The 120,094-nt window shown below is 34.1% G+C and overlaps 1 protein-coding gene across 2 annotated transcripts; it reads left to right on the top strand.

Annotated features, from left to right (window-relative positions):
• The first annotated feature begins 17,146 nt into the window (after window positions 1–17,146).
• Window positions 17,147–80,268, top strand: TRMT11 (tRNA methyltransferase 11 homolog). Of its 2 annotated transcripts, XR_004233618.1 has the most exons (14): window positions 17,147–17,247; window positions 34,733–34,798; window positions 36,920–36,993; window positions 42,839–42,920; window positions 43,009–43,101; window positions 43,204–43,338; window positions 46,415–46,571; window positions 51,624–51,704; window positions 54,044–54,208; window positions 55,781–55,853; window positions 56,004–56,135; window positions 62,026–62,146; window positions 70,441–70,579; window positions 79,668–79,755. XR_004233618.1 is itself a non-coding variant. In XM_031964311.1 (13 exons), the coding sequence occupies exons 1-13, from the start codon at window positions 17,176–17,178 to the stop codon at window positions 79,797–79,799; spliced, it is 1,383 nt and encodes a 460-aa protein (XP_031820171.1). In that variant the 5' UTR covers window positions 17,147–17,175; the 3' UTR covers window positions 79,800–80,268. The 2 variants fall into 2 exon arrangements, 1 of the variants encoding a protein (XP_031820171.1); XM_031964311.1 differs by lacking the exon at window positions 70,441–70,579 and having other exon boundaries at window positions 79,668–80,268.
• The last annotated feature ends 39,826 nt before the right edge of the window (window positions 80,269–120,094 follow it).

The following is a 120,094-nucleotide window of genomic DNA, read 5'->3' as shown; positions in this document are numbered from 1 at the left end:
TGAAAGAGTACTAAGAAACTTAGTGGTATGCAGGATGTGCTAATTTTCCAGTTTTTTCTGTCTGCATCATTAAACTCATTTCAGCTGTCTTGGGAATAAAGATTTAGTATGTAAAACAAGTGTTGAGCAAAATATGCAGTTCAGTACCATATTCAGAGGCGAAATGAAATAATAATTATAAGTTGAGCATCTTAAGTTTTCTTTTTGTTATTCCTCATATGAGTCCCAATGTAATGACTATACTGGTAATATTGTTTTCATATACATTGTCAATACTTCATCATTTTTTGAAACTGTCCTAGATTGTACTCAGACAATACATTTGCAACTACAATGTGGAGGTAAAAGTATAATTTGCAGATTAAGAGAAATGAAATGGATTCAGTAATAACCTGAAACAATAAAAATTCATATAACACCAAAAGCCAAACAAACTTCATTTACAAAATGTTATATTAAATTGTAGAGTTCTTGCAGAACAGAATGAAAAATCTTGCTTAGTTAATTCATTCTCCATCCTTTAGGATGTCTTTAACAGAATTTTAGAAAATTTTTGAAACCCTTAGAACAGTTATCCTGAAGACAAGAGTCTGAACTGAAAAGCCCTCAAATCTAGACTATCTGAAATCCTTGTGATTTATGATATTTGATTAATATTCATTACTTTGTGCTATGTATTGTCACACTTATGGTGGGATACAAGCAAAATTGGTCTCAAAATTTAATGATTCCATATTTACACAGCAATAAAATATTGACTTTTAAGAAAATAGTCATAATATAGTGTGACATATTTCATGACATATCATGAAAGTTACATTTGTTATGAAGAACTAGAAGGAAAATGGATGCCCCTTGATTGAGGAATGGCAGAACAAATTGAAGTGCATGAATGTAATATAATACTATTGCACTGTAAAAAAAAAACTGACAGAGAAAGGTGAAAATATTTATATGAACTGTTGGCAAAAAAAAGTAGAATCTGTATAGAAAAATTGATCAAGCTGGTAGGAAAAGGACCACAATAATGTAAAGAAAATAGTGTTGAGTTGGAGCCAACATGATGGAATAGCAAGAAGACAGTGAACTCTCTTTACTCCAAACTTCTCCCAACAGATTTAGAAAATGCAGCAGGTCAAATACTGATGGAGAAATCCAAGAAATACTCATTTTTCCAGCCTAGATATTCATAGGGAGAAAGAGGTCTGTGGACACTTTGGATGGGATCTTGCCATAAGTGAGCTGAGTGGAGCACTATAGTACCCGGAGAGAGACTGCACACCTGGGCAAGAAGAGTGTCCAATTGTATACTGGAGCACCAAAACTGGGACAAGTGCTAATTGGTTAGCTTTTTTACCCACTATCCAGATTGAATTTTGCCCTGGATCAGGCCACTTTGGGATCACTGAAAGCTTGTAGTTTCCCTTTCTGAACAGTCCTTGAGAATCCTGGAATAATAAAACATTAAGTATTCTCCCCCTTTTCTCTTTCACAAGACAAGTCCAAATCTACTTTCCCTCTAGAAGTGCAGAGAGCCTGACCCTGAAGTCTGAAGTCAGGATGTGGCCTGGGCGAATGAGTGAACATAAAAGGAATCCCATCATAAAAATCTATTACAGTGACAAAGACACGCAAGACAGACTTCAAAACATTTATAAACATACCTTCAGAGTAAAACATAGCTCAGGTACAAATTAAATTAGAATTTTTAAAAGAGATTAAGTAATATTGTGTATCTAATTTATATTTTAATATATTTAACATCTACTGGTCATCCTGCCATCTAGGGGAGGGGGTGGGGGGGTAAGAGGTGAAAAATTGGAACAAGAGGTTTGGCAATTGTTAATTCTGTAAAGTTACCCATGTATATATCCTGTAAATAAAAGGCTATTAAATAAAAAAAAAAAAAAGATTAAGTAAGAGGTTTTTTTTACATTAATTTTTTTTTAATGAGATGAGAGTACTAAAGAAAAACACAGGTTTTTGGAGTTTTGGAAGAAAGAATTGGAAAAGGAAGTAACACTTTTGCCTATACAAAATTTTGCCTATGCAACAAACTCCCTGAAAATTAGTATGGACCAAATATAAACCTGTAATTCCACGAAATAAGAAATATTAAAACAAAATTAAAAGATGGAACAAATAAAAGAAAATGCAAGGTAGAGAGACCTTTGCAAAGGCAATTGTGTAGAAAAATAGCTGCTCAACAAGAAAAAATTTAAGAATCATTGGGCTTTCTGAATGTCATGACTGAAAAAAAGATAAGGCATCATATTGCAAAAAATCTTAAAAGAAAACTGCTTAGATATCTTGAAACCAAACGGAAGATGAAATAGAATCCATTGGTCGCAAACTCCCTGAAGTTTGCAAACTTCCCAAATGAAGACTCCCAGGATTGTGACCAAAATCTAGTGCTTTTGACTTTAAAGAAAAAATATTGCAAGCAGCTATAAAGAATTCAAGTACTTAGGAACTCTCTAATCATGATTACACATGATTTAGCAGCTACCATGGTACAGAAGCAGAGAGTTTAGAATACGATGTTCCACAAAACAAAAGATCCAGGCTTAAAGCCAAGGATAACTTACCCAACAAAATAACATAATTGTACTTGGTTAAAAATGAACATTTAAAAGTGCCAAACATTCCTGATGAAAAGCCCATACCTGTAAAAACTTTGAAGTTCATATATTGAAAAATTAGGAGAAACATAAAAAAGGAGACACTAATGAGCAGTTATAAGGAAGTAAATAAGAATAAATTACTTAATTCACATATGGGGTAGTGATATATGTCTCCTGAAATTTATCATCCAGGATCATGGAGAATTCTAATTAGACAAGATGTGAGAGTGGTTCTGTTATGTCATTAGGGAAGAATGAAAAGAGTAAGGAAAAGGAATTGATAATCCCCCAGTCCAGAGTAAGATCTAATGATATGTGGGGGTTAATGATTATTGTTTTGTACTATGTGTGTCACACTTATGATGAGATACAAACAAAATGGATGTTAAAATTTAATAGAATTTCATATTTACAAAACAACAAAGTATTGACTTTTTTACAATGATATAAAAACTACTTTTATTATGAAGAATGAGAAGGAAAATGGGTGCAACAGGGCAAGAAGGTGGATGGGAAATTAAAGGAAAATTATCTCAATCAGGATGTGCAAGTTGATATCTGCGTAAATAAGAATGAGAGTATAAAGGAGAGTATAAGGAGAGTAAGACACATGAGTCTCAATGAAACTGGTCAAAGTAGGGAAGAATATAAACACATTCGTACATATACACAGAAATATATTTCATTAGGAATCAAAGGGATGAGAAATAAAGAATGGGAATGAGGGAACCTAAAGTGAGGAATGACGGAATAAGTTTTGGTATATAAATGTGATGGAATATTGTGCTGTAAGAAATAATAAAGGGGATAATTTCAGAGAAAGCTTTAAGACTTGATGCAGAATGAACTAAAAAATTTATACAATGACAATATGATAAAGACACGGATTTAATAGAATTAGAAATTCTGTTCAGTATAATGACCAACCTCCATTTCGGAAGATGAATGATAAACACGTTACTCTCCTCCTGATATAAGAATGAGACACTTTTTTGGACACTAATAATGCAGAAATTTGTTTTGCTTTGGCTATGTTTATAATGGTGGTTTTTTTTTATGTTCTCAATTGGAAATGGAGTTGGAATGGGAGAGAAAAGGTGGGTTTTTGCTGATTAAAACAGTATGTAATTTTAAAGAACAAAACATAGATAGACTTGAGAATCTGAGGAGTGCAGGGATTAATCAAGATTTCAGAAGATTGATGGTAAAGGATGCTCCTATTCTCTCACTAGAGAGAGACCTATAGATGTGGGATGAAATACATGTTTTTAAACATGGCCAGTGTGTTCATTTGATTTGTTTATACTTAATAGATGCATGAATTGAGGGGGAAAATCATTGGCTCGTAACAGTAACTTAAAAAGAGCATCAATAAACATTTAAGAAGAAAAAAACCTTCATTACTAAATGAGAAGCATTTTAAAGAAGAAAAAATATTTGTTTCATGCATCTTTGAGTGTGGATTGAGTGAATAAATAATTTGAAAAAATAATAAACCACTAATAAATTTTATAATAAAATGCTACTGATGTCTTTGTTTTTATATTAGTTAGACTTTTAAAGGTATCATTCCTTTCTCTCAGAGAACCTACCATTAAAAAAGAGAAGGGGGAAAAAAGAAGTTCAGCTAATGTAGTCCATACAATAAAAAAAAAAAAAAATTGTATAGAAGCTTTTCAGTTTCATTAAATCCAGATCTCTTTTTGTCACAACAGTAATGAGGTAGTTGTAATTTCTTCTATGTCTTGTTTGGATAAACATTCATCTATAGCTGTGAAAGGAACATGATCGACTTCTTTTCTAAATTTAGATCATATATATTTGAATTTATTGTGGATGTGTATAATGTTTAGTTTTCTGGAGGCCCTCTGGAAGGGCTTTGGTCTCACCAGGATAGACACCACAAGAATGGTCAGGAATAGAGTTTAGAGTCTTTATTCTGGCAGAATCCTCATAGTTCAGGAGGCAGGAGAGCCACCATGAGGTTGATCAAAGATGGAATGTCTGTCTTCCAGTCCTTGTTAGCCTTTATATACCTTATTGTAATTACATCATTACAGCATACTGATTAGATATGAACTTAAGACAACCATTACATCACCATACTAAGTACTAAGTATATGTATAGTAAAGAGCAATCATCTCATCAATTCCACTGAATTAACATCTTGTTTCAAGTATACTTCTCTAATGTTCCGGCTCCCTACAGATGTGGTGTAAAGTGTTGATCTCTAATCCTTATTTCTGCCAGATAGCTTTTCACTTCTCTCTATAGGTATTATCAAATAAGGGATTCTTTTCTATACAAATTCAAGTTTATTGAACACTGGATTTTTAAATTTCAAATATTTCTCACAATTTCTTGTCCAAGTGTGTTCCATATGCTTTTCCTGTCTTTGGAAAACATTATTGTGCTTGTTTGTCCTGGACAATGGAGTACACAGCTTCAATGGATAGGCAAAGGGACTGGAAATAATGAAAGGGACAGAAAAAAAAGGATGTTTTATTCTTATCTAGAGCAGAATCCCCTACCTAAATCATGTTATATCCTTGCTAACAGTTTTTTCTCGGTTTTTTCCTACTATTTTTTTTAATTGATGGATTTCTCCTTTCCATTTAAAAAGAAAACAAATCCTTAATAATAAATAAGCTCCTGAATTGGCCATGTCCAAAAATAAAGTCAATTTGCATAGACCTTTATAAGTATATACAGTTCTAATTTTAAAATCTTTAAAATACCTCAACACAAAAACTTATTGATAATTCCTGATATGTTTGATCCAAAATAGGATCCAAAAATAGGATGGAAGAATACTTGGATGTCTCTATATACTCTGTGTGTGTGTGTGTGTGTGTGTGTGTGTGTGTGTGTGTGACATTATTTGGTCTAGAAAGATGCTATTCTGTGAGTTTATATTACAATAATAATTCACTTTTAAATGGCTGTAAGGGAACACCAATTAGAAGTGACATCTGCTAGAGCTGATGTGGAACCCTTATTTCCTCTCCTGAGGTACTTCATCTCTTCTACCTCACATGAAAGCCACATGGGGTTGAAAGATCAGTTAAATTTTTTAAGAACTTTTGTACCCAGATGTGCTAGTTGCCACACTCTCTTGTTTTCTTCAGCAGATTTTGTCCTTTTTATCAATCCCTCTTTAACGATTTCTATTCTTCAATCACTCCTTATGTACTGTGTAGTGACTTTTGTCCTCCCATACACACACTCTGGAAACACCCAGTGCAACTACAGAGATTTTTCCTTAGTTTAAAAAAAAAAAAAAGTGTTCCCTACTTAGCTTATCTGGACTCCTCTCCCCTCTTACACCATCAATTGGTGGTTCTTTCTTACCTCCATCCCACTCTCCTCCTTAAGTAGGGACAGGATATATATTGGGTTCCTTCCCTGCTGTTTAGAAACATGTCTCTGCTTCTCCCTATCCCTTGTTTTCAGGTAAGCTACTTGGGAAAACAAAGAAAAAAACCCTACCTACTCTCCTTTTCCTTTTTTTTTTTTTTTTTTTTCCCCCCTTATCTGTCTCACTGTCTTACATAATCTCTTTGTAGTCTGGCTTCTGACCTTATTACTCAACTGAGCTGGTTCTTATCTCCAGATCTAAGGACCTTTTCTCAATCCTCAATTTGACTCTAGATAACTCTGACATTCCTCTGTATAGCTTTTCCTCCTATCTGACTGCTCCTCCCCAGTCTCCTTTGATAGCTCTCTTGATATTTCTACTAACAATATATCCCAAGATTCTATTTTGGATCTCATTTTCTCTCTATGTTCATTTGTTAACATTAGTTCCCATGGGTTCAGTTATCATTTCTGTGTAGATGACTTCCATCTATCCATATTTAGTCTCTCTCCTGAGTTCCATTCCCCTATCATCAACTGTCTATTGGACATTTTGAACTGGATGTGTCATAGGCAACTCAAACTAAAAATATCCAAAACAATACATATTAATTTTATCTCTTCTTTGTACTCTCAACCCTGTTCTGAATATCCTTTTTTTTCTCTTAAGGGTGCAACTATCTGTGTAGTCACTCAGGTTCACAGTTTTGATGTAATTTGGACTTCTTACTCACCCCACATAGACAATCATTTGCCAAGTCTTTATCATTCATGAAAAAAATTTTTTTTTTCTTTACAACATTTCAGTAAGTTCCCTTCTTGGAAGGAATTTGTGGCCAAAGAAGATCTAGGGTACATTATGGGCTGCAAAATAGATAATTTTGATGATATTAAGTTTTTTTTAATAGCTTTTTATTTACAAGTTACATGTATGGGTAATTTTACAGCATTGACAATTGCCAAACCTTTTGTTCCAATTTTTCCTCTCCTTCCCTCCACCCCCTCCTCTTGATGGCAGGATGAGAATAGAAGAAGGGAAAAGGAAAGAGTGTTTGTGGCAGCCCTCTTTGTAGTGGCCAGAAATTGGAAACTGAGTAGATGCCCATCAATTGGAGAATGGCTGAATAAACTTTGGTATATGAATATTACAGAATATTATTGTTCTGTAAGAAATGACCTAGCAGGATGATTTCAGAATGACCTGGAGAGACTTACATGAACTGATGCTGAGTGAAATGAGCAGAACCAGAAGATCATTATATACTTCAACAACAATACTATATGATGATCAGTTCTGATGGACCTGGCCATCTTCAGCAATGAGATGAACCAAATCAGTTCCAATGGAGCAATAATGAACTGAACTAGCTACACCCAGCGAAAGAACTCTGGGAGATGACTAAGAACCATTACATTGAATTCCCAATCCCTATATTTTTGTCGCCTGCGTTTTTGATTTCCTTCACAGGCTAATTGTACACTATGTTAGAGTCTGATTCTTTTTATACAGCAAAACAACAGTTTGGACATGTATACTTATTTTGTATTTAATTTATACTTTAACATATTTAACATGTATTTAACTTGCATTTCTCTGCTCAATAGTGAGAGCATTTTTTCATATGACTAGAAATGGTTTTTATTTCTTCATCTGAAAATTGTCTATTCATATCCTTTGACCACTTATCAAATGGAGAATGGCTTTTATTCTTATAAAGGCCTGAAGAGACTTACATAGACTGATGCTGAGAAGTGAGTAGAACCAATAGAACATTATGCACAGCAACAGCAAGATTATATGATGATGAATTCTGATGAACTTGGCTCTTTTTAACTATGAGATGATTCAGGCTAGTTTCAATGGTCTTGTGGTAGAGAGAGCCATCTGTACCCAGAGAGACGACTATGGGGATTGAATGTGATTCACAATATAGCATTTTCACTTTTTTTCTTATTTGCTTGCATTTTGTTTTCTTTCTCACTTTTCCCCTTTTTGATCTGGTTTTTCTTGTGCAGCATAATTGTAGACATAGTTATAGAAGAAATTCCCATTTGCCTTCTTTTACTCATTGGCACAAGAAATCTTGGGGATGGAGGAGGAGGGGTTGGATTTGTTTTTCATTGCTTTATGAGCACTTAATAGCAATTTTTTGCTTGATTCTTCCTTTTATTTTTGTAAGGGTTGTAGTGTTAGATTTAGAGTCAAGAAAGGTAGGTTTCAAATCCTGTCTCAGGTATTTTGCAATATGTCCAAGGGTTAGTCATTTTAGTTACAGGGAGGGAACTTTAAGTGATGAAACTCTCTTTACCAATGCAGACTGCCACTTGCTCTGTAATTTATAATGTTTGACTTGTTGGGAACATTAAGGAGCTAAGTGACTTGTCTGGGGTCACACAGAAAATATTTTTCACATGTGAGAACTGAATGCAAGTCTTCCTGAGAAACTCAAGGTCCACTGGCCCTATATGCCAACAAAACTTTCAGTCCAAAACCAGATTAAAATGTAGTTGGGAAATATTTGACAAGATAAATGGAAATACAATAAAATATAGTTTTAATTTATTGTTTCTAAGTCAATATGCAGGTTTTAGGGATCTAATTCTATTTGAGTTTGACACTATTGCATTAAACTAAACTACCTCTTATCACCAATATTAGTTAAGTAAAACTTGATATTTTCATTACAAATTAGATCTTGGAAATTCCATGGTAATTCTTAAAATATGTCCAAAAATGTTTAAGATAAATATATGATTTTTGATTATAATACCTCCAAATTTGACAAGCCTGAACATTACATTTTCTAAATTTACTAGAGAACAAAATATTGTGAGGTAAATATTTACAAAAAACTCAAACAAAGAAAACAACTCAGACCTAAGAACCTCACTTTTTTTTTTGTATGTTTCACTTGACAGCTAAGTGTCTGTATTTCTTTCAAATGTCTGTGATTGATCCTTCCAACTTCTCAAAAGAGAATATATTGTAGAAACGGTTACTTAATCACATTAAAGAGAGGCAATCTGGGCATCTGCCTTACTGTCTTACTGCTTTGAGACCACATTTGCCCTCAGGAGCATACAGCATATTCATTCCTCCAAGGTGGGAGTTTGGAAAGGAGTTGAAGGAAAATTGTGAAGGATATGGTTGTAGGAAGAGGCTTCTCTACTTCATGTATTACAGACTGTAGACACTAAGGTTTCTCTCCTCTGTCCTGTTATGCTGGATTTTAGTTCAATATGGTCTCTTGATACTCACTGAAAGCAGAAATACTCTCAGTTCAGGCCGTGGTGGCTGCAGATTCTTAAAGATTTGGTGTTCCTCTGGTGATATGTTGCAGTAAAGTAATATGAAGGGGAAGCATCTTCTATAATCACCCAAGGGGCAAAGTATTAACTTAGCCATTTCTCTTGAAGAGAGTTCTAAACTGAGAGCAGAAGCAAAAAAAGGCAGGAATCTAGGCACTGACTGGACTCACTATTTTAAAGAAGATGCTTAAGTTTGGACCATTGGTGATAAGAAAAACTTTTTTTTTCTTTTAAAAATGCATTTTCCTGACCTTATCCTGTACTTAAAAGTAAAGTTCCTTTTCACTATGTGATTTGTAGTAGCTGATTAGGGAGGAAGTTCAAATTGAAACAAATTGAATAGCTATAAATGTTAGAGCAGTTCTAGACACCTGAGACTAACAAGGGGTTTGTGGTTATTGTTCAGTCTTTTACTCACAACTCTTTGTAACTCTGTGGACCCTACCACATCAATACTGTCCATTGAATTTACTTGGCAAAGATACTGGAGTAGTTCGACATTTCCTTCTCCAGTGAATTAAGGTAAACCTAAGTTAAATGACTTGCTCAGAGTCACACGGCTAGTAGGTATCTGGGGCTTTGGGTTTGAAATCAAATTTTCCTGGTTCCAGGCCCAGTACTTTATCCATGAACCACCTATCTTTGTCCAAGAAGGAGTTATTATTCACAATTTATTTTATCTGAGTAATGTTATAATTACATCATCATCTTGTCCTTGCCAAAGCATTTCTCCTTCAAAATGAACCATTCCATGCTTTCTGGCTCTTAGAAGAAGTCCCACAACTTTATTGGAAATGGTTGCATACCTTTCAAAGAGCTGTTTGAATGTCATTCTGCTGTTTCCATCAGCTCCTTTTTCTCCATTATTTCTCAAGATCCAGCAGAGTTCTTCCAGCTCTTTCTCTACATGGACATGGGCATCTTTTCCTCTTTGTTCCGTTTTAGAACCTTTAGGAGGTCTCCCATAAGTGGGATCTCCTTTATTGACAACAATGGCCGGGGCATCATGACTGAATGGATTAGATTTCTGATAATCAATATGATTTTTGATCCAGCCCTGCCAGTTTTTTCTGAGGTCATCCACAGCATTTGGTGAGGTTGTGGCAGAATGGCCTCCATGCTCTTTGTTTTTCTCCATTTCTTGAAAGGTTCCAGATGAACATTTGACAACTTTTTGATGTAAAACTTGACCAAAAAAAAAAAAAAAAAAGCTGTAAAAGGACCAGAAAAAAAAACCAAACTGTAATAAAATTCAAATAATCTTGTGACAGACACCCAAACTATTAAAATCGACTTTTTTAATGTACGTATGCCTTTAAAAAGTGGCAGTCAACCAGTCAGAGGTAAAGGACCAAGGAAGCAGCTACTGCCTGGGTAACAGAGTTCCTGGGCATTGGCATGAAACTGGCATGAAATGCATTCTTGAGAGAGGCCTCTAAGAGGGGGCAGTACGGAAGTGATAAAAAAAGAACTCATTCTAGCTGAAACTTGGGAGCTTTGTATTTCAATTTATTATTCTTCCTAACTAGATGCTGATCTTTACCATTTTTAGCTGCAGAAAGATTGCAAATGCAGTCTTGTGATTTTTGTGACCTATAGTAATGTACTAGTTGTCTTATCATAGCAATTAAGAAGTCTTGATCAGCCTTGAGGAAGAAGGTGAAGCCTTTCATTGTAGCTGCCCTATCTGTAGCCACTCTGTTTTAGAAAATTCAATCTTCACCTTTCCAAGAGAGGGGGAGGGGCAGAAAATGTTTCTCTGGCTATTTCATTGAAAATAATAATTTCCCTTTTTATATTGTATCTACTGTTAAGATATTTATTGGATCCTAAAAGTGTTGGTTCTCTTTTTCTGTTAAAATGATCATTGAAAGCCATCAGAAACAAAAGGTAAGTATACTTTCATTTATATATGTTCTTCTTTCTCTGGGAAATCAGGTAAGATATTAATATAAGCATTCTGATGTGCTCTTTCCTTCCTCATTCCATGCTTTTGTTTATGTTGCTTTATGCATTCCCTCTCCCTCCTACCTATCCAAATTTTGCCCATCCAAATTTTGCTCTACTCTCACCTTTTCCACAAAGCCTTCTCTGGCTATTATAATTCTCATTGATCATTGATCTCCCTTGTCTCAGAACTCTCTTTCATCTTGCCTGCTCAATTGCATCATAAGCTTCATGAGAAAAGATAGCATGTCTTGTAATTCTAGAACACTATTTAGAACATAGCAGGTGCTCAATAGATACATGTTGACTGATTGATTGAGAAGACTGAAGAACTCAAAAAGACACATTGTGATATGATGGTATGCTAAGGTTGGGAACAGAACCAAGGATCAGTTTTAGAAAGTTGACTCCAAAATGTGAAGAACCCTCCCTCTGCCACATTGTAGGGAATAATGAAAAGAGTACTGCATGTTTCCATTCTTTCACTGCAGCTGTCCTATCTATAGCCACTTGGTTTCAGAAAATTCAATCTTTACTTTTTTTAGATGGGGGAGGAGCAGAAAATGTCTTCATGGCTATTTCACTGAAAATTATAATGTTCCTTTTTATGTTGTATCTACTGCTAAGATATTTGTTGGATCCTAAAAGTCTTGGCTCTCATTTTCTGTTAGATAATTGAAAGCCATCAGAACCAAAAGTTAAGTATACTTTCATTTATATACATTCTTCTTTCTCTGGGAAATCAAGCAAAATACAAATATAACCATAAAAAGAAAACCTTAGAAAATATTTCTAGATCTTTTTCCCTTTAAAAAATATTTTGATTGTATAGTATACTCATTCCTTTGCACATGCCTTGCATCAGCTTTTTATTTATTTATTTATTTATTTTATAATTTTTATTTTTATTTAATAGCCTTTTATTTACAGGATATATACATGGGTAACTTTACAGCATTAACAATTGCCAAACCTCTTGTTCCAATTTTTCACCTCTTATCCCCCCCCCACCCCCTCCCCTAGATGGCAGGATGACCAGTAGATGTTAAATATATTAAAATATAACTTAGATACACAATAAGTATACATGACCAAAACATTATTTTGCTGTACAAAAAGAATCAGACTCTGAATTATTGTACAATTAGCTTGTGAAGGAAATCAAAAATGCATGTGCATCAGCTTTTTATAATAGTGAGAAGGAAAAAATTCTTTACAGTTTTAGGACTCTCTTGATAGATATTCTAACTAGATATTCAACATTATACTAAGAAAGCCATAAATAGTGTGATAAAAGATTGTGTCTGTTACCAAGAGTTTTTTTTTTTAAGATACATTCCTCATTCCCCAACTTCTAAATAAGGTAATCATAACAAATTACACATGAACCTATTACATTGGATGTTTTTAAGAAAATCACTTACCTTTGAATATCTTCAGTTAAGCCATATTCTTTTATTTGTTCATTTCAGCAGTAGGGATTAGTCTGTAATCTTTCTTCATCCTGGCACCTCTTCTCAATGCAGTAGATCTCATTTTAGATGGACAGTGTAACTGACCAATCTCTATAAAGCAACATATCTGTGATTAAAATAAGGTGGGATTTCTATATCCTTCTTCATTTTTAAGGTGGCTGAAGCTCAGCACAGTTCAGAAGACGTGAATAGAAAACATTATTTACAGAGGACACTGTTTCCTGGTGTTTGTAAGTTTAGACTGTAACAAATAGTTTAAAAGATACATGAGAGAGAAACTGTGAGAGGATAATACAGAATTTGAGAGGGGAATATAGAATTTGAGAGGGAAGATTCATGAGCAAAACCAGCTTCTTTTACCTTGAAATTTTTTTTTTTTTGTTATATTGTAGTATCATAGAATTTCAGAGCTAGAAAGAACCTTAGAGGTCCTCTTTTAGCCTAAGCCCAGTATTTTACAGAAGAGAAACTTTGTTCTAATAAAATCTAAGGTCATAGAGCTGATGTTAGAAATAGAACTCAGCTGGAGCATCCAATCAACAAATATTTATTATTAATGGTTTTGTCATTTCTTTCCAGATGATAGCCAATATATATATATATACATAATATACATGCAAATGTGTGTGTGTATATATATATATATATATATATGTACATATACAGTTCCTATTTCTCCTCTTAGCTGAAGTTCCATATTACTAATTGCTTATTGGATATTTTTTAATATACAATTTAATATACTATTTAAAATTTGATGTCCCAGAAACATCTTAAACTAAGCATGTCCAATAGAGAAGTCATTATTTATCTCCCCTTCACTTTAAAAACAAAAAATTTCCTATTTCTATTAAAGATGCAACCTTTTTTTCCACTGGCTCTAGATTCATAATCCCAAGGTTAATCTTGACTCCTGACTTTCCTTCACTTTACATTCCAGGAAGACTTTAAATCTTACTATTTCTATCTCTCTAACATCTCTCACATCTAATTCTTCACCATTATAGTTTAGGACTTCCTAATCTATATTATTGCAATAGCCTCCTAATTGCTTTCTGCATCAACATTTTCAAGCTATTCTCCATATAGCTGTCAGAGTAATTTCCCTCAAGTGCCAAATTGACCATGTAATTAATTCCTCCTACTCAATAAGGTTTTGCTATAGCCTCTAGGATAAAATGTAGTTCTTTATTTAGCTTTCAAACTACCTTGCCCAGTCTAACTTTCCAGCCTCATTGTATCTTATTATCTCTCCTTAATTTAGAGTTGCAAACAAACTGTCCTGTTTTTCTCCTCATTCTCCACTTTATTTCTTAACTTGATTCCTTTCCCTTGGCCATCCCTTGGGCCTGGTATACATTTTTTTTTTCTTTGTTTCACGGAATCTCAAGCACCAACTCCCTTTCTCAACTTCTGGCATCTTCCCTCTCAAACTACCTTGTATTTAACTACTTTGTATTTACTTTTATTTATTAACCTTTATATTTATCCTATTTGCACTTATAAATAAACTTGTTATCTTCCTTGTTAGAATGTAAATTCCTTGAGAACAGGAATTGTTTCATTCTTTGTGTTTGGATCGTCAGTTCCTGGTACGATGCCTGACATTTAATAACTGCTTGTTGATTGGTTGGTAAGAGAAACATATATCATTAAAACACTCTATCCTCTTCCATAATATTTTTAAAATAGGAAAATAGTATGATATTCATGCATATTACAGTAGCTATTAATATTTATTCCTAGAGCACAACTCCAATCTGTCAGCTTTTGTCACAAGGCTCCTGAGAGGAGGTTTCCTGAGAGTTTTCCTGAGAGAGGATGGAACGGGGAATAGGAAAGGGTGACTTTTCTTCTCTCCACCCCAGCAGCTTGTCATCTGTAAGGTCAGGGCAGCTAAAGTAGAAACTTGACTAGATGGGATAAGCTCCTATAGCTCCTGTAGCTATCTTTTCTGGTTGATTTCTTTCCTGAGCATTTGCATCATAGCAATGATTCTCAGATGGTATTTGCAATCTTGGAAGCAGCATCATAAGTTTAGGAAGCTGGAACTTCTGGATTCCTCTTTTAGAACTTAATGGCTGCAGAAGGTGTTCTAGTATTGTATAGGATGACCACCGGTAAGAGGAGTTACAGATGAAGCCTAAATTATTAGATCACATGGACTTGGAGGGGAATTATTTGGACCATGCAGAGCCAAGATAAAATACTTAAACAGGACAAACCATCCCCAAACTGCTTCATGAGTATAGGATCTCTTTTCAGAATAACAATTTTTTTTTTAAAAATGAAGGAAATGCTAAATTTCACTTAGAGATTAGTAAAATAAAGATGTACAGTAATTTTTGTCTCCAGCCAAATACATGGACCCTCCAAAATCAATCCGGGTTAAGAATTCGTCTTAGATCAATAAAGTAAATTAATAGGTTTGATTTTTTTGGAGATGTATGTAACATTGGCAGGATGGGATGGGGGGATTATCCTTTTGTAGACTATGAAGTCTTTCAGGTCAAGGACCTAATATTATTGCATTTAATATATTATGATGCCAGTTTTTACTGATAAGTATCAAAAATTATAGATGTGAAATTAAGATTAACTGTACAATAAGCAGATACAGAAGATGGGAGTGAGTTGTTAATGTCTGTTTTTTATTAGGTTAAACTTGTTTCTTTCTTTGGTCTTGCTCATTGATTACTCGATCAATGAATATTTTTTTAAACGTCTAATTCCCAGATAATGGGAATACACATTTTCATCCTCATATTTCTGTTAATTATGAAGTTCTTTATTAACTCATTTAATAATTTGGTATATATTTTGCAGACTCCTTTGTTTTCTTTCTGTACCCTTGCAGAAAATTTAGTTCTTTTTTTTTTTTTTTAATTTAATAGCCTTTTATTTACAGGATATATGCATGGGTAACTTTACAGCATTAACAATTCCAAACCTCTTGTTCCAATTTTTCACCTCTTACCCCCCACCTCCCTAGATGGCAGGATGACCAGTAGATGTTAAATATATTAAAATATAAATTAGATACACAATAAGTATACATGACCAAACCGTTATTTTGCTGTACAAAAATAATCAGACTCTGAAATATTGTACAATTAGCTTGTGAAGGAAATCAAAAATGCAGGTGTGCATAAATATAGGGATTGGGAATTCAATGTAATGGTGAAAATTTAGTTCTTTGGTTACAGTTAATCACTACAGAGTAGACCGTTTCCTTCTCTGTAAAGAGAAAAAATAGATTCTATAATATCTTTTCAAGGAACAAGAACTGCAAAAGAGTGAGAATATACATGGCAGATTATGTTCTGTTTATAGATTGATTTTGTTTAGTTTTTTAAAATTCATTTTAAATCCCTGATTATTTTGTCTCAGTATTGCTAGTTTACTCAAGATGTTGGAACGTCTGTAATGTTTGCAAGAAGGTGGTCCTCGAATACGGGAGACTGCACAAAAATCATTGGTTTGGCTTTAAAAAAAAATCTTTATTATTTGGGATGGCTTTTTGCGAGGAGATGAGAAGGATATTGGGGAAATCTAGGAGACATGAAAAAAAAGAGCACTAAAAATCTCTTAAACATTAATGGTGGTTACCTGTATGTGCACGAATGTTTGTGGCAGCCCTTTTTGTAGTGGCTAAAAACTGGAAACTGAATGGATGCCCATCAGTTGGAGAATGGCTGAATAAATTGTGGTATATGAATATTATGGAATATTACTGTTCTATGAAATGACCAACAGGATGATTTCAGAAAGGCCTGGAGAGACTTCGAACTGATGCTGAGTGAAATGACAGGACCAGGAGACATTATATCTTCAACCAATACTAGATGATGACCAGTTCTGATGGACCTGGCCATCCTCAGCAATGAGATCAACCAAATCATTTCCAATGGAGCAGTAATGAACTAACCAGCTACGGAGAAGAACTCTGGGAGATGACTAAAACCATTACACAATTCCCAATCCCTATATTTGCCACATGCATTTTTATTTCCTTCACAAGCTAATTTGCAATATTTCAGAATCTGATTCTTTTGTACAGCAAATTACGTTTAGTCATGTATACTTATTGGTATCTAATTATATTTAATGTTTAACATCTACTAATCATCCTGCCATCTGGGGAGATGGGGAGTAAGGTGAAAAAATTGGAACAAAGGTTACAATTATTTGTAAAGTTACCCATGTATATAACCTGTAAATAAAAGGCTATTAAATAAAAAAAAACATAAATGGTGGTTAAGGGGTGAAGTAGCGGGTAGTGGATGTTGCCGGAATATATTCTAGGTTCAGACTCTCCCAGTCCGCTAGTTCTTCTAAGTGTTAGCAAATCACCCCAACATAAGGCGTGGCCTCTGCTCCCATGACCACGCCCAGGCACCGTCCCTGCACATGCGCAAAAGGCGGCCTGAGGAGGTGGTGGCGGCGGCGGCGGAGGCGGAACATGGCGCTTTCCAACACGCTGAACCGATACTTGCTGCTTTTGGCGCAGGAGCACCTGGAGTTCCGGCTGCCGGTCAGTGCCGCGCTTCCTCCGCGTGTAGTTTGAGAGTGGGAGGTTGGAGAGGAGGGGCGGTGCGTGCAGCCTCGTCGCGCAGGGCGGGGGTGGTCGCGGGGGCGGGGCTCCGGGAGCGGGGGACGCGGAGATGCGGAGCAAAAGGGAACGCGCGTGCGCGTGCCGGGCCCAGTGGGCCACCTTCCTCCCCGGCCGCCTCCCACAGCTCAGTGTTAGGCTCGGGACCTTGCACCCTCATGGGTCTCCGGTAAGCTTGAGAGGCCCTTTAATTCCTCCGCCGGGCCCAGGTCCCGGGGCTTTCCGGGAAATAAATTCTCACTAGGGGTAGTTCCAAGGTCTACCGTTTTCCAGACTTCGCCCATCTAGCATTTAAGTGGGGTACGGTGCTGGTATCGAGATGCCGAGATGGGAGTCCGCGTGGTCCAAGGGGAAAGAAGGCTGCATTTGTTCCCAGTCCTGATGTTAATTCCGAATGTCACTGGCCGAGCGCTTCACCTCTTTATGCCTTTGTTTCCTCGTTTATAAAATGTTTGGGGCTACGTGGGTGGCCCCAGTGTTGGGACGTGCATCAGGAAAAATTTGACTTCAAATCCTGACTCAGACGATCACCAGCCGTATCACTTAATGCCTCATTTTAAGCCCCAATTTCGTCAAATATAAAAAGGGGGAAAAGAGTAGCACCTCCCTCTCTATGTTGTTGTGAGGATCAAATGAGAGTTTTGCAAACCTTACAGTACTATATATGTTACTACATCGCATCGGCTTTAGTATTTTGTTTTTTTTTTTTTTTAATTTTTGTCAAGGATATTATAATGATTTATCGTTTCCTTCTGCTGCTCGTTTTATAAATGAGGAAACTGAGATTGGCAGTTTTTTTTTTTTTTTTTTTTTTACCTTGAGAAACAGGTATTTCATTCATTCATTTATTTATTTATTTGTTTATGTATGTATGTATTTATTTATTTATTTAAATAACTTTTTATTGACAGAACCCATGCCAGGGTAATTTTTTACATTATCCCTTGCACTCACTTCTGTTGCAATTTTTCCCCTCCCTCCCTCCACCCTCTCCCGCAGATGGCAAGCAGTCCTATACATGTTAAATAGGTTACAGTAGATCTTGGATACAATATATGTGTGCAGAACCGAATAGTTCTCTTGTTGCTCAGGGAGAATAGGATTTAGAAGGTATAAATAACCCGGGAAGAAGAACAAAAATGCAAGCAGTTTACATTCATTTCCTAGTGTTCTTTCTTTGGGTGTAGCTGCTTCTGTCCATCCTTGATCAATTGAAACAAAGTTGGATCTTCTCTTTGTTGAAGAAATTCACTTCCATCAGAATACATCCTCATACAGTATCATTGTTGAGGTATATAATGATGTGGTTCTGTTTATTTCACTCAGCATCAGTTCATGTAAGTTTCTCCAAGCCTCTCTGTATTCATCCTGCTGGTCGTTTCTTACAGAACAATAATATTCCATAACATTAATATATCATAATTTACTCCGCCATTCTCCAATTGATGGACATCCATTCATTTTCCAGTTTCTAGCCACTACAAACAGAGCTGCCACAAACATTCTTGCACATACTGGTCCCTTTCCCTTCTTTAGTATCTCTTTGGGGGTATAAGCCCAGTAGAAACACTGCTGGATCAAAGGGTTTGATAACTTTTTGGGCGTAGTTCCAAATTGCTCTCCAGAATGGCTGGATGTGTTCACAATTCCACCAACAATGTATCAGTGTCCCTGTTTTCTTACATCCCCTCCAACATTCCGCGTTGTTTTTCCCTGTCATTCTGGCCAGAGATTGGCAGGGTTAAGTGACTTGCCTAAGGTCACGCAGCTGCAAGTGTCCCAGTTTGGATTGGATCCCATCTTCCTGATTCCAGGTCCCTGGGGGCTAGCCAATGAGAATTGAAAGGAAGGAGATTAATGCCAGAGACATTATGAAGATAGAATCCAAGATAGTATCTGAGGGGAGGTTCAAAGTTTTGTGATAAAAGCAAAATGAAAAAAAAAAATTCAAATCATCCAAACATTTATTTATCACTTTATGGTATGCCAGGCACCAATTAACGTGTTCCACCTTCAAAAAGTATACAATCTAAAAAGGGAGACAAGATGCTCTTATGTAAGTATATACAGAATCGATAGCAGAAACAAGAGAATCTAGGGGAAGAATGTACTTGCAGCTGAGTGACCCAGAAAAAGAGAGCACTTGAGCTGTTTTTGAAGCCAGCCAAATATTGCAAGAGGTGAGGTAAAGAAAGAAAATTACTCCAAGGAGGGTGGGCAGCTAATGCAAAATCATGGAGAGGGAAATTGAAGCATTTTGTATAAGATGTAAAAAGCCAGTATGGCTAGCTTATAGAGTATGCTATATTGAAGAAGGCTAAAAAGATAAGATGGGGCCAGGAAAGATATCAGTCAAAATTTTAAGCACCCCAAAGGATTTCATATTTGATTTTAGAGGTAACATGGAGCCACTGAAGCTTAGGGAGAGTGAGTGGGACGTGGTCTTATTGGCATGTTAGGGGAATCTCTTTCACAGCTTTGTGGAGGATAGATTAGGGAGGGTAAGAAGACATAGGGGAGAGGCACTGAAGGCCTGAACATCTGTGGTGATTATTTGAATATGAGAAAAGTGTGGAGACAGAAAAGATTTGGCAAATCATTGGATATGTGAGGTGAGTGAGAGAGAGGAATTTAGGACGGCACCAAGGTTGTCAAAAAGTTTGACTGGAAAGATAGTGGTGCTTTTAACAGTAATAGGGAAATTTGGAAGAGGAATGAATTTGAGTTGAAAGATAGAGTTCTCTTTTGAAGTATTGAGAGATACTTCTGGGATAAAGTATCTATTAGGCAGTTGATGATGTGGAACTTGAGCTCAGGAGAGAGATCAGAACAAGATATATAGATCTGGGAGTCTTCTGCATAGAGATTTTTACTTCATGGGAGCTGTTGTGGTCACTGAGAGAGAAAAGAGTAGGGGACTCACGCCAGGATCTTGGAACCTGTCCACAATCTCCTAATTGTTGCTGATCCAGCAAAGAATAAAAAGGAGGAGCAGTCAGGTAGGAAGAGAAATAGGAGGAAGCAATCACAGAACCCAAGAGAAGAGAGGAGAGGGTGGTCAATGGTGTTACATGCTGCAGACAGGCCAAGAAGGATGGGTTAGTAAAAGACCAGTACAATTGGCAATGAAGAAGTTACTGATAATTTTGATAAGCTTTTCTTATGCCATTTTCTGCAGGCTTTTTCTGAGTCACTTAGCTACATTAGCTAAGGTTATAGTGTTAATGCTATGTGTTTTGAATATGTATATAAACATCTTTTGGGTGAATTATAAGCTTGGACCCCAGAATGTAGACTATTTTCAAAGAATTTAAGTGAGAAAGAAAGGATAGCTATAGTAGAACATAGTTATTGGTGTTCGAAGAATCTTTAATGTTGGTCAATCCTTGGGCAACAGAGAAGGAACCAGTAGAGTAGATTAAAAGTTAGAGAGAGGGGGAATGATGGTTGGGGAGGGAGGTCTATTGGAGAAGGTAAGAGGGAATGGGATCAAGGAATTATGTAAAAGAGATGCCCTTACAGAAAACAAGAGCTATAATTCAAAGACTTAAATAAAAGAAGGGATCATCAAAATGACCTCAAGGGCAATAGAATGGTATCTTTAGAGAGTAATTATCTTTGAGAGTTATAGATGAATTTTACTTATAGTATAGTTGATTGTTTACAAACTTCTTATATCCTTCCTTCTTTTTTCTCCCCTGATAGTCATTGCCCTTTACCTAAAGAGATGACAACACCATTCCTTCCTCTAAATTATCTAGTTTCCAATCCCAACCAATTTGAGATTTCATTTGTGAAAGCTACAATCTGGTCTTTTTAAAGTGGTATTATTCTCACTTTATCAGCAGTGGAGACATAGCTAGGCATAATGGGAATGTAATGCCAAAGTTCCCTTTTAATGTCATGACCCAGTTCCTCCAATTGTCCTATTTAGTTATTCTGTCTCTGGTTATAACCTTTCCCTCTTAATGTGTAATAGATAAAGGTCTACCTCAGTTGCTCTGCCCCAAAACCCAAGCTATAATCATTCCTCTCAAATGGTTGATGAGATAAAGGTTTTATATCTTTAGGTTATCTACATTCCTTCTTAATGTATGACAGGATAAAGGTTTATCCATTTTAGATGTCATTAGAATATCAGTAGCCTCCCTCCATTGTGTCATACTAGGGGCCTCCCCCCTCCATTAGGTTATCCCCATCCAGGTACCTCCCCCATTATGTCATTGTTCTTGTTATCCTATAAAAAGCTTGCCCTCCCATACTTAATTGCTGGACTCTTTGAGATGATAGTCTCATCCAGCCCTGGGATCAAGATCCATCTGGTCCCAGTATATCTCTCCCTTTAATAAACTATTGACTTGGTCTCTAACCTCTGTCTTGCTCAGTTTCTCTGGCATTACAGGAAAAAAAGTTAAATATGGAATCAGAAAATACTTAGGTTTAAATCTCACCCATTACATCTATAAGTTTTTGACCATGGCAAATCTGTTTTTCTCTTTAAAGTTACAGGCAATTTATGTAGACAGTTGTCTAAGATGACAAATTATAATTGGATTTTTATGTCAGTAGAAGAAATTTTCACATTGGAAGATCCTGTCTTAATGACATCATGGGTGTTTGACTTATTGATGTGTATTAATAGAAGTGACTAGTTGATCTATATGGTAAATCTCTTAAGGACTGGTTGTAAATTATGTCTCAGGTACATATTCCAGGAAGACAACATACCTTCTAATTATCCAAGTCAAGTCTACAAGCCTTCTGGCTTCTTGAATGGGGGGGGACTAGTAAATGACCACAAGGTACAGAGAAAATGGTATTGATACTGTTTGAGTTGTCTAGATTCCTGGTGGTCTAGAGGTTAGTGGCTATAAGAGAGTTCAAAGCCCCCTTTAAATCAGCTGCAGGTTTTAGCAGTGAAAGTATTCACTCATTCCCGAATATTAGTTGCAAAATGAAAGTTTATTGTTAGATAGAAGTCAGTTTACTAAGAGACTGATTTCTATAGTGGCAGATCTGTGGAAAATGGAGTTTTGCACTGATAATGCAGTTTTCAGTGGACAGAAAGTCCTGGTAGCAAAGGGAGCTGTCAAGGTCCATCTGCAAAGGACTTTAGTTGATGGAAGCTATTATATTGAGTATCTTGGTGGGGGTTGGGACAGCCTGAGTAGAGCAGGTCAGACCTAGTGGGGGGCTGGGACAGCCCAGATCTCCTATTGGAATTAACAACACTTCAAAGGGATGCTTTTGACCAGGATTTGTAATTGAATAAAAGACTCTGGCATCCTGGAAAAATAACCTATCTAGGGAGCATATGCCTCAGCCAGGAGGAGCTGAGAATCTGAATGGGATCCCAGATCCCAGATCCCAGATACAGTTTCTTAAAGGACCATAACCTGCTTCAGTATTACTTTTGGTATCAGAGGACCTGAGTTTTAATCCCAGCTTTTGGTTTTCTTCATGGAAAAATTAACTTTCAATTGGATTTTAACAGATCGTCAGGAATTCTGTGGGAGAGCTGGGCAAAGGGAGAGCACTGTAGGCTTAGGGAACAGTGAGTAAAGGCATCAAAGTATGGTGTATGTGTTTAGATACTTCATTTTTGCGAGAATGTGTGGAAGGTAAAGGATAAGAAAAATAGGGTGCATTAGATTGTAGAGGATCTTGAATGCCAGGCAAAAGTATTGACAATGGAAATTAAGGGAGGACATAGAGTCAAGGATGACCCTGAGATTTTGAATGTTGATGATGAGGATGGATGGTTCATAGGAGGGCCAGGTTTGGGAGAGAAGAGTTCCTCATTTCTTGTCAGTTGTCTTCAACACAATATAAAATTTATTTCAATGCTTTTTTTTTATATGGAAGGGTCATTTCCTTCCTTCAGTTTATAGAAGATATATACTTAGCCTTTATACCCAATAAGTTGCCAGATTTTTTTTTTCTTACTTTTCACTCTCCCATTCATCAATTATTATTATTTATTTTTAACTAATCGAGCTAATGCCCTAGTTCAGTTTCTGATTATCCCTGGTCTGGATTATTCTAATAGCTTCCTAATTAGTTCCTAGGCTTCTAATCTCTCTGTCCTCTAGTTAGTCTTCTACATATGTACTACAATTATCATTTTTTTTTTTTTGATATAAATCTGATCACTTCCTATCTTAAAAAATCTTTAATGACTCCTAAGATTGTCTCTAGGATAAAATGCAGGGCTATCACTATGGCATTTAAAGTAGGTTTATTCTGACATTCTGATTTTTAGAGGAAATACATTCTCAGAAACTATTAGATACAATTGTATTCCAACAAAAGCAAAGATTCAATTGAAATGGATGAATATTTGCAAAAATCTGATAAGCTTCTGTTTAAAAACAAACAAAAAAGAATCCAAACAATCCAATCTCAGAAATTGAAGAAGCAACAAATGGAGTTTCAAAAGGGTTAAAATTCCTTGCTTAGATAAATTTAAAAATGAATTTTAATGAACATATATGTGTATGTGTGTGTGTATTTATCTCCTTGATCCCTAAAGTCAAGTCAATAAGCACTACTAATTAGTGAGAAGCATTGCTCTGCACAATCAGAAAGACAGTCCCTGCTTTCAGCTTACATACTTAAAAAAAAAAAAAAATTAAAAGAAGACAAAGTGCTTCTTGGAGAGGCCTAGGCCTTATTAAAGTAGAGATTCTAGAGGAGCCAGCCAATGAGAGGGGGAAGATGCTGGAACAAAGAGTACTTCCAATGTGAGACATCCAAGTATATACTGAAACTTCCAAGGTAAAGTGCTTCATTTAGAAAATAGGGAAGAAAGACATCTTTTATTTGATTCCTTTGTGAATCCAATATTGTTCTAAAGAGAGAAAACGGAGACCAATAATATTAGTAAATATTGATACAACATTTTCAATTAAATATTGGCAAAATGGCTATAGCATAGATAAGCATTACAGATTTTTCATTGTGAGAGGGATGGAATCATATCAGAAATAAATGTATGAATGAATGAAAATGTACAAATTAAGTGCTCATCAAGTGGCAGCCTGCTTATTAAGAGTTGGAGAATCTAATACAAATAGTCTGGATAGTCCATACCTTTGAGATACATTCTGAGAGAGGAAGAGGAGTGGTGACTAGGAAGAGTATTTTGGACTTGGAAATAAGTTAGAATGTGATTCAGTCCTTATTGCAAATCCTTTTTAGGATTGGTAGTGTAATTTCATTCCTGTTCTTTGAGCTAGAGATGAAAGGAAGGGAAGAAGGAGAATGTGAACAGCTCTGCTTGGGTATGACTAAAACATGGCGACATAGGTGTTGGTCCCAGTAAGGTAAGGAGAATGTTCAGTAATCACAAACTTAGAGTCCCCATGTGGGCATTTGAGTTCCCAGTTTGGAATGTAAGGATGCTTCAATTTAGGAAAGTGATTTATATAACTAATAATTAATAATAAAAATCACTATCTGGCTTAATCAGACTTGTCATATTACTCTCCTCCATGCAGTTTGTTTTCCAGCTAAAGTAGCCTGATTGCAATTTCATGGATAAGGCATCCAGTCTTTTACCTTGTCTTTTTACCAACGTGTGGGCCATGTTTATACATTATTCCTTTCTCACCTTTGCTGCCTATGATTCTTAGCTTTCTTCAAAATCCATTTAGTTTTCTACAGAAAATCTTGCCTGATCTCCCTTCCTCCTCCCAATCCCTGTGATTAGGAATTCTTTCTCCTTTTTCAGATTACCTTCAAGCTATTTATTTGTATATATTTATATCTGTCTCTATATTATATTCTCTTGTAGGATTTAAGCCTGGGAATGTTGCCTTTTTTGTTTTATTTAGTTTTGTTTTTATATCCCTAATACCTGATATAGCGTTTTGCACAAAATAGCTTTAAAAAATTTTTTTGTAAGATGAAAATGCAATACTTTTATCCAAATTCAGTCCCTATAGTTCTTTCTCTGGATATGTATGGCTTTCTCCATCACAAGTCTATTGGAATTATCTTGAATCAACTCATTGTTGAAAAAAAGTCAAGTCCATTGTTGGAATCTTTACAAACTGTTAAGCCATTAGAGTTGATAGAGACAATAATTATCTAATTTAGCATGGTTCAATATGATTGATTTGATCTTAGAAGGAGATATTTTGGGCCAGAACTTGAAACAATGTACTAAGTACAACTGATAGAAATGATGCTTGTGTTCACACCTTTAGAGAGCTCATAGAAGCAAGAAATAAAATTTAAGTACTCATTGGAATTCACACGGTTTAGTATGAGATATCCGAATTTACACTTCCCTTAAGCCCTGCCTCCAGAAGGAGGAGTTAACCTTTGGGAGATCATATATATGGAGGAAGCTCTTAGAGCTTAAGAGAATTATTCCAGAACATTGACTGGGGTCGGAGAGGAGCATTCTAGGAGGAAGCCCACAAGCCCTCTCTCCGAGGTAAGAGAGATTCATTGCATCTTCCACCTTGTTGTTGGCTGGAGGCTGAAGAAAGCAGAGGCAGAAGCCAAGGACAAAGCTGCAAGAGCTCTTAGAACCAAGCAGAGAGATAGGCCTCTGGGAAGGACACAATAAAAGATCTGAACTTTTTATCAGCTGGTTGCGATTTTGGGTGATTATTACTTGTAACTGAAACTAAAGCCACCTTCAGAAAACCTCCCTGAGAAACCCTCTCTCCCAGAGAGAACTTTCAAATTATATTTTAAAGAACAAGAACACCACAGTCCATTATAGTTGATCACATAATCTTGTTATTACTGTCTACAATGTTCTCTTGGTTCTGCTCGTTTTACTTAGCTTTATGTAAGTCTCTCCAGAATTTTCTGAAATCAGCATGCTCATCATTTCTTATAGAACAATAATATTCCATTACATTCATATACCATATCTTATTTAGTTATTCCCCCAACTGATGGGCATCCACTCAGTTTCTAGTTCTTTGCCACTACAGAAAGGGCTGCTACAAACATTTTTGTACATGTGGGTCCTTTTCCCTTTTTTATGACCCTTTTGGGATAAAGACCCAGTAATGACACTGCTGGATCAAAGGGCATGCACGGTTTGATAGCCCTTTAGGCATAGTTCCAAATTACTCTCCAAAATGGTTAAATTATTTCACAGTTCCACCAACAACCTATTAGTGTTCCAGTTTTCCCACATGCCCTCCAACATTTATCATTATCTTTTCCTGTCATCTTAGCCAATCTGAAAGGTGTGAAGTATAAGAGGGCCTGCCAACCCCCCACCAGCCTTGGACATTGCAAAGGGCATGGCTCAGGTAATCTGAGGGTAGCCTTGTAAGGGTGAACAAGTTGGTGCTGGGAGGAAGGGGGTCCCACCCTAAGGAGCAATGTGGCAGTTCCTAGGAGAGGCTTGTCAGACCTTAGAGGGGAGTACCTTGAATATCCTAATTAGAAAAGGAATGCACATATATCTACGTGTAGCTTCTGATAGAGAGTGATTACATATGAAATAGTAAATAGAAACAAGCACCAAGATGATAAAAGGACCTGTAGTCTTTGTAATAAATAGAGTCTCACACCACCCTGGCTCTTGCCCCTCATTACTCACAGTCTTTGCCATTCAGGTAGACAGGCAGTGCTGGTCACATAAGGTCTTTTCCACCAGGGAGTTGGAGCCATGACCCCTAACAGTCAAGTGGTACTTTAGAGTTGTTTCAATTTGTGTTTCTCTAATCAGTAGTGATTTAGAGCATTTTTTCATATGACTAGAATTGGCTTAAATTTCTTCATCTGAAAATTGCCTGTTTATATCCTTTGATCATTTATCAATTGGGGAATGAGGCCTTTATCAGAAACACTGATTGTAAAATCTCTCCCCTCCTTCCTCCCCCCTGAAAAAATGCTCTAAATCACTACCCCCCCCTGTTTTCTGCTTCTCTTCGTTTTGCCTGCATTGGTTTTGTTTGTACAAAACTTTTTAAATTTAATGTAATCAAAATTATCCATTTTGCACTTCATAATGTTCTTTAGTTCTTTGGCTATAAATCTTCTCCCTTCTCCACAGATCTGAGAGGTAGACTATCCCTGTTCTCCTAATTTGCTTATAGTGTCACTCTTTAAGTCTAAATCTAAAAAATTTCGACTCTACCTTGGTTTAGAGTATTAGGTGTTGGTTGGTGCCTAGTTTCTGCCATACTATTTTATTGTTTTCTCAGCAATTTTTGTCAAATAGTGAATTTTTATCCCAGGAGATGGAGTCTTTGGATTTTTCAAACATTAAATAACTTACTTTGGTCATTGACCACTTGTGAACCTAATCCATTCATTTTGATGGCTGCCATTTTATAAAATGTAGTTTTAGATCTGGTACAACTAGGCCACCTTCATTTGTATTTTTTCATTACTTCCCCTGCAATTCTTGATTTTTTGTTTTTCTAAATGAATTATTATTTTTTCTAGCTCTGTAATTTTTTGGTGGTTTGGTATGGTACTGAATAAATAGATTAATTTAGGTAGAATTATCATTTTTGTTGTATTAGCTCAGCCTACGCATGAGTACTTGATATTCTTTTAATTGTTCAGTTCTTACTTTATCTGTATCTTTATCTGACTTTTATCTGTTTTGTAATTGTGTTCATATAATTTTTGGCTTTGTGTTGGCAGATAGACACCCAAATATTTTATATTATCACAGTTATTTTAAATGGGATTTCTTTTTCTATCTCTTGCTGCTGGATTTTGTTAGTAACATATAGAAATGTCAGTGATTTATGTGGGTTTATTTTATATCCTATAACTACTTTATTAAAGTTGTTCATTGTTTCTAGTAGTTTTTTAGTTGGTTCTTTAAGATTTCCTAAGTATGCCATTATATCATCTTCAAAGGTGATAATTGTTTGCTCTACTTCAATTTCTTTTTCTTCTCTTATTGCTAAAGTTAACATTTCTAGTACAATATTGAATAGTAGTGGTAATAATAGGCAATCCTGTTTCACCCCTGATCATATTGGGAATGTTTCTAATTTATCCATAATAGCTTCTTTTAAAAAATATTCTGAATTTAAACACTGAATGTAATGATCATTTCCAGCACAGTAGGAAACACATAGTAGAATAGGAAAAGGGTATGGATATCATATGAAATTGTTGAATTTCTATTTTGTATATATTTTTATTTTTTGAAAATTTAAAATAAGTACAATATATAACTTTCAGGATTGTTCTGCTTGTTAGTGATTCTTTCTGGCCTTCTCCTCTGGAATTCTTTTATTAAAAGACTGACTCTCCCTATCTCACCCAAAATTGGGTTAGGTTGTGTTCAAGCCTATTTCAGTCAGCTGAGATATTTGTTTTAGATGTAGATGTGTTTGTTCCTTCTTAGACCACCTGTTCCACCCTTTCTGCATCATCACTTTCCTCATGTCCTCAATATATTAATGTGAATTTGGTGTAGATTCCCATTTGACTTAACATTCATCATTGTTGGTCGTATTAAAGCTTTGTAAATTTTTGTTGTGTTGAACTGAAATAATGAAGTATATACCAAATGATTTCCACTTTTCCAAAGAAATATGTCCAGTTATCTGCTGTAAAGGAGAACATTTATAATAGTTACTCTCTGGAATGAGAAGGGGAGTGGATAAGGTAGAATCAGAGCAAAAAGCATCTTAAGTTGAGGAGCTGAAGAGTTCTCACGGGTGTAAAGGGCTGAAACTCCAAAAAGGTATGCTTGAATCAGACAACTGAGCACTTAAAGCTAATTGCCTATTCGATGTGAGACAATGGCTCTATATACATATTTAGATGAGATGGTGATGTGATGGCTCCCCTCACCATTGGTGCTTGCTGAATGTTTGGTGTTGAGATAGTTGTAGGCAAGGATTGGAGAGCAGAGGGAAAGAAATGATAGGTCCTTGGTGGCAGGACAAGGAGGAGAGAGGCTGGAGACTCCAGACTCCAGAATCTAGGATACATCTTTTGCAAGCCACATGGCAGCTTGCCTGCCTCCTTCACTTCTCTCCCTAAAGACCAAGGACTTTGATTTATCCTGACTGGCTGACCCTGAGGCCCTCCAGGGAGCTAGTCCGAATACTCTATAATGGGTAGAGCTCTGGTTTAGGAGGGAGAAAGACCTGAGCTCAAATCTAGTTTCAGATACTTACTAGCTGTGTGACTGGGCAAGTCACTTAACTTTTGTTTGTTTCAGTTTCTTCATCTGTAAAATAGGAAAAATAATAGCATCTTCCTTCCAAAGTGGTTGTGAGAATCAAACAAGATAACAATTGTAAAATGCTTAGCATACTGACAAGCAGCAAGTATTATATAAATGACAGCTATTATTGTTCCACATACACACAGATATGGATATATACATACATACATATACACATGCACATATGTATAGGTATATAAATGTTGTGAGTGAAATCATCTTGACTGTATATATTTTTTTCCAATGCCATAGCAACCCTGGAATAGGAGTAAAGAAATTGAGTGGTGATGATGATTACTTAGGTTAGATTCCCAAATATTTTATCCTATTGACAGTTATTTTAAATGGAATTTCTCTTTGTATCTCTTGCTGTTGGATTTTGTTAGTGATGTATTAAAAATGCTGAGGATTTGTGGATTTATCTTGTATCCTGCAACTTTGCTAAGGTTGTGGATTATTTCTAATAGCTTTTTAGTAGATTCTCTGGGTTTCTCTAAGTATACCATCATATCATCTGCAAATAGTGATAATTTGGTTTCCTCATTTCTTATTCTAATTCCTTTAATCCCTTTTTCTTCTCTTATTGCCAAACCTAATATTTCTAATACAGTATTGAATAGCAGTGGCAATAGTGGGCAACCTTGTTTCACCCTTGATCTTATTGGGAATGTTTTGTTTATCCCCATTACATATGATGCGTACTGATGGTTTTAAATAGTTGCTACTGGCTATTTTCAGGAAAAGTCCATTTATTCCTATTCTCTCTCGTGTTTTTAATAAGAATGGGTGTTGGATTTTATCAAATGCTTTTTCTGCATCTATTGAGATAATCATATGATTTTTATTAATTTGGTTATTAATATAGTCAATTATGCTAATAGTTTTCCTAATATGGAACTAGTCCTGTATTCCTGATATAAATCCTACTTGGTCATGGGGTATTATCTGGGGATAATTTTCTGTAATCTCTTTGCTAATATTTTGTTTAAGATTTTTACATCAATATTCATTAGGGATTTTGGTCTATAATTTTCTTTCTCTGTTTCAACCTACCTGGTTTAGATATCAGTACTATGTCTGTGTCATAAAAGGAATTTGGTAGGAGTCCTTCATTCCTTATGATGATTACTTAGGTTAAGCAATTTGACTGATCCTTACATTATCTCCCATCACTTTTGTTGTCTCTCTAGATATAATTTCATTGTTCTTGGGATCTCCTGGTATAGAAATTTCTTTTTCTAAATAATCAGCAATATATCAGCAATTTGTAATATTCATAAGCGTCCTGAGTCGCTGAGAGATTAAAATTTTGTCCATGGTAACGCAGCCTGTCTGTGTTAGAGATAGCTTTTGAATCTGGCATTTCTGACTCCATAGGGCAGTTTTATCCATATGCTGCACTATCTCTTCCTGTGGCAGGTGAGAAGAATTGACTGAGGAAACAATTTTGAGCCTCCAAATATATCAGTTTATTAAGCAATGTATGCCAAATGTTAACAAATTGGGACTGTGCCTTCCTCAGGCTGGCATTGGTCTCTGAATACAGGAAGAGACCGATTTTATGCATTTAAAAATTATAAGCAAAATACAAAACAGGATGTATTAATCTGATAAAAATCTGATTTCTAATTGGAAGAAATATTATGGGCTTTTCAAATTGGGGGCAGGGGTAGGGGCAGACTAAATAAGTACAATTTCCTGAAATAAGAAAAAGAGGTATCCCATTCCCTCGAAGTGTTAGTTAGAGAACATGGAAGCAGTAACTGATAGACCCCTCCAGGGTCAGTTTTCAGATAAGACATATGAGTTGCTTGAGATGTGCAATTGTGAAAAAAAACTTCTCACATCAGTGTTTAGATCTAAATGTAGTTTGGTTAGCTTAACTTTTGTCCTTGGGGATTTTTAGACAGCAGATAGAGATGGTCCAACTTCCCAGCCACACAGGCTAGGTTCTAATAATATAATAAAGTTTTTTTTTTCACAATTCTCATAATTAAAGTTTTCTCATAAGACAGAAATTGAACTAGAACCATAACTGAATAGCAAGGCAACTGACCTAGATCCAGAATTGAGTGACAAGATAGAGTCAATATAGTTTACTCAGTTCCCACAATTCCTTTATCACCCTGTTGTACTATGTATACGTATATGTATATATACATATACAAATTTATAGTGTCCATGCTAGTTTTCTGGAGCAATTCTGAACAGGACTTGGTCTTTAGGTGGAGAAGTGATGAAGGCAGGAGAGCCACCACAAGGCTGCTCAAAGATGGAGAGTCTTCTCTTGTGTTTGTGTCTGGGACTCTTGAGTTTTTCTCTGTGTCTGTGTCTGAGACTCTGTGTCTGAGACTCTTTTTCCCAGTCCTCTCAGCCCTTAAATACCCCAGTACGATTACATCACTACAGCAACTGAGTATGTGCCAACCGTAGAACATTACATTACCATATTACACTAAGTATATGCCAACTAGAGTGATTACATCATTACATCACATTAAGTATGTGCTTAACTAGAAAACTATTATCCTATCAATCATTGAGTAGGTGCTTAATTATAAGGACACTGCTCTCCTTGATTTAAGGATACCTTTCCAGAATTCCGGCCCTTTACATCTCCTAATTTCTTTTGTTTTAAAACACAGGTGGTCACGCCTTTCAGGGAGGTGAGAACCCCAAAAAGGAGGTGATCACTCTCCCCTTCCTCATCCCCCCTCCACCTTCCCCTCTTCTTCCCCCTGACTTCTCAGGAAGGGAGGTGAAAACACCAAAGGGAAATGGGGAGTCAAACTAGATTTTGTTAGCAGGCTTCCTCTGGGCTGAAGGATCTTACTTGAAACAGATATACATAAATCCATCAATATGGGAGATATTACACAAGCCCTTAGTAATATAACACAGGCTAGTAGTGATGTAACAAACAACATGAATCAACAGAGAAATTATATATGTCCATAAGTCTTAGAACGAGGGTATATAAATAATAATCACGCATAAACCTGCTTCAGCAGCCAAAGAGATAGTCCAAAACTAATCTATTGTTCATTACTTCATGTGTTAGGGAATCCAATGATTCCTGCAGATTTTGAAGTCCTAGAACAGTCTTATCATGTCTCAGGGAATCCAATGATCCCTGCAGATTTTGAAGTCCTGGAACAGTCTTATCATATTTCAGGGATTCCAATGATTTCTGAGGGTTTTGAAGTCCTGCATTAGTCTCACAATTTTTGATGTTCATGAGTTAATCGCCATAACTGCCATGCTCTTTCAGTGATGAGCACAGTCAATATAGAACTACCTGATATTTCTTGGATCTTCTCCTTCATTTCGAGGATTTGCTCCATCTCTCTCTGATGGACAAGGCAAATACAGCTCGTTGACACCCATCTGACTCCTCCATCTGTAGAGATACAAACATACCCTCTCCCCCAAGCAGTTAACCTATCTGGTCCCTTCTATTCACCACTTTCTGGATCTCTCCACATCACCTGTCGATTATCTAAAGATAGTGGAGCTGCTCGCACTGGACACTGCCCTTCTGGTGCGTTATAAAACCTGTCTATTGGAGCAAGTGCACTTTTATCAAAAAATTAATAGTATAAAAAGCTAAATTTAAAAGTTCTTTAGGGTTACTTGTGGTTCCTCCTTTCTTTTGTTTTTGGAGGAGTGTCTTGATATCTCTGTTTCTCCTCTCTACTACTGCCTGTCCTTGAGGATTAAAAGGTATGCCAGTGTTGTGTAAAATCTTATACTGTTCACAAAAATGTGCAAAATGTTTAGAAGTATATGCAAGTCCATTATCTGCTTTTATTGCTTATGGCACACCAATAATTGCAAATGCTTGTATAAGGAATTCAGTGACCACTTGGGCAATCTCTTTTGCTGCGAGTATTGCAAAAGTAAATCCTGGAAAGGTGTCCACTACATCATGAATAAAAGATAGATGACCAAAAGATTTATAATGGGTCGCATCCATTTGCCATATTTCATTGGGTCTCAAACCACAAGGGATTTTTCCTGGAGAGAGTGTAGGAGCATAGAAAGGAAGACAAACTGTACAGCCTTTTCTTCTTCTTCTTCTTTTTTTAAGAACTTGTGAGATTCTTTAAAGTCAATTGTATCATATTGTACATAAGGAATGTTTCCTCAGGAATTGAATCAGGACCCATAGCTTCACAATATTTAATTAATTGCTTTCCCACTATTTCCCACATATCTGGCTCTAATTTTTCTTCCTTAAAGAGCCAAGGAGACATGCATGCTAGTATATTTAAGAGCCCAGTTATCTGCTTCTGAGTTATCAACAAACCTTGCTTCTCTGTTAACCTAACTATGCATGCTACATACTTCCCTTGGGGTGGGGGAGGCTCTTTTTTAAGTATTTGCCCCATTTCAGCTGAAAAACGAAAGTGACTAGTTTAGCTCATATCAGTTTCCTGCTTCTCTATTTTTATACTCACCCTATTTCCAGGTCACAAGGACTTCTCCACTGAGGTTACGATTACGTCAGTCAAACTACTGAGTGTAGGTACTTTAAGTCCAGAGCCTCAAAATGTAGTGTGCTTTTTTCAGTGCCCCATGTTTAGGGCACCAAAATGTCTTGCTTGGGGTAGCTCTCTGGCGCATTTCTGGACGAGCCTTGGTCTTTAGGTGGAGAAGTAATGAAGTGATGAAGACAGGAGAGCTATCATGAGGCTGGTCAAAGATGGAGAGTCTTCTCTTGTGTCTGTGTCTGGGAGTCTGATTTCTTCTCTGTGTCTGTATTTGAGACTGTAACTGAAACTCTGAGCCCTTAAATATCTCAATACGATTACATCACTACAGCAATTGAGCATGTGCCAACTGTAGAACATTACATCACCATATTATACTAAGTATATGCCAACTAGAGTGATTACATCATTACATCACAGTAAGTATATGTTTAACTAGAGAACTATTATTCCATCAATCACATTGAGTAGGTGCTTAACTATAAGCACCCTGCTGTCCTTGATTCAAGTATACCTTTCCAGAGTTCTAGTCCTCTACACAAATTTATGTATGTGTGTACATATATACATATAAACATGTATAATTACTTTATATATGTATATATTTGCATGTATATTGCAAAGTTCTGTTTGTATTTTTAGAGGGAAAACTCATAACCTGTAGAAGTAGTAATTGAAATTGTAACAAGTTTAATGTTAATAATATATTGAATTTTCCTTATGATTTTCACAACAGGAAATAAAATCTTTACTTTCGCTTTTGGGAGGTCGATTTAGTAGCCATCAGGAAATTCATGGAAAAGTAAGTTTATAGTTTATTTTCTTCTCAAGACTATGTATTATATATGTTAAGCTAGCTTTTTACTGGAAGAAACTATATTTTCTTAGGAACACTTTATATTTCTGAGAGTATTTTTTAAATTAAATTTTAAAAAAAATTATTATAGCTTTTTATTTACAAACCATATGCATGGGTAATTTTCCAACATTGACCTTTGCATAACCTTTTGTTTCAAATTTTCCCTTCCTTCTCCTAGATGGCAGGTAGTCCAATACATGTTAAATATCTTAAAATATATGTTAATCCAATATATGTATACATATTTATACAGTTATCTTGCTGCACAAGAAAAATCAGATCTAGAAAGAAAGAAAAAAACCTGAGAAGGAAAACAAAAATGCAAGCAAACAATAACAGATAGAGTGAAAATGCTATGTTGTGGTCCACACTCAGTTCCCATAGTCCTCTCTCTGAATGTAAATGACTCTCTTCATTACTGAATAATTGGAACTGGTTTGAATCATCTCTGAGACTATTGTTAAATTTTAGGTATCTTTGGATGATAAAAAGCATCTTTCACTTTTGAAAACCTGAGAATAGAACAAAGGTTCTTAAAGTTTTTTTGTGTGTTCTGGTGGATCCCTTTGGCATTCTAATGAAACCTATGTAGCCCTTCTGAGAATATTAATTTTATATAAATTCATAAATTATATAGGATTACCAATGAAACTAATTATATTGAAATGTAGTTATCAAATTATTAGGGGGTAAAAAAAACCTAACAACACAAGATCATGAATTCCATGTTAAAGACCGATTTTTTTTTTTTTTTTTTTTGGAAATACCTTCTCTCTTAACTTCTGGATTTATTTTCACTGAATTTTCCATTTCTTATGGAAGACATTAGTTCTTACACAGTGAGATTCTATGGAAGATAATTCTATATTCTATTGATTTACTATGATTTTAAAGAACTAGAATAAATTTTATTAACTACTGGATTGCAAACTTCTTTTTGCAATATATTTTTAAATTTAATGTATGCCATTATATTAAAAAAAAAAAAAGCAAAGTAATACATACAATGCCTATATGTTCTTGGGCAAGTCTTTTTAATCCTGTCTATCTCAATTTCCTCATCTATAAAATGAGCTAGAGAAGGAAATGACAAATTATTTTAGTTATCTCTGCCAAGAAAACTCCAAATAGGATCATGAAAAGGTGGGCATGACAAATATTTAATAACTTAGAACTTTATTGCAACATTTCTTGGATCTATAATTTGTAGGGATTTCTTTACCAGTGCACACATTAAAGGTTTTCCAAACATTTGTCACTAGTGTATGAGATGCTGGGTTGGAAGTCAGTTTCTCTGACCTTGACTAAGATAGTCCTTCAGTGATAGAAATAAATTCTGTCAATAGTTTCATTCTCTAGGCTTTTTTCAAGTTTCTAGAGTTTGTATTCCATTGACATATTCTTTTAGAAGGATCAGCCCCATGCCCCATTGCAGTGTGGGCTGTTATTGAAGGATCAATGCTATAAGGGAAATTAAATATAACAAAGTCTAAAATAAACCATTTAAATACTTTATTGAAAGATAGCATAGTATAATGAATGAAATGCTGCATTTGAAGTCAGGGAAACCTGTTTTTCAAATTCTGCCTCAAAAATTTGTTGGGTTACTTGAGCTAAAGCAAGATACTTTAGCTTTCTATGTGTCAGATTACTTATCTGTAAAATGGGAGAAATACCTGCTATAAGGCTTAAAGGATTTGACATTTTAAGTGCTTTGAAAAATCTTAGTAGTAAGTATCACTTATTTTGATTACAATTTAGAATGACTCAAGAGTTAATGATATCCCAGTGCATAATTGTCGATGTAATCTTTAAGAAACAGCTGTTTTTGTATAAAAGGTCAATGAGAATAAATCTCAATGAAATGATCTTTAACATCATTTGGGTTGGTTTTCCCATGCTGCCCTATTATATTAAGCTGGTTATCATAGAGAGGTCAAATTTGGGGCTTTTGTGTTTTCCTCAAAAAAGTGGCAAATAAAAATTTCTCTTCATCTTCTTAAGTACCAAAACTTAGGGCATTATAACTAAATTATCTTACTATTTTTATTGTTTTTGTTTCAGTCCCCATTTTGGATTCTTAGCATTCCCTCAGAAGATATTGCCAGAAATTTAATGAAACGGACAGTATGTGCAAAGTAAGAGCAACTCTGAAAAGGTGTAATTTTCTTTCATTTGTGTACCCACCTATGATGTTCTCTGGGTAATTACAGGCAATCCCTGCTTTTTTTTTGCTACAGTGCTTTCCTGGAAACCAATTTGAAAGCAGGAGGAAGAAATAGATATCAGTTTTATTCCATAGACTATTTGAGTAGCAGTTACCTGCTGTCATAACTAGATGGTGCTTCTGCATGAGAAAGGCAAGTTTACATGGGGATGGGAAGGGAATAGTCTGTAGAAGTTGAATAGTCAGATCCTGAAGCTGATAAATGAATGATGAAGTTGGCAAAAAAAAAAAAAAAAAAAAAAAAAGAAAAGGAAATACTGTTAAATGGATATATTAGTAAAGTGCAAGGCAGAAGAAAAGTGGGGACTGCCTAAACATAGTTGCTCTGCCAACTTTATTTGTTAATAATATAATTCCTAAATGAAAGCTAATTCTTTGTTTGTAGAAATTTTTAGGAATAAAATACTCAGCAAGCCAAATTGCATTGTTTTGCTCTTAATTAACAGTATAGTGGTATAATTGCCTCTTAAGCTAATCTAAATGTCATATTTTATTGATGTGGATTATTTTTCTAAAGGAATAATTTTATTTTGAAAATGTTAACAGTGTTAATAAGCATAATTATAGTAATAACATATAGTAGAATGGATGGAGCTCCACGCCTTGAATCAGAAAGACTCATCTTCAAACTTGACTTCAGATACTTTTCTAGTGGTGTGACCCTAGAAAAGGCTCTTAACACTGTTTGCCTCAGTGTCACATCTGTAAAATGAGCTGGAGAAGGAAATGTATCTCTGTTAAGAAAATTCCAAATGGGGTCACAGAGAGTTGAACATGACTAAAAAATGGCTGCACAACAGCAAAAATGTTGAGTAAACTACGTTTTCTTAAGTCAGAATTTCAAATAACCTTTTGAAATTTGGACATTTTGTGATATTCTTGAGGTTTTGGGGGAGAATATTTTAGCAAATTGCTCAAAGATTTCTCTTTTGGTCTAGGAATATACTATTTAGCATTGCAGTGTGAATATATCTTTACAGACTATATTTAATTTTAACTTTGATGAATTTCTGATAAATGTGACATGAGATACACTTACTCTGTGAGCTTTAAAGTGTCGTATTTATTATTTTTCTTATTGTGTGCAAATGTTATAATATTAAATACATAGTTCTGAAACTTCCAAAGCTAATTGTTTTGACGTGTTTTTGTTAGAAAACTGTTTCCCTAACTTAGTCCTTTTCGTTTAATAGGGCATGCTATTTTTGTAATTTTTTATTTTTTTTTGTAAGTTGTCATTTAAAAAAAAATAAAATGGTCAAAAAAACCTATGAATTGTTAAGTATGATTCCTTCCTCTCCCTCCCCCCATCCCCCGCCCCCGCCCCGCCCCCTATTTTGGAGCTGAGAATTCTTAGACATAAAAGCTCTAAATTTGTGATGCATACTGTGGAAATTGGATGAGTAATAGTATGACAGAATGCATCTTTAGTTGCAGATTTTCTATCTATCTTAAATTTTTCTGTGGTGAATTTGGAATGAATGTACTGCTACTCCCAATTACATGTTTTAGATCTGTTTCATTTTTTACATTATAACTATGAAGTAATAATTTTATTATTTGACAATTTTGGGGAACAAAGTGTTTTATGTAAATGATAATTTCTTATTTAAGATAAATGTGATGTTATCATCTCGCCCCTTCCTCAATAAATTGAACAAAAAAGGGAAGTATTAATTGTGTAAAATGAACTTTTGGATATATAAGCCATTTTTCCCTTTGGTATCCAGATATTTTTATTGGAACTTTTTAAAAAAAAATGGCAAGTTTTTAAAAATATATGATATGCTTTTTTGTATTTGTAAAGAACTTATCTAACATAGTTTGCCCTTTACTGATTCAGGGTCATCATGATGATTTTTGTGTTAAATACTATGAGTTTGGGGTTATAGAACTATGTAAGACTATTTGTTGAATAGTCTTACACTGAATAACCTCAAAATCCCCTCGTTTCTTTAATTCTTTTGTCAGCTGTTTATACTTTTTTCTCTGAAAAAAATGCTGTTTTTGCTATCAAATATCACTTTTTTTCCTTGTTGCTTTCTTATACTATATTTAGTTATTCATCTCTCCTTTTTAACTTGTCTTTTAATTTGCGGTAGTGGTAGTGTTGAAAACCAGAAGCAAACTTCTTAGAAGTGTACACAGCTTAAAATGAAAAACAAACTCTTCCTCTCTGTCTTTTGTCCCTGTCTCTTTCTGTCTCTCTGTCCCTCTGCCTTCTTTTCTCTCTCCCTACTTCTCTTTCTCTCTAAATGGTGGCTCAGAAGTTCTTCTGTAAGTAGAATAAATAAACTTTGGTGCATGGACTTAGTAATATCTATCTTTTTCCTAATTATTTTTATATCTTAGAGGAAGACTGGACCTTAGAGATTATCTTGTCTAACTCTTTTGTTTTAAAAATGAGGAGTGAGATCTGATGGCATTGAGCACTTTGCCTAAAAACTGATGAAAGATGGTTTTTGCTTACTTAATAGTTCTCAACAAAGTTCTAGATATTTAAAGTTAACATATAGGTGAGAAATTATTGTCTATCTCCTTCTGCAATAAGTTCAGTGGAAGAACAAGTGCTTTTATTAAAAATATTTTGTTGCATATATGTGTAAATATCTTTGAAAAGTTACTGAACTACTTATAGGTAAAGTAATAACTTTTGGTCTATGTTCAATTCTGTTTTGTAATCACTCTTAAATTTTTTTTGAGTTTGGGAATCTTTTCTAAAATGTCAAAATATTTTTCAAGCTTCCCATATAGTTGTACTTTTAGTATTTGCTGACCAGAAAAAAAAAAAAAGAAAAATGGTGAACACAAAGATTGGCAACTAATTGTTTTAGACTTTTAATAGAATTATTTAGATATTCTAATTTATTCAGGAGTTAGGACCTTTTGAAACTAGACAGTGAAACACTGCCCTGAAACTGTTGTTTTTTTTTTTTTTTTTTTTTTCCAGAATTAATTCAGGTTTCAGTTACTGTTCAGAAAATTGAACTCAGTAATTAAATGACAATGACAAACCTTTTAGTTGATTACCTTTTGCTTTGTGAAATTGAAATGCTTTTTCCATCTTGAACTAAATTAACAGGTGCTTTTTGAATGACTGATCCTTTAATAATATAGTTTTAAAAATGTGATAGTAGCTTACTATTAATTTTGTTTGTGCAAATGCTTAGAAGTTCTATCTATGCCGTTTAATAGATATTAAGTTAATGCTCAATTATAGTAATTTTAAAGCTCCTTTGTGAAAAATCACCTTGAATGAGGAAAAGCCTCTAAGAGTAGTCTATATATTTCATGTTGTTGAATTTCTTGATACAATTCTTACTGATTTTGATTAGTCTTGCAGATGACATGGGCACTGTACAAATGTGAGAGATAATTATTATTAAAGAAAGAGCCCAGTATAGTAGAAAAAGGAGGGCATTTTGATTTAAAGGACCTGAATTTGAATCTCTTGTGAATAGTTACTTGTTATATGACCATGGGAATATTGGTTAACTTACTCTGGCCCTCAATTTTCTCATTTGTAAAATATTGATCGTAATACTTTATTTGACAATTTCATAAGATTGTTCTAGAACTTACAAATCATAGATTTAAAACTATCAGGGACTTCAGAAGCCATGTAGTATAAACCCCTTATTTTATAGATGAGAAAGTTCTGCCCCTAAAAAGGTTAAATGTCTTGCCCAAAAGCATATAATTTAAGAGGTGGTATTTGAAATTAAGTCTTTTGACTCCAAAGTTATCATCTTTTTACTGTATCACATATGAAAAAAAATTGCAAAGTGTTTTACAAATATAGTATTGTAAAATAGGAGTTAAATAATCCCAAAAGGACATTTGGGCTATTCAAGAGAAGGAATTTTTTTAATTGCTTTTTTTTTTTTGGCATTAAAGAAAAAAAGACTACATATGTAGTCTTTGGGTTGAACCCTGTGATTTTATTGGTGTAAGGAATTCCTCTGCAAGTGTAATTTGCTAACTGTTCTGCATCTTGAGTCTTAGAGAATTGCCTGGGAAATTATGGAACTGAGTGACATGTTTAGGATCACATGACAATTTATCGCTGAGACTTTTAGAGAAAAAACAATGAAATTCTTCATAATCTGAAGTAGTGCTAATTGAAGTTATAATAAGTTCAATATGAAGAATAAACCAAATTTACCTTATTATTTTCACAAGAAATAAAAAGATTAGATACTTGAACCTAAGTTTCACTGACTCTGAGACTACCTTGATACAAATATTATTATTAATAATTAGTAACTCAGTTTTACATCATTCTTTAAGATTTGTAAAAACAATTTTGTAAATTTGTAAAACATCTTCCTCACAACTTCCAAGATAGTTATATTGTTGTTATATCTAAATATATATACATATACATATATATAGAGTTTGACTTCATAGGGTCATATAACTATAATCATAATTATAACATGATTATGTTTATGTTAAATAATGATATCACGATATGCGATTATAATCATATATAATTATAATAGGTGACATTCATAGGCTGTTTTTGGATTTATAAAGCACTTTACAAACATTTTTCATCTGTATAATAACTATGTAAGCTAAGTGCTCCTATTATTCCCATTTTAAGTAAGAAGTAGAAGGTAGAGAGTCTTGAAGGCAAGGACACCTGGGTTTGAATATTGCTTTAGACTTATACTGACTGTGATTCTAGATGAATTTCTGAATTTTTATGTACTTTTGGCAACTCTATGACTACATTTTGCTTAGCATTAGTTTCTTCATCTGTGACTTCCCCGAATCAATAAAATTGCAGGTCTACTCCCTAAGGCTTTATAGATTAGAAAATTTTGGCACCCGGAGGCTAAGTGATATATGATGAGGCCCATGGTCACATAGCTCATAAGTATTTGAGGTTAGATTTGAACAGAGATATTTTTGACTTTAACTCTTGCATTCTTGCTATTTTTCTTAAGATAGTGTCTTATTCTTTAGATGGTGGGGAAAAAAGATAGATAAATGTATTCTGTAATATTCTTAGTATCTTGCCTATCTGGAAAAATAAAAGATAAAGAATAAAATGTTGCTACTTTGAATACCATTTTTACCAAAAAAATTTTTTTTAAAGTCCAGAAATTTTAAGAATTAAGAAATTCAGATCATTTGAATACCCATTTTGATTGATTGTAATTTGATTTAGATTATGTATAGATTTTTGTTATGTATCTAAATTCCAACAATTCTGAATTTTTGACAAGATTATAATTTTGAATCTAATACAAGGTATCATGTAGATTTATAAGCTTGTCATAGAAAATTTACATTAGTAAGAATATTTTCCATATATATGTATATATGTGTATACACACACCCACACACATACACACACTCACACTATCTTTCCCATTAGTCTGTGAATCTCCTTAAGGGCAGGGATTATTTTTATTTTTTGTTTGTATTTCTAGATGTTAGTACTATACCTGTCACACAGTAAGTGCTTAACAAGATACTTGTGTGATTCGAGAAAAGTTTTTCCTTACTGCTAAGTAAATCTTCAAATAAATTCCCTTTCTAAGCTGATTACTATTCAGTCTCCAAATCTGGATGTTGGAGAAGCAGAATTATATGTAACTTTAGGACTCATTATTTAGGTCTCTTATTTAAATGTGCAGTAATGAAAGAGAAGGTAACACTTGCTTAATTAAAATGGGCAAAATCAATGTTGTATTTTTGGTGGAAATTTTTTCAAGCTGAAAATAACTTTGTGAAATTTTCAGATCTATATTTGAACTATGGGGTCATGGAAAATCTCCAGAAGAATTATACAATTCTCTAAAAAGTTATCCTGTGGAAAAGATGGTATGTATTATCCAATGTCTTGCATAAGAATGCATATAATTGAAGTAGAGTTGCAAGACATTAAAGAAAAATATCTCTTTTATTTTAGGCTCCATTTCTACATTCAGACACAACATATAAAATAAAGATTCACACATTTAATAAAACATTAACACAAGAAGAAAAAATCAAACGAATAGATGTAAGTGCACTTAAAATTATATACCCATTTTGATTCAGTATAACAATTATTGAAATATTTAAATTATATTTTAAAGTTTGCTTAGAATTTTTTTCCTTTTAGGCACTTGAATTTCTGCCGTTTGAAGGAAAGGTCAATTTAAAAAATCCACAGCATATATTTTCTATTTTGGAAGATTATGGCTTGGATCCAAATCATATCCCAGAGAAACCACTTAATATTTATTTTGGTAGATGGGTAAGTAACATTACTTTTTTATAATTCTGTTTTATCTTTAGGACAAAAAAATAGGGATCTGAATTGAATCCTTCTTATTAAAAGCTTAAGGGAACTAAGCTATTACACCTAAAAAATTGAATGATATAGTGTTAACTTGTCCAGATATAAACAATAAGTAGGGGGAGACTTAAAATTAGTAAATAAGAGGAAGTATTGTTCCCCCAAATATTTCCTTTTCCTTCTTTTTTTCTTGACTGTTACCAAGCTAGAAGGACAGCAGCTACTTTTGAGTCCCATCCCAATATTTATTGGCACGGAAGCTGGCTGATTCACTCTTCTTTAGCAGTCTTGTGGTTCTCTACTTTCCAGCGCTTGCTGAGTTGATGTGGGAGTTAATACAGACAATTGATTACCTTTAGCTTTTCTGTATCAGGCTCTACATCAGCCTTAACTTCACCAGCTGAAAAGACTATAGACATGTTCTTTCACACTTTTGTATATAAAAAAAAAAAAAAAAAAAGATTTTTTTTTTTCCCTTTAATTTTATTCTGAGATGGGGACAGTGATCTAGAGGCTCAATAATAGACCTCTTTGATAAAAGACTATGCATGAGATGAATCTGGACCCTATGAATCTGGAGCTGAAAACGTTTTATGGGAATTCTCCCTTTCTTTAACTTGGAGTGAAGTGATATCTGGAATTTAATTCAAGTTCTAAGTGAGCAATCAGTATGAAACATCTGTGTTGATCATACAAGCCACTTATTCCAGTTACTTTGGGTAAGCTCCTGAATCGAAAACCCTGAACAATAAATATTAGCTTTTCTCTAGATTGCCCTATTCCTATGAGGCCCAAGGTGCAGAAGGACCAAGAATTTTTACTTACGAGGAGATATAATTTTAATTAGGTCTAAGCCTTTGATAAAGATTCAGGTATGTATAAGACAAAGTCAAGAGAAGTGCTCCCTTCCATGACTCAGAAAAGAAACAGTAACCTAATGGATAGAGGGCAATGATCTGGTACCTGAATATAATTAGAACTGGCTGGTATTAGAATTTTACTGTCTGTGTTCTATTCATAACTATGCATTGTATTCCAGAAACAATTAAGACATCAAGAATAATGTTATCATACTTCATTTCTATAAAAGTTACACAAAGTAGAGTTCTTGTGTCATTTTAGGCAAAAATCTCAATTATGGAGATTTCTTTTACTGGCTTTTTGTAATAATGGTTTAGAGTTATAAAACACTTTATAATTTACAAAGTTTTTTCTTCATATAAAGACTGTAAAGTAGATAGTGCAAATAGCATTGTCTCTATTTTGTAGATGAGAAACCTGAGGTCAGTAAAGGTAAAGTGACTTACTCAGGGTTGCATAGCTATTAAGCCCATTATTATTAAAGAATGATTTATTCTAAAATCACTAATGAAGGAGAAGTATTCTATAGCAAGTGTTAATTGAATAACTTTATTGTTGAAGAGTATGGATATAGAAAAAGTAAATTTTTTCCATTGAAGATTATATGGGTTTGGTATTAATGCTGATTCTATTCTAAGCTCAAATCTGACTTTGTTTTGGGAATAATAAAAGGGATGTAAAAATGTCATGTAATAAGGTAAGGAACTTTTCCATAACCACCTTTGTTATCTTTAATAAAAGGAAAGATTAAAACAGTGTGAATTGGAAAGAATCTGAGTCATGGAATCACAGAATTGGAAGAATCTTAGGGTACATCTTATTCAACATATACCAGAAAGGAATTTACAGGTTACCATATTTGACAGGTGGTCAGCCAGTCCAGTTAGGGACACTGGTGCAGCCCACTCTATTTTTGAGCAACTTTTATTATTTAATAGTATTTTACTTTTTCCAGTTACATGTAAAGATAATTTTCAAAATTCATATTTTGAAATATTTTGAGTTCGAAATTTTTCTCCCTTCTTTCCTCTTCCCTTCCCCAAGATGGCAAGCAACTCTCCTCCCCCCTCCTCAAGACAGCAGTCAGTCTGATATATTTTTTGAGTCATGTAAAACATTTCCTCATTAGTTATGTTGTGAAAGAAAAAACAGGAGAAAAGGAAAAAAAAAAAAAAAAAAAAAAAAAAACAAGGGGGAAAAACTTTCCCAAATGAAAATATGCTTCACTCTGCATTTAGACTCCATCAATTCTTTTTCTGGATGTAAATAACATTTTCCATCATGAGTCTTTTAGAATTGTCTTGGATCATGATATTACTGAGAAAAACTAAGTCAATTACAATTTATCTTGACATAATTTTGTTATTACTGTGTTCTGCTTACTTCATTCAGCATCAATTCATGCTAGTCTTTCCAGGCCTTTTTTTTTTTTCTTTTAAATCTGCCTGCTCAGCATTTCTTATAGCACAATAGTATTCAATTACATTCAATACTACAGCTTATTCATTAATTTTCCAGTTGATGGGTATACCCCCAATTTCCAATTTTTTTCTACTATAGAAATAGTGAACAGCTTTTATTTTTAAGACATTTTTCCTAGCATCAAACCTAAATTTGCTTCTTTACAATGTCTGTTCATTGCTCCTATCTTTGGTCTCTGGAACCATATAACAAAAACCTAATCACTTTTCTACAGGCCAGCCCTTCAAGTACTTGAAAATTGCCATTATATCCTACTGATTCTTTTCTTCTTGTGGCTAAACATTGCCAGTTTCTTTAATTAACCTTATATGACATGCTTCAAGGCCTCTTAACCATCTTCTCAAGATGTACTACTCAAGTACTTTTGTACTACTCAAGATCCCAGGGCACAGTACAAAAGTACTAAAACTTCTTTATTCATGGAAGCTATTCTTCTTTTAATGTAGTCCAAGACTGTATTTTTTGCCTGTCAATCAAAATGTTAACTCATATGGAGCTAGCCATCCATTATAACCCCTAAATCTTTTTCAGTAAATGACTGTTTAACTATATCTTCCCCATCTTGTATTTAGGAAATTCATTTTTTTGATTACTAGTCAAGATGTTTTTCAGGAGGAATGTACCAAAGTTGTCTTATCTTAAGCAGCCCTTTACTGGTCTTCATATTAATTTAAAATTTTTTTTGACACAGATTGCAGATGGACAGAGGGAGCTTATTGAGTCATACAGTGTAAAAAAGAGACATTTTATTGGAAACACAAGCATGGACGCTGGCTTATCATTCATCATGGCTAATCATGGGAAAGTGAAAGAAAATGACATTGTCTTTGATCCATTTGTTGGAACAGGTATTTTTCTTATTTTAGAAAACATTATCAAAGATGTTCTTTTACATGAGACAAAGTTAAATTTTTTTAAAAAGTCGAACTCTTACATATTTTCATTTTACATTTAAATGGAAACATATGAAAAATGAAGACCACAAAAAAAAGGAAATTGAAGTCCAATATTTAAAATAATAATTTCTTAAAAAGGAAAGATAGACTGTTTTCATCTTTATTAATCCTTTGTAATGCTGGGTAAACCACTAGGGGGAGCTTTTAGCTCATAAATTGTAATGCAAAAATTAAATTTGAAAGACCAGAATGAATTGAAACATGATAATCTTCAGGACTTCAAGGAATCTATTTCAGAAAGAAAGATTTACATGCTCTGCTCAGACAACTAATTATAATTATTTCAGAAAGAGATAATCAACTGATTAGTTTAAATAATAGATATGGGTTACTTTTTAGTTAGCAAAAAAGTAAACTATAAAGATGGAGAATGGTGGAATATAATTTGAAGAAAAGACTATGAACACAATGCCATATACCCATTTATTATGGAATTGGGACCCCCTGATCATTTTCATAATGGCTAGAAATTTCATCATCATAAGTTCTATAAGGATTGCAGTAATGAGAAAAAGATACCAGGATGCTACTAACGAAAATTCCATATATCAATTTATCATTATTATAACCCTTTTAGAGTTCTTTGAAATGAAATTTCTGGGCATTCTAATGGCACTGCTGTCATGTAAATAGTATGTGTCAGAATTACAACTTAAATCCAGGGCTCTGTACTTTTAGTAAGCTAAAGCTTTTTAGATAAGTTGCCATTTGGTATATTGAATAAAATGATATAAAGAACTAGCAATATATAATTATTTTATGTATTTGTATTAATGAACTAGCCCATTAATTCATATATTTCTCACTCAATTACTAAATCTCCGTCTCATTTATTCCTTATACAGGTAATATATTTCCACCCTGGTGCTTATACATTTTTTTCTTACCCTCATAACCCCATATCTTTCCTTTCTGATAGTTAACCTCATCAATATTTAGTCTCTGTCTTGGGAATTTTACGATACTTTGTGGAGTGGGAGGAATTCTTGGGTAGCTCAGGCACATAGAATCATTTTTTTTTTCAAGTCTTCTTAGCTTAGTTTTTTATATTAAACCAGACAGACATAGGGAAAAGCCCAATTCTTCCAGGCATTATTGTGAAAAGTCCTTTATGTTGGCTCTACAGGTTAAACAGATGAACAAGAAACTAGTTTGTCTAACAATAGAGAAATTACTTGGTCACAAACTTTTACTATTGTAGATGAGAGTTGACTTGGGTATTGAAATTATTTTGAGGGGTGAAGACAGATAGAAAAAACCTCTTGGCTATTTTACCAATCATTCTTCAGACTTAATAGAGGAAGGTGAGAGGAACAATTAAACCAGTGGTTGATGCATAGATTAGTTTTACATAATAGGCTTAGTTTTAGAATTTTAATTTATTTCAATTCAGTGATAATAGAGTTTGTTTCATTTTTCTGTGGAAACAATTCTTAAGCATAACCTATTTGTTACTGAGTTTATTGCCTTCTTAAAGATGGCAGTAGGGACTGGAAAAATGAAATAGTTCTGCTTCTGAAGTCACATTTTCCTCAAAGTTAGATTATAGATTTGGCATTATTCCTTCCTGCCCTCACTGCCCTACCTCTTCTAGTTGTGGCTCTTTTTTTCTTTGACATTTATTTTGTTTCCAACATCTATATTAAAAATGCTTATTTATAGAAAAGCAGACTTGAAATGAATTTGGTTTTCTAAAGGCCTAGCATCTTGCTATGTTTTTCTCAAGGTTATAGTAAGTTAAAAAGCATCTAGGAAACTGAAAGGAGAGAGATTTAATCTTTTTCATTTGAATAACTTTCCTTGTTCTTTTAGACAATCTGCTACTGTTTTCTAGAATAACATTATGAGCTGTGTAGAAAAACACTTTTCCTCTGCATTTCAGTAACCATATTTTTTAGGGTTTAAAAAACATTCATATTACTAAAGAATGAAATAATGACTTATAATAACTATTAACAGGAAGTATGATTGTTCTAATATCCCAAGTAGAAAACAAAATTTATTGAAAGATTAATCACAGTAAAGTATTTTTAATACCTGCTCTGTGCTTAGTGAGAGTAAATTTTTACAAATATTTTCTTGATTTTTTTTATTGTTTGTGAATTGTTATAAGTATAGATTTGAAAATGATTTATAGCACTTTCAGTGACTAACAGTAACTTTCAGTAACTAAGAATATTATTTATATTCTTATCCTTTTTATTAAATAGACATCTTAAATATAAAAACTAAATTAAATGTAATAAAAACTAAATATTAATTAAATCAAATAATATTTGCTTTGACTCAATGTTAGTCAAGATCTTTCAAGTAAATAGAGTTCTGAACCTGGAGTCACAAAGATTTGAGTTGAAATTTGATCTCATGAATTTAAATAGCTGTATGATCCTAAGCAGTTTCCTCACATGTAAAGTGGAGCTAAAAAATAGCACCTTTCTCCCTAGGATTGTTGTGAGGAAAAAACTGAGATAATATTAGTAAAGTGCTTAACAAATCTTAAGCTTTCATTATTATTATTAACTGGTAACAGATGCCACATGCAATATAAGGTTATAATGAACACATTTATTGTGCATCCAATTTCCATTGAAGTATAATTTAACATTTTTATGGTTAATTCCCAGAAGCTTGCCTAGGATTATTTAGAACTATAGTGAGTCTTCCTTTCACTAAAATGCAGTAGAAGGTAAGGTAAAGAAATAAATATTTCACTTTAGAAAACCCTCAAATTCTCTATTTGCACCTAGAATTACATTGCAAAAGTCACATGCTACAATTACACTAACAGGGATCACTGTTGTGAAGTCATGATAGTTTAACTGTCAGTTGCTCCTTTTTGAAAAAATGTATTTTTTAAGGTTGGGCAATGACTGCTAAACCAGATTCTCTTGGTTCTTTCCTCTCTATTCAGGATAAGATGCATAGCACACAGAAGGGTAAAATTTTATTTTAAATTCTTGTAAACTTGACATCTTCAATTGATCTTGTCCCATTTCCTAGTTGCTGTTAAATGGAATTGGAATTAAAATTCCAAGTTTGTTATCATTCTAACTGGCCTCCCTACATTGTAAATTCTATGAAGAAAAGATGACTTTTCACTAAAAGATTGAAAAATGTAGGTATTTATTGAGGGCTAACTGGTCCAGTTGGGTAGTCCAATTTGTTATGATTGATATATCTAAATCTTCAGAAATGGAAAACTTTTATTATCAATTGTAACCAGTCTATACTTGGGTAGCACATTTAGTAGTGTTTTGTTAATTAAAATTCTCCATACAAGATATTACCTTTGTCTGAAAATGTTACTGTCAAATAATGTGAAGCTAAAACACTCCAGGCTCTGCAAGGAGAGCAAAAAGCAGATGAGTTTTGTCATGTCTTCCTGATGTTGAAATCTTCAGTTCTGGAATACCTCAATGTAATGCAATCTCAGTGGCCTACTACCAGTGATTGTTCAATGACTACATCAGTGAGATTAGTTCTTTTTGCAAAGAAGTTTAAAATGTAGAAAGAAACAACCAAACTGATTATTCATCTCCTTATATATACCAATATACTTGGCAGTATATTGTACTATGAAATATGTCTGGTCTTCTCAAAACTCATTGTACCCAAGTGGATGAGGTTGTATTTAAGAAAGTACTGGAAAGTTTTTCTTTTTCCCTTGACAACTAGTTCTCCTGGGTCCTCCGTGTCCTTGGGCAGAATTATAGTAATTCAAGTCATAATGGGAATATTACAAGTCATCCAGCACGGCACATTTTATACTCACATTTCATAAAGATTACTTTGACTGTTCTTTAATTGTGACTAACTTAAACAGGGCTTTGTCCCCTTATCTTCACTTAAATTCTTTTTTCCCCCCACAATGAATAGATTTTGGATTTAACTTTCAGATTGTTTTTGGCATTTCTTTTCTCTTCATCCTTTACTTTCAGGGCTCATAGTGGTAATATTGTTTATTTTTAAAAATATCTTTATATGAACCCTTTAATACTTTATTCTAAATGGTGTTTAAAGGACATTGTTTTATATATTTGTGTGTGTATACATAAATACACACACACACGCACATATATATATGTAAACACACAATACAGGTGAAAAGTTTTTGACTCTAGAAAGTAATTGACTCTTTAAAAGTAGTATCCATTTTATCTTGAGAGATCATATTTGGAAGGCTCTGGGACTGAAGAATCATAGCTTTTTTTTTTTTTTTTTTCCAAGTCAGTGTATATTTTATACCCTAAATCATAAGTTATGTCTGTCAAATTGTAGATAGGCCAGGCAAATGTGTAGTTTGACAGATTGTCCTTCTTTGCTCTGTGACATAAATAAGGTTGCAGATTATTTATTGTTTATTTTTAAAAAATTTTTATGTTGATATTTAACTTTGAAAAATGGAGTTATTTTAAAATTTGAAGGAAAATGACATAATGATCTACTTGAGAAGCTATAACTTGTGCTAACATGTTTCCTTTTGTTTTGGTAGGGCCTGGCACGTGAGTGGCATAAATTCTGCCCTCTGATATTTATTTATAGTTTTGTGACTTCATTCCAAATGTCAGAAGTTAGTCCTTTTGTATGTGGGGGAAAGATGCCAACTGTGGTTGTGTAGCAAACCCTATGAGCTAATTTTTCAGAAATGAGCAGGATATGTCTGTAGGGGCCCCTTTGAATAGAATGGAAATACTAAAAAATTGTTGAAGAAGTAATTGCATATCAGTAATACTTTTTATTGGTGATAAGAACGCACTAATTTACTCCCTATTTTCTAATGAATTTAAATTAATTTAGTAGCAAGGATGAATAAATCCAGTATACCTTTCATACAGCTATATTTTAAGACTGTCTGGAACTTATTAAGTGAAGAGGAGGAAGGGGAGGAATAAGTAGCTTTCTTCTTAATTGGTCATGTGCTGTTATGATCTCTTTAATTTTCAGGCGGCCTCTTGATACCCTCTGCTCATTTTGGGGCCTATGTATGTGGAACGGACATAGATTATAATACAGTTCATGGATTGGGTAAGTTACAGTTCCAAATAATTTAATACATATTGCTATTACATTAAGATTTTCTTTTTATGGATAATAAAATTTTAAAGAAATTTCTTGATATTATTTTGTGATATAGTCATATTTAGATTCCTTATGCCAAAGTAGGTGACAGGTACTCCAAGACAAAACAAAACAACACAGTTTTTTCTTTCTCTTCCCTTCTCTTTCCCAGACTCCCTGATTTTTTCTTTCAAATTCACATGAAAAGGATGACATATATGAATAAATATCATAATAATAGCCCATTTTTCCTGTGACCTTCATAGATTTCCTTTACTTGAAAGATTGGAGGTTGTATTATAAATCTTGCTATGTCACATTTAGTACTAATTAGTCAAAACTTGGCAGCTATAATTAAAGCATTTTGTATGGTGAAACCAAACTTGCTCTATGAAGGTACTAAGTGTAGAACTAGCCTTAAGGAATTGTTCATTATGGTAAACTTGACAGAATGAATTGTAGCACTATTTTATCTTTTGTTTTGTTTTATATCCTCAACAATTTGCAAGGTGAAGCAAGTCATTCCATGAACTGCTGCCTGGGAAGGAGGTATTCTTTGTGATTCACTTTATTATATGAAAAAATAGGAGCATTATAGAAAATAATAGCTAATTAGTCTAATGTATAATGTATGGTATGAGATACTCTCATGCTACATTTTTTTTTGTTAAAGCAAGCCAGAACTAAATGTCTCTACTTGATAACTTGTCTTTTTTTCTTTATTAAATAGAATAGATTTTTGTAATATTTACAATAAACAAATGAAGCTTCTTAAGTTACTTTCATATTAGTGTATATGTATGTTTAGATGTATATTTGTTTCTGATGTTTATGTTACTTATATAAAATATGTAATCATAAGAAAAATTTAGGATAAAATATCACTGACTATAGACTTGGTTAAAAACAGTATATCTATTGTCCGAAGATCAATCTTACTAAGTTTAGAGAGGCTTATTACCAGGTTATTCTTACAGTTATGAGTTTTTTGACTACAACAAGGCATTTTAATTTTAATTTATTTTTTCAATCTATAATAATAAGTGTTAGTTTCCTCTTCTTCCTCACTTTCTCCTCTCACACTGGAAAAAAAAGGAAAAAAAAAAAAGAAAATCTCTTAACAAATATGCATAATTAAGCAAATGGATTCCTGCACTGGTCATTTCATGAAATAGATATTTATTCTGCATCTTAAGTTCCTCAGATTTTTGTCATGAGATGGTAGTGCTGTTCATTAGTGATCATTTGGAATTGTGGTTGGTCATTCCATTGATCAGAGGTATTAAGTTTTTCAAATTGTCTTAATAATATTATTATTTATCTTCTGGTTCTGTTCACCTCATTCTGTATCAGTTCATATAAGTCCTTTTAAGCTTCTTTGATATATCTCATTTTTCCTAATGGCACAATAGTATTCTGTTATCTTCATATACTTTAATTTGTTCAATCGTTCCTGAGTTGATAGGTATCCCCTTGGTTTTCACTTCTTTGCTACTACAAAAAGAGCCCACAGAAAGTCTTGAAGACTGACTACTATGTCACAGTAATCATTATTGATGGAGAGGTTATCCACGCTAATGAAAGTGTAGATTCTTAAAGTACTGAAATAAAATACTCAAGTGAATTATCTTCTGATTCTTTCATATAGTAATATAGTAGGTAAATTTCCTTTAGGGAGATTATCCCAAAATTTTTTATACTAAAAAATTATATTATATCTTTGTTTTATAGTATACTGTGTTACAGGTTAGAATTCATTTTAAAGATTGGTCTATTTGATCCTTTATCAGAGGTGATTTTGTTTTTGATCTGAAAAGCATCAAAGAAAACAGTTTGCATGAAAATAGATCCTGTATGTTATTGCTTAAGGATACAACCATTGTTAGAGCCCAGTGTACAATGGCTCCTATGATTCTGAAATAGTTTCATAATAGGTTGAGTGAAAGTAACTGTTTATATATATTTACCATGTTTAACATATATTGGATTGCTTGCCATCTAGGAGAGGGGGTGGGGGAAAAGTGGGGGAAAATTGAAACACAAGATTTTGCAAGGGTTAATGTTGAAAAATTATCCATTTTATATGTTTTGAAAATTAAAAAAGCTTTAATCAAAAAAACCCCAAAATATCTTTATTTGGATAAATAAAATGAAAATAAAATTATCATTAGCTTTTCTTTTTTTGAGGAACAGAGAATTAAAAATGCTGCTATATGAAATACATGATTAGAAATAAGAATAATTTGGCTAATATTGATATGTTATACATGATATTCTTTCTCTTTCCCATTCTCTTTACCCATTAGGAAAGGCTAGTAGGAAAAATCAGAAATGGAGAGGTCCAGATGAAAATATTAAGGCAAATCTTCGTCAGTATGGCTTAGAGAAATATTACCTTGATGTCCTCATTGCAGATGCATCTAAGCCTTCCTGGAGGAAGGGATTGTTTTTTGATGCAATTATCACTGATCGTAAGTATATTTCTATAACAATGGGTATGAGAATTCTGAGAATAGCTTTGTGTAATGGAGAAAAATTTTGCCGGGGTATACAACTTATCAGTGATATTTCTTTCACCAAGCTTTTTCATTTAGTAATAAGAGAGAAAAATATGGAAGTAGCACAAGTAGTTGATTGAAGAATATTACAGAATTTAACAGCATGATTCATGGTTAAGTTTCTAATTTCTTAATTTCCTTTAGCCTAATTTCTTTTTGGTTCTAGATAAGTACATATGCACTTATTTTCATGGTTAGGATAATTCAGTTATCTTCAGAAAAAAAAAAAAAAACTAGTGGCAAGATATTTAGTTCATTTACAATTATAATTTGAGATTTTTAATAAGACAATGTGCAAATATTTCATGTTTGTTAGTAGTTTCTGTAGCACTTATAAGTACCTGAAGAAAGATTATGGGATGCTATATACAGTTAGAGGAAAATTGAATTCCCATAAATCTGGAATAATTTAATGATACTACTGTTGGTAATGATAATAATCCTAGGCAGAGGGAGAAGGATACAGGGGGAAATATAGATTTTTGTGAAAACAAATATAGCAATAAAAATATTATGTTAAGAACAAGAAAAGAAATAAATCAAATGAGAAAAAAATCCCTAAAGGGAATGATGTAAGAGAATAAATACTTGCAAGATTAAAAAAAAAAATACTCATTTTATCTGACATTTAACTGTTTTGAGGAACTTTTGCTGGTCCTTTTTGTTGTTCATGTTTTCCTACTCCTTAAATTGCCTTGTATTTACTTACTATTTATATGTGGTATCCTCCTTTTGTATACAAGTTTCTTGAAGGTGAAGAATTTTTTTGTTTTGTTTTGTTTTTGTCTTTGTATTATTAGTACATAGCAGAGTGCTTAGAATATAGAAGAACATAATGTTTATTGTTGTTATAAAGCAGTTTACCTCTTTTCTTCTTTGTTCTTCACAACAATTCTGTGAAGTTGTTTGGGCTTATGTTATTAGCTATTTTATAGATGAGGAAAGAGTGACTCAGTGAATTTAGGTGATTTTCCCAAGAATATCTAATAAATAGCAGAATCAGGAAAAGAACCCACCTCTCCTAATTTTAAATTCAGTTTCTTTCCATTATACCATAGATGCTGATGCATGTTTTTCCTTTCAACCCTTTCTTTCCTTAGTCTCTTTCCTGAATTTTAATCCTCCATCAGCCACTGCTTAGTGTGGACATCTTGAACTGCCTAATCTATAAATATTATAAATAATAACTAGCATTTATATAATAGCCAACATTTATGTGGTTTGAGTTTGCAAAGTCTGTTTGTTAAAAAATGTTATCTCATTTGGTCTTCATCACAATCCCTTGATATAAGAGGGAAGAAAATAAGCATTTATTAAATATCAGCTATGTGCCAGGCACTACATTAGGCATTTTATAGTTATTTCATTTGATTCTCACAACAAGAGTGTAGAAAAATTGCCCAACTATTATTTCAATGTAGGTATATTTTTTGAAGTTATAAGGACGAATTTTGGTAGTGAATGTTACCTGTGTTTTCTGCTTAGCTCCCTATGGTATCAGAGAATCTACTAGAAAAACGGGTTCACAGAAAGAAATACCAAAAGGGATAGAAAAGTGGTAAGTAAACTTTAAGTAACTATGTATTTGTTCAAATTTAAGTTTTTCCAATTTTGGGATGATTGTTGCTTTTCTTTATTAAATTTTATCTTTAAAAAAAAAACTTCACAGTGTTTCACTAAGCGTATTCTTGTGGTATTTTTTGTTTAGCCCAGAAAGCCACATCCCTGTTTCCTTCAACTATCATCTGAGTGATATGTTTGTAGATCTTCTAAATTTTGCTGCAGAAACTCTTGTTCTTGGTGGAAGATTAGTCTATTGGCTGCCAGTGTATACACCAGAGTATGTATCCTTTGGAGAATTTTATCTTTTTATTCCCTTTGTAGTATATCTGTGTTCCCCGTATAACTTGTATTATTGATTTTTTTTTTCTTAATTTTAGTTGTGTCTGGAGTAGGAATCTTGGTATTTCAACTGGAGTGAAAGTCTTTAGTTTCTATACACAGCACAATCTTGTTTATTTGGCCCTTGTCTCTCTAGCTCTTTGGTTTATTTAGACTTGATAAATATTTGTTGAATGAATGCTTTGTTATGCAAAGCTTAGCAGCATGTGAAAACACTGTAGCTACTTTCTTAATTTTTGGTTTCTTAGACTTTTATTTTTGGATCCTGCATATCTAATCAATTTGTGCAACTGTACAATTGTATAAATTGTACAATCATTGTTCTGACTATAGACTATATCCCCAAATAGGTCTTTTTGAAAAGAAAAAAAAATTGAAAAGTAATTACACAAACACAAGAATTGATGAGATCACTAAGTCAGAAATTATAGAGAGCAAAGAGAAAAGTCTAGAGCTTTAAGATATGCATACAGAATTGACTTATTAATTACTTATTAGGATAAAGTTTGTTATTTTTTCTAAAAACAAGATTCTAGAGCATAAAACAAAGTACTATGGTGATGTAAAGGTACAAAGCAGGGAAATTTAGGTTGCTAGACCTTGCTGTTAGGCTGAGCATTGTTGGGGAAGGTCACATTGCTCTCTCCTTGTAAACCCATAGCCTATACTCTTAAGATTTTTTTTTCTTGGTATTCCTGTTATCATGTAATATTCCATTATACTTAGGAAACTCTAAACTAAAAGTTATGACTATTTATTTCTTTTTTCTGACACTTGTCAAATTGTATTTTAATTTCTACACTAGGCTCAAATTTGATATTTGAAAGCAATCATTTTAACAAGTTAAGTAATCAACAAGAATTTATAGAACTTCAGAAAGTGAAAAATCTTAGAATACGCCAACTTCATATTTGAAAGCAGTTATTTTAAGTATTTGACGAGCATTTATAAGGCCACCATTGTATGCTAGGTACTGTGTTCCGTTTTCAGGCTACAAAGATGGAAGTGAAATCTGCCTTCTGATAGCTCACATTGTAGGGGAGACAATATGTACATTGATAGACATATAGACATATACAAGATAGATAAAGTGTAGATAACTTATAAGAGGAGGCACTAGAGGGTTCTTAAATAGCCTTCTATAAAAAGTGGAGCTTGATCTGAGTTTTGAAGGCAGTTAGGAAGGGAGGGCAATAATGTATAGGAAGACTAGAAAGATAAAAGGAACCAGATTGTGAAGAGCTTTAAATGCCAAACAGGAGTTTGTATTTTTCCTTTAGGTAACAATGAGCATTGGAGTTTCTTGAGTAGGGGACATGGTTAGACCTGGACCTTAGAAAAAAATCACTTTGGCAGCTATGTGTTGGATGGATTGGAGTGGGGTAGGCCAACATGGAGGCTATCGTTTTATTCAATCCAAAAGTGATGAGGACCTGAGCTGGAGTGGTAGTAGTCTGAGTGGAGAGAAAAAAATGTACGTGAGAAATGTGGAGATAGGAGTGACAAGATTAGGCACCTGTTTATATGTGGAGTAAATGAGAGTGAAGAGTCAAGGATGACACTGAAATGCAGACCTGGTGACTAGAAAGATGGTGCATTAACAACAATATGAGCACCAGCCCTGAGGTAAGGAGGACCTGAGTACAAATCTGACATCAGATGCTTAACACTTCCTGGCTGTGTGACCCAGGGCAAGTCACTTAACTCCAATTGCCTCAGCAAAACAACAACAATAACAAACAATAACAAACAATAATGCGGAAAATTTTAAGAGGTAATAAGTACTCTTGAATATGGTGAGTTTGAAATTCCTCTCATATATCCAGTACAAAATGTTCAATGGGTTGTTGCTGATATGTTACTGGCACTCATGAGAGAGATAAGAGTTCAGTGAATGGATCTTGTAATTTTCAAAATAAAGATGATATTTGAACTTGTCAGAGCTGATGAAATCCTTAAGTCAGAAGATATTGAGAGCAAAGAGAAATCCCAGGACAGAGTGTGTTCTCCAGGAGGAGAGGGTAGTCCACAGTGTCAGGTGTTGCAGAGATGTAAAAAGAATGAGGGTTGAGAATAGAACATTAGATTTGACAATCAAAATATCATCAGTAACTTGGGAAAGAAAAATTTCATTGAATGCTGAAGTCAGATGCCAGATTAAAGAGGATTTAGAAGAGTGTGAGAGGAGAGGAAGTCGAGATACATTGTAGATGTTTTTTTTCTAAGACTTTAGTTAAAAAAGGGAAATGGCTAATAGAGACAATAGAGACTAATTCATATTTATTTATCTGTATATACATACATATACACACATTTTATATATAAATATAATATATATATATATATTTTTTTTTAACAGTAATTGAGGGTTCTTGTTTTTTAAGGATGCATGTTAGGAATTCCTTAGATGGAGAGAAAATAGATTTCAGTTAATTTTTTTAAAAAGAGAGATGAGGGGAGTGCTACAGATGCAAAATGATGCATGTACTTTCAGATGAAGTCATCACATTAATTTTACTTAACTGTTTTACCTTGTTGCATGGAATCTCTTGTGAAATGGGAGTAATCTGTAAATATTTGTAACGTAAAAACAAAATGCATCATTTCCGAAGCAATTTCACATGAAAAGTCTAGACATGCTTGTCTATTCAGCGCCACACACGTTTGAGTGACTATGGTGTACAAGATTCTGTGTAGCTTTAGTGAATCCAAAAGCAACAACAACAAAATTTCCTCATTATCAAGGAGCTTACATGCAGAGATCAGAGATATTTGGTACTTCTTTGCTACTGTTGGTGTTCTTTACTTCCCGCTCTTTGGGGTCACTTCCTTTCCATTGGAAAGGTTTCTGGGTAGCCAATGAAGACTAATTAAAACATTGACTCTTGGGCATTTTTCATTTTATTTTGTATCAGAGATATAATTTCTTATTTAACCAAAGCCTGCTTGTCAATTATTGTACAAAGATACCAATCAGAAATGCTCTGGTTGAGTTTTTCAGCTGATATTCTCACTATGGTTGGTAATTTTATGAGTGTATTAAATCTTTTTGAAGAAAAAAAAAAGATAAAGGGGCAGCTAGGTGGCTCAGTGGATAGAGCACCATCCCCGAAGTCAGGAAGACCTGAGTTTAAATCTGTACTCAGATACAGCATTTCCTACTGTGTGACCCTGGGTAAGTCACTTAACCCCAATTGCTTCAGAAAAAAAAAAGGGTAAAACTGAGAAAGGAGTTTTATTTGTGAAAGTTAAGTACTTTATCACTGGCACAGATTTAGTTATACTCGAATGGATTTGTCATCTTGCTGATATGTGTTTTCCCTCTAACAATTTGAACTACAACACATTAATGCCTTTTTATCCTGTTCAACTTTTATCCATATTCTTCCATGATTTTTGTGCCTGGAGTTCTCCCAGTGTTGTAGGGGTTTTCCTTCTTTTTATAAATAATCATAATTGGTAGAATCATATGTATGTTAATGATTAGAGGTAATAAAATATTTGAATAAGTAATGATGATCATCTTTCATCATTATCCACAAGGACCAAAGAAGTTTATTTTTTTCAAATTTAACTAGAAGTAATTGTTATTTTAGAATTCTTGTAATTCTTTTGCTGAGTTTGTATACGATAATAATGATCTATATTTATATAGTGCTATAATATTTTTAAAGTGCCTTTCTCACAATAATCCATTGCGAGGCAGGTACATAAGTATTATTTTCTGTTTTACACATATAGAGACACTGAGGTTCTGAAAGGATAAACTCATTTGCCTGTAATTATATAGCTAGTAAGTGTGTAGCAGAGGGAGTAGAAGGGAATCAACCTTAGCCCTTTTGACCTCATGTCCACTGCCCATCTTGCAGTGCCATCTATTATACCTCTCATAATCATGATCATAAACAAGGTTTTAAAGAGCAGTGGCATGGAGTCTGCTTTACTTGGACTAGTAGAAAAGTCCATTACATATTAGAAGCAACATGCATTGAAATTAATGAATTTTTTTAGAGTGGATTAGATTATTGAAAGTTATTTTTGCCAACTTCTGATATCATGGTTAATGAGACTACAGATTTCCTTGTCCAGACTGATCTTATTATTCTGAGTGTATATGTGGGTAGTTAATAGGCAACACAAAAGGAGTCGAGACAAAAATCTTTTTGGGGGGTCTGCTGATTTCTGAAATGACAGGTGGGTTTGTACATATGCCATCTGTCAGAGAAGGAGTTTATTGGCACATATGTATATGGAAGTGTTTTCCTTCTGGCATAGGCAACCTGAGTTTTAAAAGGGAATTAAATTTTTTTTTCTATAGTTTTTAATCCCTATAGTCTTTTTTCTATAGAGATAAATTTTAGTAGTAAATATATGAATCTGCATTTCTCTAATTGATTTTCTAGCATTTAATTATGATTGAAATTCTGTTTAGAATCATTATACTAGCTTTAATTGTATTAATTACTTATAGTATTTCAAAGATGGAAAAGGATGTATATTGGATATTTTTGTTTGCAGGCTTCTTAGTTTAATAATTTTTGATAGGGTATCCCTTATCAAATAGTTATGTAAAACTAAAGACCCGCTTCTTCATTGTCTTCTTTTCCCTCCCTCTTTTTATATTCACTTGGTATTTTCAATGACCCAATTGCACTTATCCTTTCCACTCTCTTTGTGACTTTAAAGCTATTTTATTGAAGATTTTTTTCCTCATAGCTATCATTGCTCCCTCCCCCCCAATCTACCACTTTCTTTCCCACTTAGTGAAAATCCACTTTAGAACAAATATGTACAGCAATGTAACACAAATCAAGATAATGGCTATATCTGATATGTAAAATCTTAATTGATCCTGTATCTCCAATCCTTTACCTAAACCACTTATTTATTGAGAGATATAATTTTAATAATTTTTGAAGGATACATTAGCTTTCCTGTAAACATTATCTAAAGGTGACTAATTTGGAATTAGGTAGTCTATGTTATCTCTAAATGTCATTTAACAGGGGAAGAAATAGATTTTAGGGAAGTTTAGAATAATTAATTTTGGAAATTTAAGTAGTTTAAATTTTATATATAAGTACAGTTTAATTAAAATACCTGGGAACATTCTTTTTTATTTAGATGAACATGATATCTTAGTACTATTCTTTGTATATATTGTATCATTGAGTCCTGATTTAAAGTTTTAAAATAAGAATGTATAGAGTGACTTAACATTTTGTGAAGCCAAAGGTTCATATAAGAAAGTATTAGAGAATGTTAGAACTGGAAAGGATTTTAGCCATTATTGAGTTTAACTTGCTTTTATTTTATGGAGAGATCTTTTAAGCAAATTATTCAAGTTTTTCCCTGTTAGTGTAACAATGGGGTCAAAACATCAATCTTCTGTCTCATGAGCTAATTTCTTTTAAGAACTGACTGAATATTATTATTAAGAGGCTGATTATACTTTGCTCATTAGCTCAACTGAAAAAATTTAAAGACATTTTTCCATTTTGGGTAAGTTGTAATGAAAAAGTTACTACTTACAGATTATTTAATGGATGTTTTATAGTACCTGTATAAAAAAAGCTGTTTTCTTTATGTACCTCAAACAAGTTTTTATTTGTTTATATTTTGTATTATTATTAATATTACTATTTTAAATAAATGTGTATACTTTTGTCATGAATTTTTAAAGCAATTAGCACATGCTATTTTAGGGAAGTCAGGTAGTATAGACTAAGGTGGAAGTGTGTAAAATTAAGTAAAGTTGAATAATCCCCATTTTTCAGTTTGGGACACATATATTCCTAAGTTTATTTCAGTGGGTTTATTTTTTCCAGATACATGGAAGAGATAGTACCACGACACCCATGCCTGAAACTCATTAGCAACTGTGAGCAGAGACTTTCCAGTCATACAGCAAGGCGTTTGATAACAATGGAAAAGGTGAAAGACTTTGAGGTAAAATGGTCTAATTTTTTTTTTTTTTTTTTTAAGAAATATAGTTTTTTAAAAAAAATCTTATTGTTGACTTTGTTTTTCAGATCAGAGTCATCTTTTTAAAAATACATTCTTCCCAAAACAAAGAAAGACATTTAAGAAAAATCTGCTGATATTAGCCATTGTTTCTGATAGTGCATAATAAATTCCATGTCTCTAGTCTCTGATCTTTAATAAAAGGAGGGAAGAGTATTTCATTAGACTCTCAGGTGTAAGAGTGGCCATTATAATTAATTTGAATTCAGTGTTGTTTTTATTTTATTTTGTTTATTATTTTAGTCAGTGTATTGTTCTCTTGTTTCTCCTTACTTTGTTCTGTATGAGTTTGTTTAAGCTCTGAATTCCTTATATTAGTCATCTTGTGTTGCAGTCATATTCCATTATATTCCTATTTCACAGTTTATTCAGCTGTTTTCCAATGGATAGGTACTTTTATAGTTTCTGGTCTTTTGCTACAACCAAAAAATGCTGCTATAATGATTTTGGTGTATATGATACCTTTTCTTCAGTTTTGGTCTCCTTAAAGATTTCAGTAGTAAAACCATTGGATGAGAAAAGTATTAATCATTTAGTCATTTTTCTTACCTATTTACAAATTGTTTTTCTGAAAGGCTGAAGCATTTCAGCCTTATTAGCAAGAATATTGACCTATTTACCTGTCCATAGCCCTTTCAACATTGATTTGTTGTTGATTAGTCGTTTTTAGTCATATTGGACTCTTTGTGACTCCTTTTGAGATTTGGCAGAGATGGTAGTGTGGTTTGCCATTTCCATCTCCGGCTCATTTTTATAGATGAGGAAACTATGACAAACAGGCTTAAGTGACTTTCCCAGGGAGGCTAGATTTGAACTCAGGAAGATGAGTCTTCCTGACTCCAGGGATCTATCAGCTGTGCTTCCTAACTACCCTGTTCAACATTAACTATTTTTGTTTTTTGATGCTTGTGAGCTGAAACCTCGGAATTCTTTTAATTTCTCTTACTAATTATTTGGAACATCCTTTCGTATGATTTTTGATTATTTTAATTATTCTTTTTTGGAAACGTCATATATTTTGATTATTTAGCTATCATATTTTTTTAAAAGTATATATTTTAATTTTCCCATTAAGGCCATGATGTATGTATGTGCGGGGGTGTGTGTGTGTGTGTGTGTGTGCGCGTGCGCGCGCATGTGCATGAGTGGGTGGGTGTGAGCATATGTTTCCTGAGGCGTATTTAAAAGGAGAAAAATAATATATAATTTAGAAATAACAGAATGAAGATAAAGTAATATCTACATGTGTAAATATGCCAAGTGCCAGGTCTAGTAGAGCCTTTTTTTTTTTTTTTTTTTGAAAAACTACTTATTTTAATTCTGAATTTAACAAACAGTAAATATATTTCCATCTACTCAGTATGATAGTAAAAGAGGATTGTAAATGAAACTGTGAGTTTATACTGTGTAAGGCTTGTTTATCTTTTAAAATATATAATACATTCAGCATGTAACTTTCAAAGTTGTCCTGATTATCAATGTTTCTTTCTGGACTTTCTTCTTCTTCTTTTTTTTTTTTCTACTTATTTGAAAAAGACTTCATTGATTCTTTTTTCTTTCTTTTTTTTTGGGGGGGGAGGTTTCCAACTCTTATCCTCATAGTTGGGGTGGGGGAGAACTCTTTATAACATATATATATCTTTAAGCTAAACAAATTCTCACATTGGCCATTTCAGTGAGTATTTACTGAGCCCCCTACCATGTGTCCTAAAACTTGTCTTATTCTACGTGTTGAGTCTATCACCTCTATGATAGCTAGTTTTATTATTTCTCTAATAGTCATTGCACTGATCAGAGATTTTATATATTTCAAATGTTTTATTTTTCTTTGTGGTATTGTTTTCTATAAATTACTTTCCTTGTTCTACTGACTGCTTTGCATTAATTCATAGACATGCTTCCAGGTTTCTCTGAAACTGTCTCTTTAAAATTTTGTTATAGTGCAGTAGCATTCTGTTTCCTTCATATTCCTAACGTTTAGGCCTTTAAAATCTAGTTTTTTCCAAAAGTACATTCAGCTTAGTGGTTTCCCTTCTTTCTTAAATCAATGCTTGGTTCTTGCAATTAATTTTGCTTATACTTATTTGATTCCAGTGTTAACCTATAGACTTATTTCCCTGCCCCTTTTTTCCCTTTCCTATCCCAAGTTGAGTCTGCTTAAATTATTATTAATTTTCTTTCTGTCTGCCCATCTAGCTATCTAGCTATCTTCTAGTTCACATTATGAAGTTATCTGAATCTTTCTTCTCCTACTCACCCTTGAGTCAGTCTCTCTTAATCTGAATAACACTCATTTGTGGTATCCTTTCTCAAGAACTGTTAATTTACTTTTGCTCCCTCCTTAATTCTTTAACCCTTTTGGGCTATCATGAAACCTATTTTTTTCATTAATTGACACACACATGTATGTTTTGTTCATTCTATTTAATTCATTCTAGAAAGGGCTTTTTAACAAGGTTGTTTTCTTATGTATCAGTCGTCTCTTAATGATCATGGATCAGTCTACTCTTCCTTTCTCTATCTTTTTTGTTGGTTTACTTGATTTTTTGAAGGGTCTTGATGAACCCCATGTCTTTAAAATTTTAATTGATGAAAGGAACTCTGTAATGTAGTGGGAGATATTCTGTTTCCTGAGTCTCGAGCCTCACCCTACTCTATGACTGTGTTCAAAGGTTGCCCATCCTACCAGATGACTTTCAACTCATTTTTTGAGACATGGGGAAAAAAAAAATCCCACACTTACTGATTTCATTATTTTTTCTGCATCACATTTTTTTTTTCCTCTCAAAATATTGTTTGGTTTGAACACTCATTTTGTTAGCTGTATTTGGCTTCAAGTGACTTTTAATTTTAAAAGTTAATATTTGCTTTCATTGAGTATATTCAGAAGGATGTAATGCTGTCTCTGAAGGCAATTCAAATCAAGTAATTCCTCCTAGAGTATTTTGAGCAATGGTAGCATCATTGTAATAAGCAAATAATCTTCTCTGACTATTATGTTGAATTATGTTACATTCATTTAGATGCATACATTTGAAATGTTTGATTATTTTTTTAACTATATAATTTGTATAAATGACATATAGTGCTTCAGGGAGAAGCCGAGGTGTAATCTTACCATCAGGATTGTGCTGGAAGTAAAACAAATCAAACGAAAGTTTTTTGTTGTTGTTATTTGAACAATATAAATTGTCCCTTAACTCTGGACGATGATGGCTATTTGAAACATGTTCCAAAGAAATAGAAAATGAAACATAATTTATTGGACTTTTTCAAACTTAGTTGATCATCACAATAAGCCCATAATTTCTATTTTTATGACAGAAATAAGATCTGTTGTGGACCTTTTACCTTTTTTCCCCTTCTGGAACTTAATTTATTTCCAGTGTATTTCATTCTTTTTCTAAAGGAATCTCCCTCTAGGCAAATTCATTTGGGATTAGAAAGAAAAGGTGGAGATAAAGCTGAGGTAGCTTTTAAATTATTATTTTAAACCACATACTAAAGATGGAAAGGGAAACTTTCCAGGATACTGTATAGGCATTAACGTTAATGTTAATAATTGGCTAGCTGCCTCATGCCATTTTATCAAGGAGCATCCTATAGCTGTCCCCCTGTAACATGATCTTTGCTTTCTAAGAAGTGAATTTCCCATTTTCATTATTGCCTCATTTGGAGTTGTCTACAATTAATTATGAACATTCTTTAGTTTGTTATGTTAAGTAATAGTGTTTAGTTGGAAATAAATTGCTTTATTTTTACCTTCACATTATAAAGAGGAATGTATGTAACTGTTGTTAAGGTCCTAGTCCTTTATAATGCAAGAGATGACATAAAACTGTCAAACAGTTCTCATTTCTCTAACAAATTGCCTTTGTGCTTGTCCAGCACTATTGACTTTGGCTCCAGAATGTCATTAATTATAAATTTTTATACTTTTGTGTATTTTCTCTCCATTTCTGGGTTGTGATATGTTAGACACATTTAACATCGATACAACTTGGGTCTATTTGTTATGTTGATATAAATTGTTCTTTTTACCCTTTTGGAATTTCTGTTTTTAAATCTGAAAAGACTAACATTGAAATGGATGCTTAGTGAAAATGTGGATTACCAAAAATGTTTTTGTGGTATGCTATTGGATAGCCTATTTAAACTTGACCACTGGGTCTCAGTAGTTAAAAAGTATTTTCTTGATAACCCAGATGAACTTAATAAAGGTTCATTACAGAGCCAAAAATATCAAGCAATTTGTTCTTTGTCAGTGATGTGTGTTTTAATTATTAATTAATAATGTGTTATCTTCTCACGTCTTCTCCCCCTAAAGAGCTCCAAAGATAGTAACTACCAGAATGTTCTTGTAAGTGCCTTTGGGAATTATTGATCTAATTTCTGATTTTATTCTTTTCTTATATACTCATATGATTTTTTTAAAATGACATTAAAATTTTTCTAATCAGCAAGAATCTTTCTTCTCACCCTTCTACCTGAATCCTCCTTTCCACAATTGAGAACAAAAGAAAAGCAAAACCCCTATTATAAACATGTGTAGTTCAGCAAAAGTATGTTTCCTCATTAGTCTTCTCGAATCCTAATTAGTCATTATACTGAAGAGACTTATTAGTTCTTTCAGAGTTGTTTATTTTTACTATTTTCCTGTTATTGTATATACTTTTATTCTAAATTATACATTTTTTCCAGTATAGTTACCTTACTCCTCTGTAGATTATGAACTGTTTATAGGCAAGAACCAATAGCAGTTGAAGTTCAAAAATCCAAGTTTAATATTAAGTTATATTATTATGATTATTATTATATTATGTTTAATAATTAATATTATGATATTATTATGATTAAATCACTTAGTCCCTGAACCTTGGGTTCCTTATTTAGAAAATGCTTTGTCATAGAGAAAACACTTTTTAAAACATAAAACTTAAGATGCTATATAAGTATCTTTGTTTTAGGACAGTATGAAATTCATAGTTAACTCTTAATGGATATTAAGGAATTTTGTTCTCTTAAGCTTATACAGTCTCAGATTACTTATGTTTTTGCTTTTGTTTTTGAATAACCATTGTCCTTATTGCATTTTGTGATGATGATCAGTTAGTACTTTACTTTCTTTATGTAAAATAGTCTTCACCAGGTACAATAAAATGAGAGAAATGGTAAAACCTCACAAGTTTTGTGCAGCACAAATCAAAATACTAGTCTCAGTTTTATTTCTAGTAAATTTTTTAAAATGGCTTGGATGCAAACTTCTATTCTGTGTAGTATGCTAATTCTTATTTTGAAATGTTCTGTTCATTAAAAGCTTAATTCAGCATGAATCTATTTCTTTAAAATTATTTAAATGTTTGTACTTGTTATAAATATTTTTAATTGTAATCCAGAAAAACCTATATGTATTGTACAAGATGTGATTATTCTCATAGATAGTTTAGTATGCTAATTCAAAGGCCCTAATGAAGAAAATGCTGTGGACATAGGGACAAGGCAAAAATTGTTTGTTTCTCTTGTTTTGGATTTATTGGGAAGAAGACTCTTGTAAATGGAAAGAGTGATGAGAAGATTGTAATAAATCAGAGTGGAATGTGGCCAAAGATTAGGGATTTTGCTGTTGAGAAAAGGATCCTATTTTAAAACTGTGGAGAAAGAAATGTCCAGATTGTAACAATTATTTAGACATGGGAGAGAAGAGAGGAATCAAGGATGACCTTGAGGTCACTTGTTTGCAAGATGGTGGTAACCCTAGAGACAGAGATGACTTAAGAATATCCTGGAGGGAAATAAATTAAACCTTATGATGATGAGTTTAGATATTAAATATTACATATAAGAGGGGTGTACAATTTCCTTGGGAAATATTTGCCTAGGAGAAATATATTTGTGTACATATACATGATATATGTCATACAACGGGATATAGATGAATATAGTTTATATTTCTTTACATTGAGTTATAAACTCTGATTCCTGTTCAACCCAAGGACAAATATGACAACTATTATTGTTTTCCTACTGGTTAGTTTGTTTTTCCCTTGCGTTACTGTTACTTAGATACTGCTATGTGTGGCATAATTTGGTTATTATTCAATCTTATTTACAGTATCATTCATTTCTCTGAAGAGAAATAAAAGGGTTGATCATTATGAATAATATTTTCTTTCACTTAGAGTCTTTAGAAAATTCTTCATGTATCAGTGATGGTAGAACCTTAGGTATAAATCTGTCTCACAGTATGATAAAATAGAAATGCAAGTGAGTTTTGAACAAGGAAAATGGAAGAACTATACATAGTATCATGATTGTACATATGCAGGTGAGTTTCAATTCTATTTAATAACCAGAACTCTTTACATTGTTTCATTACTTGAATAATGTTTTCTTCATGTTATAGCATTTTCTCTTGTTCTTTATTCAATATTTAATTTAGAATAGTCTTCCTAGCATTTTTCTTAGATCAAATATGGATTATCATACTATTCTCATACAAAATTCTCAACCATTAAAATCCATCATAATTCTAATTTTTATTCCTAAAGCTTTGTTTCTATTGGTATGTATAGGCATTTTCTAAAATTCATATGGGTATCAATATTTCCAATTTTTAAAAATCTGTTAGTATATCTGACCTAAAATATATAGACTTTTTTTTTTTTAAATTATTGGTTTGAAATGAAGATAAGCAACTTGGTTTTCTTGGATTATAACTAAACTTTAGTCATAGTAAGTATATTAAATTGTCAATAAACTCTTGCCTGGTTCTATTTTATGCTTCAAGTTTAATAATAAAGCTATAAATGTTTGAGTAGGGTGCCCCTATGGTACACTAAGGACTACAGAGTCTTTTGTTAGAAATCTGTTGTCTTATTCTGAATTTCTTCAGAAAGTCATCCTAATGTAATGAAAAGGGTGGAGAGGTCCAGGTTTGAATCCTGCTCCTAATACTTACTAGTTTATGTAAGTTCCAGAATTCTACATGGTCTCAATTCCTTGATCAATAAAATTGAGATAATACCTGAAGCACCTGAAGTTCATTGCGAATGAACCTTAAACTATAGAACTCTGAGCTATCATTTTTATAATTGATTCTTATATTTGATGCTGAGTTCTGGGCATTAAAAATTTTAATATGTTATAGGAATTATTATTTATGGTTTAGAATTCTAGAACTGAGAATGTTAAATAAATTCCTTAAAAGATATAGGTAAAAGTAAGAATAATTAAAAAATGAACTTTTGAAAAGAATAAATTTGCAAATATATAAACATTAGACTTACTGAATAAAGATTTCCAACCTCACCTTGTGACATTCAGGTTCTCATTAAGATTAATGTTGGGAGTTTCTATTTACCAGTATTGGGTGCCAGACTTTTGACCTGCTTGTCCTTGGTTTGGAAATTGCTTAGTGCTGTTTATAGTTGTATAACTTCAGCACAAGTGGTTTCTATAGCTACTGTCCAGTACCAGATGTCGAACAGTGGGAAGCTTTGATAAGGGTAGCAGGATTTTTAAACAAAAGCCGGACATGGGTAATTACCCTGAAGCTGAACTGAGGCCCACCAAATTCAGCAATATCATTTACATTTCATTTTTATATTAATTTAAAAACAAAAAATTACCTGCTGCTTTTCTCAACTCTTCTTCCTCATCTTTTGCCTCTTGTTTCTTTTATTTTAATATTTCTTTAATAATATATCACATACCTCTAGTCTCCACTGTAACTAAGGAGTCTTAATGTTAGTTGACAAAAATAGATAAGTAGTACATTAGGTGGTTTTCACTTTGCTCTCAGCATCACTGGATTTTACTTATCATAAGATGCTTTATAAGCCATGCATTCAGAACTTTGCAATGAAAACTGCTGTTTTATATAAACTGCTGTCACTTAGGAAAATATAAATGATTTGAAATTAATGCCAATTATATGGAAGAAATCATTATCTCATTATCAAGGAGTGACAGTGAGTAAAGGAACAATTTTAACCTGACCTATAAATAAAATAAAAGTCATTTGGCTTGCTCTAGTATCATAGATTTATTTAGATTATCATCATTAAATCTTTGTCCATTTCCCAAATAATGCCTTTTTGGGACAAATCCCCTGTTCTTTACAAATAGTCATCTTATAGTTTGAAAAGTGTCCTTAGGAATTGCCACTGATGTTATGATGTGGCAAAATTAACAAACATCCTTGTTTTTTGTTTTTGTAGTAGAGAACTTACCAGAAAGATGGGATTTTAACTTCAGTGAGGATCATGTTGGACGAATAGCTAATTACATAAAGCAAACTAAATAGGTGCAAGTCACCTGCCATCTGGGAATTTTCAGTATTTAACAACTGAATGTTAAGTAAGTATATTTCGTTCTCAGATCATGAGTTGATTCTTAAAATAGAGACAGTTCCTTCATGGAATTTATAGTTTGATAAAAGAGTAATTACCAAAGCAGTTTATGCATTGGCTAAATTAGATGATACTGTTAAAGAAATTGCAACTTTAACCAACAATCACTTATCAAGTGCCTATGTTATATTCTGCTAAACACAGAGAAATACAGTAGTGAAACAGTATATAGTTTTACTTCGAGGTATTTATTATCTAGTAGAAATGTATTAAGACAAATATAAAGGTCATTGTCATGTTGAATAAGTGTCTAAGAAATGTATGAGAGGTCTGAATAGAATGGATTTATAAGAGATTTGAGGCGGGGGAGATTACTTATAGATAGGTTGAATTAAAGAAGTCACTGTGGAGGAAGAATCACCTGGGCTGAGTTTTGAAAGAGTTTTGAAAGAACTTTGAAAGAAGTGTGTATGTGTGTGTGTGTCTTTTAAAGTTATTGAGACAAGAAAGTTCTGAATGAGTTTGAAGAATAATGAGTATTTTGGCTAGAATATGGAATCTGTGACTAGGATTAATCTGTGATAAGGTACAGGTAAATTGTAATCCAACTGGAGTAGCTTAAATGGCAGGACAAATTAGTAGACAGTAGATATCCATTAAAATTATTATTTTTTTAGGTATGGGAATGATATGTTAAATGTTTGTATTATGAATATTACTCTGGTGGTGGTTAGAAGAATTGAATGAAGAAAGAAAAGGCCGGTGTTTGCACTGGAAAGCTGACCCAGTAGTTCAGTTTATAAGTAATATGGACTTTAACTTTGTCTGCCTAAAAGAGGCATTATTACTCTTTTAGTTACCTAGATTCACAAATAGATATTGTTCTTGACATCTTATTTTCTCACCTGCCCTCTGTGAAATCAGTGGTTATTGCCATAAATTTTTTCTTGCTAAAAATATGTATATAACAAGGTCCTCCCACCCCTTTTTGTACCTACTTTCTCACTTCACTTACTCTCTTTTTACTGCTAAGTATAACTTCTACTTATGCCTTGGCACCTTTCTCCTTACCCCACTCCCAGTCCCCTCTAGGACCTTGCTTCATTAATCATCCTCTATCTCAATCATTTTCAGTCTCTGATGGCTCCTCTGTCCCTGATTACAGAAATATTCAGCTCACTTCATCTCACAAGAACACTTTCTTTGACCTGGTAACATTTAAGACTATTGCTTTTCTTCTCCATTGGCTAATTTTTTTGAATATGATGTGGAAATAAAAGACAAATAAAAGGATTCATTATGGTACTGTGACTTATTATGGAAATACATAGTATTTGAGAATAGGAATGGAAAAGCTCTTGGCTAAAGATAACATTTAAGGGTTTAGAATATAACACTGTTGAAATGGCCTATTTTCAGTTTAAGACTTGGTAGGTAGGGAAGTAATTTGAATTAGGCCCTAGATAGCTTGCTTATCACATTTGTGATTTCATAAAACTAGAAGGAATAGCTAGAATGTTAAATGACAAAATCAGGATCCAAAAAACTATTAATAGGGCAGAGTAATGGGCCAAATCAGGGAAGGTGGGATTTAATAGAAATAGATGCAAAGTGTTATACTTTAGTTCAAAAAATTAACTCTGCATGTATAGGGTGGGAGAAGTATAAATAGGTAATGATTCCTGCAAAAAGAAATTAGGGGAAGAAGAAGACTAATGAACTATAGCTTCAATATATGAGTTAACAGAGATATATAGCAATGCCCAAAGTTCTATAAGTAGTCTTTGAGAGGCATAGTGTGTAGGAAAAGGAATGGAATTATTCCACTATGATTAAGCTACACCTGGAGGATTATATTCAGTTCCAGGTACCACATGTTAGAAAGGACATAAGCTTGATTGTGATTAAGATGGTAAGAGTACTGGAATCCACACCATAGCATTGATACCTGGGATCTGGGAATTTTTTTTTTCCAAAGTATTTTGATAATTGGTTTCCTTTGTCATCCCAAGTATTTTATATATTTAAAAACATTATTCTGAGGAGTCCTTAGACTTCACCAGATTTCCAAAAGGTCCCTTATATAAAATAGAAAAAGAATTGCTGTAAGAAGTTTGGTTGTAGGAAATGGGGATGTCTAGCTTTGGAGAAAAGAAGCAATGTGAGTAGAAGGGAAACAAGATAATAAGTCTGAAAATATTTAAGGACTGTCATATGAAACAGGGATTGTTTTTTGGCCCTAGATTACAGAAGCAGAAGCAAGGGATTAAAGCTGTTATGGCAAATTTTAGGCTTGTTATAAGGGAGAAATTTCCTAGCAGTGATTGCTATCTATAATGGAATTTATTACCTCAGTAGTCAGTGTATTTCCTGCCATATTTCCAGGCAGAGGCTGGATTGTCTGTGATGAGGCATAAGGAATTCAGGCAGATGTAGGTTGGACCAGAGGATTTCTCAGTTATCTTCTAACTTTTAGTTTCTTGATGCCAAAATGTTGGTTGTAGCCTGAGAAAACAGAGGGATTAAAAGATAGTGGTCATGTTGAGAATGATGAGATGGCTTAGAATGATGATGTGGGACAAGTATAAAGAGAAGAGATTATAGTTTTAGAGGGAATTTTTGGAATTGAAGTTCTTAAAGGTAGAACTTTTCCAAGTAATGGTGACTTATAAAGCATGACCACCCAATTAAATGTGTGGCTGAAATAAAAATTGTAGGGGCTTCCCAAGAGAAGAATTACTGATTGATGGTATGGCAGGACAAGAATACAAAATAACAGAGAATCAGGAGGGTTGTTGACCCACTGTAAGATCCTCAGCAAAAAGTCAGGTTTAATTTATTTCAGAGAGGTTTCAAAGTGAAGAGAGGAGTCTATATTTAATTGGAACTTCTAAGGAACCCAACAGAAGTAAAGTCAAAAAAACAAGTAATAGGAAAAGTTGGAGCTGAGTTAGATAGGAATGAGTTTATGTGGGGACTAAGATTTATAAAACTATTGTATATTCTTCACAGTACCTAGGTTCTCACACATAGTATATATACTCGCTTGCTGCTTGATTAATTAAATAATGCCATTTGTTTACAAAGAAGGGTTTAGAGAGCGTAGGGGATGAAAATATGTCCCTCTCCTTTCTCCTTCATCCTTCCTCCTCCCTTCTCCCTTTTCTCCTCCTCCTCCTCCTTTTCCGTTTCCATCTCCTCCTTTTTCTCCTTCTCCTCCAGTTAAGGGTCTTGTCTAGGATCACATAGCTAGAAATATCATGTATTTGAGGCCAGATTTGAACTCATGTCCTCCCTAACTCCAGGAGTACTGTATCCACTACAACCTAGCTGCCCTGAGGTTTCTTTTTATTTGACATTTATGAACTTTAATGTCAATGTTTATTATGTCATGCAATGCCTTTGGGAATTGAGATCAGTTGTTTTTAATGCTTTTTATCCTTTATTTTGGACATCCCATTTTATTCTCCAGTGGATAGTTAGGCATATAAACAGTTAAGGGTTTATTTGTATATAAGGTCCATTCTTTGCTCTTGTTTTAAAGTGAAGTTTTTAGTTCTTGGTTGGTCACAGATGGAGATAGAATGTGAAATCTCTTCCAACTAACTATATTTAAATTAATAATTAATCTATGTTTGAGAAATAAACTGATATGAATAAATGACTAGCCTTTCCAATGGAGAAAAGATTGTTTGGATCATCTTTATGATGGATAAGCTATTCAACAGTGAGATATCCAAGAGCTCCTGACCTTTAGCACTTAGGTCCCAGGATATGTGGTCAATTCTGGTTTAAACTGTTTGTGTAACCTGTGGAATAAAGGAACATCAAGAAGGATTCTCTGATCTTAGTCAGCAGAGGGCAGTGGTACACAGAAAAGTATTGAAAGTCCATTTCTGCTTTGGGGATCATGCTTCATTTCTTTATATGGATTATGTTTAGAATTAGCAGTATTGATGGTACAGGAAATTGACTTTGTGGTGACATTGTGTTAACATGATGTTGTCTAAAAGTTTAGGTCTGAGATTTTTTTGCTATTTAGTAGATTTTAAATCTTATATTGTTTTGAAAGTCCCACCAGCCTTTTGTTTAGAAAAAGTACCAATATGCTCATAGGCTTTAGAGTTAGGTACTTTAGAGATCATCTTATAGTCCAACACTGTTACTTTACAGATGAACAACCTGAGACCCAGACGATTTACCTAAGGTCACATGAGTCAGACTCAAAGTCTAGTGCTCTTTACAGGACTCCATTTTGTATAAATTTGAATTGAATATTATTCAGTTTTTATAGACTCTAAACTTGCTTATTTCGTATGATATGTAAAATTGCAATTTTCAAGGTTAAGATATCTTTATCATCATTATAGAGAAATTATGGTGAGCATTTTTCTTAGCTATAGTCTGATTTGCCACTTTTGTTCATAACTTTGGGATTATATGGATTTTTCCCTTTCTCTTACTCATACCCAGTCAGATACCAACTCTTGCTGATTTATCTATAACACATTAATCTTCTTTTCTTTATTCCCACTGTTCTATCCTAGTATAAAAACTCTCATTACCACATGTTTTGACAATCTCACTTGGTTTCAACTGATTTTCTTACCCCTCCTGCTCACACTCTCCTTCCCTCTTCCCAGGCTTTCTTATGCAAATTTTCTTTTGCCAGAAACTTTTCGTATTCAATATTTCATTATGTCATGCTTCCATTCAAAAATCTTCAGGGGCTTTGTCTTCCAATGAGCAGTTTCCTTTTTCTTTTTTTTTTTTTTTGGCCTGGCATTATAAGCCCTCTACAATCAGAACCAGTCTACCTTTACAAATTTGGTCCATATTGTTTCCCTCCAGGTATATTCTTGCCAAACTTCATTACTCTTTGTCCCATGAATATATACTATATTTCACTGCTTCCTTGCATTTCATCATGCTATTTCCTGTGCCTTTCACTATCTCTCTCTACCTGTTGAATTCCTACTCATACTGTGAAGTTTAATTCAGACGTTGGCTCCTCTAAGAATGACCCAATGAACCCCCCCTACCAATCATATAGCATTTTATCTTATGCTTCTCTAATGCATTTATCATGTAACATGTATGATAGTTATCTATTTGTGTCTTATTTCTTTTCCCTCCCCCGTGTCAGTTTTTTGTTTTTGTTTTTCAGGACATGGTGTGATTAATTTCAGGAATTAACAGTTTGGAAACTCTTTCCACTAATACAAGTTAGTATTTAGTCTGCAGTTGTGGGTACATAGAGTATTCAGGACATTAATCCAAGTCTTTTTGCATTCATCCATTATGCCATGTTGCTTCTCTGTTCTGAGACCAGAGCTTAGTTCAAGAAATTGTTTTTCTCACTATTTAGCTTCCCTCTATTCATATAGAACTTAAAGGATACAGGTGTGAAACAATAAACCAGGGCAGATGTAATCTTTTCTCATCCCTTCCTTTCTTAGTCGCCTTTAGTTTTCTGGTTATCTTTATTTTTCCTCCACTTTTTTTTTTTCACTGAAAATTGGTGATCTGAAAGAAAAAGAAGCTGCTACTTTGAATGAAGACTTTTTAATATTGAGATACTATCAGAGTTTAGGCTTGTAGGCAGTTTCATGAATATTAAAGAAGTCAGAGAAGCAGGATACTGAGTCCCAGCAAAAAGCAATCCTGAGTCTAGGATAAAGAAATAGGGTGAAGGTCCTCTTCTTTAAAGGAAACACTTTTGTCTTTGAGATGTTTAATTGATGAGAGTTGAAACAAAGCCACCAGAATCAGGAAGGACAGGGAATGTGAATTGAGAAGAGTCATTGCAAGTGCTGAAAGATATGTAGAGTTGAATATCAACATCTTAAGTGTTTACTCTGGCATTAACAAAAGATAAGAGCAGATAGAGAGGAGCAGAAGATTGAGAATTGAATTTATCTGAAGTGAGGCACTATAAATTCTTACTGTCATAAATAGTTCACTCTGTGTGTGTGTGTGTGTGTGTGTGTGTGTGTGTGTGTAGAGAGCTAGATCTGAAGTCAGGCGATTCGAGTTAACAAAACATTAGTTTTCTGATCTGGAGAATGGTTTGTTTCCCTCACAGGATTGTTGTTAGAAGGAAGAACACTGTAAGCCTTAAAGCATCATTTAAATGTTAGAGTTTATAAGTTATTCATGTAGGCTGGCATATAAATATAAATAAATAAATATATATCTATATATATAGATATATATACATGTACACACACACACATACATACATGTGACATATTGGGTTTTGTTTTTTTTTTATCTTTATCTTGTCCACAGCATCCTTCCACCCTTCTCCATCCTGTTAGTATAAAACAATATATTATATTGTAGTGTGTACATTTTAAGACAGTGTAAGGAGAATTTGGGTTACAAACTGTACATAGAAAGCAAATTATAGCATATAATTTTATGTTCCTTCATTTGACACAGTTTCAAAGTGTTACTTTTGTGTTTTCAGGTGCTTCCCTGTATCATCTTTAGCCACTGGTTCCTCTCATAGACATGATCCATGACATCTTAACCTTTCTTTACATTCACCTTATTTTAAAGACATTATTTCTTTTAATCCTTTTTTAGCCTTGAAGAATTTTGTTGTTGTTAAAACCCCTGTCCCTTAGATTTAGGTAGAAATTGTTCAATTTATATTCAATCAGTTTATTATGGTGATGTTGACTTAATAGAAATTCCTTCACTAGACTTTTCTTTGTTTTTTTTTTTTTATTCATATATACCAAATAAGATAAGCCTTTAATACTTTTCTTATTCATTAATTGTTTTTTAAGATAGTTGTCATTAGTCATATATGGAATGAAACATTCTCAAAGAACAAGACTACTCTCCATGAAGTTGGCTTGGGTGCAGTGAAGCTGGGAAATTTTTCCATTTCTTTAAGTACTGGGTCACTGACTGTAGTGGATAAAAAAATTGGATCAGTAACTCTTTCATTCATATTAGATCCTGGGGCTAAGTCACTTGAGAGGGAGATATTTTTTGGATTCCTTCCTTCTCTAATGGTCTTTGGAAAGTTGTAGCCTACCTGGTAGGTAAGAGAAGAAGCAAGACTTAGAGAGAACAGGAATTATCTTTTACTTTTCTTTGCAGCTTTCCAGCACTTAGCTACACAATAGATGCTTATATGTATTAGAAATATGCATTGATTGATTGTCAGCTGAAGTATGGCATCTTAGAGGACCATTATATAGGAGGCATTTTGGCATAGTAAGTGGATAGTGTTAGACTTGTAACCAAGAAGAGCTGGAGATATTTACTAGCTATATGATTCTAAGTCATTTAATTTTTCTTATGAACAAAATGGGAATAATATTTCCTAGGTCATAGGGTTCCTGTGAGGATCAAATGAGATCATATATCTAACGCTCTTTGCAAAACATAAAATACTAAATAAATGTTAATTGTTATTAATAGTATCTTAGTGCATATCTCCACATTTTTATATCTGACAAATATTTACAACCACAGAGTATATGGTTGGCATGCGTACTTTTATACATACTAGTTTTACTACCCTGAAAAAATCATTTAACTTCTCACTGTTTTAGGCAACTTTGTAAGATTATAAATTTCAGAAAAGATACCAACCTTCTTTGACAGGGGGAATGTTCTTATCAGGGAATTTCCAAAACCAGTGAAATCAGAGGTCCACAGATTCTTGTCCATATTATTGAATTTATGATCCAATTCTGCTTTCTACTTTTGAGGTGACCATGGAGGTCCCTTTGTCATACTTCTTATCCAGTCCCCTTTCCCTACCCCTCAGGCTTTCTATTTTGACAATAAGAGAAAAATAAGACAAAATATTTATAAACTGAGTGTCAACCAAGTGGCTAGGAACAAATTCACCTTTCTTGGATTATATGTTCTGAGAAGTTGTTGACATTTTGCTATTTTCATTATGCTTTTGTATTATTGACTAAATTGTTCACTGGTATTCTTTAGAAAATTTGATAAACTTCTAGAACACAGGTATGCTGTTACCTTGAAATTCAAGTAGTTGCCTGTTTGTGCTTAATGCAGTAGTATGGTTAAATATATATATGAAATATTTATTGTACAATTTGGATTACCTAGTTGTGACTAATCCAGTTCTTAGAAAACAATATAACAAATGAAATTTCATATTTGCTAAAGCTCCTGGGTATTTATAAACTAAAATGAAGCAGGACTAAGATGATAATTTCTCGTGAAATAAGCAGAGATATGAAAACATTCTGATAGCTGATATATTCCAGAGGCATTTATGGCTACCATTTTAATATTAAGGATTGAGAAGTTAGGTTTATCTTTTCTAGTTGATTTTATTTATATGAAAAATCCATAAATTCATTAGTAAATAGATTTTATTTAAGAATAAGTCTAGTTGAGAGATAGTTGAATTACTAACATTGTTCATTAGCAAGCATATCTTATTTTGAGCAGATAGGTGGCGCAGTGGATAGATCTAGGCCTGGAATCGGGAACACTCATTTTCCTGTTCAAATGTTACTTCAGACACTATAACTCTGTGTTCTAGGACAAACATTGCTTGCCTCAATTTCCTCATCTGTAAAATAAGGTGGAGAAGGAAATGGCAGATTATACCAGTATTTCTGCCCAGAAAAGCCCAAATGGGGTCGTGAAGGGTCAGATACAACTGAACAGTTAAACCATGACATATCTCATCCTGGCAAACCATTTCTCAGAAATCTAGTTTACTTAACTTTTTAAAAATAGCACTCACTGCAATGTATACCATCCGTTTTTATATCTGAATAATCCAAAAGTTTCATTTATTTGTTTGGATATTGCATAAATGTAGCTCTTTGTGACCATTCTTCTCTGGTTTCAACTTTTACTTTGCATCCCTAGTACCTGGCACATAATAGGTACTTAAAACTTGTCAATTGACTGATTTGTGCAGAGGCAATCCTCAAAGCACTGTTCTTTTATTCATATTCATGTTCTGAAAATACATTCTGCAATGAGAGAATAACAAAAAGATAATTTGCTTAATAGAGTTTTTGCTGCCATATAAACAGTTTAATGAACAATATTTTTTTTCCTCTCTCTTTCTTTTCCCCCAGGACCAGGATCAATATTCTCACCTATTGGATAATCAGTTTCCACCATACAAAGGTCTTAATTCATTTCGTGAAAAATATTTCAGTGGGGTAACAAAAAGAATTGCCAAGGAAGAAAAATCCAGCCAGGAGTGAGAAATAAGTTTACAACAGATGAACTAAGAATGAAAATTTGGGATTTGAAGAGAAAAGACATCTGGATATTCATGGATGATCCAGAGAACATGTACTGTTTTAAAGTTTTTTAAAAGAGAAAAACAAAATAAATACTACAAAGTAAATTAAGCAATTCTTTTGAAAGTGGGTTTGTTTATAGAAGATTTTTTTGTACGTGTCTTTTGCAAACCTTATTTAATTTATATTTGTATTTTCAAATATTAATGAAGATTGACTTTAAATTATATTTTTTTTACCATTAACTTGCAAAAACAAATAATACTATAGGTATTTTAGTAGTTGGTATCTGGGGTTCTCCTGTATATTTTAGGACCTGTTGAAAGTGATCAAGAATTATTTCTTTAGTAGATTTGTCAAGCTGTTTAATTTTTATTTGTAACAAATATGCATCGCAACCAATAAAACTAAGACAGCTTCTTAAAAATTATGTAATATTCAGTGTTTTTGTTATTTTCTTGGTGAATCTTTCTTATTTTCATATTATTATCACTTGGTAATAATAATAAAAGCCCTAGGACCTGTAAACTGAAAAAAACTTCTCAAATTGTCTGAAGCCTGTTCACATCTGAAGCTCATCTGTACCTTGGATTTGCTCTCACATTCCTAAACCTTGACTTTTGGTAAAGACAACTGCCCACAATTTTTGGTTCAGCAACTGATAGTTAAAGCACAGTAACAACAACAACAACAAAAAAAGCCATAATAGTCCCTTAATGGTATTAAGTCTAATCAGTGCTCTTTGAAATCAAAGCTTTATTTTTCTTGAAGGGAAAACTTTGCTGAATCCACATTGTGTCATGAAAATATCTCATTGGGAAACCACTAACCCCATTAATTCAGGATGTTAATGGCTTTCCTTGCCTTTGGTGGTCAAATGTAACTCAGCAGGGTGGTGGTAAAGTGGAGTCTCTCATATCATCCAGAGGCTGCTGGATTTAAAAGGTTTTTTTTGTTGTTGTTTGTTTGTTTAATGTTACCTTTGGTAATTGTGGTCACACATTACATTAATGGGTGGGTGATCTGTTACCTTCCAAAGACCAGTATGGCTTATGCAGAATGCTCCCTGCTTCACTGAAGTCTTTCTTCCTCTTTTGCTATGGTACTGAATCTCAGCAGGAAGGTCTTAGAAATTTCAATGATTGTTTTGTTTGGGTTTCTGGATGTGATTTGTGGTACACTAGAGGAAAATCTGAAAGTATCCAATAGTGATTTATTTTCAGTATTTCTATTATAAACTGCTGTATTTTATTTTTAAAAAATTGGAACTTGTTTAGGAGCAAATTTGAATTTTTATAAAGGGCAAATTTGGAATGAGAAATTTCTGCCTGGATGATTTTTTCCCCCATTGTAAACAAAAATTAGGCTTAGTTTAAAAATTTGTAGTCTTTTAAAATGAATCTTAATGTGATCACCATTTAAAGCAATATCAGAATAAAAACCATATAACTTATAAATGGATTTCAGATTCCAAATTATCCTTATAATTGCACTAATTATTAAAATCAGTAATTTAAAAATCTGTTAAACTTTCAGTCTGCAGAAACTATAGAATTTATTTAGAGTTTTTGTCAGCAGCTTCACCCTTAAAATTCCTAATTTGTTACCAGCTTGGGAACCAATCATTGTACATAATTTATCCTAATACACATTTTGTAATATTTTGTAGCAATTATAATAGATCACTTCAAAGAGGGTTGTTTCAACTTTATGTGTGGATGCTGACTCATTTCTTTATAAATTTAACAGCATGAATATCACCTAGCCAGTTAACTAAACACTAATCCACTTAACAGCCCTAGTGCTCTGTGATTCAAAATATGGTCTGTAAGGGTTCCCCAGGTGGTCTCTGGACCAATCTCTTTAATGTTTATAATATGACAAAAAATCTGTAGTTTTGTTTCTGGTATAAATTTATTTAACATATAATAAAAACCAGACCACCTGAGTGATGCTTCATCAAAGGTAATAACACCCTTGTTAATTCTGGTGAGCATTTTTTTGTGTCTGGTGGCAAGCAGGAGGTAATAAGTAGAGTAGGTGGTCTTGAGAATCTTTTGCCCTAGTAACCAGCAGACACAAAAAGTTTAAGAACTCTTTGCTGCTATGTTTTTTAGAAGCTTCCTGCCCCAGATGTGACCTAGCATTAGGCCTAGTATTATCCATGACAAACTCTTCAATGACAGCAATTGAATAATAAGACATTTTCAAAGTGTTTGCAAGCTCTGGAAGGTAAAGCAATCTTATCATAGTTTCCTTGTTAATGAAATGTGTTAAGGAAATGTGTACTCATAAAATTAGCCATTCTCTATACACTTGAGAGGAGTGGATATTACAACTGAAAAGAATCTTATTCCCAGCTTTGTGCTTGGAGGGAAATACAGCCCAAGGTAGCATAATTGGATTCATTAAAGTGAACGTGTTTATATTATTGGGTGAAAAATATGCTTTAAAAGTCTCTAAGCACAGGCTTTATGGAGACATGGAAATAGCTTTTGACTCATGTGTTTTTATACTCTTATTAAAATGTAAATGAAAGAAGCAAGGATGTTATTTTTAAAATCCAGGAAATAAGACTTTAAGATGAAGTGATCTGGTTGCCAGTATGAGCAATCAACTAAGAAAATTGGAGAGAACTTCTAGTTGTTCCAGAACTCAGCAGCCTATCTATTGCCTGCTCAGCTGGAGTAAGCTGTCCTTTGTACTAGGAACACACTTCCTCCTAAATTTTCTCTCTCCTAGTCTTAAGACTCAGCCTTATTTCCTTTCCTCTAGAAATTTCCTCCATGATGAAGACTGGCAACACATTTGTAATTTAGGGTTTTAGAGAGTCATCTGTAATACTGAGAGATTAGATCACTTTCCTAGGGTAATATGTGAGTATCTGAAGTGAGACTTAAACTAAGGTTTTTCTCACTCCAATATCAGGTCCTCTAGAGCAGAATTTCTTAAACTTTTTCCACTTGTGACCCCTTTTTGCTCAAGAAATTTTTATATGACCCTCGATGTACCCACGGTACATAAAATAGGATTACAAACTAAACATTTGCTGATAATCATATTTCCGTGAACCCTACATTTAGTTATGAGACCTATGGAGTCGCAAACCACAGTTTTAAGAAATGGGGCTTTAGACTATTGTATTCTGTTTCTGTCTTAAAGAATTGCTGCAATCAAAAAAATTTAACATTCTTAGGTATGATTTTTTTGTTGTTGATAAAGTTTTTCAAAGTTAACTAGTATAGTTCTCATATAATAGACATGAAACTTTCCCATTTGGTGAGATTTATACTGCATTCTAAGGTGAAGCTTGGAAGGGTTTTTTCACATAGTCATTAACTTAGTTAACTTAATTTTTTTTTTCTGACTTAAAGATTAGAAGGCATTAGCAATCTCCTTTTAACCTCTGCCTCTTTATTTTGGCTAGATGCTGTAGAGAGCTAGGGACTTGATTTCCTTTATTATTAGTGTCAGGATAAGTACGTTGGGCTATCAGGGAAGATAAAAGTAGGGTAATACACTAACAAATTAATAAGTAGAGCAAATTACTGATGCAGAGAGGATTATTTTCTCTGAGTCATAGAATGGTAGATTGCGAGACCTCTCCTCCAACCATGTTGTCCAAATTTTACAGATGAGGAAACTGAGGCACAAGTAGTTAACTGACTTGTTCAACATCATGAAGTATTAAGCAGTAGGGGATAGATTTGGACCCAGATCTCCTACTTTCCCCTCAAGGAGAATTCTCCACTTTAAACTTTTCCACTGCCATTTTACTCTGTCATTTGTCAAATGATAGTTTTTTTTTTTCCCAATCCTTCCTCCAACCTTACTTCCCCCAAACCCACAACTCAATCCTTTAATCCATAATGTGTATATGTATGGACATAATAAACTTAAGCTAAGGGTGTTTGCACTTCATTAAAACATTTTAGATCTTCTTTAATACCAGAGTGGTCTGGGAACAGAAGGTCTTCCTTGTATTTCAGTAGAAGGATAAACACATTTCTAGCCACAAATTAACTGATGTGGCGCATTCCTGTCCACCCTACGGTGAAATCATTCACTAAGGACCCTATGCAAAGGTCTTCATGAAGATGTTCATCTGTTTCACCAAGCTAGGCGAGCCAATTGACATTTTGTGGTAACTGAAGCCAGTTTGCTATTTGGCTCTCATCCCCAACAGTAAGTATGGGTAACAAGGCTTTAGGGGGTCGATGTTATGCTGTTTCAGCAATCTCTTAGGTAAGCTGGGCCCCAGATCAAAATCAGGCTTTACTAGATGAATGTCAAGATAAGCCAGCTGCCCTTATGCAACTTCAGGCCCTTAGCTCTACTTCACAGAGTATCAGGATGTCCTCAGTGCATTTTCCTTCTGGCGTCTGAATGTTCTTACGAAGACAGTCATATTGCAATCATGCCAGACTTTAAATTGCCAAAAAAGGACTCTACTTTGAGCTCAATCATTTAGAAATGTCTTCTTCAAATATCCTCTCACTCTCCTGGGTAATTATTAAGAAAAGAACTTTGTATTGGCAGAATACCAGTAGTGCAGTTTAGTATGGAGTCATCCCAATAGTTAGGTTTAAAAGAAAGCAGACTATGTGAAAGAAATAGTGTTGGAAAGACTCAGGGTGGCAAGTGACAAAATCACTGTAAGATAGGTAGTGTCCACATCTGGCTTCCCCATTGTATCAATGAGAGTAGAGGGCTAAAGAGATTGTGATTTGCTCATGGTTTCACAGGTGGTGTCTGACTGAGAACCGGACCTGAGGTTATTATTTAAATGCTATACTCAGTTCAAGAAGATGTGATCTCTAAGTCTTGCAAATGATGCTTCATTTATTCATTCATTATTTTTTATTTTTAAAGAAATTACTATGTGTAAGGTACTGTATTTGGTGTTGGAGGTGCAAAGACAAAAAGAAATGAAATGATCTCAATTTTCGAGGAGCTTATAATTTACTTGGAGTAGTGGGGGAAAGGAGGAGCAATACAAGGAAAAATACAAGATATTTTCAGGGTGGGGATATAGAGTAATAACATCTAGGGAGGGAATCAGGAAAGGCCTAATATATAAGGTAGCACTGGAGCTTGGAAATTCCAAGAGGCAGATGTGGGGAAGGGAAAGCATTCCAGATATGTGGCTAAAGAGCCTCTTCAAAGAAAGGTGGGAGAAATAATTTCATTAATTGTGCATAAGGACCATAAAGTGGGCAAGTTTGACTAGAATATAGGACATATGCAAGGGAATAATGTGAAATTAAGTCTGGAAGGAGGATGTAAATTGATTGTGAAAGACTTAAATGTCAAACAGAGAAGATAGTTTTTAATTCTGTAGGTCCTAAGGAGCCATTAAAGTTTCCTGAGCAGGGAAGTTTTTAGAAAAATCAGACTGGCAGTTTTATGCAGGATGGGTTGGAAGAGAGAAGCTGAGAGTAGAGAGAACTTTTGCAATATCACAGAACAAAAGTGGTAAGAACTTGAATTTGGATGGTGATTATATGAGGGGAAGGGGATGAATATGAGAAATGTTGCAGAAATATAAAACATAATACTTAGCAATGGATTGGATGGGGTGGATGACTGAAGCTGTAAATCTGGGTGAAGGATGTGGGGCCCTAGAAAGAGTGGAAAGTTAGGAAGAGGTTGGGCTAAGGCAGAAAGAGAATGTACTAACATCTGGAAACTGGAAGTTTACAATGCCTGTGGGAAATTCAAGTGGAGATATTGAGTAGGCAGTTGAAGATAAGAGACTACAGCTCAGGAGAGAGCAGAGAGAAGATAACCTTAGGATTTATTATTTCTATAAAGATAATAATTGAACTTATAAGGTCATTGTGAGAGTGTATAGAAAGGAAAGAAAAAAGTGCTTGAGACAGAGCTCAAATTTATGCTAAACATTATGGATGAAGATCCAATAAAGGAGGCTGAGGGATGGTCAGGTAGGAGGATCATCAAAAGTTCCAGAAAAAAGTCCCAGGTAAACCCAGGGAGGAGGGAATGTCCAAAAACAGTGTATCAAATAATCAGTGTCAATCAAATATCAATGCCAAATAATTCAGAGAAATCAAGAAGGATGAGAACAAAAGCCTTTGGAGTTAGTAACTATATTTGGCAGTTTTAGAGAGGTATTTCAGTCAACTGCTAGGGTTGGAAACCAAGGTCAAAGGAAAGGGTTATTTTTTTTTTTTTTTTAAGGATGAGAGAGATATGGAAATAATGTTAGTCAACAGTGACAGATCTGAGAGACACAGAAACAGAGAGAAGAGACAGACAGACAGACAGAGAGACAGACAAGACAGAGAGACAGACAAGACAGAGAGACAGAGAAACAGAAACAGTAATTGTATTTTTAAGCTCCCTGAGGAGATAGAGGGGATGGGATCTTTGGGCACAAGTAGCATAGTTGACCTTGGCAAAAAGAAGGGCCATCTCTTACTAGCCTGAAACATCTAAGAAGAGAATGGAGAAGGATGATATTGATGGGATTTGAGGTATAACATTTGATTGAGAGAAAGAGGAGCTCACAATGAATTTTTCTTAAAGTATGCTGAGATGGAAGGTGAAATAGGTTGTGTCGGTGGTTTGAGAGGATTTTAAATAGGATTGGTCTGATAGAATTAATCAGAGAAGAGGAAAAGGATCTACATATAGCAACAAGAAATCAATTGATATTAAATGGCATAAATTTACAGAGTATCTGGTCAACATAATTATGTAAACTTGACTTATGTGATTTATGTTGACTTATTGTTATATTGACTTATTGACTTATGTTGACTTGACTTATGTGATTTCCTCCAGCAGTATTTGGCATCATGCAGCAAAGTCACAGTCAAAGAAGATGGAGGTGACTCAGGATAAAGTTTGGAAAGGGAAGAATAGCAGTATGATAAGGAGAAAAGGGATGCAAAGGAAAAACATGGCATTAAAATAAGCTAATTAACTAGGGAGCCAAAGTTGTTTGGTCACCCTGGTTGTTAGACTAAAAATCATCTCTTTATGTGACACAGATCATCTCTTAAATTGTATAAAAAATTCTGTAAAATTACATGTGAAAATTGTGTAATTAAAAAATTACTTAATTGCATAAAAAAATCTACTTAACTGACTTTCTACAAGATAACACATAAGGAAATAAGTGAATTTAGCATTCTTTTATCACTTGGAAAGTCTGTAGTTGTTCTCCCTAGATGAACAGATGAATGTTATGATTACAATCTTCAGAACCACTTGTGCTGTCATAGAATTAGCTTCAACCACTCTATCAGAAAAATCCCTACTAAGTATAATATATTGTGTAGGTGAAAGGAAGCAAAAGTATAGCAAGTTTCTATTTTTAAAATAATTGGATCCTGTTTATCTCATCTGCCATCTACCTTATATAGAGAAATAGGAACTAGATCTATGATAGCATTAGTATAGGGACCTCCCACATGAGGAAACATCTTTTACCAATGCAAGTGAGCATCTTTGCAGCAACTTACAATTTTAGAGTGTTTCTTACAGTACCGCAAAGTGAGCTTATTTACCTAGTCACTGACTAAGAGAATCAACATGTCACAGAAGCAGGACTCAAAGCCCAGGTTTTCCTAATTTAGGGATTGACGCTTTATCCACCACTCCATACTGCTTTACACATAGTAGATATTTTACAAATGTTTATAGACTGAACAAAGGTTAGTGGGTGTGTTGCATTAGTGTGGATATATCTCTCCCCCCTGGCAGGATACAAAACACTCATCTACCTAGGCAGGGATGAAGTGAACTTCTTGTCAATTGGGGAAACATAAGAGTCAGACAAGGGGAGGGGGGACAGAGTAAAGTTAATAGCAATAAAGCACCTATTATGTGTCAGGCACTGTGGGGAAAAAAGTTCTTCTTGCCCTCAGTGAGTTCACAATTCCATGAGAAGGGGTTAGGGTAAGAGAGGACGAAAAGACAGAGAAATAAAATGGTAATTAACATGGAATTTGTCCTAAACTATTGTGATTGCCTCTTAATTAGTCTTCTCCTTTTGTCTCTCCCTGCTCCAATGCCTCCTCTAAAAAACTGTCAAATTAATCCTAAGGCACAGATCTGAATATGTCATTCCTCTCAGTAAGTGTTAGGAGTGGCTTCTTAATACTTTTGGTCTCAAGTACAAACTTTTTTGGTTTGGCTTCTAAAGTCCTTCAAAACTTGAATATCATCTGTCTTCCTGACTTATTATACTTCATTCCCCAACATGTACTCTATGTTCCAGCCAAATTACATTTTTTTTTTGTTCCTCATCCACTACATTCCACTTCTCATTTGCACACTTTTACAGAGTTTGTCCCCCAAATATGCTTTCCTTATCTCTATCTCTGAGAATCTTTAGTTTCTTTAAAAATTCCTTAGATTGCCACCTTTTATACAGGCTTTTGCTGATCCTCCCAACTTTTAATACCTCTTCACCTTCCTCTAACATTTTCTTTACTGTGTGTGTATATTGTATTTACTTTTAAGCGTCTGTGTTGTTTCCCCTTATAGAATGGAAGCATCTTGAGGGTAAGAATTTTTTTCATTTTTGTCTTTGTATCTTTTATATAAAATTGAGATATTTGTAAATCTTTTAGTCTAATGCCTAGCACACAGTAGGTGCTATATAAATGTTTATACCCTTATCTTTTCTTTGTATCTTTTCTGCCTTGGACAATGCTTGGTACACAGTGGGCACTTAATAAACTCTTGTTGATTGATTAGTTGATTTACTCAGATGATTTTAATAAGAAAACAGACAAAAACAGATAATAGCCAGACCTAAGGGCAAGCAGAGAATATCTGGCATATAAAAGTCAAGTGAGAAAGGAAAGGTGTAGCCAACATACAGTAATCAATAGCTAGCAAAAAAAAATTTAGGAAGAGCAGAAGCGCAGCAGGATAAATTCAGGAACACTAGAATCTAATCTTGTCTTGGGACTTTAAGAAGATAATAATGTCTTTCCAGAGGTAACAGTGGGAAGGAGAGATCAGAATTTAACCACCTTAATGGTTTGATTGATTACATACTCAGAAAAAGAAACACACAATAGAAAAGATAACCAAGGATCAAGTTACAAGCTCACCTAGTGGAGTGCTCTTACTCTAATTTATATAAAAAGTATCCCCATGATATCAGGGTAATAAAGGGTCAGCTCATCTTCCATCATTCACTGTAAGTCTCAGCTGTTACATGATGCTACCTGAAGGATCAAAGGAAGAGAGCTATATACAAACTAATTTCCTCTTGATAAGGAATTTTGTCCTATTCCCTCCTCCTTCCTTGTTACTGTCATCTGTAGGTGTAGGAGGGGAACCATTTACAGTTTTCTGTATCAAACAGACTGTCAAATTCTTTTAGGTTCTGGATCATCATATGTCTAGGAACAGGCAGAAAGTTCATCCCCCAAAACCAAAGTACTAACTCACCATGTACCTGGATTCTGTTGAGGTTTTAAGGGAGTTCTATTTGCTCATTCCCTGAGATGGCTCCTATAGGACAATTGAAATGATAGTACAATTAATATATCTTTAATCATTTAAATCCTTTGGTGGGGGGGAAGGAAAAAGAAATTCACATAACTTTTTTTTTATATGTTTAAAGGGAATAGTAAGTTATATATAATAGAGTTGCAGTTTCATATATAATTATCTTTTTAAAAAAATAATACTGTGTTATAGGAATGCTTATTTTTATTCCACAAACTAAATAGAAATAAAAAATTAAAAAGAAATGGCAATAGTATTATTAGATACTATTATTAAAAATCGTAGTATTATTAGAGAATTATATATATGTATATATTACATTTTTATATATAATATCAACTAAAATGCACCAGAGATAGGTGGAATAGGAAGTTTTCTTAGTCTAGGAATAGGGGCTGAGCTAAGAATTTGACTGAATAATTCACACCATACTCTTAAACTACTAAGACAAATATTGCTACTCACAAAGGAATGGATCAGGGGAAGAAGGCCACTCACAGTCAACTCTTTGAGAACCAAAAAAGCTTAGTCTTACCTTAGAGTCCCTTTTGGAGTTGAGTTATGCATTTAACTACTGGAGTTGTTGTTTTGACAACATTTAGTCCCTTTTAATGGAAAAGGATTAAGCAATTGCTCAGCAGTTATCTTTGGTACTTAAAGAAATATATGACAAAGTCACTGCCCTTAAGGAATTTATAATTTAATTGAGGAGGCAAGACATATGCATCAAAAGATGACAAACAATATATGGTAGTATATGGATGCCAAATGAGTGGTACAGACAATAAGTAGAATGGTCTTTTTTTCCTCCCTTGGAACTTTATTTTTTATTTTTTTTAAAGCTTTTTTATTTTCAAAACATATGCATAGATAGTTTTCAATATTCACCATTGCAAAACCTTGTATTCCAAATTTTCTTTCTCCCTCCCTTCCTCCTATCCCCTTCCTTAGATGGCAAGCAATCCAATATATGTTAAATATGTGTACTTCTTCTATACATATTTCCACATTTATCATGCTGCACAAGAAAAATCAGATCAACAAGGGAAAAAATGAGAAAAAAACAAAATGCAAGCAATCACCAAAAAGGGAAATTATTATGTTGTAATCCACATTCAGTCCCCATAGTCCTCTCTCTGGGTGTAGATGGCTCTCTCCATCACAACACCATTGAAACTGGTCTGAATCATCTCATTGTTGAAAAGAGCCATGTCCATCAGAAGTGATCATCACAACGTGGCATTGTTGTTGCCATGTACAATGTTCTCTTGGTTCTGCTCACTTTACTTAGCATCAGTTCATGTAAGGCCTTTTTGAAATCATCCTCTTCCTCATTATATATATATATATATATATATATATATATATATATATATATATATATAATGTTCCAAAACATTCATATACTATAACTTATTCAGCCATTCCCCAACTGATGGGCATCCACTCAGTTTCCCGATCCTTTCCATTACACAAAAGGCTGCTACAAACATTTTTGTTTAGATTGGTGCTTTTTCCCTTTTTTTAATTATCTCTTTGGAATACAGCCCAGAAGAGACACTGCTGGATCAAAGAGTATGCACAGTTTGATAGCCCTTTGGATATAGTACAAATTGCTCTCCAGAATGGTTGGATCAGTTTGTAACTCCACCAACAATGTATTAGTGTCCTAGTTTTCCCACATTCCCTCCAACATTCATTATTATCTTCTTTCTATTATCATCATTTATTTGGTAATTTTAGCCAACCTGAGAAGCTGTAGTGGTACCTCAGAGTTGTCTTAATTTGCATGTCTCTGATCAATAGTGATTTAGAGCATTTTTTCATATTATTAGAAATGGTTTTAATTCCTTCATCTAAAAATTGTCTTTTCATATCCTTTGACCATTTAGCAAATGAGGAATGTCTTGTATTCTTATAAATTTGAATCAATTCTCTTTCTTTCTTTCTCTCTCTCTCTCTCTCTCTCTCTCTCTCTCTCTATATATATATATATATGTATATATTAGAAATGAGGTCTTTATCAGAACCCTTGGATGTAAAATTTTTTCCCAGTTTATTGCTTCTCTTCTAATCTTGTCTGCTTTGGTTTTATTTGTACAAATTTTTTTAAACTTAACATAATAAAAATATCCATTTTTTGTTTCATAATGTTCTTTAGTTCTTTTTTGGGCACAAATTCAAAATGGCCTTTGTAAAGAAGACAATTGAGTTGAATCATTGATTCCAAGTGTAGAGACCTGAAAAAAAGGCTGGTACAGAAATGTAGAGGTGTTAATGTTACAGGAATTACTGACTAATCCAGTATGGCTTGGATATAAAGGAATCATGATAACTGAGATAAGAAAGGTAGGTTAGGGTCAAATTGTGGAGGGCTTTGAATGCCAGTCTCAGACATTAGATTTTTTTTAATCCTGCAGTTGTGGGGAAGCATCTAAGGTGTATGAATGTGGAAGTAGGATGGTGGGAAGAATACCAGATTTAGAATTAGAGGACCTGGCTCTTCTACTTACTCTTCATGGACCTCATTTCCTCATCTATCAAGTTGAGAAGTTGGACACAATGATTTTTTATATTTAAACTTTTTTTTATTTTTCAACATGCATGGACAATTCTTCAACATTAGCCTTTGCAAAACCCTGTGTTCCAATTTCCTCCCCTTCCTCCACCCCCTCCCCTAGATAGCAAGTAGTCCAATATATGTTAAACATGGTAAAAATATATGTTAAATCCAATATATGTATACATACATATACAATTATCGTGCCACACAAGAAAAAAAAGAGAAGCAAAAGAAAATGCAAGCAAACAACAACAAAAAGAGTGAGAATGCTATGTTGTGAACCACACTCTGTTCCCATGGTTCTCTCTCTGGGTGTAGATGGCTGTTTTCATCACTGAACAATTCGAAGTGGTTTGAGTCATCTCATTGTTGAAGAGAGCCACAACCATAAAAATTGATCATTGTATAATCTTGTTGTTGCCAGGACACAATGATTTTTAAGGTCCATTCCAGCTTTAAATCCATGATCATATTAGAGTGCTTTTTAAGGATCTAAATTATTGTGGATTACAGGATCATATATTTAGAGCTGATGAGAATTAAGATGCCATCTCCTCTAGCCCCTGATTATACAGAGGGGCAAACTGAGATCTAGAGCTATAAATGATTTGTCTTCAGTCACATAAGTAATAAGTGACAGAGTTGGGATTTTAACCCTAGTCCTCTTACTCCAGATCCCTTGTTCTTTCCATTGTACCCTAGGAGCTTTAGGAATGGAAAGAAGGGTAGAGACATTCTAAAGCTAAAACTGATGATCATTTGAAAATGGAAGAAGATAGAGAGCTCAGGCTGTAGGGCAGATATATGCAGATTTGAAATCTACTGTCATGCTCCAAGATTGATTTTGCAATATTGTTTCCTTTTCACATATCACAAGAATCTTTGGCAATGAAGTTTGGCATGATACAATCCTCATGAGGTTCAGTTAGATAATTTCAAGTTAATCGAAAGCAATTTACAGCATTGAAGTATTACTTAAGATGAAAGGACCCAATTGTACTGCTTAGAATTATTGAGAACGAAATAGTCCTATCTTTCTGAATTGGATGAGTGGTTGGCTTCTCAGTGTTCCTTATATTTGTTTGCTGATGAAAGACCAGCTGTGTTCTGCTGAATCATGTGCAGAAGAGCTGATAAATTACTTTTACTAGCTGTAGGGTTTGGCCTGCCTCACCCCTACCTCCAACCACTCAAAATACATATTACATGTTGCCTTTGTTGATCTTGAGGTCAAGAACAAAAAAAATTCAAAATCTTATTTTCCCTCCCTTTCCCATTTCTCTAAAATTAAAAAATATTTCCCCATTATTTCTGTTGTTTAATAAGCACTTAATAACTTTGGGGAGTTACATAAAAAATTATGGGGTAGGCCAGAAATATTTTAATTAAATTTGAGGTTTCATTTGCTTTTTAAAAAAATTATTCTAAAAAGAACAAAATCTGCTTCCCTCAATTTTTATTCACTTTTCCCCTCCTCCTTTTTTTTCCTGTATATCCTTATGCACTTGGCAGAGTTTGTGACAAAACACTTTCCAGCTGTGGATCAGCCAAAAGTCTTTTCTGAAGCTCCTACTAATTTGGATTAAGCTAGCCAGTAGAAAATCTCATGCAGCAACTGCTGGCAGTAGATATACTAAGGTCCCTTGGCATTTAGTTCTCCAAACTGTTCTTATCTTTGGAGGCAAAATAAATTAGAAAAATATAATTTCTTAATCCTCTATTTGTTAGCTTCTCTCTTTGACTTTAGGGAATACAAGTATAGCTCAGGGCTTAAAACAACTGAGGTCTTTTTGAAAAGATATTTTTCTTTTTACCTCTAAGGATCATTACTGTTTAGTGTCCCACAGTAGGAGGAAAAAAGCAGTGTGGTACAATGGAAAGAGTAGTCTAGGCTCTGTGCAAAGGATCTGTGTTCAAATCCCACTTTTGATCCTTTCAACCTGTGGATACATGGGCAAAATGCTCCACTTCTAAAGATTTCAGTCCCTTCATTTGTACAATAAGGAAGTTGAAGTTGATGGCTGAACATCCCTTCCAGAGCAAGGCTCATGACTCCAAGTGAGTTCACTCTATGAAAGGAAAAAGCAGTTTTGCTGAATTGTAAGTAGAACATGTGATGAAAGCTTCCAATTAGATTTTTGCTGCCATTTTCAAAGGGGAAGCAATATAGTTCAATGAAAGAAACCCCGATTCTGGAGTTGGAAAACTTGGCTTCAAATCCTATCTCTAATGATTATCAGCTGTGTGACCTTCAATAAATCACTTAAACTTCTCGTGGTTTAATTTCCCACCTGTCTGGGCATAAGTCTAACATGGAAATGTTAGACAATGACCTCTGAGATTTTTTCCAGCTCTATTCTCTACTCCTATGAAAAGTATTCAATCTACAAACTCATGTAATAAATAAAAAGTTCCATCCCATTCAAGCTAATAGTTACCCTATTATTCTCATATTTCCATTTCACAATTTGTACTGATTCCTTGGTGAGAGAGGTGTACATCTGGCAATGGTGCCTCTCATTTGCTGAATGTCCTAGGTATTTTACTGGTTCCTTCTTTTTTACCCCCTTTTCCCCTGGAAAGCAAAGCTGTGTTAAAGAAAAGCTAAATCATAGAATATTCAAATTGGAAACAACCTTAAAGATTAAACTTTAAGGATTCAGCCCTCTCATTTGAAAAATGATGACACTGAGGTCTAGAAATGTGAAATAATTTGCCCAGAGACATATAGGAAGTTAATGGTATACCAATGTTTGAATGGAGATCTGCTTGATTCTCAAGTCAGCACTGTTCTTTTTTTTAAATATATCTTTATATTTTTCAAAATATATGCACAGATAGTTTCAACATTCATCCTTACAAAACCCTATGTTCCAAATATTTCTCCCTCCTCCCCTCTCCTGGACAACAAGCAATCCAATATAGGTTGAGCATGTGCAATTCTTTTAAAGATATTTCCATGTTTATCATGTTGCATGAGAAAAATCAGATCAAAAGGGAAAAAAGATGAAAAGAAAGAAAAAAAAGCAAGCAACAAAAAGATGAAAGTACTATTCTGTGACCCATATTTAGTCTTCGTAGATTTCTCTCTAGATTTTGATGGCTCTTTCCATCACAAGTTTATTGGAATTTCAGTACTTTTTTCTACTCCACAATTAGGAACACCTGAACAACTCAGGAGCTGGAATCCCTTTCTAAGTACACTGTGCCCTGTGAAGAGAAGTCTTGTAAATCTTCTTTTCTTCTATATTTCCTATATTTCTTAGTTCTGTCCCTCTCATTTTAAGTCTATGAAAACTTTTGAGAGATGTGTGGAAAAAACACAAAAGATTTAAACACAGATGATGTGTCTCTATCCTTAAAAACTTTTCTTCAATACTTAGCTTGTCCTGTGATTTCATGAAAGTGAGTATTCCTTCCAACATTGCTTATCACTCATACTTGCTCATTTTTTCTTACTCCTGTCTATGTCTTCTGGTAAATCTGCCATGAAATGACCACTTATGTACTAGGATCCTTGTTTTAGATCTCCTGATATTTTGTGATACCAAGTGGAATGCATGAGCTCTTTTTTCTTTTTCTTTTTTTTTATTATTGAATAGTATTTTATTTTTCCAGTTACAAGTAAAAATAGTTTTCAACATTCATTTTTGTAAGATTTTGAATTCCAAATTTTTTTTCTCTCTCTCCCTTACCTTTTCCCACCCTAAGGAGCAAACAATCTGATATAGGTTGCACATGTACAACAATTTTAAACATATTTTAATATTAATCATGTGGTGAAAGAAAAATCAGAAAAGGAAAAGCATGAGAAAAAAAGTGAACAAAAAAGATGAAAATAGTATGCTTCGATTCATATTTGATCTCTATAGTTCTCTCTCTGGATGCAGATGGCATTCTCCATCCCAAGTCTATTGGAATTGTCTTGGATCAATGTACTGCTGAGAAGAACTAGATCTGTCATAGTTAATCATCATATAATCTTGCTGTTACTGTGTACAATGTTCTGCTGGTTCTGATGAACTTTTTTATTAATCATCTTTTTTTTTTATTATTACTATATAACTGGTCCAACTTTTTCCCCAGTTATGTATGTCTTTGGTACATCCCACATAGTTCCACATTTGTAATGTGTTTCAGCCTCTTCATGCCCATCTTCTTCTCTAAGTTGACTGAGTTACCTACAAAAATGTAGAACTTCTATTCTATTACTATGACTCTGGACTAATGATAGCTTTTCTGTTGCCTTGTCTGTGAAGTCTAAGTTGTTAGTGGTTCTACCTAATGCACCTTAAAATTTTTATAGAAATCCCTCCAACTGAGATCCTCCCATCAGTGTGCTTTTAGCAGGCCAGGCAGGAACCAAAAAAATTATTCTTTCATTTCACTACTTATGGAAAATTGATGCTATAGACTTGGGGGAGAGCAGACTGGTAAAAATAAAAATATAAGCAAGTATATTTTTGTCCTTTTTTTAAATCGGTGTAATCAGAAACCATCTAAAAAGTTCCCTGTGAAAGGATCACAATTTTGAAATATAAAACTTTTTCAGAAAATGAAATTTTATTGATAACCCCGTGAAATATGTTTTTGATAACAGAAGGTGAACAGGGGAACCCTCTAATCTGGTGGTTGGTCCAGAGGATCTTCTATGAACCTGGACATACTGAGCTACTTGCTTTTGGGGCTATAATAGCCCTGGGTAATTCATCAGTGTTCTTTGGCACAGTTTACAATCAATGACACATAAAGACTAAAAAGGAGCCAGGGGCTAGAGTTGTGTGCTCCACACAAGTTCTCCGGGGCAATTGTTAAGACTGATCACAGTACCCAATAATGTACTGGGGAAAAATTATAACCTTGTCATATTTTAAAATATGAATGTTTCATGTTTTAATTGCTATTTCAGCGTAGTATTATCAGTCTAGATAGTTGCTCTCATCACTCTTAAAGTATGTTATACTCTGATATATAAGCAGGGAAGAGCACGTCTTGATTGTTCACTGATTGTAAACGAGCACCTACATTTACTCAGTCAGATGCTTTTGATTATGTGGGAAAATTTCTAAATTAATTTAGATGTATTTGAAAGCTATTGGATGAGCTGGAATGATATTGCACCAGAAGTATGTTTGAATTGGTTGAAAGAACTTGGATCATTTACAAATTATTAAGCCAGTTTAGAACAATTTAGTATCTGGTAGCTTACTTCCAGCCAAGCATTAAAAAAAAAAATTCATAGAGTAGGAAAGGGGAGTAAAGGACTTCACTCTAAGTCTCATCTTCCATTTCCTCTTCCTCTTTGGCCAGAGGAAGACCTTGGAAACTTCAGAGAACAGAAGGATTTTGAATTTTTTAATTGGCATCTTAGCAGTTTCCCGGGGTCAGGGTTAACTAGCAGAAGTATATATATTAGGAATAGAGGGTAAACTGATAGTAATGGGGAAAGGTAGATCACGGTTCTACAAGGAGCCCAGCAATAAGGGTATAGTATATCCTAAAGAAAACATCTCGAGGACTCAACCAAAAGGACATCTAGGAGCTGTGTCACATATACTCCAAGCTGGAGCCCATTTCCTTTTGGACTCTATCTACTTAGAACAATTGGTTGATGGTAAGTTCAAAAGATTCATCATTATCACCACTCACAATGCTGGCTTCATTGTATCCACGACTTTCTACAATCTCTTGTATCTTTTAGTTTTTCTCACTTTGGCAAGAATGAGTTTAAAGATCATGTTAGGTATTCATCCAGGCTAATGCATTCAGGAACTTCTGAAAAAGTCCTTCACCAACCTGTGAAGCTGCAGACAGAAGAGACAAGGAGAGTTATTTTGTATTAACCATACCACTACATTAACACTCATTTGAAAACAAATGAAGTATGACGGGCTAATTGATGTCAATTGATATTTATGGGGGGCTCATGGACAGTATCAAGTCACATCATCATCTTACATTTATTGCCCACCTATTAACATATGTATCAAGCATTATGCTAAATGCTGGGGATACAAAGAAAGGCAAAAAACCAATTCCTGATTGTAGGGAGCTCATAAAAATCTATATATAAATAAAATATAAATGTAGATAGATAAATAGATTTAGGGGAGACACATGAGAACAGAAAAAGACAAAGGGAGAGGGACAGAGAGACAGACAGAAATAGAGAGATAGAGAAGGACACAGAGAGACGCACAAAGAAATTAAAAACAAATTAGAGTAGTGTCAGAAGAAAGTCACTAAGATTAAAGAAGACTAGGAAAAGTTTCTTGTAAAAGGTGGGGCTTTAGGAGAGACTTGAAGGAAGTTAAAGAACTTAAAAGTTAGAGATTCGGGGAAAGAAAGGAAATAAGCATTGAAAAAATTGCTCACTTTGTGCCAGGCATTGTGTTAAGTACTAAGTACAAAAAAAAGACAAAAAGCAACAATAAAAACCAGCCCCTGTTTACAAGGAGTTCATTGTCAAATGGGGGATACAACATACAAACAGCTATGTGTAAATAAGATATGTTACACACATTCACATACATATATATGCACATATTCATATATGCATACATATATACACATACAATATATAAGCCAGCTAGGAGGAAAAGATGAGGAAAGAGAGCATTTCATGAATGGGAGAGACAGCTAGTGAAAACTCTGAGTCAAGAAATAGAGTGCTATATTGGAGGAACAGCACTAGAAAACTACCTCTTTCCAAGTCTCTAAAACTACCTCTTTCTAAGGTAACTCTAAACCTTTCTGAATGTTTCAGCAGAGCATGCAATACATATTGAAAGTTATCATCGAGATCTAAGCAACTATAATTTCAAATACATAAAATGAAAAGTTGGTATAATAGAAAGACAGGTTTTAAGTAAGAATATTGAGGTTTGAATCCAAGCTACAAAACTTATTGACTTCAAATCACTGAAAATTAAAATGCCAATCAGTCATTGACTATTGATTCCAATCTCTTTATTTTACAGATGAAGATACTAAGGCAGAGGTGATTAAGTGATGTGTCCAGACAAATATGGAAATATGTTTAGAAGAATTGCCCATGTTTACTTTATAGTGGGTTGCTTACTGTCTAGAGGAGGAAGGAGAGGGGGAGAAAAGGAGAAAAATTTGGAACACATGGTGTTGCAAAGGTGAATGTTGAAAACTAATTTTGCATTTATTTGGAAAAAATAAAAAGCTATTAAAAAAAAGAAAATGAAGGACAAAAATAAAAAATGATTTGTCTGTCATGCAGTGAGTAAAAAAAAAAAGATTGAGGTAAGATTTGAACAAAGACCTCTTTCCCTCCAAGTTCTCCTGCTCTCGCCATTACATCTAACTGGCAACTTTTGCAGTCTGTTTTGTTGAAAATCAAATCCATTCCCCTTTACTATCATATTTGCTCTGAGTTTTGTAAGAATTTTTTTTATTCTCTGAGTTCAGTGCCAGTATTTGAGAAGACTCAAAAATGATGGAATCATGACCATGACATCAGCATGATATGTGACTCACTGTGTGTCTTTAGCAGGAAAGTGTGAACTTGGGTCTACTTTATTAGCTATAAAATGGAAATCACAGATTCTGTCCAAGTATATCTTCCCTACCTTATTATAAATGAGTTAGAAGGATCTCTTGAGAAAATATTATGGAAATATATTTAAGAGCATAAAGCATTACACAGATGTAAAATTTTATTATGGAGCAACTAAATGGTTAAGTGGTTAGAACACTATGCTGACATCCAGAAGATGAGTTCAAATTTGAACTCATGTGCTTATTAGCAATATGTCCCCAGACAAATCACTTCACCTTGTTGGTCTCAGTTTCAATCACTCCAGTATTTTGCCAAGAAAATCTCAAATGAGGTCACAAAGAGTCAGACCAACAGAACTACTACAACAAAAAGTATTATAAAAGATTAGAAAATTATATTACAAAGTATATAACAAAAATATCTCAAAGATTAAGACCTTACTGGTTATATTTATGGTGAGGAGGAATTGAATTGGTTAGAATGCATTTTCCTGAGGTACTTTTTCACATATTTCAAAGTTCCTAGCATATAGACTTAGGGGGTTAGGACAGGACAAAAGGTGGAATTACTTCCTGTCAGTTTTCAAATCCTCTCCATAATTCTCCTATCTTCTAGTTGTAAGTGTTCAGGTCTTTGAGGTGCAGACCTTAGAAAAGAATGCTGCTCATTTTCTATGGGGTTGATCTGTCACCTCTGGGGTCAACAGCAACCTCTCCTATTATTTCCTGGGGGTACTTCATTCCCTCTTGATTTGTCTAGGAGGGGGTGTCTTTTACACTCTCTCTTACACACACACATACACACACACACACACACAGAGAAAACAGAAATGGTATTTTAAACCTTGGTCTGGAGAAAAAGATACAGAGTGCTAACAAAACCCTTTTTATAGGTCTGGTCTTGTCATCCTTCCTGAGGCAAAATGGCCTTGCACTTCAGAAGAAATTTTGCTTTAGGAAGGAATGCAGAATCAGACATAGAATTATGTGGGCCTGTGTGAAGAGGTGCTAGACTGATAGCTCAGGAGACCGAGGTCCTCACTCTATCCACAGAAGATAGGCAGCAAAGGGCAGAGATAATTTTGACTGCCACATGTGTGTGACTGAGCGTTATGTTGGAAAAACAGCTTCCAAATGAGATAGTGGCTCCCATTCCTTGCCCATTTACCCCTTGAGACACTGCAGGTAGTGTTATGTGTCCTAGCACCTGACTTAATTATGGACAGGGTTTTAATACCTGTCCATATTAAAAAATAGGTTCTAGTCCCTTGTCTTGTGATATAGTATGTTAGAGTTACCTGTATTGTCAGCATGTTGAGGTGAAGAGTACTAGATTTGTAGCAGAAGAATTGGATTCAAATCCCCATATTGCAACTTACCTGATGTTAAGCAAGTTTCCTCATCTCTATACATTTCAATTTCCTCTTCTGAAATATAGTTCAGGTCTGATTCAGCCTGGTCTGATACTTTAGGCTTCAAATAGAAAAGACATGAGGCACTCATAGATTATCTACATTTTACAGAAAGGTTTATTTACCTATTGCATTGAAAAGGATACTGAGCAATCACTGGTAGAGGGGCAGTGGGAGATGTGCCAGGTTTGAAGAGTACTAATTACTTGTGGTCTGGCCCTTTTGTGCCTTTAGGTGATCAGGAAAACAATTCAGTGGCTGGAGTCTTAGCTCAACTAGGACAATCAAATGTCAGGAATAAGCCTTTCCCTAGTAGATCAGTGGTCAAAAAATATAAACAAACACTTCTCAAAAGAAGAATTGAAAAATATTCCCAACCACATGAAAGATTGCTCCAAATCACTATTATTAAAAATGCAAACCAAGCAACTCTGAGATTTTATCTCACACCCTGCCACTTGGAAAAGTTGGCAAAAGATGTCATTATTGGAGAGATTATGAGAAGATAGAGACACTGCTACATTGCTGGGAGAATCATGAATTGGTATAACCCTTTTGTAAAACAGTTTGAAATAAAGTGACTAAAAAGTCCATTGCCTTTGAGCCACATATCCTCTACTTGGCCTTGTAAAAGACTAAGAAAACAAACTGCATATAGATAGTACTTAATAAATATTTATTGATTGATTCCATTCAATTCAACAAGCATTAAATAGTGTCAGATACAAGGCTAGATACTGAGGATACAAAGATAAAGAAGACATTGGCATGAAGAAAATTCCCATATACAGCAAAATATATTAGAAGTACTTATTGTAAGAGAAAAGAATTGGAAACAAAATTTCCCTTCATTCAGTTAGGGGAATGGTTAAACAAATTGTGGTGCATGAATGTAATATAATTTTAAGGTATTATAAGAAATGATGAATGTGATGAGTACAGAGAATCATAGAAAAATTTACATTTACTGATTCAGAGTGAAGTAAGCAGAACCAGAAAACAATATGCACAATGACTACAACAATGTAAATGGAAAGAACAATTGCATATACATAATCAAAAATGAATGTTGCAGAATTCTAAAAAACAAGCAGGACTTAAAATTATATATATATATATATATATAGCTATATCTATATATATAAAATGACATTTCTACTCCACTTCTTCATAGAGGCAAGAGGTCTACAGGTACTACAAATGCACAAGCTTTCAGACTCTTTCAATGTAATGATTAACTGTTTCTCTCTCTCTCTCTCTCTCTCTCTCTCTCTCTCTCTCATTCTCTCTCTCTTTCTTTCTCTGTTTTTGTCCCTGTCTCTGTCTTGGTCTCTCTCTGTCTCTCTCTCTCTCTCTCCTCTCTATCTGTCTGACTCTTTGTCCCCCTTCTCTTTTTCTCCCTCCAACTCTCCATATTTAAAAATATTGACTCTCTGGGAGGATGACTCTCTTGGAGGAAAAGAATGAATGATACTGGGGGAAAAACTATGATGTTGTAAAAAACTTAATAGACCTAAATAGAAACATTTAAAAAATAAAAAAAATCTCAGCCACTCTTTTAGATTTTTAGGGAGAAAATGAGCTTAGTCTTTATGATAGGGTTTCCTGGAAGCTACTGCTCTTTCAACAAGGGACTTGGATTAGATGACCTCAAGACCTTCCTGATACTCATCTATGATTCTGTTAAATTGTAAATTCCACAAAGAAAGGGACTGCACTTTATTTAAACTTTGAAACTGCCTTGAATCTAGCATTGTGTTTTGCTTAATAATGATTAATCATATTGATTATATATAAGGCACACACATATTATATGTGTATTACAGGCATTTTTCTTTTTGCTAATGGCTAGAAAACCTGTTTGGAAGGGATTTAATCAAGAAACAATTTTCCTACTTTTCCAAAGAAGTCCAGTCAAACTGTTTTGATGCCAGACTACTTACAAGTGTGAGGAAATATCCCTGAACTTGGAGTCAGGAAGATTTGAGTTCAAATCCCAACTCTTCCGTTTAATTGTTTTGTGACCTTAAACAAATCACTTAATTTCATTGAAACTTAATTTCTTCAACTGTAAAAAAGGAATATTAATGCTAGCAATGTCCTTCTTCAAAGGAGGATATAATATGCAATTGTAGGCTAGTTATTTTTTTAAACTTTAAATGGCTATTTATACATAAACTCTTATCGAAAGATTTTTCAGGAATGTCAGTGTGTTATTCTTTCTTTTCCTGTGGCAAGAATGTAAAAGTTCCTGGTTACTCCTAAGGCCACAAGGATTTTCTCTAAATGTCTTCGAGGGTGATCCAGATCTTTTATTACTAGAGATTCCATATTCCATAGGAGTTCCATAGGAATTCCACAGTATTCCATAGGAGAAAATAAGTTGTATTCTCAGGACATGTTTTGTTGGAGTCCACTGGGTTGTCTTCCCCAGAGACTCTGGCTTTTTTTTTTTTTTTTTTAGCTCCAGGCTTTGATGAAGTCAATAGTGTCCCATTACTAGAGAGGGATTGATGATGCTCTTTGTGTCAGTATTAGCCATGAAACAAGACTCTGAACACTCTTGTCATTTCAGAGGAATGCGCATTGATCCATACCTGAAATGGCTTCAATATCTCCTTGTGGTATTGAACAGGGCTAGCTTAGGTCCTAGACACCAGAGGAACTTTCTAATGGCCCATAAATGGATTTGGTAACAATTAAAATAGTTAAAATATTTCTGTCCAGGAAGCAATTGCTGTTTCTAGTTAAACACAGAAAAATGTGTCATCCACTCATCCACATCATTGCTTCCTGTCAGTCAAACCAATCCTCTGCATGTAGGGTGGTTTTACTCTTTCTGTGTAGAGTAGAATTGCAAGCAAACAGGCTGAAGCTTGGGAGACTAAAAGATTATTTTTTCCTTGTCATGGTAGTCTTCAAAGCTTGTCTAATAGAAAATCCTCACAAAAGAGCAAGGAAAAAACATCTCCATGATTATATTACAAAAAGACTCATGTTGGTTAGGTGAATTAACCCCAGTGGACTCTTGCTACCTCAGACAGATTTTAGGACCTTAATGGTTCTTTATATTCTCCCTTTCTGGGGCTCCATGGATTATGTTTGATGAATAGAGAGGATGGAGTCACCTTCCTGATGTTTGGCTTTACTTGTACACCTGTTGGTTTGGGGACAGGAGATAGAATGGACTTAGTGTCACTTCACTGATTTCTCTGCTTGCTCAGTATTCTCCTTCTTGCCTCCATGGCTCTGCACAGCTTATTTCCTATGTTTGAATTGCACCACTTCTTGGAATCTCTAGTTCTCTTCAAGGCTCAGCTAAAGTGCCACCTCATTTTATATGAGACCTTCCTTGATTCCTCTAGTTGTTTGTGTCTTCCACATGAAAAATTACTTTTCAATTATTTTATATATGTTTTATATTAATTTGTATGCATTTCATCCCTGCCCCCATTGAAATATAAGCTTGTAAACTCTTGGAGGTTAGAAAGGGATTGTTTCCTTTTTATCTTTGCATCCTCAACATCTAGCTTTGTATCTGGCACTTGATATTTGTTGAATTGAATAGAATCAATAATAAATATTTATTAAATACTAGCTATGTGCAGGCATGGGGGATGCAAAGAAAAAAGAAAAAGTGCCTCTCCTTTAGTAGTTTACATTCTAATGATGGGAGTAGAAGGAAAAGAGAACAACACATACAAAGATAAGTGCAAAAAATATATAAAATATTTAATATTTGATTTTACATATTATGTATATATGTATATTATATATATGCACATATGTATACAAATACACAAACATATGTATATAAAATCCACAGAAAATTTCAATATATTAAGAAAGCTTCACTTGCTCCTATATATACATTTTTCAATGTATGTTGAGAATTCAGAAACTAGGTTTTAGCTTCACATGGATTTGGACTTAATATTTTGAAATGATTATGTTCAGTTCTGAATAATCAGACCTACCCTAATATGTTCTCTCAATCTGGATGCAGAAGGAAAAATAAGGGAAAGAATGGTAATGTGAACTTGACAGTAGATCGATTTTAAATCCCTGGTAGCTTGGATTTGACTGTTTAAGACACACTTAAAGCATAATAATAACTAATAATAGCTAGCATTTCCATAGTACTTTAGGGACAGTTGAGTGGTATAGTGGATAGAGTATCAAGTCTGGAGTCAAGAAGACTCATCTTCCTCAGTCCAAATTCTACCTCAGACCCTTATAGTTGTATGACTCTGAACAAGTCACTTTACCCTGTTTGCCTCAGTTTCTCATCTGTAAATAGGCTGGAAAAGGAAATGACATTCTAATATATTTGCCAAAAAAATCCCCAAAAAGGGCCATGAAAAATTGGACATGATTAAAACAACTTAAACAACAAATCACCATCCATCATAGCATTTTATGCATATTAAATCATATGATACAACTGTCTCATATCTCTCTTTGTTTGAGTCCTACTTGTTTTTTATAATTTTGTTCCATTCACTTTTGTTCTTTTGGTGTGTCATTGTTCTTTTTATTAACATTTGTTATCATGGGATAATTCTATTTTTAGTCCTCAGCTTAAGAAAGATTTTTCTCTTTCCAGAGAAGCTCTGTCTCCCAACCCAAATTTGAATGTATTGGGGGATTTCATCCCCCAGAATTATAGAACTTAGAGCAAAGTGGAAGCTTAGAGAGTGTTAACCTACTTCTCTTTTCCCACTTTTATGGGTGACAAAACTAAGGTTTTCAGGATTTCAGGAGAGAACCAGGATTTCAGACTCCACATCCAGTACTTTTGTTCCCCTTCACTTGGTAGTGAGATAGGCATATGACTTGTATGAATACATAGTTGTTGACTGACTATACTTATCATAGGGTTAACTTTGAATAGTCATTTAATAAATGCTTTTTGATTATTATGACAAAGAGGCATCTTTTGATTGGATAAAACTTTAATTGCTCCTTAAATATCTATTTATTAGTGTCATAGGGAAAATATCTTAGATGTCAAGATATTTGCTAAGTAATTGAATAAATAAAATGAACAAAAGACTGAATGGTAATGATTTTCAGGTGCTCCAAAAAGAAATATGCAAGCCTCTTCATTTCTCAATTCAAATTTTATTCATGCTTTTACATTTCAAAACCACAATACTTAAGTTCCAATCATTATGCCTCTTGTGGGCCCCTCTTTAGCCCTGGCCAAGTTGGCACAATTAAGTATATAATGGAAGGAGTGCTTCACCTGAAGTCAGAAAGATCTGAATGTAAGTCCTGTCTAAAACACTTCTTAGCTATAGGATAATTGGCAAATCATTTCACCTGTTTCCTCATCTGTTAAATGAAAATGATAATAATAGCATCTATTTTCAGGGTTCTTGTGAGATTCAAATGAAATAATTTGAAAATACTTTGCAAAACTAAAAGTGCCATATAGCTGGTAGCTATTATTACTTACACTTCTTAGAATCATTTATATCCTTCAAAGTACAGTACATATGCCGCCTACTACACATGACCTTTCCTGTTCCCTGTTCTCCAGTTGTTCTCTATTTCTGTATCCCTTCCTCTGCCTCTCCCTCCTTCCCTCTATCCATCTCTTTGTCAATTTTGTATTTTCATACAGGGACCTTCCCTTTTTGTCATTATATTCATACACTTAGCATAGTGCCTTGCATGGATGGACATATAGATGTTTAGTGAATTTAACTGAATTCTGGTATGAGGTAGGGGAAGGAATTGATGTGGGAAGAGTGAGGAAAATATGGAAATTTTCCTCTCCTTAGAGGTTAGGGTACTTTAAAATCCACATGCTCTAAAAATAATGTCTTCCCTTAGACTAGTCTAACATTTACTTTTTGCTTTTATCTTATCGGTGCTGCTTGGGGTCAAGCTCCAGGCCTCCAGAACTCACATGCCAAGAAAGACTTGCATCTTGTCTCCATCTCCCCTTTAGGCAACTTTGGCCAAATCTGCAATCGAGAGTCTTGTTGACACTGAGTCTCTGCAGAGAGAATAGGCCATTTACAAGTGGTGCCATCACTCAGCAGAATTGTGACAGGGTGAAGATAAAAGAAGTCACAACATCTTAGAGGATGTCTCTCTCTCAGGTGGCTCTGTTTTCTGGATGTAGCCGCTTAGTACTGGAAGAGAAGACAAGACACAGGCTCCTTCTAGCATTCACACACTATATTCTTTTGAAGGTCTTCTTTTTTGGGGGGGAAGGGGAATGTCTCAAAATGAATCCTCCTGTTATAATAACAGATTATTTCCTCCTTTAAAAGTAAGGAGTAAACCAATATATTAGGTTTTGACTCTCACAGCATTTGGTGCATATAAAGTCAGTTTGTCACCAGGTGGCCATCTTTTGTTCATACTACAAATATATTTTTCATTTATTTTCTATTTTCAAGGAAAAGGGGACAATGTAGGCAACTGGGCAGTCTGTTGGCAAAGTGTCAGGCCTGTAGTCAGGAAGACTCATCTTCCTGAATTTAAATCTGGCCTTAAACACTTACTAGCTGTGACTCCAAGTCATTTAATTCTGTTTGCATCAGTTTCCTCATCTGTAAAATGAATTGGAGAAAGAAATAGCAAACCATTCCAGTGTCTTTGTCCAGAGAACCTCAAATAGGATTATGAAGAGTTGGAAGTGATTGAAATGATTGAATAAACAGATAAGTGAATGTATAAAACCCATTTAAACTATTACTTTCTACTTCCTTTCTTACCAGACATTTGTAAGTGTTTCTAATTGGGGCAGGTAGGTGGTACAATGGTTAGAGCACTGGCCCTGGAATTTAGAAGAAACTGAGTTAAAGTTGACCTCAGACACTTACTGGCTGGGTGACCCTGTACAAGTCACTTTACTCTATTGCCTCAAAATAAAACAAACAAAAAAAAATCTGAGTGCTTCTAATGGGTGACCTTCTTCTCTTTTGTTAGAAGTAATAATGAAAATTGAAATGGACAGATAGAAAGAACACTGGCAAACTGAAGAATCAGCTTCAGAATTATCAAGATTTCACTAATATGTGGATAGATTATCGCCCCTAAGGCATATTTGGCAACAGGAAAGAATGGTTAGTCAAGTCATCAGGGAACTGTTTAAAATTTATTTATTATGGCTAATAATTTGTTTATTTTAGCTAAAATGTTAAGATGCCTTCAGTACAACAAGTAATGCCTCTCAGTAGACACTTTAAAATGTTTATTCAGTGGATTAATGATCATAGAGTCCTGGAACATTTGAACTGGGATGGGACTTTAGCTATCCTCTAGTACTAACTCCTTATTTTATAATAGCAGTATAAATAGAGATTGGACCTGTGATTTCATTTGTATAAGGAACTCCCAAGTGAGGAAGAAACTTCCCCTACTAGGGCACAGCAGAGTTAGTGAACACACTGGGAGGATTCAGTGATTTGCCTAGGATCATGTAGCTCTGTGGACGTGTGTGTGTGTGTGTGTGTGTGTATGTGTGTGATGGGTCTTGAACTCTGGAATCAGGTCTTCCTGACCTCAAGATCACTCTTTGTTTTATAAATATTGCATTGGATTTCACAAGTGTGTTTATATTTTATTCACTCTGCATTTTACAAAACACACTTAGTAGCATGACACCATACTTTCATATTTTGTGATCATAACTGTTGCAGAGTCCTTCTTAAATTCATATACAAGTCCCATCCACAATGGGAATTGGGCCATGTAGCTCTGTTGTAAATGATCATTGGCTAGTCCCAATGCTGCAAATGCTTCACAGATCTGTGATTTCACCTCTGGGGATGTTCCTGGAGGGACATATTATATAATTTGTCTTTAAAAGCTGTGATTATTGAAATATTTATTACTCTGGGTGCAACCATATGATAGTTATTCTTTAGGTAATAACTGTCTGTCATGGGGTTTCTACCTGAAGCTTTTCTAGCTTGGCCTAAGGCTGGCCCAAGCATGTGTGTATTTGTGTGGAAGTAGAACATCTAATGGATAAATATATATAGATATATATCTATAATCACATGCATAAATATAGACATACTCATACATACCTATGCAGTAGAATAAATACAGATGATCTTGCTATAAAGCAAGTTCCCTGCCAGTGCATTTTCAGGAGGAAGATCCTAGAAATTAAGTGTCATTTGTTAGGACTGTTGCAGACAGGATTAAAGGTAGAGGTAGAGATTGAATTAGGTGGCCAGTTAGGTCCCTTCTAACTGATTTTTGTGATAAAAACACACATTCTTTCCCAATGTAAATCAGATTCTGATCTCTTAGTAAAAATATATTTGATACATAGAAATATATTAAAATTTCCCTACATTGATATATTATATAGAAATGTATTCTATTTTCTAGACCTATTTTCATAGAAATATATTATGCTATTTTCCATATAAATATCTATTATCTTTATATAAGAACATATATGCAGATAGTAAAATTTATTAAATGCCCACTATATACTAGATATTGTGATAAAGTATAAAAGGTATCACACTGGGGGAAATCTAATCTAGTTTCCAATTTTTTTAGTAGATCAGAAGCAAATTTGCATTGGGAGAGAGAGACTAGATATATGGGAATGCTAGAGGGGCACAGTGAATAGAATGCTGGGCTTGAAGTTAGGAAGATGAGTTCAAATCCAACTAAGGACACTTATTAGCTGTGCAGCTCTGAGCAAATCATAGAATCTTGTTTGTCTCAGTTTTCTCATATATAAAATGAGTCGGAGAAGGAAATGATAAAGCACTTTAGTATCTTTGCCCTAAATGGGATCATGAAGAGTAAGGCATTACTGAAATGACTGAACAATAACAATGCAACAAAGTGTAGGTATCTGTATCACAAAAGCATAAAATCTTAAGAGTTAGAAGGAGCCTCAGTAGTCATATAATTCAAATTCTATCTATAGGTTACCCTTAACTTATGGTCAAAGACAAGAAACTTACTATCTCTGTTCTATTCCAATGGGACACTGGCAGCTCTAATTCTAGAAATTCATTCTATGTAATTAAAAATCTGTTTTCCTAAAATTTTTATCCATTGGTACTAATTTTGCCCTTTGGGCTTAAGATAAATAAATACTTCTTTCACCTGACAATATTCTCCACACTTGAAGATAACTATATTTTCTCTTCCATGAACCAAATATTCTGAGATCCTTCAAGTGATCCTCAGCCCACATGATTTTTAAATCTCTGCATTAGTTTGAAGGCAGAGGTAATTAATTTCATTTTTGTTTTTATATCCTCACAGTGCTAAGTAGGTTTTTCATAGGTGCTTGATAGTTGATTAACTGGTAGGTCTTCTCTTCATGAACTCTAGATTACCAGTACCCTTTCTAAAGTGTGATGTCTAGAATTGCAAACATTATTCCAATGTGCTATTCTGGTGTAGAATACAAGAGCATCTGTCAGCCCACTCCCATGTTATTCAGGATGTTAGATTTCTATTAATGACATCTGAGACCAGAGCTGACAGGTTGCCTAAGCAGAATGGATAGATGGTTGAATATGGGATCAAGCAGAATTGCATCTAAATCAGACCTTGGACATTGGCTATGTGATCATAGGTAAGTGCCCCAGAGAAGTTAAATCCTAGATATTGTGGAACAGTTACTAACATGGTGGAAGGAAGTTTCTTATCACTAGTCAGCTATACCAATGAAATCACAGCTCCAAACACAAAGAAAAAAAATTGCACCTTTTTTTTTGGGGGGGGGGTGCTGCTCATCACACACTTTATTAACTTATATGGTACTTCTACAGCCCTAAATCTCTCTCCCTTCCATTTTTACCCCATTTTCCATTTTTCCATGAATTGTTGTTCAGTCATAGCTGTCCCCTACCATTCTATACTCAAAAATATGATTTTCTGAATCTGCATGCAATAATTTACATCTGTCCCTATTAAAAATTAGATTCAAAACTTTCTCTTATTAGAGACAGTAGAAGGGGGTTGGTTTGAAATTGGGAAGACCTGATTTCAGATTCTGCTTTTGATAATGTGTCAGAATGTCTGGTGGTTTAGCTGTATGACTCTGGGCAAGTGATTTAATTTTGTTTACTGGTAGTTTTCTCATTGGTAAAATAGAAATAATAATAGCACCTATTCCTCAGGGTTGTTTTGAGGATAAAATGAGATAACATTTATAAAGTGCCTTGCAAATCTTAAATCTCTAAATAAATGCTATTATTCAAGCCATTGTTCTAATCTCTTACAATAATTTTGAATCCTACTCCTGTCTTGCAATTTATTAATGACTCTCCCAGCTTCAGATTATCCATATGCTTTATATTATCTTTAACTGATTAGATTGCATATTCTAGCCAAGTGTAAATGATTTATTTAATAAAAATTATCCATTATTTATTATTATTCATGACTTTCCCATCTCCATTCCAGCAGATAACTGAGACTTGACAGTACAATATGCAAAGCACTCAGTTAATAGGCTCTATCTGGGTTGGCATTTCTGGTTTTTAGCTGCTTTAGAAAACATTCTGGCTATTGTCTTCAGAAACATTTAGCACATCAAAAATGGATTAAAATATTAGCTTCAGGTACAAAACAGTAAACCAAATCCAATTTTTTTTTTCAGTCTGCTAGGCTTAATGTGCTAAGTCTTAATAAAGATTATCATCAATTAAGAAAACAAACTATTTGGTTGAGAACAGAAAGAGTTGCCACTGGCATATTCCATCGGTAGGCAAAGGAAAGGAAATTAAAACTCCAGATTTGAGTGAGTGGGGCCCAGTTTACATAGGATTCCAGCTGCATGGAAACTAGCATTGTTAAGGGCCTCCCGTCTCAGAAGCAGACATTAGGGAAAAGACAAATCTGTTTTCCTTGCTGTTCTTTATTTGTGAACATATGAAACAGGATATAATGCACATTAATCAAATGAATAAATAATGTTGCATTATAATCAATTGAATAATGGATATGAGATGACTAAATAGCTACCTTCTATTTTTATATGTATTTGGAGAAAATGGGAACTGGTTCCTGATGAATCATCAGTGGATATAATTTCCAAAATAAATAATCAGTTAGAGACTCACTATGCTTTATGTAGAAATTAATCCAAAGGGATGTGTTGTTAAAGAGTAACCTAGCTGACACTATGTGTAGGAATATTATGTAAGTTGTAAATTTGCCCAAGAATCTGGAAAAAAAAGACAGTCTTATTAGTTTATTTTTCCCTTATATTTATTTTATATTAATGGGATTCTTGCTATCCTGAACCGAGAAAGTATTTCTGGGATAGTTCAGTTTGGTTTTTTTGTAAAGAAACTATTCAGCTGGGGACAAAAGAAAAATGATGAACTAAGTTTGTAGCAACACTAGAAGCCATTCTAAAGTCTGAAGGCAGAAAAGTTTTTACTCTTAAAGACCTTGGAAAGCCCTCAGGGCCCGGGAAACATAAACAATCAGGAGAACATAAAAGCTTTCACACCCCAAACACAGTCCGCTCAGTAGCTCAGTTAGGCATTAACCAGGGCCAAAACCCTGGATCCTCTGAAGGACCTGATCTAACATGCTTCAGGCCTAGATCCTTGTATCTAGTAAGAATCTATGTTTTGAGATCTAGTAGACAGTCTAGGTCTGTCTAGATCCACCAACTGGATCTAGAGAAGGATCTATAGAAGAATGGACAGTATTTAGGAAAACATTCTTTTGCAATGGTACTTTCCCAAAGGGAAAGCCTGAATGCAATATTAATAAATATAATATCAATAGCTTTTATTTGTGCGTGGTGTATTAAATATTTTATATGCATTATGTCAATCTTGTAGGGCAAGCCAGATAAGTATTTTGGTTCCCATTTCTCAAATGAGGAAATTGAAACTCTGACAGGGTGGAATGGGGTCTTAAACAAGTTTCATAAGATCACACAAGTCAAGGCTGAGCTGAAGTGTTTGACCTAAATTTCTTCAACCATAAAATGAGGATAATATTATATTTTGACATATAATAATATGATATAATATAATGGAACACTTACCTCTCAGGGCTGTTGTGAGTATCAAATGAGATAATATTCATAAAGTGCTTACCACAATTTCTGGCACATAGTAGATACTTAACAAATATTTGCTATTCCTTTATAGAAATTTGATAACCATTTCACTAATTCATTTTCCTCAGTGTGGCAATCCTTGTCACAGGATCGTATGTTTAGAATTGAAAGGGATCTTAAAAGCCATGTAGATCTTGCCTCATTTGTAGATATGAGAAAATTGAGACCCAGAGAGCTTAAATTGTATTGTCCTCTCTATATCTACCTTACCTCTTCTAGTTCTCCTAGATCTTTTTTTTTTTTTTTTTGTATTTCAGGATTTGGAGTTGGAGAACTTAGGCATGAATCCCAGTTCTCCCAATTATTATCTGTGAGACTTTTAGGTATGTCACTTTGTTATTTACTGGAACTTCTCTTTAAGGAATATATTTTTTTGGCTAGGAATTCAAATATTATTTGCATTTGAAAATATTTTTCTCATATGTACTCTAATTTTTTAAAGTCCAGATGAGAGGGAAGCCTAAAATAGTGGATTGAGCACCTTGAATAAAGCCTGAATTTGAATTTCAGCTCTGTTTTTTGTTACCTGTGTGATTTTGATTAAATCTGGCCCCAAGTTTCTTCATCTGTAAAGTGAGGGGGTTGGATTGTATGACATTATAGATCCCTTTCACTTACACGATCTTATCACTTATGATTTATTTAGTATGCAGAAATTCTAGTATGGCAAGTCCCTCTAATGATATAGATTGCTAGGATTTATAAGAGATTAATTAATTTGTACCCATACATACAACTTATATTCATCAGAGGTAATACATGAATCAAGATTTTCTGACTTCAAGAATAGCACACTATTTATTAAAGACCACTTATTTCTTATATTTATTCAGACAAAAAATAATAATGAAAACTAGAGCCCAAACTAAGGTGAGGCAGCATTTCATCAACCTGTCTTCCTGTGCTTTCCAAAGCTCTAAGCATATTTTACTTTTATTCCTGCTGCATTTCAGTGGTACATATGCAGCATAATTTTTATAGTAGTAATCATGGCACCAGATTTTGTAAAAGGAGCTGTTGTAAATCATATCTATCAGTGCTTCAAAAGGCTGAGGTGGAAGCAAATGTTTCCTTAGGTTTTTGAGGTCAGTCCTACAAACTGCTAGAAATCTCCATGCATGGAAGTACTATATTATCCTTTTTTAAGGCTTTTTGAACATTGTTCCTCTTCATGGGGGACTTTCATCCTACCTTATCACACAAATCTTCTTGTACTTACACAGGACATTGCTTCTCCTTGTACATCATGTCTACACAGGTAGCTAGAAAGTATAGTGAATAGAATTTAAGCTGGGCTTAAAGTCATTCAAATCAGTCTGAGACACTATCTGTGTGACCCTGCACAAGTCACTTAACCTGTCTTACTTTCTTCCTTATCTGTCAAATGAGGATAAAAATAGCACCTACTTCCCAGGATTGTCAGAAGAATCAAGTGAAATAATTATTGTAAAGTGCTTAGCATAGTGTGTAGTGCATAGTAAACACTGTATGGATTTTAGCTGTGGTGACACTTTAGATATAGTGTATTCCTTCCTTATTTCAGCTTCTTAGACTCTCTTATATACTTCAAAGTTTAGCTTAAATGCATCTTCCCAAATAGTCATAAATCAGGTCTTAACTGATCCTGCCCTTTTCTCCCTTTGTCAAAAATTCTTTGGTTTGTATGTGTGTGTGTATGTGTGTGTGTGTATGTGTGTGTGTGTGTGTGTGTGTGTCTTATCTGTTCTAATAGAATGTAGAAGTTTTGAAAGCCTATTTTATTTTTGTTTCTGTATCTCCAAAGATACTATGAAAAACCAAGCATGGATGTGCCAGGCAACAATTGTTGTTGAACTGTTTTTTGGTTGTGTTCAACTCTTCCTGACCCCATTTGGGATTTTCTTGGCAGAGATGCTGAGTGGTTTTCCAGCTCATTTTACATATGAGAAAACTGAGGCAAATAATATTCAATGGCTTGCCTATGGTCACATAGATAGTAAATGTCTGAAGTCAAATTTGAACTCGAGAAAATGAGTCTTCCTAATGCCAGGTCCAGCTCTCTATCCATTGTATCACCTACCTACCCATGGCACATTAAAGACTTTTATAAATGCTCATTGGTTGTTTGAAGATAAATTTTGAAATGATCCTATATGTTATAGGGTACTAAAAAGAATCAAAATATTTGGAATCAAATCTCAGTTTTTCCCCTCATTAGTTGTATAATCATAGGCAACTCTCGGAATCTCTATGGTCCTAATTAATAATACCAGAACTATTTGGCTCAGAGAGTAGTTATAAAAACCAAGTGAGTTAATATGGAAGAATTTGAGGTTCCCTCAGTGTAGATAGCACTCAAATAAATCAGAGTCACTTATCTTAGAAGAAGCCTTTATCCTTATGATGATTATTAATGTTTTCATCTCATTTTTCTCATCTTTTTGCATAAGGTTCCAATAGAAATGTCTTGGGACAAGTTGTGAATCTGCTACTATTCTTTTACATTTAATATTCTATTAACTTTTGCACTGGTAAATAAAATAATTGTTCTGTGTATTTTAATAAAAGCATAAATATATAAGCTTATAGTTTGTAGACTCATTGCAAGATTTCTCAGGACAACTTTAGTAGCTAACAGGAAGGATATGTACCTTATGCCATTCCCAAATTTATCCCCTTGATAGAGTCCTACATTTCATTTGCTGATTATGAGTATTTGAAATGATTGCATCTATTAAAAACAATGTCCTTTAGTTTTTATGTTATGTATGTTTGGGCCATTATGGACAACAATTTGGTCCAGAGAGGAATGGACCATTTCAGTATATTTTATTTGATGAATAGTCCAGGATATTTTGAAGTCTGTATTAGTGGTATGGTAATGCCATCTGGCAGTCAATGAAAGGTAATGAATATAACTTCTAGCTACTAGGAGGTCCTACTTGCTAAGTGTTCAGTAACAGTGCTACTTTTGGCAGTATATCTTCCCCCCCCCCCACCGAGGCATTTGGGGTTAAGTGACTTGCCCAAGGTCACAAAGCTAGGGAGTATTAAGTGTCTGAGGTTACATTTGAACTCAGGTCTTTCTGACTTCAGCGCAGGTGCTCTATCCATTGCACCAACTAGTTGACCCTTTTTGCAGTATATATAGACCATTTCCCAGATTAATTGGTAATTCTAGGTACCTTAAAGATAGGCTGTCTGATGTCTTTTATGACAATGAATTGGTCTTGAACCTCCATTATAAACCTGTTCATTTCCATAAACTATTATGACAGCCATTTGTTTGAAGTTTCTTTGTCATCATTTATTGGCTAAGTTCATGTGGTTATTTCCCATTTCCCTTTGATTGCACTTCAAGTTCTTAGTTATTTCATAGGCTCAGTCTGAGATAAACTACTTTAGCCTTAGTTGACAAATCCAATATCAAAACTTGTACTTATTAGGGACTTTCATTACTGCTTAGTAGATGATGTTTATTTATTTTAAAAGTATTAAAAATTAGGCTTATGACCTGTTTGTCACAGTTCTTTTAGTATGAGTTAGATTTTGAGCTCCCTGGGGATAGGTACTATCTTTTCCCTTTTTTTATTTTTTATTTTTTTAAAAAGTATCCTCAGCACTTAGTACAATGCTTGGCATAATTTGGGCACTTAATAAATGTTTATTGATTGATTTGGTTAGTTTAATCTTTCTATAGTGATGTCAGGATTTTATGCTCTATGTTTTATTAATATTATGCATTTTGTCTGAAGTCCATTAAACTTTTCCAAAGATATATGGAAGACATTAAGACTTGTATTATGTAGGTGTTAATTGCTTTAAGTGTAGTCTTCCCATTTAACTTTGCTTTCACAATGCCATTAAGTCTCTTGGTGTGTTTAGTCATAACCTCCTCTTTAATGTTGTTATGCTCAATGTATCTTGCTGAGAGGAGATCAGGGCACACACACATTTCTATCTATATCTAGATATATTTATAGACTGATGTGTATGCATAGATATATCTAGATATAGATTTCACTTTCATCCTTTATTGTTTTTTGTTTTTATAAATTTAAGGGTAGAGTTGGTTGATTTCTTTCTACAAGTCACATACAGCCAACTATTTAGTTTTCATTAGTAAAGATTATTTTTTTATATTCTAAGCATCCCTTCCCCCCTCCATTTCTTAAAGAATACTTCTCAAATAAAACCTAGCAGTGAACCACAGAGGTCCAATGTTAGGTGTCCATTTCAGCTTTCTGTTGGTTTTCAATTCCTGTCTGAATCCTGCAACTGGAGACATTCATCCAGCTGTGAAGTTGCATGTTATCATAACCTCCATTGGTTAACAGCTCCATACTGGCAGCCATCCATATGTAGCTACTGCCAAGAGGACTTTTCTTTATTCAGGAAGGGACAATTTGCAAGTTGTCAGTCTACCCCAACTGTGCATGTGCACCTGTGGGAGTTCAGTTATACATTCTTCCTTGTTTGTATGTAATCTATATACTGGAGGTCACCAAGACTTTTTTTTTTTTTTTGTAGGAGGTGGTGTTACAGGAACATTTTTGAGAGGGAGAATTGGGACATAAAGAGAGAAGGTAGGACCATTGATAGCAAGATACGCAGGGATCATTAGACCAAAAAAGTCCTATTGAAAATATAAGGTATAGGCACACTTTATTTTATCATACTTGGTAGATAATTTTTTTTTAACAAAATGAAGGTTTGTAGCAAACCTTCAATTTGTCAAACAATTCTTTCAGCATTATTATTTTTTTTTCAATAGCATGTGCTCACATCATGTTTCTATGTGTCACATCTGGGTAATTCTTGTAATATTTTAAGCTTTTTCATTATTATTTTGGTGGTCTGTGGTCAGCAATCTTTGATATTAGTATTGTAATTGTTTTGAATAAGATGGGAAACTTGTATGTTCTGACTGCTCCCAGTATTGGATTTTCCTTGTCTCTCTCCCTCTTTTCGGGCCCATGTGTTCCCTGACATACAACAATATTGAAAGTAGGCCAATTCACAACCCTATAATGGCCTCTAAATGTTCAAGTAAAAGGAAAAGCCAATCATTGCTGCAAACTTCATTGTTTTGCACATCAATGCACTGCCACAGCTACCCCAACCTTCAGGAACCATCACCCTTATCAATCAGCAGCCATTAACAAGGAGGCAGGATCCTTCACCAGCAAAAAAGATTTTTAGCAATACATTATTTTTAAATTATGTAACTTGTTTTTTAGACATTGTAAACTTAATAGACTATAGCATATGTAAATAACTTATATATACTAAGAAACAAAAAAATTTGTGTGATTTCCTTTTTTTGATATATTCACTTTATTGTGGTAGCCTGAAACTGAACCCACGTATCTAAAAATCTTAGTATACTTTCAAGTTTAGTGATTCCTTCTCTTTATTCTTGAGCTGGTGATCTGAAGAATGAAGTCATTTATTATATATTGACCCACCATAGAAAATGGATAAATGACCAGGAGAAACATAGTAAGTATCAGTAGGCCATAGTAGGGCTACAATAAGTGTCTTGAAAAAACAAACCTAGGATTTAACTAAATTCAAAGTTTTATGAATAGAAATACAATTTACTTTCTCATAATTGCTAATATTCACATGGGACTCTACATACATTCTTTATTTGAGTTTTCACAAAGATTTTGGGAAGAAGTTAATCCAGGTATTCTTATTTTAGAGACAAAGGATTTGGACCCCAGTCTCCTGACTCTAAAGTTAGGGATCCCCTTATACCACAGCTACCTCTCCAAAAACTCTTATTATCACCTGGCTCAAAGGTTGCTTTATAGGAATTATCTGGGTCAGTCTTCTGAAAATTGTGAGGTATATTTTACAACTTTCACTATCCCCATTTTATAGGTGAGAAAACTGAGGATCAGAGAGATTAAATGATTTGAATAAAGTCAAAGGATTAGTTACCTTTCTTCACCATATTTTAGAATCCTTAGCTCCCCTCAAGGATTAGCTCAGAAGTCATTTCCTTCAGATGGCCTTCCCCAATTCCTTTAGTTATAAATGTTTTCTTCTAAATTACCTTGCTTTCACTTACCTATTCACAGGTTGTACCCCAGCAGGAGAAAATAAACTCCGCTTTTGCCCTTCTAACTCGAGCTCCCAGGCAATGCTGGGCCTACAGTCAGGAAGACTCATCTTTTTAAGTTCAAATCTGTCCTTAGGCACTTACTAGCTGTGTGACCACAGGAGAGTCATTTCCCTCTGCTTACCTCAGTATGCTCATCTGTAAAAGGAACTGGAGAAGAACATGGCAAGCCATTTCAGTATCTTTGTCAAGGAAAACCCCAAATGGGATCACAAAGAGTTGGACACAACGGCACAACAGATTTTAGCTCCTAGTTGTGCTAGATGCTTAATAAATGTTTGTTTAAGCATTAACCAGCACTTATTATAGTGCCTGACATGTAGCAAGCACTTAATAAATGCTTTCCGATTTGACCAGTAATCACAGGACAACAATTGGAATCATGGTGTCTGACATCAAATCCAATTCTCTTCAGTTGCTTTGAAAGGGAAAATTTCTCAGCACACCATGTAATAATCAGAACAATTCTTCTATTGCTTTTTTTCTGGGGCACTTTAGAAGATAGTATCTTAATGTCTTGCAAACCTGGCATTATAGAAGGAGGCTGAGTTGATTCTACAAAAGATTGCAAAGTAAGTGTTACCTTAATAATGTGGAAAAAAGAATTCTTGGCACTTCCGTTAAAAGGGAGTGAAGTCAGTCTCTAGATCAGTAATCATCCACCACTGGACACCATGGCTCCAAATGACTCATTTTTCTAGAGTAAATCTAAGAAAGATCAGAGTTCAAGTTTTAATGGTTTGCTTGAGAGAGTTATAGGATCATTCATAAACTAATTGGGAATCTCTAGTACTCAGGAAAAGTCTTTTACTCCACTTCCCTTCTGGCCTTACACCCATCAACTAAGACAGAACAGTAAAGTTCTAGCAGTTTGTGAAACAAAAATCTCTTGAGCCTATCACCTCATGCATTATTCTGGTCTCACAGAATAAAATTCCCCAAGAACAAATATTTTATAAAAAGACAACTATGATTAAAAATGCTTATTCTGTAAATAATGGGAGAAAGGAAAATAGTACTTTTTTAAAGCTCCATTTAAATCGGCTCTGATTAGAGACA

The sequence above is a fragment of the Sarcophilus harrisii genome, chromosome 4 (genome assembly GCF_902635505.1).
Source record: "Sarcophilus harrisii chromosome 4, mSarHar1.11, whole genome shotgun sequence".
NCBI classification, from domain to species: Eukaryota; Metazoa; Chordata; class Mammalia; order Dasyuromorphia; family Dasyuridae; genus Sarcophilus; species Sarcophilus harrisii.
The sequence above is the reverse complement of the archived record's forward strand: the minus strand, read 5'-3'. Positions and strand labels throughout refer to the sequence as shown.

Coding starts and splice junctions, on each gene's coding strand:
- TRMT11 (XM_031964311.1), top strand. CDS start 17,176: ATGGCGCTTTCCAACACGCTGAACCGATACTTGCTGCTTTTGGCGCAG. Junction 34,799..36,919: donor ATCAGGAAATTCATGGAAAA/GTAAGTTTATAG, acceptor TTTTTGTTTCAG/TCCCCATTTTGGATTCTTAG. Junction 43,102..43,203: donor AAAAAATCAAACGAATAGAT/GTAAGTGCACTT, acceptor TTTTCCTTTTAG/GCACTTGAATTTCTGCCGTT.